The 115,818-nt window shown below is 34.3% G+C and overlaps 3 protein-coding genes and 1 pseudogene across 3 annotated transcripts; 2 read left to right on the forward strand and 2 right to left on the reverse strand.

Moving 5' to 3' along the window:
• Positions 1-28,325: 28,325 nt before the first annotated feature.
• On the forward strand, positions 28,326-60,138 carry LOC120145949 (annotated as a pseudogene).
• A 1,682-nt stretch (positions 60,139-61,820) lies between these two features.
• On the reverse strand, positions 61,821-62,762 carry LOC120145879 (ethylene-responsive transcription factor ERF014-like). The gene has a single exon (XM_039159598.1). The coding sequence runs from the start codon at positions 62,657-62,659 to the stop codon at positions 62,000-62,002; it is 660 nt and encodes a 219-aa protein (XP_039015529.1). The 5' UTR covers positions 62,660-62,762; the 3' UTR covers positions 61,821-61,999.
• A 6,505-nt stretch (positions 62,763-69,267) lies between these two features.
• On the forward strand, positions 69,268-71,764 carry LOC120145866. The gene is made up of 6 exons (XM_039159588.1): positions 69,268-69,618; positions 69,687-69,795; positions 70,136-70,347; positions 70,424-70,451; positions 70,840-70,948; positions 71,581-71,764. The coding sequence occupies exons 1-6, from the start codon at positions 69,364-69,366 to the stop codon at positions 71,660-71,662; spliced, it is 795 nt and encodes a 264-aa protein (XP_039015519.1). The 5' UTR covers positions 69,268-69,363; the 3' UTR covers positions 71,663-71,764.
• Positions 71,765-73,142: 1,378 nt separating this feature from the next.
• Positions 73,143-75,956, reverse strand: LOC120145881 (lysM domain-containing GPI-anchored protein 1-like). Its single transcript, XM_039159600.1, has 5 exons — positions 74,961-75,956; positions 74,502-74,619; positions 74,214-74,375; positions 74,074-74,105; positions 73,143-73,606 (listed from the first exon to the last, which is right to left on the reverse strand). The coding sequence occupies exons 1-5, from the start codon at positions 75,619-75,621 to the stop codon at positions 73,329-73,331; spliced, it is 1,251 nt and encodes a 416-aa protein (XP_039015531.1). The 5' UTR covers positions 75,622-75,956; the 3' UTR covers positions 73,143-73,328.
• Between the last annotated feature and the right edge of the window lie 39,862 nt (positions 75,957-115,818).

Raw genomic sequence — 115,818 nt, forward strand, 5'->3', positions numbered from 1 at the left:
ACCTTTAGGGATTATAAATAAGGCCTCATTTCATATTTTTCACACTCTTCTTCAATATTTCTTCATCTCTATTTTATTTTCTTCTTTCCTCCATAAATCATGGAGATTTGAATTCTCTGGGGAGTATAGCAGCAGAGGGAACAACAACATCTTCGTAGCAGTGATGAAAATTTAAGGTTCAAGCTTTCTTTAGTTCTTTTACTTAAAAGAGAGAAAGACTTTATTAATTTTGGATGATTTATTTTTATGGTGTTCTTTGGATTATAACATAAAGTGTTTAATGAAATGTTTTTTACAATTTTTTCTCGAAATGATACTTTTATGTGCTAGAACTTCATTTGATATTTTTAGAAATATAAATATCTTTATATATGTCAATATTGGTTAGTTTTAGAGATGAAAATCATTGTGGTTGCATGATACTTATGTACATCATCGGTATTTGTAAAAGTGAGTTTAAGTATATGGAGATTTATGCTACTGATTGTCATTGCTCTGTTAACTACTTGATTAATGATCTTGTAAAAATTTATTTCTATTGGTTAATTGTTTAATTCCTAAAAGGAAATTAATGTGTTAATCATTGCATGGTGCATAATCGTATTGCCACAAAATAATCATACTGACAACTACCAAATGATAGTTGCATTTACTACTCCAGTGGTCTATTTGTTTTCTTTATTGATACTACATTGTAATGCCCCCAACCCGTATCTGACCCAAATACGAATCCGAGGTGTCACATTGACTTTTCAAATCATTTACTTTTAAAAGATAGTTAAAAATTTAAAACTTTTGTTTATTTCAAATTGGTGGAACCCTTTAATGAAAATAATTACTGAAATTCAAATTATAATTTAACACAAAGTTTACTAATTTACATAATACAATAAAGTGTTTTTACAAAATCGGATAAGAGCATATGCGATTCAACATTTAACTACATGCCAACCAAATTTAATACAACAAAACACATAATGTTAAATCTTTTCTTATCTGATCTTTGGTAATGATATGCGGTCCAGCTTGACCTTGCTCTGATCTTCTTGCTTCTTTGAACATATATGTGGAACACTCACACTCTAAGTCGTTGACTTAGTGAGGCATATAAAGTGCGTAATAAAACATTAAAACACTTAATAATATTCTAAGCATTTCATAAAATCATATAAATAAACCATAGAACACATCATAGAACAAAAACATACATGTATATATACATATATATAATAATGCATTGTTCATTTATATCATTTGTTTTAATAGCCCATGTTACACCATTGAGAACTTAAGGTATGTGAGTGCATTGAGGTTGTGCACTAATGTTGTCACCATAGCTCGTAGAATATGCACCGAAGTGCCATGTAGAAATGTCCCGAAGGACCACATAGATATGTCCCGAAGGACTGTGTAGAAATGTCCTGAAGGACCACATAGATATATCTCGAATGACAGCGTAGAAATGTCTCGAAGGACCATGTAGAATTATCCCGAAGGACCGCGTAAAACCCTCGACTTTTGGCATGCCAATTATACCTTTAGCTCTCATATCACATACTTTTGGGCTTTATCATTTATAATATTTCACATAACTTATATCACATATATATATAATCACATAGCTCATTGTCACATAACTTATATCACATTTTCATGTAATCACATAGGTTAATATCATATATCTTATATCACATTTTCATGTAATCAAATAGGTCAATATCATATAGCATAAAATATAAACAATGTATGTTCACATAGTAACAAAATCAAACTATGCTTATATTCATGTAATCATGTAATCAAAACATTGGAAATAAACTCATCAGAAGTCTTCTTTCCATAAGACAATATATATAATAGTATGCACTCACCTTAGCCTCACTTAGTCAAAGCCAAACTCTTATCTCTCTCTTGGTCAATCTTATATTGTCGATTCACCCAGAACTTGCTTTCGTTTGATATCTACACAAATATATGATCGATATGAATATCACAATTCTAATCACTAATTATCGATCATTAATAACTTAAACCAAAATAAACACTTTAATTCACAATTTCATTCTGAATAGTATCGGTACTCCAGGTCAAGTACCGATACTTCCTCACTATGGTATCGATACTATACTTCAGTATCGATACCCATTCTACATTCTAGAATTTCGTTTCTAAAAATGGAATCGATACTTGTCCATTGGTATCGATACAAAGGGTATCGATACTACTTCTTTGGTATCAATATTGTTTAAAGGATTCATACACTTTTACCTTATGGTATCTATACTTTCTTCAAGTACCGATACCCAAACCCATATTTCACCCTTTTTTGCTTTGAAGCATCGGTACTGTTCATCCATTATCGATACCCTTGCCCATAAATCACCTTTTTCATATTGAAAATTTACCAAAACTCAGTTAAAACCCTCACTTTTAAATCCTTTCAGGCCTTTAAACTACAATACACTTATTAAAACTAACTTGTCTCACTTTAGTACTCCTCTACACCCAAAATCTCACTAGAACACTTAGAAATAAAAATCACACCAAATAATCAACATACCCCAAATCCATTTCTAACACTTTAGATTTCTTATTCCGGCTTATGAAAAGTTAAATATGATTTCAAAATCCATTTATTAACTCTTTCTCATCAATTCACTCAAAAACCCTTTATATTCAATCACCCATAACTTGTAAATCTTTTAGTTTATACTTCTCTTTAAGTTTTCTTAACACTCCAAGAATCAAAACCAATCAAAATTTACAAGAAATAACAAACTTAAAGATCTCTTACCTTAGCTATGGAGTCGCGGTGGAGAGGATGAAGAAAGATGAAGAAGAGAAATAAGTCTCCAGATTTTTCTTTTATTTTCTCTTATCCTCCACGTGTATATAATACACCCACTAATGAATTTTTAATTCATTTCCTTATCGAATGACCATTATGCCCTTTTATCTTTCAATTCTTGCTAATCAACCTACACCAATCATTTTTAATTAAATCCTTGAACTTTACAATTTATCAAAATTGACCATAAAGTTTTTAAAATCTTACACTTTAGTCACTAGCTCATTTTTTGGGATGTTACATACATTACCTGACATTTTTATCTTGTTTTTAATACCTTTTATATATGTATGTTACTACCTATTCACAACATTTACATTTTAGTATTCAAAGTTAAAATTCTAATTTGTGATTCCTTGCTCTATATGTGTTTGACATCCGATACACCATGTGTATCCACTTTATTACTTGATGTACGACACGTGCACCTATGTTGAATGTTGTATCAATTTCGTAGCATCAGTATGTAGAACATAAGGAACACACCTACAAAAAGATTAATTTGGAAGGTTTACTAAGCACCGACTTTGCGGATAATAATGGGATCACACGATCGAACTGATCAGGAAGAGCTGGGTCAATTTGATGAACGATTAGGAGAATATCGAGTACCTTCAATAATCAACACCAAAAATTAGTCTTTGATATTAAATTAAATGCACTTAAGTAAAATAATTAAATACATATGCATGTTTAGGGTAAAATATTCTGTTCAGAGGCTTTCATGTTAAAATTTGGCTAAACGGACGTCAGATTCAAATTTAGGATGTCAAAAGACATTGGATAAATTTTTTCATAAAAAAGTTGACTTTTAGGTCAAAGTCAATGGTCTATGCTGGTCAAGGTCAAAATCAACTCTGATCAGGTCAATGGTCTGGTAAAAGTTAACATTTTGGTCAAGGTTAATGGATCAGACCAATTCGGGTTAACTCATACCGATTTGGGTTGACTCGATTCCATTCAAGTTGACTCATCCTAATTTGAGTTTACTAATATCGGTTTCTAGAATGGTCTCACTTGAAGAAACTGTTGATCCTACGATATTGCTACATCATTCAATGCAAGTATACGTATCATTTTAAGGTAATAAAGCAGAAACTATGAGAGTTCCGGATGTCGAACCCACATAGAGAAAAATATGAAACACAAGAGATGTATGGCAAGTGTTTGTAAAATATATGGTTGGGATAGTAAAATAACAAACATGTAGCAAAGTAGAGAAATCAAAATAAAGAAACCAGGGGAATGATATAGCAAACAGAAAAGCAATTAGATTAATGGACCTAAGGATATTGTTGTTACTTGGCAGTTGACAGAATGCTTATGTTGTGGCAATATAGTTATAAGTAATGCAATGGTTAAAAAATTAATCCTCTCAAGAATTAAACACTTAATCTAGTGGAATTAACTTGTCACACCTTAGAACAGGGCTTAATTTTTTCTTAATATTAATTTTTAGGAATAAAATAAATTTTAATTAAATTCGAGGACCAAAATGAACTTTAAATTTAATTCATATAAAAAATTTAGTGATAAACAAAAGCTTAGGGACCCAATGCATAATTCTGCCTTTTTTATAGGGTTTAAAACTCCCATAAATAATAAAGTTTTCATTTGTAGAAACCCAAAACCTTTCTCAACTTCACATTTCCCTTTTTGGAAACTTTTGGCCAAAATCTTCAATCAACTTTTCATCGTTAATCATTTCTCAAATTCTGACACTGCCCATACTTTTGGATTCCTTGTGTCATTCCGAGTCCACCGATCTTCACCTTTTTATCAACGGTGCCAACGTGTGGAGGAGTAAAGAATAACAAGTTTTTGACATTAACGAATCAAGCTCTTCGACGTTCACTGTTGTGAACCGATCTAGGTAAGTGTCTCAAAACTCCTTAAGATGAATTATAGAATTATTTAGGAATTTTTTTGATGCACTGAACCATCATACGCGCCCCTACGCTCAGGAGCGGTACGTGGGGCTTGTCCATCGCCCTGGTGGGCTTCTAGAAGCGGGTCAACCTGACCCGCTGACTCGTACCCAATTTGTATATATATCCGACCCATTGACTCGTATTTGACCGTCTGCTTGAGTTGACCCAGTTTTGACTTGGTCCAGCCTAAACCCAAATAGCCCAACCGAATCGGCCTAACCGAACCAAGCTAAGTTGAATCGAGCCAAGCTGAGTCGTTGACTATTAACCATCGCTATTGACCTTTGATCACTTCCATTGACCGTTGATCGGTGTTGACTTTTTTCCAAAATCCTCCCTCTTAACATTTTTGTCGTCTTGAGTCTGATTTTATGGTTCGTTTTCCAAGTTCTAATCCAAAAGCCATGAATCGAGTTTGTTAAATAGAAAATGATTAGTATTGTTAGCATTTCTACATAATTATTTGGGATTTAATTATGAAATTGATCTGGGATTATATTTTTATGAAGGTACTTGTGATTCCTCTGACCGAGGGCTGATTAGGCCTGACGTTTTCTGTCTAGAAAATCCATACGGTCCACGTTCTTCAAGAGTTAGTCGTAGGTTTCCGTAAATAGCTGAATTATAGTTTATTAATTATTATGTTAGGATTTTAATACAATTTTTTTGATTCGTAGGATCTAGCACTAGAAGCGATTATGATAGGCAAACCCGAGAGTAGGCTACCATATCCGAATTCTTATACCGATACAAGTGTGTTCCTATTGGTTTTCTAGTATTATTTTGAACTATCTGTCTGAATTGTTTCAAAATTTTTATTTTATTAAATATTTAGATTGCATGATATCTGATTACCATATATTTCCAATATGATCTCTGGTTACTGTATTTCTATATATGATTCTGGAATGTGGTATGTTTAAATGATTTAATAAATTAAACTATTATTTTCACTCAAATAAATGAACATTTACTATCATTGGGGGTATAATTGGAGGAAGTTTCTCAGTCTTAGTCTATGACTTGTAAGACCTTAATCAGGTTCATCTTCTTTTTGCATAGGTTAAGACCTTTCCGTAGGCCCTTACGTTATAAGTATAAGGTCCGTACCGAGTCTACATGTAGGTGTATGGTTTATGGGAACCTACACATTCTGGCATTTAGATGGGGTAGTGTTAATGTTTTAAAAGCATATTTTATAAAAGTATTTTTACTGAAGTATCTATTTGTATGTTTTTATACACTACAAGGAGTACACTGGGCTTTTTAGCTCATTCTTTAATTTTTTAACTTTTCAGATTGTACTAGACAATATAGGCTAGCAGACTTTTCATCATGAGGATTGATCTCTCCTCACTTTTGTACCACTGTAAATTTATATTTGTCTTTCTTGTTATACTTTGATGAAACGTGTTTTTACTATTGTCTTCATGTATTTGTATTATCAATATTTTGTTTCTGAGCACGTTTTATATGTTTTCTGATGATGGCATATGTATATGTTTTTCGTATGAATCTTACTAATGGTTATTCCAGTATTTTATCATTACATGGGTTTTATTTATTGAAATGAATTTGGGCTGCATTTTAAATATGAAAAAGACTTCTACATATAACTTGTGACCGTTTAGATTCGATCTTAACTCCCAGGTCAGATCTAGGGGTTACACTTGGTGATATCAAATCTTTCAATTTTAAACATTCGGCCTGTGTATGAGTCCTAAATACAATATTTTAAAAATATTTTCTAATATAAAGACCGTGTCACCTTATTTTATGATTTTTTAAATAGATTTGAGATTTCTAATGCCAGACTAAATTAGGTTTAAATTCTTTCTTTAAAGCCTTGTAAACCGTTCAGATGAGTACTCAAGGTCGTAAGCTAGGTTGTGGATATGTTCGTGGATAACCAACATAGCATTCTGTTTTTATAGAGGACCCGTCGTTAGCTAGAGATCATCCTACTCCACTTGTCCATCCGTCTACTTCCCAAGAGGATCTAGTTAAACATGTAAGAGAACTCCTATTACAAAGGATGAGTATGTTGAAATAGATAAGGGTGCCTTTGATAGAGCTATCTATCGCATGTTTCAGAGGGTAGTTAGAGCTCAAACGATTATGTCTGTTGTATATATGTTATCGTCTCTGGTGGCTCATGGAGTAGCTCCTTTTAATTGTATTACTGGGGGACCTCCGATTGATGCTGAGTATTGGTTAGAGGATTATGGATGAGATGGAGCTGAGACCCAAGAAAAAGTTGAAGGGAGAGCTAGCTTTTCTTTAAAAGGAGTGATTTAGATAGTGACAGTCGATTTCCAGGAGTATCCCAGTGAATCAATTGACTTGGGATCTTTTCAAAGAGCATTTTCAGATTTGCTTCATCATAGAGAGATACCTACAGGAGCGATGCAATGAGTTTCAATGTTTGGAGCAGGGTGACATGTCTGTCATGGATTATAAGGTCCAGTTCATCATGGTGAGTCGATATGTTATGTAGCTTGTGAACACCGAGCTGGATTGGTGCTTGAGATTCAAGAATCGACTCAGATATGAGATTAGAAGTCAAGTTGCTACCCACAGGGAGAGAAACTTTGATGCTTTGGTTGAGATAGACATGATTGCTGATGAGATTGAACAAGTGGGTTTGAAGCGTAGGAGAAACCAAGATAAAGGCAAAGACATAAATAGAGACCATTTCAAGAGACCTTTTGGTTCTGGTGATGCTTTTGTGCATCCCATCAAGAGAGGTAGGGGTAAGTCTTCTTGTAAAGGTGGTATGAGTTTTAGGCCAGCAGTGTTAACCGCACAAACAATTCTGGCTTTTAGTCAGGGTGGTTCTTCTAGAGTGCCACCATTGTCCACCTATGAGCATTGTAGGAGATTTTATTTTGGTGTGTTGGAAGAAGATGGTTACTTGTTTTAGATGTAGATATGGAGACTATTTCTTGAGAGATTGTCCTAAGTCAGCTTCTGTTGGTCAGGTACCAGTTCAGACTCCTGCTCGTACTCATTGTACAATTCAAAATCTAGTTACAGGTTGTAGTCAATTGAGAGCATATGGGTCTCTTAATAGAGGTCGACCTTCTCAGAGTAGGGGTATAACTCAAACTGATGCCAGCCAGATTGGGTTAGTTTATACTACTAGATGTCCACATGATCGTGATGAGTTTGATGTGATTACAAGAACTATTACCATTTATTCAGTTCCATACTTTGCTTCATTTGATCATGGATCTACCCATTCTTATGTATTGTGTTATGCATATAGGGTCTTAATATCCCAGTTGAGAATACCAAGAGTCTTGTGATAGTTCATAGTCCTGTAAGTGAGCCCAATAATTTGGACTGAATTTCTAAAGGGTGTCTTATAGAGATTCATGGGGAGATCTTCTTGGTCGATTTGATAGAGTTTCCTTTAGAAGAGTTTGACTTGATTCTTAGCATAGATTGGCTGGACAAACATCGATTTAATTTTGACTGTAAGACTAAGAGATCTGTTCTGAAGACTCATAATGATAGGAAGATAGTAATGATCGGAGAATTTTGTGGGTTCCTGAAAAATGTCATGTCCGTTTTGGTTGCTGAAAGGATGACCAATAAGGGTTCTAAGGCATTCTTCGCTTATATTCTAGATATGAGGAGTTCCCAATCTGACATAGAGAGAATTCATACCATTAAAGAATTTCTCGATGTCTTTCTTGAGGAGTTATCTAGATTACCACCAGATAGAGAAGTTGAGCTTGAGATTAAAGTCTATTATGGGTTGACTCTAATTTCAATGGATCTTTGTGGTATGGCCCCTAAGGAGATTAAGGAACTGAAGGTCCAACTCTAAGAGTTAATGGATAGGGGATTCATTCAACCTAGTGTTTCACCGTGGGCTGCTCTAGCTCTCTTTTTTAAAAAGAAGGATGTGACACTGAGACTCTATGTTGATTACTGGAAGTTAAACGAGCTCAAGTTTAAAAACAAAATATCTCCTACCCAAGATTAATTATCTTTTTGACCAGGTCTGAGGGACTATCATCTTTTCAAAGATAGACTTTAGGTATGGTTACTACCAACTCAAGGTGAAATATTCTAACGTCCCCAATACTACTTTCTATACTTGATATGGGTATTTCAAGTTTCCAATGATGTCATTCGGGTTAACTAATGCCCCTGCTACCTTTATGGACCTAATAAATAAGGTGTTTTGACCTTATATAGACCAATTTATGATCGTGTTAATAGATAACATAATGGTGTATTCCCATATTGAAGTAGAGCATGATGGGCATTTGAGGATCATTTTGCAGACCTTGAGGGAGCATAAGTTGTTTGCCAAGTTAATCAAGTGTGAGTTCTGGCTCAGTGAGGAGTATTTTATAGGACATATTGTATCTTCAGAGGGTATTCGAATAAACCCAGTTAAATTTGAGGATATTATGAATTGGAAGCAACCTAAGAATGTATCAGAAATCTATAGCTTCTTAGGCTTAGATGGTTATTATTGTCGTTTTATTGAAGGTTTCTCCATCTTTGTAGCTTCTCTGACAAAGTTGTTAAGAAAATACATTCATTTTGTATGGTTTGAAGCTTAACAATCCAGTTTTAAGAAACTGAAGACTATTCTGACTGAAGCCCCAGTGTTGATTCAACCTGAGTTTGGGAAGTATGTAGCTTATGTGTCTCGTCAGTTAAAGTCACATGATCTAGAGTACGCTTCAATGTTTTTTGCTCCAAAGATTTGGATAGACTATTTCTATGTAGAGAAGTGTTATATCTATACCAACCATAAGAGTCTGAAGTATCTGCTTACTTAAAAGGATTTGAAATTGTGGCAGCATTGCTGGTTATAGATTTTAAAGGATTATCATTGTGAGATAGAGTATTATCTGGGAAAGGCCAATGTGGTGGTCGATGCCTTGAGCTGTAAGTTATTATATGATCTAATAGCCTTTTTTACCAGGTTGATCTTGTATGATGATGACAGTTTGTTAGCAGAGTTACAGTTAAGCCTACATTAGTCGAGGAGATTAAGGATAAATATGTTCTAGATAGCTCATTTTTTTTCTGTTATCGAGCAAGTTGAGCAGGGATCGAGTTTGGATTAAACTTTTAATCAAGATGTTGTCCTATGTTTACATGGTCGTTATTGTGTCAATAAAGATAGTGAGTTAAGGTAGACTATTCTTCAAAAGGCCCATAATAGTCCTTATGCCATCGTCCTGGTGGAGATAAGATGTACATGAATCTCAAAGAGCATTACTAATGGGTTGGAATGAAGAAGGACATTTCTATTTACGTGGTGAGGTGTCTGACTTGTCAGCAGGTTAAGGAAGAGCATCAATATATGTATGGTCTATTGTAGCCCATTATGATTCCATAGTGGAAACGGGAGCGCATCATGATGAATTTTAAGACTAGTTTGCCTCTGATCCCTTCTAAAAAGGATTCTGTTTGAGTGATTGTTGATCCACTCACCAAGTCAGCTCACTTTATTCTCGTTCGAGTTAATTATCTCTTAGACAAGATGTCTAGGTTATATATCTCTAAGATTATCAGATTTCATGGTGTTTCGTTGTCTATTATCTCTGAACAAAACCCGATATTTACTTTTAGATTTTGGAAGGCTTGCATAAGGCTTTGGGTACTCATCTGAACTTTAGTACAACTTTTCATCCACAAACTAATGGTCAGTCTGAGAGAGTGATACATGTTCTAGAGGATATGCTACAGATTATGTACTTGACTTATGTGGTAGTTGGGAGGACTTTTTATCATTAGTCGAGTTTGCTTTACAACAACTACTAGGCTAGCATCTGCATGGCACCGTATGAGGCTCCTTATAGATATAAATGTCGTAATTCTATATGATGGATTGAGTTTCCTAATAAAAGGACATTAGGTCCAGAGTTAGTCTAGGAGGTCGAAGATACTGTCATATTGATCTATGATCGCCTGAGAGAGGCCTTTATAGGTAAAAATCTTATGTTGATCAGAGGAGAAAGATATTGGGTTTGAGGTTAGGGATCATGTTTTTCTTGTGGAAGAAGGTGATGTGATTTAGATTGAAGGGTAAGTTAAGTCCCAGATTTATTGGAACGTACCGTATTTTGAAGAGATTCAAGCCTGTTGCTTATCACGTTGAGTTGCCTCCCCAGCTTAGCGACATTCATGATGTTTTCCATGTATCTATGATGAGGCGATACCGTCCTGATCCAAGTCATGTCATTCAAGTTGAGGATGTAGACTTGAGACCAAATTTGTCTTATAAGGAGAACCTATTTAGATTTTAGACCGAGACGAAATAGTTCTTCGGGACAAACAAATTCCGATGGTCAAATTTTAATGTAATAACTTTAGTCCCATAGAGGCTACCTGGGAGACGTTGAAGTCGATGGAGTCTCAGTTTCTGTATCTATTTAGATCAGGTAAATTTAGTGGATGAAATTTCTTTCAAGGGGGTAAGTTGTCACACCCCAAAATAGGACTTAGTTTTTATTAATATTAATTTTGAGTACTAAAATGAATTTTATTTAAATTTAGAGACCAAAATGAACTTTTGATTTAATTCAGATCCAAATTTAGTGTTTGGATAGGTTTAAAATCCCCTAAAATCATAAGTTTCCATTTCTAGAAACTCAAAATCTTTCTCAACTTCAACCTTCATTTTTTGGAAACTTTTGGCCAAAAATCTTCAATTGATATTTGATCGCCAACCATTGCCCAATTTTTGACACCACTCATACTTTTGGATTGCTTCTGTCATTTGAGTCCATCAATGTGTAGACACCTGCTTTTGTCCAGGTTTTAAATATTATATTAAAATTGTTATTATTATTATTATATTATTATTATTATTTATGTTTTTATTATTTTGCAGGCCAAGTACAATTCAAGCCCAACTGGGCCCCAAGATACAAGACCCAAACAAGAAACCCGAAAGCGACCCAGTTAAAGCCAATTACAACCCGAACTACAAAGCAAGACGCGACCCAAGTTAGACTCGACTACAAGACCCGACCCGACCCGTTTAGCAGCTGCCTCCCACGTGTACCCCATGTGAAGCACCACACCCAAGAGCAGCTCGTGCCTCCCAAGAGAAGCCCATACCTGTCGACCAACACGCCCATGCCCATCACTACTGCCCATGCCTTGCCAGCACGCCCATACTTCAGCTCACCCATAACCTGCATTACGTATGATTCAAGGAAGATGAGAAAACAATTAAAAGAAACAAGGCAGTAAAAACCAGAAGGAGGCCATTTTTTGGAAGAGAACGAAAGAGGGGGATTTCATCAACAACATAGTCTGGGGGGGATTTCTTAGCTATGAAAGATAAATCAATGTAATCAGAAGATTCTTCCCTCTCCTATTTCAAAAGAAGTAATGCACAGGGGGTTCTCTTCCCTAGAAAATTTCAGAGGAAAGAATACTAAACAAGCAAGTGTAATCCCATCATTAAAAGAGAAAACAATAAAAGTACATTTATCGGAGGTATTTTTTGTTTTCGTTTTGTTTTTCAGTTCTTATATTGGTGTGTGCTATCATTTTTTCGAAACTAAAGAAGACGTTTGGGGTGGAGCTACCTGGGTTGTACGCACGTTGATGAAGTCTCGTTAACTCCATTTTATCAATGTTCGATTTCCTTTGTCAAAGGATAGGAATGAAGTTAGTAAATAAAAACATTTTTGAATCGAAATAGATACGAGAGAGATCTATTTACCTTTGTTTTGTTTGGGTCTTCACCCGAGTATGGAGGTACCTTAGGTGTCGCAGAATTTTTGGGTTACCAGAGAGAAAGGGGGCCACCGTTGAGCAGTGCCCAAAGAAGCTTTTAAACTTTGCAGGTCCTGATCGAAGACAAGAGTAAGGCTAGAGAGAAATCGGGGGCTTGTAGGTCGACCCATAAGTTTGTTTAGGCTTATCGTTCATGTTATATGGCTAAGGGAAGCGAGTGTGGCCACCATGGTACGATGGTCGGTTCAATGGCTCTGGTTTTGGTAGCATTGCAATCGGAAAGTGAAGAACGGTGGGGTAGCTGGTAGAAATGATAACTAGGGTTTTAATTTTAGTTTAACTAGGGTTATAAGCAAAACATAAAACGACATTGTTTAGGCTTAGGGAAATTCGCGCCTGGCTGGGGAGTAATCATGTGTGTGATCCTCCGATCTTTACAATATTACATGTTAGTCCTCAGACTGTTTTCTTTTGGGTTTATGTTTGTATCTTTTAGGTTTACGCGTTTTCTTTTTAGTCCTAGGCTAGGCTGTTTTCGATTTCATGTTTGTTTTTACATTTGAACTGTAATTTTGTGGATTCTTGTTTTAGTCCTGGAGTAAGTTATTTTGGTTTTGAATGAATTTTCACATTTAAGCTGTAATTTTACTTTTTATGTATTTTAGTCCCTTAAGCATATCTATATTCATGTTTTATGATTTCATTTTCTAACTGCTAAGTTTTTTATATTCATTTTGGCCCCGGGATGTTCATAGTTTCCTTTTAATTATAATACCTAAATAAAATATGTTATTTAATTCGATCCTACGTGTTTATGTAAGCATGTTTGACTATACGTATAGAGTTAGATTTTATTTTTTTATTTAACATGGCACCATTTGTTGTAGTATGTATGATGGCCTCACATGCATAACTCGACCCATAATTACATAACAGGATTAAGGGTAATACCCTTTTAATTTAAAATTTTTTGAATGACTTCCCTTAACTCACTAGAAATCTGTTTTCGACGATTTTAAATTACAAGTATATCTCATCAGTGACACTTAAAAAATGGTTCGTCACCTTAAAACTTGGGAATGAAAGAAAAAGAAGTATTCAGTTATTTAAATTTTTCGAAAAAATGTCCTTATAACTTATTTAAGATCTAGTCTCGATATTTTTAAATAATTGAATATACTTCATCTTTCTAATAAGGCTTGGTAATTTCAATTTAATATATTTTGGTGCATGTGAATATCATAATGGAATTCTAATATTTCTTTATTTCGATTGAAGTAAAATTAATTACCTCAGGTTATGAGGGATTTATTTATTCTCAATATGAAATAATTTAATATTATTATATCTCATGGTAAAATTCATATTTTGGTTGTTTTATGGGATCAAAAAATCAAATGAAATTTGAATTCGTAAATTTCATTGCAAAGACATTAATTAATCGACTAGGTACCAATTTAGGGCACTGTGGGGGTACTAATCCTTCCCCACGCTTAACCGACTCCCGAACTCATTTTCTGGTAACGAAGACCTCCATTTGTTGTTTTAATTAAAATTGATTTTTATTTAAAATAACAAAAACATTTTTGGGTGCCCAATCACACCATAATCAAAGATTGGTGGCGACTCTTCGAGCCGTGTTTTTTTTGTTATCGTAAAGGAATTTCCAAATTTTCGAAATGAGAGGTTTTCTAAAATCGCATTGTTTTAAATTAAAATTTAATCGTAAAAGGATAATTAAAAATGGCATGTTTTCAAAATCTCACTTTCTTTAAGGAAAAATCGTTTCGATAGCTTTGCGACTCCGCTGGGGATTTTTTAGAAAGTCAGTCCGATAGTCGATTAATTAATATTCTTTGCAAATGAAAGTTATAAGTTCGTTCTAATTTGGTTTTTGATCCCTTGTTTGTTTTAAATTTTTTGTTTGCATTTTATTTCGTAATTTGATTAACAAATAAATAGTTGTACTAACGTGTGATTTACATGTTTTAGTTTTCTAACCTTACTAAAGCATGATTGGGTAGTCAGCATGTGAGGGTAGGTTTTATTTTATGTTTACGATACTTACTATCTTGTTGTTTATCTTATGTGCACTAACCCATTTTGGTTTTATGTCTATTTTATTTTGGATTTATTGCGTTTGCATCTTCATGTCATCCAAAGGTGTTAATTCGCAAGTGATTGACTAATAAAAAGGCTGGCCATATTGAGGCAAGAAATTCTTAACCATGTAGTCAAAACCGGGGGATCCAAAGATGTTCAAATGATCCAGGAAGAAGGAAATCTAATGAATGAAGAAATCTGAAGTTGATTGAAGAACTCCTTGAAAGGTGCAAAAGCCAAGACGTCGACTCAAGAGATAGATACAGTCATACCAAGGATGAGAATACCCTTCATAAAGACATGAAGAACACTTCGCATTGGAGGTAAGAATGGAGATTTCAAGATTCAATTTAAGGACATCTGGCGTCATCAAGAGTGATAAAATATGCTGACAACTTAAGGGTGCAATGTTAGATTCCATGAAGAGTACAGATTAAGGAAATGAAGAGATGAATAATCACATTTATATTTTGACTACATGGTGTACTAAATTCTTGTTGTCTAAATGAAGGTTGTTCTATGGTGGTCACTTTTGGAATTAACACCTTTTGCATTTGCATTTGCCATCCACATTTGCATTTATATTACTTTAATTTAAGCATTTTTTTTACATGCATCAATCATGAAAACATGAGAGTAACTCGTGAAGGATATTATGACAGAAACTCTGAAAGCAAATTAAAGTTACCTGGGGCATGATTCTAGAAAGATATGAAACAATGAATGAGATATTAGTGTGTGTTGGTAGGATCGAGAGAATTTAGGAGCAACTTGTAAAGACCCAACAAGAAATGATTGATGAAGCAAGGAAGTTCCAAGTTGAATCTAGAGAACATATGTCCAAGTTGATGAACATGATTATTACAGTGGTATGTGGAGAGAAATCATTAGAGAACCCTATTATCCAAGAGAATATGAAGACTTTGAGTGAAAATCAGAATGAATGAGATATTAGTGTGTGTTGGTAGGATCGAGAGAATTTATGAGCAACTTGTAAAGGCCCAACAAGAAATGATTGATGAAGCAAGGAAGTTCCAAGTTGAATCTAGAGAACAGATGTCCAAGTTGATGAATATGATTATTACAGTGGTATGTGGAGAGAAATCGTTAGAGAACCCTATTATCCAAGAGAATATGAAGACTTTGAGTGAAAATCAGAATGTTGATTATGCCGCCAATACAATGACAATAGATGATCAAGAACATGCTAGGGAGTATGGTAATCCAAGTCAACTCAAAGTATGTGGTACGACTCTATAAAATGTGACAGAGACCATGTTGGGAAAAGCAAAAGCTAATAAGGTGAATGAATGTTATGCCCAGAGCCCCTACAGCCGTAGAAGAAAAGAAGAAGCTAGTCGTTTGGGCCAACCAAAGAGAGTCCCATGATCGAAAAATATTTTAAAAGTTTTCTAAACTTATATCTCATATTTGTACCCCCATTTGATTAAAGGTCAATACCTCAAACCAAGGCCAGTGAAAGTGTAACCCAACCCTTCTTCCCACAACTATGATCAAGATAGTGTATGTGACTTCCACTTGGGGGCATTGGGGCATTCTACGGGGAATTGTAAGGTGTTGTTAAAGGAGATAGAGACGCTTCTTGAAATTAGGACGTTGACACAAGAATTGGTAAAACTGTGGATGACGAGCTCAAGGGTGCTTTGGACAATTTAGAGAGTCTGACGAATACTTCACCAATCACAGTACCAATAAATGCTCAGAATCGGGCTAAAACTATTGTCACCAAGGAAAATCGCTTTGGATCTAAATTTGGGACCAATTTCCAACCATGGAAGAAAAGGCTAAAGGGGCAAGAAGAAGAGAGAAATCCCAACCTGAAAGTAGAGGGTACTCTTTTAGAGTATACTAAGAATATTTTCCAGTTAGGGAATGTTAAACCACAATTGGTGGATGTAATTGAGGAAGAAGATCCAATTGAGGATCCAGAGCAGGACGCTTGAGGATGACGAGAATGAAATTTGTGATTGGTATCTAACATTGTTTTCCATCGAACAATCGGACTACGAATGATCTTCTTGCAGTTTTTGGATGAAGTTTAGAGTAATATTCGGAATTAACCCTTACATTTTTGCCCGCGAGCATTAAGGAATTTTTTGTGAGGGCTGCTATGTTAATTGTATTTTTATGCAATTAAAGATGTTTTCGTTCATTTCTCAAGTGGCAAATCATTTTATACAATTTCTCAATCTTTGTCATTTTTGACACTTCTATTATTATTAGTATTCTTTTGTTCATCCTATATAAACATCTAATATTTTTTTTCAAATATATATATTCTGTCGAATTTTCTTTGTAGGTGCCTCAATCGTTAATAACATGAATGTTTCTGAATTCTATACATGAGATAAATTTTGAGCGGCTTGTGTTTAGTAGAAACCTATGAGTGCAAAAATAAGGCAGAATATGAGGTTTCTAACAGATTATTGAGACTGATGGAAAAACAAAGTAATCAGCTCTTATCTAGCAGACAATAAGTTGAGATTCTGAGTCTGAGAACAAAGGAGAAAATAGATAGTTAAAGATTTGCAATACTTCTTTTCCCAGTTTTATCAAGCATAACATATTTGGATATATAGGTGGTAGTACACAAGTTCATAATAGATTGTTAATCCTCTATTTTAACGACCTTCAAAATTCATTAAGACGAGTTGTGGGGGCAACATAACAAGTCCAGGAAAATGGGAGACTCATCCAGTACTAGGGGAAACAAGCTCACCAATTACGAGACCTGATAATCGTTAATCCAGAAGTCATGAGTTGCTCGAAGATACATATAATACATGTTTCCTTACTACTTGGTGAATATCAAAACATGTTCCCCTAAAGTGATTGATGGAGTCACTAACTCTGATAGACAAACTAGCGGTTGAAAATATTGTCTGACACCATATATGTGAGCCTGAAAATCATTAAAGAAAAGTGTCAAAGCTGATTTTCTATCTAGTAGTGCGTCAGATGATTATGAATCCCTGAGTTCCTGTTTTGCATATCCACTATGGAAAAATTAAATAAGATGACGAATCCTGAGAACTTTATTCTGATGAGGCATCCAATGCTTTGGGACAAGAATTGAGGCATTGTTAATTTCTCTAAAAAGGTCTACTATCCTTTTACTAGTATATTAGAGTTCTTTAGAACTGACAGAATTTGAGGTGTACGCTATGGGGATAAGAACGATCGTATAAAGGAAATGGTTGAAGTTACATGGGGAAGATAATGAGAATTGTCATAATAAATTATCTTTCATCATGAATGTATGTCAAACGTCAGTATGTGCTTGAACAAGGGACAATGATGCTTTTATCTAGCCTGACCCACTGTGATTAAGATTCTGTTACTTCAAGTTTTAACAAAGATAAAGATAAGACCAAGCTGAATGAGCCCAAGTTCGATGCAATCATTTCAACCTCATTGAAGAAAATAGGTCATAAGCTATCCGCCAGGGACAGATGTGTCAGAAGAAAACGAAGCAACCTTTAAAGTTTTGAGAGGGTGATATGGTGATTGAAAAGATATTGCCAATTCATAAAGATTCCCGTGAGTAATAGGTGTCTAAAGGAGCAAAGACCATATGTTTTCAATAAGGTCTTTTCTAGAGAAATGTTATTTTTGATAGAGACCGATAAAGATAAATTGAGTGGCCCAATAATTTTGATTCTAGTTTAGAAATACTACACTCGAAAAAAGAAGAAAAAAAAGAAAATAGAAAAAATAAAAAGGAAAAAAGAAAAAAGAAAAAGAAAAAGAAAAAAAGAATAAATAATAAAAAAAAAATAAGGAAGATTGAAAAGGGACTCAAGACGAGAATCCTCCAAGATCGTTTTAAAGCTAAAGGAAGGATTTAAGGTGAAAATCTGAAAGGGTAGCTCGAATACATTTTGATAGGCACTAGGCAAGTAAAACACCCACAAAAGTATGATGTTTTGAGAGGAGCTTCATATCTACAGATATTTTAGCAACATTTGCATTCTTCTAGACAGAAGCTTAACTCAGTGCTCCAAATTATATCAAGTTGATTGGTTTAGGAACATTCATGCTGGTGATGCTTGAGGCATTTGACTTTATTTCTTGATTTTTATCATGATTGCCATGACTTTGTAAAATTCCAATTTCATCATTTCAACCCCCAATTGTGTTCATTTATAAGCGTCTTATAAGTAGATTAACATAGTTCAAAAGAAAACAAAAGATTTCTTGGTATTACTTTAAATTGATCTTTTAAAGTGCATGGAATCCGAAGTAGCCCAAAACCTTGACACTCATGTTCATTTGTTAAAGAGTGTATGCCAAGGAATGATCTGTGAGCTAAATTCATAACTATTTGATCCCCATCAAAGATGTCTCTCTCAGATATTTGGATCGGGCAAAGAAACATGTTAATTTCTCGAATGATAGAGATCTTAGAACTTGTTTCTTGGAGAAAAAGAATAAGCGATGCCAGAATATGAAGCATTTCACAGTGTTGAAAGCAAATAGTTCGAGAGATCAGAAGGATTGGGGAATGAAGCTTGTAATACTCCTTTGAGACATTGTCAGTAATCTATCAAGAAAATGATCACCCTATGGGAAAAGGGGCATATATCCCAGTGCATACCAAAAATGCAAGAGTGCGACCAATCAAGAATAAGATGATTGCTTTATTTGAAGAGAGGGGCACACATATCTTAGCTCATAACAAAATGAAAGACATTATGTTAAGAATGGTTGATCACTTCTTAAGTGTCCATGGCAACATGAAGAGAAACCCTCAAACTGTTTGACAACACTACTGGGTAGTGACACCAGAATGAGAACATTCAAGTTAAGATATGTTGGGCACAAAGAGATCCATGCGTACCCACATTGGGGAATGACTGAACCCACATCATGTTGAGATGACAAGATTCAGACCAATAAGACATTGAGAGTGAGTCTTATAACTTGAAATGTTGGGGCATTTTGAAGGCCTGTTTCAGCTAGAAGTATTAATATGGGGCATTTTTGGAAGCCATGTCATCCTATAGAAAGATCATTGAATTGAAGAAATAGTTCCAATGGGATAGAAATTGTATGAATAGTGAAAATGAGTGGAGTTTATTGTATATGATCATTTTGTCCATCATCAGTTGCATTATTCTGGTGATCTCACAAGCATTAATATGGGCGAGCTAAAACATCCTACTTTAATTTCCACTGAGTTTTGGTATCCTTGTAATACCATACAAAAACTCTGAACGCTATGTAAAGAGCTTCTCTGGTTGAAAAATATGGGCAAAAGCCACAGAAAAGATGAATGTGTTGTCAAATGTTTTACAAACCAGTAAATATGGTGTTGAACCAATGTTGCATTACTCAAGATAAAGATTGTCTTCTACAACCCCAAGGTTAAAAATGAGAAATGATGAAGATTTCTTTCCACAGAAGAGGCGATAGACTTTTAGCAGCAAGAGACTAGTGGAACCAACTAAGGTTGAATGATGGGTTGTTATTAAACCTCTCGATATGGTATAGTGTAAAAAACCTTATTTGATATCTGATTAAATGTGATGACATGAAAAAACTGGATAGGTCCTCCTGGTGTTGTGTTTCAAGAGTCAAATCATAATAGACACAGCTCTCCCTTCGATCTTTACGGAGTTTGGTGAAGTCATATACACAGTCTCAAAAAAATAGGTCAACACAATCTTATTTGTGATCACAACAAGAAATTGAGAAAGAAAAAACTTTCTGCAAAATGAAGAAAGAAAATAAAGACGACAAGAAGATAGAAGAATATTATATTGTTCTTAAAAAATGCAAGTTGGAAATTATGAGCTGCTACAGGGACATCTGAGTAGACCCTGGGAAGAAGTGATCAAAGTGGAAGAAGACCAAGCTCACCACTTTGGAGACAAGTGAAGATTGAATCAACATTTATACATTCATAAGAACATAATCTGCATAAAAGAAAATGCATTACACTTAGTTTTATTTGCATTTAAACACATGGTTTTGACAAATCAAGTGAAAAGAGAAGATTCATGATGTCAAAAGCCCGACAAGTTGAAAGGAAAATTCAAACTTTCAACACAAGGAATCATGTTTAAAGAGACATACCCTGAAGAACATAGAGGCCCAATCCACAGAAGAAGCATTATTTTGAAGTGAACACCATCAGATGTAGGAGAAAAAGTAAAGGTTCTCGAGTATAAAGAAGCGGATCAATTGATTAAAAGGAAATGCGCACGATGAGTCATTAACCAATTCAAAGTCCCAGGAAGGGAAAGGTTCAAATGGCAATCGAGTCAAGGAAGATTCTCATATCTAGTTACTGCGAGACAAGCTCCCGCAAGTGAAATGGATTCTCAAAGATTCTCTTAAATTCTAAATTTTTTGAGTATAATATTTTTCAAATCTTCAAGCATACACTAATGAGTGGTAACGTTTGATTTTCAGGTTTGACCTTCAAAGTAATCAATACTGAGCCTTCATGAAAGAATAGTGAAGTAGAAGCGTTGGCAGAAGATTGTTTGAGTTCCATACTCCCTGAAGCAATAGGAAGCAAACCCGTTGGTAGAAGATTGTTCGAGTTCCATACTCCCTAAAGCAATAGGGAGCGAACCCGTTCGCAGAAGATTATTCGAGCTCCATACTCCCTGAAGCAATAAGGAGAAAACCCATTGGAAAAAGATTGTTTGAGTTCCATACTCCCTGAAGCAATAGAGAGTGAACTTGTTCGTAAAAGATTGTTTCAGTTCCATACTCCCTAAAGCAATAGGGAGGAACCCGTTGGAAAAAGATTATTCGAGTTCTATACTCCCTGAAACAAGAGGGAGCGAACCCGTTTACAGAAGATTGTTCGAGTTTCATACTCCCTGAAGTAATAGGGAGCGAATTCGTTGGCAAAAGATTATTCGAGTTCTATACTCCCTGAAGTAAGAAGGAGCGAACCAGTTTGCAGAAGATTGTTCGAGTTCCATACTCCCTGAAGCAATAGGGAGCAAACCCATTTGCAGAAGATTGTCCGAATTCTATACTCCCTGAAAAGAATAGGAAGCAAACCCGTTGGCAGAAGATTATTCGAGTTATATACTCCCTGAAGCAAGAAGGTGTGAACCTATTGGCAGAAGATTTTTTGAGTTCTATACTTCCTGAAGTGATATGGAGTGAACCCTTTTTTAGAAGATTGTTCGAGTTCTATACTCCCTGAAAAGAATAGGGAGCGAACCCATTTTCTGAAGATTATTCAAGTTTTATACTCCCTGAAACAATATGGAGCGAACCCATTTTTAGAAGATTTCTCGAGTTCTATACTCCCTGAAGTAATAGGGAGCGAACCCGTTTTTAGAAGTTTTCTCGAGTTCCATACTCCCTGAAATAAATAAGGAGAAAACCCACTTTCAGAAGATTGTTCGAGTTCTATACTCCCTGAAGCAATAAGGAGTGAACCCTTTTTCAGCAGATTTCTTGAGTTCCATACTCCCTGAAAAGAATAGGGAGCAAAACCATTTGTAGAAGATTGTTCGATTTCTATACTCCCTGAAGCAATAGGGAGTGAACCCGCTGATCGAAGATTGTTGAAAGAAGAGGGAGCAGACATGTTTTTCGAAGATTCCTCAAGTCTCACTTACCCTGGAGAAAGAGTGGAGCAGATCCCTTATCATGTTTTAAAGCATAAAGATGGAACTGGATAAAAACGCATTCTTTTTTATCTTTGCCTTATTCTTGTTAATATAAGAATGGGCAAAGAGGGGCAGCTGTAGACACCTGTTTTGTCTGGGTTATCAATATTATATTAAAATTATTATTATTATTATTATTATATTATTATTATTATTATCATTATTATTATTTATGTTTTTATTATTTTGTAGGCCAAGTACAATTCAAGCCAAACTGGGCCCCGAGATACAAGACCCAAACAAAAAACCCGAAAGTGACCCAGTTGAAGCCCAATTATAGCCCAAACTACAAAGCAATACCCGTCCCAAGTTTGACCCGATTACAAGACCCGGCCTGACCCGTTTAGCAGCTGCCTCCCACGTGTAACCCATGTGAAGGACCACACCCAACAGCAGCTAGTACCTCCCAAGGGAAGCCCATACTTGTCGGCCAGCACGCCCGTGCCCATCACTGCTACCCATGCCCTACCAGCACGCCCATACTTCCACTCACCCATAACCTGCAACACATATGATTCAAGGCAGAGTAGAAAACAATTAAAAGAAATAAGGCAGCAAAAACCAAAGAGAGACCATTTTTCGGATGAGAACGAAAAAGGGGGATTTCATCAACAACACAATCTGGGGGGAATTTCTTAGCTACGAAAGAGAAAGCAATGTAATCAGAGGATTCTTCAATCTCTTATTTTGAAAGCAGTAATGCACAGGGGGTTCTATTCCCTGGAAAATTTCGGAGGAAAGAATACTAAACAAGCAAGTGTAATCCCATCATTAACAGATAAAGCAATAAAAATACATTTCTTGGAGGTATTTTTTGTTTTTCTTTTTGTTTTTGAGTTCTTATGTTGGTGTGTACTATCATTTTTTCGAAACTAAAGAAAACGTTTGGGGTGGAGCTACCTGGGTTGTGCGCAAGTTGATGGAGTCTCGTTAACTCTATTTTATCACCGTTCGGTTTCCTTTATTAAAGGATAGAAGTGAAGTTAGTAAATAAAAACATTTTTGAATTGAAATAGAAGCGGGAGAGATCTATTTACCTTTGTTGTGTTTGGGTCTTCACCGGAGTAGGGAGGTAGTTTAGGTGTCGCAGAAGTTTTGGGTGACCTATGAGAAAGGGGACCACCGTTGAGTGGTGGCCAAAGAAGCTTTGAAAGCTTGCGGGTCTTGATCGAAGATAAGAGTAAGGCTAGAGAGAAATCGGAGGGCTTGTAGGTCGACCCAGAAGTTTGTTTAGGCTTCTCATTCGTGTTAGGTGGGTAAAGGAAGCGAGTGTGGCCACTATGGTGAGATGGTTAGTTCGATGGCTCTGGTTTAGGTAACATTACAATCAGAAAGTGAAGAATTGTGGGGTAGCAGGTAGAAATGATAACTAGGGTTCTAATTTTAGTTTAAGTAGGGTTATAAGCAAAACATAAAACGGCAGTGTTTAGGCTTAGGGAAATTTGCGCCTGGCGGGGGGTAATCATGTGTGTGATCCTCCGATCTTTATAATATTACGTGTTGGTCCTCAGACAGTTTTCTTTTGGGTTTCTGTATGTATCTTTTAGGTTTACACATTTTCTTTTTAGTCCTAGGCTAGGTTGTTTTCGATTCCATGTTTGTTTTTACATTTGAACTGTAATTTTGTGGATTTTGGTTTTAGTCCTGGAGTAAATTATTTTGGTTTTGTCTGAATTTTCGCATTTAACCTGTAATTTTACTTTTTATGTATTTTAGTTAATTAAGCATATCTATATTCCTGTTTTGTAATTTCATTTTCTAACTGCTAAGTTTTTTTATGTTCGTTTTGGCCCCGGGATGTTCATAGTTTTCTTTTAATTGTAATACCTAAATAAAATATGTTATTTAATTCGATCATACGTGTTTATGTAAGCATGTTTGACCATACGTATAGAGTTTGATTTTATTTTTTTTATTTAACATGACACTATTTGTTGTAGTATGTATGATGGCCTCACATGCATAACTCGACCCATAATTACACAATAGGATTAAGGGTAATGCCCTTTTAATTTAAAATTATTTGAATGGCTTCTCTTAACTCACTAGAAAGTTATTTTCGATGATTTTAAATTACAAGTATATCCCATCAGTGACACTTAAAAAATGGTTCGTCACTTTAAAACTTGGGAATGAAACAAAAAAATATTCAGTTATTTAAATTTTTTGAGAAAAGGTCCTTATAACTTATTTAAGATCTAGTATCGATATTTTTAAATAATTGAATATTCTTGATCTTTCTAATAAGGCTTGGTAATTTCAATTTAATCTATTTTGGTGCATGTGAATGTTATAATGGAATTCTAATATTTATTTATTTCGATTTAAGTAAGAGTTAATTACCTCAGGTTATGAGGGATTTATTTCTTCTCAATATGAAATAATTTAATATTATTATATTTCATGGTAAAATTCATATTTTGGTTGTTTTATGGGATCAAAAATAAATTAAATTTGAATTCGTAACTTTTATTGCAAAGACGTTAATTAATCGACTAGGTACCGATTTAGGGAGTTGTGGGGGTGCTAATCCTTCCCCACGTGTAACTGACTCCCGAACTCATTTTCTGGAAATGCAGACCTCTGTTTGTTGTTTTAATTAAAATTAATTTTTATTTAAAATAACAAAAACATTTTTGGGTGCCCAATCACACCCTAATCAAAGATTGGTGGCGGCTGTTCGAACTGTGCTTTTCTGTTATCGTAAAGGAATTTCCAAATTCTCGAAATGAGAAGTTTTCTAAAATTGCATTGTTTTTAATTAAAATTTAATCGTAAAAGGATAATTAAAAATGGCGTGGTTTTCAAAATCTCACCTCCTTTAAGGAAAAAATCGTTTCGACACGGTGTTCACCTTATTGTCAATTGCGTCGGCGTGTGGAGGGGAGAAGAATAACAAGTTTTAGACGTTACCAAATTGAACTTTCCATCGCTTACCGTTGTGAACCGAGCTAGCTAAGTGTCTCAAAACTCATTAAAACGGCCGTAGGCGCCCCCACGCTTCGCCCCTGCTTGTGGAGCTTATCCATCACCATGGTGGCGTTCTAGAAACAGGTCAGTCGAACCATTAACCCGTACCTGATATGTACCCATATATGACATGTTGACCCATATTCTTACCCGTCTTCCTGAACTGACATATTCATGACTAGCACCAACCCAAACCCAACTATCCCAACCGAATCAAGTCTAGCCGAGTTAAGCAGACTGTTGATCGCCACCGTTGACCGTTGATCGTCACTTTTGTTCGTTGATCAACATTGACTTAGATCGTTGATCGAAGTTGACTTTTTTCTAAAAACCTTTCTTTTGATGTTTTTCAATGCCTGGAGTCTTATTTTGCGGTATGTTTCTCCAAATTCTATTCCGAAAGCCTCAAATCGATACCGTTAAACTGAAAATGCTTAGTATTATTAGTATTTATGCATAGTTATTTGGGATTTGTTTATGAAATATATCTGGGATTATATTTTTGTGAAGGCACTCATGATTCACCTAACCGAGGGCCGACAAGGTCTGATGTTTTCTATTAAGTAGATCTGTATAGTTTACGTTCTTCGAGAGATACTCATAGGTTTCTGTAAGTAGTTGAATTATAGTTCATTAATTATCATGTTAGGATTTTAATACAGGTTTTTTTGATTCGTTGGATCTATCACTACCGTCAATGGTGATAGGAAGACATGAGAGTAGACTATCATATCTGATTTCTCAGACCAATACAAGAGTGTTCCTATTGAGTCGATATGCTACTAGGCTTATGGACGTTGAGCTGGATCGGTGCTTGAGATTTGAAAATGAACTCAGATATAAGATCATGAGTTAAATTGCTACCCACCGGGAAAGAAACCTTGATGCTTTGGTTGAGATAGTCAAGACTGTTGACGTGATTGAACGAGTGGGTTCAGAGCATAGGAAAGATCGGGACAGAGACAAAGATAAAAACTAATTCAGAAGACCTTGTGGTTTCTGTGATGTTTTTTTTGTGTCCCAACAAGTGAGGTAGGGGCGAGTCTTCTCAGAGAGATGATATAAGTTCTAGGCCTACAGTGTCAGTCATATTGGCAGTTCTAATTTCTAGTCATGGTGGTTCTTCTAGAGTACTTTCATTGTCCATATGTTAGCATTATGGGAGTTTTCACTTCGATGAGTGCCAGAAGAATATGGGACTTGTTTCAGATGTGGATCTAGAGACCATTTCTTGAGATGTCGTCCAGAGTCAGCTCTTGCTGATCAGGCATCAGTTTAGACTCCTACTGGTCAGGCACCAGTTCAGACTCCTACTCATACTCATAGTACAGTTCATACTCCAACTGGGGGTCGTAGTCAGCTCAGAGCATATGGGTATGCTAGTAGTGGATAGCCGTCAAAGAGTAGGGGTATAACTTGGATTGAGGCCAAACAACCTGGTTTAGTTTATGTTGCTAGACATCGACAGGATCGTGATGAGCCTGATGTGATTGCAGGTACTATTATTATTCATTCAGTTCCATACTTTGCTTTATTTGATCATGGATCTACCCATTCCTATGTATCACATTTTGTATGTAGGGGTCTTGATATCCCAATTGAGAATACCGAGAGTCATGTTACAATTCAGAGTCCCATAGGTTAGTCCATTGACTTAGACCAAATTTTTTAGAGGGTGTCCTATAGATCATGGGTTCCTAACGAATACTGTGTCTACTTTGGTAGCTGAAAGAATGACCAGAAAGGGTTCTGAGGTATTCATCGCTTATATTCTGGATACTAGGGGCTCTCGATCTGACATAGAGAAAATATAAACCCTTAAAGAATTTTCTAATGTATTTCCTGAGGAGTTGCCTAGATTACCACCAGATAGAGAAGTTTAGTTTGATATTGAAGTCTATTTCGGTTTGATTCAAGTTTTGATGGATCCTTACCATATGACCCCTAAGGAGCTTAAGGAATTGAAGGTCTAACTCTAGAATTTGTTGGATAGGGGATTCATTTGACCTAGTGTTTCACTATAGGGGGTCCAGTTCTCTTTTTCAAAAAAAAGATGGGACATAGAGACTCTATATTGATTACAGAAAGTTGAACAAGCTTACAGTTAAAAATAAATATTCCTAGCCCAAGATTGATGATCTGTTTGACCAGTTCCAATGGGCTACTATCTTTTCAAATGAAAAAATCTGATGTCCCCAAGACTATTTTTCATACTCGATATGGGCATTACGAGTTTCTAGTGATGCCATTCGGGTTACCAATGCCCCTGGTGCTTTTATGGATTTGATGAATTTGGTATTTCGGCCTTATCTATACCAGTTTTTGGTTGTGTTCATAGAAGACATATTGATATATTCCCATAGTGAAGTAGAGCACGATGAGCATTTGAGGATCATTTTATAGACTTTGAGGGAGCATAAGTTATTTGCCAAGTTGAGCAAGTGTGATTTTTTGCTTATCGAGGTGGCTTCTCTAGGGCATATTGTATCTTATGAGGGTATTTAAGTAGACCCAAGTAAAGTTGAGGCTATTTTGAACTGGAAGCAACCTAAGAGTATCTCGAAGATCTATAACTTTTCGGGATTAGTTGGCTATTATATTCATTTCATCGAGGGGTTATCCATCCTTATAGCTCTTCTAACGAAACTATTGAGAAATAACGTTCCATTTGTCTGGTCTGAAACTTAGTAGTCTAGTTTTGAGAAACTAAAGACTGCTCTAACTGAAGCTCTAGTATTGATTCAACCTGAGTTTGGGAAGGATTTTTAGTTTACAACAACGCTTTTCACTCTGGAATAGAATGTGTTTTGATACAGATAATGAATGGAATGAAATGGAATGTGTTCCTTCAGTTAAAGTCACATAAGTGCAACTATCCCACCCATGACGTGGAGTTAGCTATAGTAGTCTTTTCACTGAAGATTTAGAAAAACTATCTCTATTGAGAGAAGTGTTATATCTATACCGGCCATAAGAGTTTGAAGTATCTATTTACTCAGAGGGAGTTGAATCTGAGCAGTGTCACTAATTGGAGCTTCTGAATGATTATAATTGTATATAGAGTATCATCCAGGTAAGGCAAACATGGTAGTAGATACCTTGAGTCGTAAGTCAAAATCTAATATAAGAGCCTTGTTTGCCAGGTTAAGTTTGTATGATGATGGCAGTCTGTTAGTAAAGTTACAGGTAAAATCGACTTTAACTGAGGAGATTAAGACTAAGAAGCTCCTATATAGCTCTTTGTTTTCCATCATCGAGCAAGTTGAGCATGGATCAAGCTCAGATTATACCTTTGATCAGAATAGTTTCCAATATTTTCATGGTTGTTATGGTGTCCCTAAGGATATTGAGTTGAGGTAGACTAGTCTTCAGGAGACCATAGTAGTCCTTACGCCATGCATCTCGATGGAAATAAGATGTACAAGAATCTTAAGGAGAGTTACTATTAAGTTGGTATAAAAAAGGATATTTCTGATTATGTGGAGAGGTGTCTGACTTGTTAGTAGGCCAATGAAGAGCATTAACATATGTTTGCCCCGTTAAGATTCCAAAGTGGAAATGGGAGTGGATTACGATGGACTTTGTGACTGGGTTGCCTCTGACTCTTTCTAAAAATGATTTTTTCTAGGTGATTACTGATAGACCCACCAAATCATCTCACATTATTCATGTTCGAGTTAATTATTCTGTTCACAAGCTAGCTAGATTATATATATATGAAAATGTCAGACTTTATGGTGTTCTGCTGTCTATTATTTTTTATCGAGTCCCAATATTCACTTCTATATTTTGGAAGGCTCTACATGAGGCTCTGGGTACTCAACTAAACTTCAGTACATCTTTTCATATGAAAACTTATGGTCAATACGAGAGAGTGGTATAAGTTCTGGATGATATACTACAGGGTTGTGTGACTGACTTATGTGGTAGTTGGGAGGCCTTCTTGCCATTAGTTGAGTTCGCCTACAACATCATCTACCAGCCTAACATCTGCATGGCATCGTATGAGGCTCTGCATGGACGTAAATATCGTACTCTTATTTGTTGGACTGAGTTACATGATATGATAACGTTGGGTCCAAAGTTAGTCTGGAGATAGATAATATTGTCAGATTGATCTGTGACCACCTGAGAGAGACCTTTGATAGACATAAATCTTATCTTGATTAGAGGAGGAAGAATATCGAGTTTGATATTAGGGATCATGTTTTTCTGAAGATATCTCTTTGGAAGAAGGTGTTAAGATTTGGATGGAAGTGTAAGATGAGTCCAAGATTCATTAGGTCGTACCATATTTTGAAGAGAGCCATATATGTTGCTTATAAGCTTGATTTGCCTCCTAAACTTAGTCGTATCCATGATGTTTTTCATGTTTCTATGCTGAGGTGATATCATCCAGATTCGGATCACATCATTCAAGTTGATGATGTAGATTTGAGACAAGACTTGTCTTATGAGGAGGAAACTGTTCAGATTTTAGACCGCGATGAGAAAGTTCTTCGACACAGGCAGATTCCAATGGTTAAAATTTAATGAAGCAACCACGGTTCTGAAGAAACTACTTGGGAGACATTGGAGTTAATGGAGGCTCAGTTTTCGTATCTGTTCAGATTAGGTAAATTTTAAGGACGAAATTTCCTTGAGGGGGAAAGTTGTCACACCCTAAATTAGGGCTAAATTTTTTCTTAATTTTATTCTAAGGACTAAATTGAAATTTTGGCTAAATTTGAGAATTAAAATAAATTTGGATCCTTAAATAGAAAGCATCAAAAGTTGGAGGACCAATGGCATGATTTTGCCATGTCTTGTTATGTTATGTTTTTAAACCCCTTAAACCTAAAAATTTCCATTTCAGGAAACCCAAATTCTCTCTCTATTACCTTTCTCTTTGTGGAAACTTTGAGGCAAGAAAGTTTAAACTATGTTTCATCATCGATCGTAGCTCCATTGTTTACACCACCCTCACCATCGTGTTCCTTGTGTCTTCCTGAGTTCACTGTTATCTGCTTGTCACCAACGTCATTAACGTGTGAAGGGGTAAGGTAAATCAAGTTTCAAACCTAGCGTAATCAATCTCTCTGCCATTCCCTATTGTGAACAGAGCTTGGTAAGTGCCTTAAAAAGCTTCAAAATAATTATAGCATTTTTCATATTTTTTTGACCAATATAGTCATTGCACGTGGCCCCACGTGTCATCATTGTGTATGGGGCTTGTCTACCGCCCTAATGGGCTTCAAGAAGTGCGTTAACCTAACCCACTAACATGTGTTTGACCCGATCCATCTGGTCGTTTAGCCCAATCTTGACCAACCCAACTGAACCAGTCTAATCAAACTGTCTCAATCGAACTAGATCGAGTCGAGCCGTGTCAAGTCGTGTCATACTACATCAAGCCATTGACCGTTGACCATTGATCAGAGTTAACTTTGACTATTGACTGTGATCGTTGATCGATATTAAATTTTATCGAAAATCTCCCTCTTGATGTTTTTTAACACCTTGAGTTTGATTTTATGGTCTATCTTGCCAAATTCATATCTGAATACCCCGAATTGAGTATGTTAAACCAAATATGCTTAGTATTTTTAGCATTTTTGCATAGTTATTTGGAATTTGATTATAGAATTAATCTAGGATTATATTTTCATGAAGGTACTTGTGATTCCCCTAATCGAGGTTCTACTAGATCCAGTGCTTCCCGTTTGGCAGATTAGTACGGTTTGCGTTCTTCAAGAGATGCTCGTAGGTTTCAGTAAATAGTTGATTTATAGGTTATTAATTATTATGTTAGGATTTTTATACAGTTTTTCCAACTCGTAGGATTTAGCGCTATCGTCGACCGTGATAGGAAGACTTGAGAGTAGGCTATTGTCTCAGACTTCTCAGATATGTAGAGTTGTGTTCTTATTACTGTTACAGTGTTGTTTAAAACTATATGTTTTGAATTATTTCATATTTATGATTTTATTAAATATTCTAACTGCATTATATCTAATTTACTGCATACTTCTGACATGATCTCTGGTTATCGTGTTTTTGTATCTGATTTTGGAATATGGCATGTTTTAACGTTTTAGTAAATTAAAATACTGTTTTCACTCAAATGCATGCATATCTACTATCATTGGGGTTATGATTGGAAAACGTATCTCAGGCTTAGTCTATGACCTTTAAGACCTTACCGCAGGCTCATTTGTTTTGTGCATAGGGTAAGTCCTTACCGCATAACCTTATGCTATCAATATAAGGTTCTTATTGAGTGTATAGGTGGGTGTATGGTTCTGGGGAACCTACACATTCTGGCGTTTAGATGGGGGTACTGTTCATGTTTTAAAATAATGTTTTATAAAAAGATTTTACTAAAGTATTTATTTGTATGTTTTTATACATTGTAAAGAGAGCACTAGGCTTCATAGCTCACTCTTTAATTTTTAACCTAGCATATAGTATCCGATAGTAGGCCAACAGACATCAAGAGGATCGACTGTTCTCCATTTTATATCATTGTATATTTCTATATTTTATTTCGTTATATTTTGATGATATGTGTTTTTACTACTGTACATATGTATCTGTATTACTGATGCTTTTTCCTGATAATGTTTTCATACGGATTTTTTATGTTGATATATGTATATGTTTACCATATGAACCCTGCCTTTATATATCTATGTATTTTACCATTTTATATATTTTTATTTACTGAAATAGACTCCAAGTGCAATTTGAATATGAAAATGATCTCTGAATACGATATGTGACCACCTAGATTTGGTCATATGCCTAGACTGGGTCTAGGGGTTACAAACCTTTCTTACTATAGATATTGAGTAAATTAAGTTATTTGGAATCAATCGAATTTTAAATCTCAATAGTTATCATTTCTAAAGGCTCTGAGATTTAGCTATAAAACTTAGTGTTTAAAAAGACTGAAATATATGTTCTAGAACTCTAGAGAATTTTATGAATTTATTTATTTGCTTGTGATTCTTAAGTTTAAAATAAAAGTTTATCACATGTTTTACCTTTTCATTTTCATACAAGGTATAATCATAAGTTAGATAGACTTTTGATATCTTTTTAGATGTTGGAAGATTTCAAGGTTATTTATTAAAAGACTCTATCTTCATTTTAATAAAATATTTTACAAGAAACATGAGATTTTAGGGCTTTGTAGAATTCCTTTAAATTCTCTTAGACGTTAGAGAGCTTAGAGGATCTTAAAGAGTTGTGGATTCTCATTTTGAGTATAATTCATGAAAATCAGGATGTTTTTCTAAAGTTTGACGAAATTTTTAATATTTTTATAAACGTTGGAAAATATTTGAAATTTCTCATAATAGATTTCAAATCAAAATTTTTAACATAAATGTATACGTGAATTTTCTAGGTTCTCGACTATTGTGTTATTTTTTAAGTGGTTCGCAATTGGTGCAAGTGTACACGTCGCAAGTTATAGTAAGAAAAGATATCGTCTCTACATGGATTGGTGTAACTCTGTGTTCTAACTTATTGCACTATAAAGAGGAATAAATTGGTATTAGTAGGAGTTTCAATAATAAGTAAAATAAATAAGCAAGTAAATAAAAGTATATTGTAATCGAATAAGAGAGCATGTCGGGTTATCAGGAAGTGCGGTGTGATGAATGTTTGGATAGTCTGGGTAAATTATTGTCGAGGCAACTCGATTTCCATGACAACTGAAAATTATACCATTTTCGTAGTAATTGTTCCTTCAAAGCTCGACGACACCTTCTTCAATTTCTTCTTATTATCCCTAACCAGAAGAACTGGTCAATTGGGTATGCCTTGGAAGAACTATAATCAAAGAACCTAAACAAATCCAAGCTTTCCTCAACGTTTGGAGAAACTACAATCAACAAACCTAAACAAATCCAATCGTTTTCACAACCATAAAAACCAATAACCCAAGCCAATTTAGTTTAGTTCATGGTTGGGTACAAAAGAAATATAAAATAAAAATTCCTTAACATGAATGAAGAAAAAACAATGAAGAAGATGTGTGCTAAGCTTTTCTCTCAAGTCGACCACCACTTTTGAAGATTGTGATTTCTTTCTTATTTATAGGATATGATTAGGTTAAATTGGTTGTTGATGAGGATGAGTTTTAATTGGAATAAAAGAGGAATTAATTCCCTTTTATCTTTATCCTCAAACTTCCTTGCAATTTAGACTTCTTCTCCTCTTTCTACGTGGAAATCAAACTTTTAGGATTTATCCCTTGTTTTTTCATGCTTATCTTGAGTGAAATAAATTTATCCAGTCGTCATTATCCTGCATAAAATAACACACACCAACTTCTTTTCCATAAAAATCGATAAAAAGATAAAATCGACTCAGCAATGAAGGAAACTTATGGAGTTATGCACGAATAACTAATAATGCAAATAAAAAGAGCCTAAATCTAATAATAATTATGGGAAAAGAGCTAGAAAATATAGTACTTTTATACACTTAACACACCCCCAAACTCGAACTATTATTTGTCCCCAAGTGATGTAAAACTAACAATTACTTGCGAAGACCTCGACCATCAAAAACATTCTTCGTTCTTGAATTCAATCCTCAGAACAGTGGCACAAAGTATGATGATCTTTTGATTTTTTGGATAACACATAAATTACTTGAAATCAAACTATGATACTCGTGATTATTTGTGTGTGTAGTTTTACACAACTAATAAGATTTCATGTGAACAATAGGTTTTATCAAATTAATTATCGGGGTTTTTATTATTATTATTACTACTACTACTACTAGAGCCAATTTCAGGCACCTCTAGCAAAGCAAGCGAATTTAGTCGATTAGGACCAGTTTTGGACACCTCTAACAGTTCTTAAATGTGTAAAAATTAGAGCCAGTTTTGGGAACCTCTAGTAAGAAATTATTTTCTTAATTTTCTTTTCAATTTACCCGATTTTTAAGCAACCTAAGTTTACCAAGTATCCCTTAATTAACAAGTCACAACCATTTCAAATTATATTTAGCATCGTAGTAAAATTCTAAGTATTATCAATACAAAACCTAAAATTAAAGGTTCTATCAATTAAGTGCAGTGAAAAAGTTCATCATTGGATATTAACAAGTCTAAATAGTTTAATCTAGTAAAATTCATTGCAAGTATATGCAGCTATGTACAATTATATTGGATGACTAAATGAATACAACTAATTATAAAAATCCCTCAAACTCGATAGGAACGTTGTCCTCAATGCAATGAAAAGTAAACGTGTTAGTCAGAAAGGTCATTACCTTGACTGATAAGTGTCCTTCGAGCCGTTTGTTTGATTTCGCTTGCTTACTCGTGCTGGTTGGGAGTGTATTGTTGGTTGTTCGCTCGAAATCCTTATGTCCTCAACCTCATCACTCATGTGAGTCATGATTTTAAATTTTATGACCAGGGGTTCTTATGCGGTTGTAAAATGAAAAGAAAACAAGAAAAACTTAAAGTTCAAAGAAGTTGAAAGAGTAAATGCTCCAAACAATAGTGGATGGGAAGGTAATGGAGTAAAGGTGAAGTGAAACTAAATAGGGCAATCCTTCAAAATTAGCCTATTAGTCTCGTCAGAGGATAGACTCATCTTTTAATCCAATTTTTCCTCTTCTTGAACTCATATCCTAAAATTCAAACAAAACAAAAGATAAATATTAAATAAAGGGAAAAACTAGATAAATAAAAATGAAATTGAAACAAAAAAAAATAAAAATCCAAATATAGAAAAATAAAAGAAAAAATTAAAAATATATAAAAATATATAAAAATATCTAATGAGAGCATATACATGCTTTTTTGAAGGTAACCACTTCCTTGTCATGGCCAACATGGGTTCTGGTGTAGTGCTTTAATCGTTTTTCGTTAACTTTAAACTCATGTATGTCGATTGTGGACTTGATCATTACGTCACCATGGAAGAAATGTTTCACTACCTCGAATGGTCTGGATCATCTTGATTTCAGTTTTTCTAAAAAAAAATTAACCGGTGAATGAAGAGAAGCACTAATTGCCCTAATAATGGTTTTAATTCTAAACTGGGAGGTTGATTAATAGAGGATTTTCCGAGTTTACCTTCCTTTCCTGATTAATCCAATGGTTCAAAATATTTACCCGGTTGACTTACTATCCATTTTGCTTTATCTTGTTCTCTATCGTTTGGTTCTTCAATTTCCTCCAGTTATATAATAGAATTGTCCTGGCAATTCTCCTTTACTTCAAAATTGAATTTGGTGTTTACATGAACAACTTGGCATTCTTCTAGATCATTAGCATGCTTCAAGGTTTGAAAAACATTCCGTTTGACTTGTTGGTCATTCACTCTAATAGTGAGTTCTCCCTGTTCAACATCAATTAAGGTTCTTCTCATTTCTAGGAATGGTCTTCCAAGGATAATAGTTGCAAACTCATCTTTTACACAATCTAAAACAATGAATTCTATGGGAAAAATAAATTTATCAACTCTTACCAGTATATCTTCAATTTTCCCTCTAGTTGCACATAGGACATGTCTGTAAGTTGTAGTATAATTGTCATAGGCCTCTCCTTTCTGATACCCAATCTTTGGGGGGGAATTTAGGCATAAGGTTTATGCTCACTCCAAGATCGCATAACACCTTCCCGAAGTAGTGATTACCAATTGCACATGGTATTGTGAAACTAATAGGCTCTTTTAGTTTGGGTGGCATTCGATTGTGCAATATAGCCATGCATCCCTCCATCACAACAACTATTTCAAACTCACTTAGCCTTGTTCTTTTAGAGACAATGTCCTTAAGAAACTTAGCATAATTTGGCATTTGCTCGATTGCTTCAACCAATGGCAAATTAATATGGACTTACTTTAAGATGTCTAAGAATTTCTTGAATTGGTATTCTTGTTTTAGTCTTTTCAGCCTCTGAGGAAATGGTGGTAGAATTTTGATCTCCTTATCATTCCCATTTATTTGGAATTTGATCATCGAATTTACTACGATATCTGGAATTGTTGAGGTATGTGGACTTGCCTTCGCAACCACTAATTCATCAATATCGATTGGGGCATTGTTGTTGGATGCATCTTTCTTGACAATTGTTCTGTTTGTTGAGTTCTTCGCATTAGGTGTAAAATGGTTTCAATTAGCCTTCCTCCACTTCGAATGGTGATTACCTTACACTGCTCGTGGTCTATTCCCTTTGCAACCTCAGTATCTCTAAGTAAACTACCTATTGGTCTTATGTTCAAAATATGGGCAAATTGTTCGACATGTGTCTCCAAGGAACGCTGCCTCTTGGTTCTACAATGTCATCTCAGTCCTGTTAATAAAAGTGTCAGTTCTTTTCATGAAGTTACTATTCTCTACCATTTAAGATTCAGTTTTTAACATTAAAAAATGAGAGAAATTTTCAAAGAACTAGATGGTGTTGATTGTTGTTGTTGCGGCGGCATCTGTTGCTGCGGAAACTGTTGCCTTGGCATGTTCTGTTGGAATCTGGATATAAATAAAATTTGATTGTTTTGATTTAGAGCGTTGTTCATGTTGCTCCATGAAAAATTCAGGTGCTTCCTCCAGGCTGAAGTATATGTGTTTGACATTGCATTGTTGTTCTGGTTGTAGTTTCCCACATAAAATTTAGGTTCTGTGTTCTGTGGACACTCAGAAAAATCATGGTTACCATTACATAAATCACAATATGAATTTACTACCTTGATCTTTTGTGTACTGCTAGGTCGCTGCATATTCTTAACCAAGTTAATTAATGCAACCAGCTGCGCGAAAATAGTATATGGTGAATCAAGCTCATTTATTGTAACATTACATTTGATTCCTCCTCTTCTAGTTATTGGGAACTAATAATCATTCTTGGCAAGACGGTTTAGGATCTCCATCGCTTCCTCAAATGATTTGTCTAGGAGTATGCTATTTGCCGAAGCGTCTATCATCATCCTAGTCTGTGTATTTATTGAGTTGTAGAATATCACCACTTGTCCATACGAGGAATCCGTACATGGGACATCTTCGTAAAAGCTCTATGTATCACTCCCAAGCTTCGTACATGGATTCATCATTTGCCTGTTGGAAATAAGTAATATAATTACGTAATTTATCAATTATAGTTATAGAACCAAATCTAGCAAGGAAATCACAGCATAAATTCATCCAAGACTTAAGAGATCCGAATGGGATACTATTCAAGCACAATTTTGCCCTATCCCTTAGTGAATGGGGGAATAATTTCAGTCTTAAGACATCCTCATGGACTCCTTGTTGCTTGAATGAATTGAAAATTTCCAGGAATGATTTGAGATGTTGTATGGTATCTTCTATTGTTGATCCACCAAATTGACAAATTATGTTGATCATATTAAACATTATTGACTTTAATTTGAAATAGGTAACTTTTATTTCAGGTGTGATAACTCTTGGATTGAGATCTTTGATATGTTCCTCTAAGTAGTCTCGAATGAGTTTGTTTCTTACTTGAGCATGTCTCTCAACTAAAGCTCCTCCTCTAGCTTCGAAAGAGTCTGTGTATTTATTGAGTTGTAGAACATCGTCACTTGTCCATACGAGGAATTCGTGCATGGGACATCTTCGTAAAAGCTCCATGTATCACTTTTAAGCTTCGTACATGGATTCATCATTTGCCTGTCAGAAAGAAGTAATATCATTATGTAATTTATCAGTCATAGTTGTAGAACCAAATCTAGCAAGGAAATCACGACATAAATTCATCCAAGACTTAAGAGATTCGAATGGGATACTATTCAACCATAATTTCGCCCTATCCCTCAGTAAATGGAGGAATAATTTCAGTCTTAGGACATCCTGATGGACTCCATGTTGCTTGAATGAATTGAAAATTTCCAGGAATGATTTGAGATGTTGTCTGACATCTTCTATTGTTGATCTGCCAAATTGACCAATTGTGTTGATCATATTGAACATTACTGACTTTAATTCGAAATATGCATCTTCTATTTTAGGTGTGGCAACTCTTGAATTGAGACTGCTGATATCTTCCTCTAAGTAGTCTCGAATTAGTTTGTTTCTTACTTGAGCATGTCGCTCAACTAAAGCTCCTCATCTTGCTTCGATTATCTGGTCGCCAAAAACATTTGGATTGTTTATCGGATCAACTTTCATTACTTCTCGTTGCTCGCGTCTTCTTCTACGAAAAAGTCGCTCTATTTCGGGTTCAAATGGGTATTCTGGTGATGTTGGTATTGTCCTGTTCATACAAAGATGCAAAACCAAAAAAAAATGTAAGCATGTTGAATCACTTAACAATTGATGCAAGAGATAAAAATCAAAGTTGCTATTGTCAATCCCCGACAACCGACTTGTTACATGATTTAAGTACCTCACAATTGGTTCAAGTGTACACATCGCAAGTTATAATATAGAAAATATATCATTTTCACAAGGATTGCTGTAACTATGTGTTCTAACTTCTTGCACTGTAAAAAACAATAAATTGGTAATAGTAGCGTTACACCCATAACCCGTATAATTATACCTATACAGATTATAGATGTTATCTGAATTTCTAAAAACAATTTCTTAATTTTAGCGCGATTTAAAATTTATTTTCTTAAAATGTTAAATGATATTATAAAAATATCATAACATATAAATCATGTTTTGTTGTAACCAATTTAATTCGAAAGTTTTTTTTATGAATAGTGAACAGTATCCGTGAACAGTGAACAGTGGGGGAATCGATTCCCTGTAGCAGGGGAATCGATACCCCTTTAACAATCTGGAAATTTGATTTAAAATGTGGTTACTGTTCATGCTACAGTAAGTGCTACAGCATTTTCCGAAAATTACATATAAAACTCATAAAAATTAACCTTTCATCACTATAAAAATTCCCAAAAATTTACTCAACAATTAAATTAAACATTTCCAAATTACATGCCACTATATAAAATCAAATTTCACAATAGGATGTCTTACTGATATTGAAATATACCTCTCGATGCTTGATGTCATTCTGGACTCTTTATTCTTATTCTTTGCCTTTTTACCTACGCGTGAAAATCATCACACGCTAAGTATAAACTTAGTGAGGCAATTAAAACAATATATAGTGCAATACAATTCATGCATGAATATAGATTTCAAATCCAATGCCATAAAACCATGCTATTAGCATATTCATAATTTTACCATAATTGATGTACTATATCAATATCATCACTCGTAAGCTTATTTGCAAAACTTACCATTTATTAACCAATAAGCCATAAACCATATACAATAGCCCAATATACAACCCTGAGGACCCTGGGTACGCAAGTCAAATATAAGCACCGTAGTGCTATCCCGAATATGACACATAAGGTCGTGCCCACCATCTGTACTAGGTATCCTTAAGTACAGTCCCGAATATGACACATAAGGTCGTTCCCACCATATACACTAGGTATTCTTTAGTGTATTCCCGAATATGCAGCCTGCTGCTGGACTCTATGGCATGCCAACTATACCATGTCCCTCAATGACTTACTTGGGCGTACAGTCTATTTTATTTAATCCATCCATGGCAAAGTATATTATCAATATTTAACAATGGGGCAGTTCATACCCGAAATAACATTCATGGTAAAAATCATATGCAAAAATCAGTGATCAATGCATTTTAATTTCATCCTCTGACATATCAATGTCAAATTATAAAAAAAATGATATAAAATCATACCGATATAAACAAGGTCGACTTATCGCAAGTCTTCCTTATGATGTATAAAACATCCATGTATAATTTCATTCATGTATTGCACTCACCTTGACACTTTATATCTTTCAAAATATTTGTGCCTCACTATTTTCCACAATATACCCTTTTTATACTTGACTTGCTTCAATTGCAAATTAACCATGATCTGTATAAATCACAAATTTATAATAATACATATGTTAGTATTGTACTAACATAACCATATCCCAAAATAATTCCATAGCATACTTCAAACTCATTTCCACCAAATAATTCAGTACTTATTAATTCCTTTAACATTGGAACCCACTTTTCCAATTTACTCAAAATGGTCCTTCACCATTTTATCACTTAGATTATTAATACCAAAAATTCCAGTATTGAAATTATTTCACATCTAACACTCATTTTCAATTCCCGAACAACAATTTCCAGCATAGTACATCAATTATACAACTCTTACACAACAACCCATTAATTTTCCAGAATTCAGACAACTCGCACTACCCTTAAAGAATCATTATTCTGTATTGATATAGACACTGGAATTCAATTCTGTTTCTTCCGTTAAAAACTAAACTCGAATACGAATCTATCCATATAAAGAACTCCTTCTAATTCATTCTGTACAATTTACGGTGAATTTTCAAAGTTCACCAACAGAATCTGTTTTGTGCAGAATTCTGTTGTCCGATTTTTCTGACCTTTCCTCAGTTAAAAATTCATATATATTTGTATACAACTTGAAATTGATCTCCATTTGTTTTAAACAAAACTATATCCATATATGAACACAATATATAAAAATAACCTCCAAATTATGTTTATGTATTTTCTGGTGAATTTTCGAACCTACTGCCAGAATCAAAATTCAAACTGTTTTCTTTAACTTCATTCTTAGGTTCTTCATCAATTCTTACAACCAATTCTTTAAAATCACTTAACTCTTCAAAACCCATAAAACACAAGAATCAAAATCCCCTTCATCAACTCAAGATAAATTTGAACATGAAACCCTAGTAATATTCATGTCAAAATGTAGAGAATTGAAAATAGAATATTTTTCCTAAACACACTTAGTCAAATTCTCAAGAAATAGCTTCAAAATTGAAACTAAAAATGCTTACCTTTCTTCCTTGAATGTGCCGGCCCTTGGAGGAAGAAGATGAGCTGAAATTGCTCATCCATGATTGACAATTTATGATATATTAATCCAACACATGCTAAATAATATATCATAATGGAATTATTTAATCCATTCAATAAGAATTTCCATTTTTGCCCTTAATGAATCTCCATAATCACCATAAAACCAAGCCATCTGATATTACAAAGTCAAATATAAACTAATTTGACTTTGACCTACGAAAATGCCATGAAATTTTCAAAACTTGCGTTTTAGTCACTAAATTCCACTGTTTCGGTTAAATCTGAAAAATTGCACATTTCCAAACCAACTTTCTCTAATCTAAAATATTACAATAATATTTCCAACCATTTTATAACATCCTTCAAAATTTTTTAACATTCCAATTCGATTCGAATTTCTGATTCCTTATCGGCTTTAACCCTTTCTAATTTTTCTTTACTAAAATTCCAAATCTATAAATGTGATTTCTATAAAACCCCACTCTCAAGATTAAACCATCTAGTTATGGAATAAAATTCTTTTTAGGAAATTATCACTTAATTCCCTAAACATTTTTTTCCAAATTTTTACTTTGACCATCAAACTTTCAAAATTTACATTTTGGTCATTGTCTAAATTTTTGGGGTATTACAAGTAGGAGTTTGAATATTAAGTAAAATACATGAGCAAGTAAATAAAAGTAGATTGTGATCGAACAAGAAAGCAAGCCGAGTTATCAGGAAGTGTTGTGTGATGATTGTTTGGATAGTATAGGTAAATTATTGTCCATGCAACTCGATTGCGAAGACAACTGGAACTTATTCCATTGTCGTACCAACTGGGTTACCTCCTTCAAAGACCGACGAAGCATTCTTCAATGTCTTCTTGCTATCCCTAACCAGAAGAACTGGTCAATTGTGCATGCCCTGGTGATACATTCCTACGTTAACCATGGGTGAACAAAAATCAATAATGCACTCCTTTAAGCCATTACAATCCGAATCTTATCCCTATGATGGATTAACCTTCACTAACGTTTCGTTTAAATGAAGATCATGCTCATTCGTTTCTTGAATATAACTATCCCAATATTAGATAAATGGATAATTCTCGAGATCCCCTGCTAATTCACTCAAAATCAAATTAAGAACCAAGAATGAACAAACTTTGAAATTAACTGCAATCAAAGTACCTAAACAAATCAAAACGTTTTTACAACAAAAAAAACCCAACAACCCAAGTCAATTTAGTTTAGTTCATGGTTGGGTGCAATAGAAATACAAAATAAACATTCCCCAACATGAATCAAGAAGAAACAAAGAAGAAGATGTGCGCTCAACTTTTCTATCTAGTCGGTCATCCCTTTTCCAGATTGTGATTTGTTTCTTATTTATAGGAGATAATTAGGTTAAATTGGTTGTTGATGAGGATGAGTTTTAATTGGAATAAAAGAGGTATTAATTCTCTTTTATCTTTGTCTTCAAACTTCCTTGCAATTTAGACTTCTTTTCCACTTTAAATTCTGCTTGGAAATCCAAACTTTAAGGATTTATCCCTTGTTTTGTCGTGCTTATCTTAAGTGAAGTGGATTTATCCAATCATCATTATCATGTACAAAATAACACACACCAACAAAATTTTTTCCCAAAAAAAGCGATAAAAATGTAAGATCGACTCAACAATGAAGGAAAAATATGGAAACGTGCATGAATAACTAATAATGCAGATAAAAAGAGCCTGAATGTAAAATAATTATGGGGAAAAGGGTAGAAAATATAGTACTTTTATACACTTAACAATTGTAATTTTAAGTTATTTTAGGTGTTAGGGAATACGAGATTATATTTTTAAAATTTTGTATTAATCTAAAAAAATACATTAATTGCATTCATAGTCTAGATAAAAATATTCATGATCAAGTGAGTATCGTTTTCACGAGCGTTGAGGGTACTAATCCTTCCTCACATGTAACTGTGCCCCGAACTCAACTTTAGTTTTTGTAGACTTAAATATTTTTGGTGACCAAATCACACCGAAACAGATTGGTGATGACTCCTATCTTTTGATTTCATGATTAAATATTATAGCAATTACGTCCAAAATAAAAATTCGTAAAATTGAATCATTATATCATAAGATTGTTGGAGTCTCCATAGATTCATTTATTTTTACCTGATGAAGCATGATTCGGATCTAAATCATATGAAATCAATTCGTAGAATTGAATCATGATTTGGATCCAAATCATCATAATCCACATTTTTTTACCTCGGGGTGCAACCATGTTAGGCTTAATTAATGCAGGTGATACATTTATGATTCTTATGAAGCGACGCTATCCATGGGTAGTAATCCATCACATCCTGAATGATTACTGATGAAGCATATGGGAATCAGATGATTTGATGGTAGTGTTTCTTTCTGGGAAATTTAACCATTAGATTCCCTGGATATTCAAAATATTCCGTACAAGAAAGCTTACAACAACAAATATCCCTTTGCCAAAAACTTTTCTCATGCTTTTCTTTGCATGGACGATAACATAGCAAAACCAAACATTAATATACATACACTAAAACAAAGCCAAATTCCCAAATAGAGGGTTGTTTCATGCACTCCTACAAAATCATGATTTTTTGCTATCTCGATACATGTATGATAATATATGTTGTTTCGAATAATATAATTTCTTAAACCTTAACCAAATTGATAAAAAAAAAATCCCAAAAAACTAGGACATCATTTCTCAAAGCCCACCTAGAGCAAGATTCAGTGGCATCAATGCTACCAATGGGTCCAATGGTGCAGCCCCTGAGAGAAATTGCCAGTTTTACTAGTGTTACCAATGCCATCAATCGGTCTGTATTGCCTCTATCGAGATGGTATTTGTCCGGCGAAAACAAGTGTCGTTGCTTTCTAAATCTCATCTCGAAAAAAGTAAGTGTTTTTCTTCTTTGAATCAGATAAAACACAATTTTGAAGAGTCGCCACCAATCATTAATTGAGGTGTGATTGGTCACCAAAAATGACATGTTATTTTAATAAAATTCATAAGAATAGTATTAAAATAACACAAAAAGGGTATGCTTAACAGAAAATGAGTTCAGGAGTCGGTTACGTGTGGGGAAGGATTAGCACCCCCACAACGCCCAAAATTGGTACCTTTGCTTATTAATTAATGTCTTTGCAATAAAAATTATAAATCTATACTTAATTTAACCAATAATCCCATAAAAACATTAAGGATATTATTTTATACCAACAAATCATTTAAAATACTTTCCTAATAAGTTAAGGAAATATTTTATGATTTATTGTATATAATAAAATAGCATGAGTACATGTAATAAATTTAATGATTAAAATGTGAAAATATCAAAATCCTAGGTTACTACTGCAATTATTTCATATTTTAGGTACTAAAATGTAAATAAAATAAAAGTAATATTAAAAATTAAAAGTATTAAAATTCAATGGTTAAATTGTAAAATAATAAAAATAATGGGCCTAATTCAAAATATTACAAAATCTAGATATTATTATAGTAATTTAAACATAATTAATTATACAGGTTAAAATATAAATTATTAGAATAACATGGACTAAAATAGATATTTACCCTAAATATATATAAATATATTGATTAGTGACTAAAATATAAATAAAACAAAATTCGAATATCAAACTGAAATGCACGAAAATCAACTTCAGTGACCATAATGGAAGTTTACAAAAATTAAGGGACTGGGGATGTAATTTTCCCATGTGAAAATTATACAGAAGCCCCTCCCTCAAAATGACGTCGTATGGAAGAGGGTATAAATAGGCCAAATCTGACCCAAAGAGGCCTAACCCTCTCATTTTCTCTCTTTGCTTCTCTCTCTTAGAGAGAGAAGATCTTGGTTCTCTCTAGGATTCCCTCGCCAGAGGGATGCCAGTCACCGGCCGACCACCATACGCAGGCGACTCTGGCCACCGTTAGCCACCATTCACAGTGGTCGAAATTCAAAAATTTACCCCAAAACGTTCCTCGTTTTACCCTAAAACTGAAACCGAGAAACTTTTATCCTAAAAACTCCCCAATCGGCCTAGATCTGAGGTTATACATTCAGCTTTTCAACTTTTCGACGACGTTTGAAACCTTTGATGGTTGTGGGTAAGTCTATCGGTATTTTCTCTATATCTTTTCGTTGTTACTGCTTGGTGATTTCTTGGTTGCTGTCGTTGATTGCCTTCGTTATTAGCTCTCTTTTCTCTTGTTATTTCTCCGTGTTTTCGTCTCTTTCGTTGTCCTCTATCTGTGTGTTTGTTCTTGTAGGAATCGGGGGTTTATATAGCCCCCTGGGTACCCGGTTGCAATGATGAAATCCGGTGAGTCACCAGACCTACGGTGGTGACTCACCCTAGATCGATGAAGTGTGTGGTCCTCCTTTATCTTCTGGAGTATTCTGTTAAGGCGATGGTGGTGTGGCAGCCGATGGTTGGAGCATCTGGAGGCGATGGACAGAATAGACCCTAGGGTTGTAATGAAACCCTAGGGTTTCTGTTGGATCATCTATGGTCATTGGATCCCTTCAGATCCAACGGTGGATGGTTGCTGGCAGCATTGGAGAAGCATGGGAAACCCTAGCTGCTAAGTTCGGGCCTTCTAGATCATCTAGGCCTGGACTGGGTCTGTTGGGCCTCTCGAGTCGGATCTACTTCTGGGCCTCCAGGTTTGGGTTTGATCGGGTAAACTAGGTCAGATCTGGTCTTTACTTGTAAATGGGCATCCGGGTTGTTTTGTATTTGGGCCCTAATTTATCGTATTAGGCTTTGTAAATAGGCCTCCATATTATTGTATCATTTGTAATAATAATAATAATAATAATAATAATAATAATAATAATAATAATAATAATAATAATAATAATAATAATAATATATGAACAGGACAAAAACTAGTGTCGACAGTTGCCCCTCTTTGTTCATTCTTGTGTCAACAAGAATAGGGCAAAAGAAAAAAAGACAATAAGTTTTTGTCCAGTTGACTTCTCTTTATTAGGAAATAAAATATTGACTTCTTTTTACTAGGAAGTCAATAAAAAGTGTAAACATCCTACCCAAAGGTCTGACGGATGGCTAAGGACTTATCTTCTAGCTCGAAAGATTGACAGATGACCCTAAGGATTTAAACATCATGCTCGAAAGAATGACAGATGACCCGAAGGATTTACATATTTGTGGGAAATAATTTACTGGGTAAGAAACTTTGGAAATCACTTTCTTACTTTTTAAGAATTTCATTTTCTAGAACATTAAATGTGAAATTTTGAAAATCACTTTCTCATTTTCATGTGAAAATCATATATAAACATCCTACCCAAAGGTCTGACGGATGACCCTAAGGACTTATCATCTTGCTCAAAAGACTGATAGATGACCCTAAGGATTTAAGCATCATGCTCGAAAGACTGACAGATGATCCGAAGGATTTACAAATTTGTGGGAAATAATTTACTGGCTAAGAAACTTCTTACTTTTCAAAAATTTCATTTTCTAGAACATTAAATGAGAAACTTTGAAAATCGCTTTCTCATTTTCATGCGAAAATCATATGTAAACATCCTACCCAAAGGTCTGGCAGATGGCCCTAAGGACTTATCATCTTGCTCAAAAGACTGACATATGACCCGAAGGATTTAAGCATCATGCTCGAAAGACTGACAGATAACCCGAAGGATTGACAAATTTGTGGGAAATAATTTACTGGGTAAGAAACTTCTTATTTTTCAAGAATTTCATTTTCTATAACATTAAATGAGAAACTTTGAAAATCATTTTCTCATTTTTCGAAACAACTTGTTGGTTGGGTAACATGCCCCAAAAATAATTCTTCCTCTGTGGATTGTGTCCATCTATTCTTTAGATGTTTACCTCTCCTAACGTGATTCATGCATTTGTGATTTGAATTCTACCTTACTTGTAAGGTATTTTGTTAATGCATATTCTATGTTTTTTCATATGAAGATGTGTTTATGCAAATGCAATCAAATGTATTAAAGTAATGCATTTTCTTTTAAGCAAATGATGTTCTTAGGAATGCAAACAATGTTGGTTCATTCTTCATTTGATTCCAAAGTGGTGAATTCAATCGTCTTCCACTTGATCATTCATTTCTAGGGTTTTCTTCAAAATATTAGTGTAGCAACTTATGCTATCAAGCTTGCATTTCTGAAGAACCATCTGATCAACTTGCATCTTTGATAAAACTGGATTTCTTCGCCTAAACTTGTGTAGAAATCCAATAAAGCTCTTATCTTTGAAAAGAGAATCTATCATCTTTGGATAATGTAGATGTTTATTCTGATTTGACTTTTGAAACACATCACAAGGATTACTTATCCTAATTCCTTTCATGTCTCCATATCTAATTAGATCTCGAACAAGACTATTTAGACCATATCGAGATGTTTAACAATAACATATCATTCAACTTTAGTTGGCTCCACTAGTTCCTTGTTGTTAAAATTTCGACGCCCCTTTCGTGGAAAGAAATCTTCATCATTTCTTACTTCTAACCTTGGGTTGAAAAAGGCAAACTTCATCTTGATCGCAACATTAGTTCAACACCATAATCACTGGTTCATAAAACATTTGACAACACATTCATTCTTTCTTGTGGCTTCTGCCTAGATTTCTCAACCAAAGAATTCTTTGCATAGTGTTCGGAGCTATGGTATGACGTCACAAGGACACTTAAGAACAATGTTCTGTGGGAATACAAGTGGGAACTTGTCAGCATCAAATTACCAGAATAATGCAACTGTATGATGAGCAAAGCAATTATGTATGATGAGCTCGACTGTCATTGTTTCACCATTTTCATTTTTCATACCTTTCTATCTCATTGGAAATATTTTCTCAAATCAATGATCTTATATTCCTGGATAATATAGGTCTCCCAAAAATGCTCCATCATTTGCATATATGAATGCCCCAACACTTTTCATACTTATGTGAGCCTTCAAAATGCCTCAATATTCTATTCTGGCTAAATTGGGCTTTCAGCATGCCTCAACATTTGATGATAATTCAGGTTGAACCAGGCTTGCAAAATGTCTGGACATTAATTCCTTACTAAAATTGGCCTTCAAATATACCCAAAAAGGATACAAATCTTCAATATGCTCCAACATATTGATGTGAGCCTTCAAGATGTCCCAACATTCTATGTTGTAAGGCTTACTCTCAATGTTCATTGGATTTGAATCCCATGATTCCCACGAGGTCCAACTTTGATAATGCCCCATTGTGGGTACTCGTGGCTCTATTCGTGCCCAAATCTATTTATCTTGAATGTTATAATTCTAGTGTTACTAAACAGCAGTGTTGTCAAGTATCTTGAGGGATTCTCTTCATGTTGTCACAAACTTAAAAAGTGATCAATCCTTATGATAGAAATGTCTGAGATATGTGCCTCTTCCGAATGAGGTGATCATCTTCTTCATGACTGGTCATATTCTTACCTTTTTTTATATGCTCTGATATATGTGCCCTTTTTGAATAGGGTAATTCTTCTTGATGAGTTGCTGATAATGTCACAAGAGAGTGTTACAAGTTTAATTTTACAGACTTTCTGGTCTCTCGGACCACTTGGTTTCAAGAATGTGAAATGCTTCATCATTCTGGCATCGCTTATCCTTTTTCTCCAATAGAGGTAGAATAGGCATCATCTACTTAAAAAACCTTTCTTATTTGAGATTGTACTATTTGAAAATGTTTTTCCTCCTTTCTTTATCAAAGAATGAAAGAATTTTGTAAAATATTGCCCCTTATAGGTTCACAATAGAATCAAATTATAAGCATGAGTTCAAAGAATATCAAAAGAATCAACAGCTCTTTAATGTTTTAGAGTTATAGTTCTTTGAGAAGTATCAAAATTGATGGGTTAGTTTCAGGTTGGCTTTCCTATTTTCTAAAATTTCATCTATTACAAATGTCACTCCTCCCTCACTCTTTGTGAACATTGCCACATGCCTCATTTTCTTGCGTTGGTATTTTAACCGGATGCGGACAAAATGACGCAACTAGCATAGCCAATTACTAGACTTTCTAGAATACCTCTATTTCGGTTCTTCGAATCTTCCATTTAGACTCCTCTAACCAAGGCAGTGTGAAAATATCGGTCTAAAAACAAAAATTTTGTGTGCTCGTGTGAGGTTGACTATAACAGGTGTTTTTTAACTCCTTTAGTCCATCTTTACAGCTATTTTTTATTTAGTAACCTTTTTCCATTTTGGCTAGCTGAATTCAGCTTTATTGAAAATTATCCATAAAGCTAAGGCTATTAACCAATTGTTGTAGAGGGACAGCTTTATTACATATAATAGTAATACAATAGGCTAGCTTAATATTATACATAAAGCTGGGGCAATTAACCAATTGTTCTAGAGGGACAACTCAAGCTTTATTGTATATATAATAATATAACATGGGTATACGGCTCAAACTTCTTAAGCTTGTTAAGAAGAACTTGTTATAGTCTAGGTGTTTTGATGGAAGTCAGAAAATCTCATCGTTAGAGTTCAATTCCAAAGCAACTGACTTAAACTAGATTTACCGATTTGTGAAGATTATGTTCATCACCGAACATCATCAATAGAAGAGTAGTTTAGTCAGTTTTGTAATGTTACACAAAAGATGCCCCATGTTACACGCTCCTATATATAAATAACAAGCATTTTGTCTAATTCCTTGCAATAGTAGAAGGCTATCTCATATTTGTAAAATGATGGTATGGTGTTTGGGTGTATTTCTTCTGAGGTAAGGTCAATGGTTATTGTTTTACCAGTTTTCAATCTTGATACTTTGTAAAAGATGTATAACTCTAAGCATAAAGAGTTTTTAATCCCATTGATATTCAAAGAATTGGCAAGATTGCAAAATTGATTCAATGTTCATAACCTTAAAAGCAACACAAATTTATTTATTACAAAAAGGCAGAGAAAGGAATAAAAAAACATGTTCAAACAAGATGTTGCAAAATACGATAAAGTTCCATAACTGATGAAATGATCTATTCTTTGATCAGGATACCCCATTACTTATCCAATGTGATGATAATTGACTTAATCATGCTTTGATGCCCCACTTGAGTTTGTCATCCATTGTTCCACCAATTCTCGTGTCAAGGTCCCATTGTCAACAAGCACCTCTATTTTTTTTAACTATGGTCTACAATTCCCTGTAGAATGCCAGATACCCCTAAGTGGAAATCATAAACACTATCATGATCATAGATATGAGCATAAAGGTTTGGTGGCACTTTTGGCATCGGTGTGATGTATTGACCTTTAATCAAATGAGGGTACAGATCTGAGATAGAAGTTTGGAACACCTCCAAAGTATTTCTCGATCGTATGAATTTCTTTGGTCGATCTAAACCACTAATTGCTCCTTTTCTTTTGCGATTGCGGGGACTTTAGATGTGACATTCATTCACATTATCAGCCTTCACTTTTTGATCAGTTGGGCTTTTGGAAGGGACTTTTAAATTTCCTTCACTGATTGCATTTTCAATCAATTCTCCACTTGTCACAAGATGCTTAAATTCATTTGTCGAATTTGTCAGCATTAACTCATAGAAATGAGTTGGAAGAGAATCATGAAACATATTTGATATCTCTTCTTCTAACATGGGAGGTTAAACTTATGCTACCACTCCTATCCATCTTAAGGCATAATCTTTAAATCTTTCATTGGCTTTCATCTTTATACCTTGAAAATATTTATATTTGGGAGCTAAAACTTTAACATATCGATATTGTCCCAAAAATACATCAGTTAGATCAACTCATCTCTTGATTTGTTCTTGGATCAAATAATTTTACCATACTACTGTTGGCCCAACGAGACTATCATGGAAGGATTAAATTAACAAATCATCAAAATTTAGGTACCCTTCTATTTTTCTGCAAAACATTCTCAGGTGGATTAAGGGATAACTGGTTCCATCATATTTCTCAAAATTAGGCATCCTGAATTTATGGGGGATAACCAAATCTAGAACCAAACTGAGTTCTCTTGCATCTAATTCTTTGAGGGAGACATTAACACCTTTCATATTTCTGATTGCTTCTTTCACCTACTTGAATCTGTCCTCATATTGTGTATAGCTAATGAGGTTATTCTTTAGGTTCGAGTGTGATGCCCCAGGGTATGTTATCATTCTCGACACATTAATCTTATAGCATTGTTTCTTTTTAGCAGTTATTTCTTCTTCATCAGCAGTCTAATTCGATTCATTTTGTAGAGATCCTTATGTTGGTTGTAACCCGTCAAACTATTCTTGCAGCTGATCTTGTGATCCCTCGTAAGATTGCCCCATTGTTTCCATGATGATGATACAGTAATATGAATGAATGATCTCAGTTTTACTATTACAAAACCTTTCATGAATTATTTATATGTATGTAGTAATACTTAAATAAATAAATGTAATGTAAATGCAAAAATGCAAAAATGAGAATGCAAAATGTGCAATGGAAATGTATTCATAAGGTATCATTTGAGAGTGATTATCTTAACACAACTTTTATTGAACACAAAAGTTTTGATACATCAAATAAACTTTACATATAAGGGATAGCTTTCACTCCTAATTTCTCTATTTTCCTTAAAATCCAAATTAACTTCCACTCATGCTCAGGTGTAGAGTTGTCAATCTGCTTTAACACTTGCGTAAAGCCAGCTAAATCAATCAATTTATGAGCCACACTGTTTGCCTGGGCAACAACTTCCTTTATGACATTGTCTTTTTCCTTCATCTTACATGTCAATTCTTGGATTTGTAGACAATATTGTTCATTTTTCCTTATAGGGGAATCTTTGTGGTCAATAAGTTCTTGTACATTATCCAAAAATGTCATCAATTTCTTATTTCTGGCTTTAGTTTCTTCTAGTTCAGCTTCAACTCCACACTGATGGATATGATATGAATCTTCCATGTTGATTATAATCTTATTCAATATTTTATTTTTGGCTTGAAAACTTTACAACTTCATGTCGGTTGTATCGCGCATTTCTTCTGCAACCCGTAGATCATGAAAAAACCTTTTGCCCCGATCTTAGTGTTTCTTGTAAAAAAAATTCAGTTTTGTGACCCCTATTATCCACTCTTCCGAGGTATTTCCTAAACCAACCTTTTGAAAAGCTTGAATGATCTTTTGAAAATCCTCACGCATGGTTTCTATTTTTGCACTCAGTTTATCATTTTCAGTTTTTAAATGACGTATTTGAGCTTCATACTTCAGCAGAACTTTTTCCTTTTGGATGTCCTCTGTAACACCCCCAACTTGTATCCGGCCTGGATCCAAGTCCAAGGTGTCACGTTGACTTTTCAAAACATTTTCTTTACAAATTGGTTAAAATTCAAATTCAAAATTTAAGAAAGTGAATGATTTTCATTAACTAAAACATTTGGTCTTACAAAACCTATCAGAGCATATTCAATATCATTCTCTTAGTACATGTCAACTACAATTGATATAACAACATACATAAAATTTACAATTATTTTTCTGATCTGAACTTCGTAAAGAAAATGCTGACCTATTTTGCTCCTCTTAATGTATCTTCCCGCTTTTCCAGAACCTACGTATGAAACACTCACACGCTAAGTCGGTGACTTAGTGAGGCATAGATAAACTGACTATAGCATATGATAACTAATTCCTATTATGCACCTTTCATGTAATCATGATAAACTATATAATGCATCCAAACGTAAACATATATATATATATACATATCATTTCATTTTAGCGATTATTATTACTCATGTTTAATATATATATTATACTTATTACATTTTGTATATCATACATATACATATTGTTTCACAAATAAACACACATATCATCTTATAATTCTGGTAACATGTTTCGTAACACGAAGCATATAAATCGTATGTAATAAATTTATCATTATCTCTTTAATAGTCTTATTTGCTTTCTTTATCTTTTAGTCATATGTTCTTGTATATATTCTTCTTAAACAAGATATATACAAATCATCATATCACATAAATCACTTCACCAAACAAACATATAACATCACATAGAATTTTCGAATATTATATCTTTAATGGCCCATGTACACATGTGAGAACTATAGATATGTGAGTCTATAGAGGTTGTGCACTAATGTTATCACCACAACTCGTATAAATGCACCAAAGTGCCACGTAGAATTGCACTGAAGTGCCGCGTAGAAATGCACCGAAGTGCCATATAAGATTGTCCCTAAGGACCACGTAGAAATTCATTAAGAATCATATACATATGCCAAGGATCAAGTATGTGTCTCAAAAGACCTCACACATGTTCCAAAGAATACATATATGTCCCGAAAGACCGCGTAGACCGTCGACTATTGGCATGCCAACTATACCTCTAGCTCTCATGACATATAACATGGTCATTAATATTTATGTTATCACACATTCACATATTCATATCATATATACACATAATCTTATAGTTCTTTCACATAGCTCATTGTCACATTTTCATAAGATTACACATAGTCACGTAGTTCATTTTCATATCATTCACATATACATATACATATACATATACTCATATAATCAATATAATTTCTCATGTAATCACATAGATCACATCTCATAACATACATCATGTACATATAATAACTTATTCATATCATATAAATTATGGTTTGTACTTTTATACTCACATTTATCAATATCATAGAACTCAATTCACTTTTTCAAGTTATCATACCAGCATATAATCTAATATAAATCCTATAGGTAAAGCTATTTATCTTTATCTCATTTTCTTTTTGTACTAGCTTACATGGTTTATTATACTAACATGTACAATAACATATAACCCTTATCACTTATCTCACATTATTTAAATACGAGTTTATTATATCCATTTAATTTAGTTTCACACAACTCCCATAACCTTCTCATAGGGTTTTATAGTTCTTCGTTTATACCTCTTATATCATAGTTTCCTTTTAAGTATATCACTCTTTCCTATAGTGTTTATCCTATAAGTTCGTATCATCATTATGTTCATGTCCTGTAATTTATATATCATTTTCATAGAGTCTCTTAATTTATTATCTTCTGATTTATATTTTGTTCTCTTAAATATTCACATAGTCACATATCTCCATGACTTATCACTTATATGCAGTTTACATCCCATTCTTATGTATCACAATAAACCTTGGCTTGATTATTCTATCAGTAACATATACCTACATGGCTTGTTTCTTACAAGCATATCTTTACATATCTTATTTTATGATCTTCCATTATCACATAATAATATTTTATATAAATCATGTATCATATACAAAACATATCAATATATAGCACATATAATCATATCAAACTATGCTCACGTTCATGACTTCATGCATATTACTCTAGGAAATAGACTTATCGCAAGTCAAATTTCCAGTAAACATTGCATATCACTAATATGCACTCATCTGGCCTCACTAGTCAATATCGATCTCTTATCTTTCCCTTGATCGATCTTGCTTGTCAATGGTTCCGGAACTCATTTAGGCTCTGTATCTACATAATTATATAATTTAAGGCAATTATTAGATACCTACACCTTGTAATTCGATACTAAAAATTTAAACGAACTTAATAAACCAATATTCATTTTTACTTTAGGGGGTATCGATACCCTACTTAAGGTATCAGTACCCTCATGGCATTCTGTGATTTTTTGTTCAAGGGGGGTATCGGTACACATTCATAGGGTACCGATACCCTCTGCTCAAAACAAGCTTTTTCACCCGAAAATTCATCAACTCTTCTCTAAATATCCTCATATAAAGCTCATTTCATACCACCAAACTTAACTACAACCATTTTAACTAACCCATTTTAACTAAATTCTATCCTTCTCATACCTTATTATCTACCATATATCATTCAAATTCTTAAAACCAATAATCATACAAAATTTTCCATGTTATCCAAATTTAATTATAACTCTTATAACTTCTTATTCTCATAAATGACAAGTCAAATTCAACCTCCAAATTCATTTAAACTCTCTAATTCAAATTTTCACTTAGACCCTCCATATCTAAAATCATTCATAACTCAAAACTCTTTGAGTTTCTAAGTCCCTTTTTCCTTCCATCATCTTTCTTAAAGCTTCATTAATAAAAAACCATGCTTGACTCTTAAGAATTAACCAAAAGAAAACTAACTCACCTTTGCTTAAGAGCTTCACGCTGGAGAAGAAGAGAATGAAGAAGAAGAGAAGAAAACTCTGGATGTTTTCTCGCATTTCCCACGTTTTATATTACTCAAAAAGGGAAGATAAAAATCTTTCCTATGAAAAGACCATTTTACCCCTTTAGTTTATCCATCTTTACTATTTAATCCAAAATCCTTTACTTAAGTCCCTAAACTTTTAACTTATTTCAGAATTAAGTAGAAAGTTTCCAAATTTTACATTTTAGTCACTGACCCGACTTTTAGGATGTTACATCCTCACTGATACTCTTACCTTTGAATACTTTGGTATCAACCTGACAGGATAATCAGTGACCAAACTAGGTCAATCTTTTACCTCGAAATCTAGAATTCTATAATCCAAGAGAAGTTTGACTCGATGTTTGAAAACGGTGCAGTTCTAAATGGAATTTCCTTGAATTTCGGCATGATATTCACAACGAACATTAACATCATACCAATTTAGATAAGAAGGTTGCCAAGGTTTCACATAATGCAGAGCCACTTCTCTCGCTTCTAGTAGTTGCTCATATAACTCCTTATATGATATAGGGATATCATCAAAATGAGAACCCCCTTTCGTCTTGGATTGATCCTGAGTTTCTGAAGTTGAGAAATGACACTTAAATGATGATAAGTTATGATTGCATGATTTCTTCTCATCTCTGGAAATTTCTAATGTTGTCAACATTTTCTTAGTATTCCCAGATGAACTGTTAATATGAATGGTGATTGTGCATAATTTCTCAAATTGGTTAGGATCAGAAGTCCCTTGTATATCTGAGATTGTAGGATTAGGTTTATTGAGCTCTCTCTCTTTTTGTGATGGAGTCTCTTTTCCATTGGTCAAAACAGATATTCTAACCATCATTTTGGACATTTGCTCTTTTATCCCTCGTATCTCCTTTTGCTCTTTAACGGATATACGATCTTTGGGTACATAACTCTCTTTTATCCTCGGAGTTCCCTCAGGATGCCATTCTCTGGCTGAGTTATAGTTTACTTGATCATGAAACCCTTTATCCATAATGAAAATCTTTTATTATGATAACCACTCTCGAATCAATACCCTTGATTATGCCATGATTATACAATGCAATCAAAAGAAATCAATATAAACAAGTTAGAGCAAAATACAATGTATTTACAGAATAGATAAAGATAAGAAAAATAAAATGGTTAGTACCAATTAATGGAAACAAAAGATCCTATCCATCATGGTATCTATATATAAATCCTAATCTCATGCTTTCTAGTTTCATGCTTTGTTTGGAAAATAAACCTAACCGCATGATTTCTAGTTCATATACATTTATTCGGAAAATAAAGCAATACTAAGCAAATTAAAAGACTAAACAAGCTTTTCCTTGTGTGCTAACCTTTCGAGGCTCTTTTGGGTTAAGCTCTATCTAGACCCAAGCTCTAGGTTTACTATATGTTGAGTTATGGCTCTAAGGTAAAAAGGCTCATCGAATTGTCCTTTGTCAGTGCCCCCTTAGGTTGTCGAACCCTCAATCCTGATCCATTACAGACTTTCAGACCGAGTTCAATTCTAATGAACACACTTTCTTATGTCCATACGGAGGTGAAAACCACACGAGGAACATAAGATGTAAGCTCAAGGAATGGTCCTCTATCCCATATGGAGGTAAAAACTACACGATGGAGTAGTTTCTCATTTAAGATAAATGGTATAGAACGGGGTTTAGCTCATGTCATGAAAATGTAGTGCACAGTGTGTGAGGAAAAGCATAAAAAGAAAAAACAATGTACAACACACAAATTTATTCTTTAAATCTAAAAACACACAATTAAATCTGAAAACATTAATGAACAAGTTAGTACAACTATTTATACAAAAATATGGTTATTAAATAACAAGGGGTCAAAAACTAAATTAAAACAAATTTATAATTTTAATTGCAAAGACAATTAATTAATAAATTAGTGGCTTGACTCTCTAAAAAAATCCCCAGCGGAGTCGCCAAGCTGTCGAGACGATATTTGCTCAGCAAAATCAAGTGTCGTTGCTTTCTAAATCTCGTCTCGGAAAAGTAAGTGATTTTCTTCTTTGAATCAGATAAAACACAATTTTAAGGAGTCACCACTTATCATTCATTGAGGTGTGATTGGTCACCAAAAATGACATGTTATTTTAATAAAATTCATACGAATAGTATTAAAATAACACAAAAAAGGGTCTACTTACCAGAAAATGGGTTCGGGAGTCGGTTACGATTGGGGAAGGATTAGCACCCCCACAACGCCCAAAATTGGTACATTTGTTTATTAATTAATGTCTTTGCAATAAAATTTATAAATCTATACTTAATTTAACCTATAATCCCATAAAAACATTAAGGATATTATTTTATACCAACAAATCATTTAAAATACTTTCCTAATCAGTTAAGAAAATATTTTATGATTTACTGTATAAAATAAAATAACCCGAGTACATGTAATAAATTTAATGATTAAAATGTGAAAATATCAAAATCCTAGGTTACTAGTGCAATTATTTCATATTTTAGGTACTAAAAATGTAAATAAAATAAAAGTAATATTAAAAATTAAAAGTATTAAAATTCAATGGTTAAATTGTAAAAAATATAAATAATGGGCCTAATTCAAAATATTACAAAATATAGATACTATTAGAGTAATTTAAACATAATTAATTATACGGGTTAAAATATAAAGTATTAGAATAGCATGGACTAAAATAGATATTTACCCTAAATATATATAAATATATTGATTAGTGACTAAAATATAAATAAAACAAAATTAGAATATCAAATTGAAATGCACGGAAATCAACTTCAGTGACTATAATGGAAGTTTACAAAGCCTGAGGGACAGCGGATGTAATTTTCCCACGTGAAAATTACACAGAAGTCCCTCCCCCAAAATGACGTCGTATGGGAGAGGGTATAAATAGGCCATATTCGGGCCAAAGAGACCTAACCCTCTCATTTCCTCTCTTTGTTTCTCTCTCTTAGAGAAAGAAGCTCTCGGTTCTCTCTAGGATTCCCTCGTTGGAGGGACGTCGGTCACCGGCCGACCACCATACGCAGGCGACTCCAGCCACCGCCGACCACCATTCACGGTGGCCGGAATTCAAAAATTTACCCCCAAAATGTTCCTCGTTTTACCTTAAAACTAAAATCGATAACCTTTTATCCTAAAAACTCCCCAATCGGGCTAGATCTGAGGTTATACCTTTGGCTTTTTAACTTTCCGACGACGTTTGAAACCTCCGATGGCCGTGGGTAAGTCTATCGGTCTTTTCTCTATTTTCTTTCGTTGCTACTGCTTGGTGATTTCTTGGTTGTTTTCGTTGATTACCTTCGTTATTAGCTCTCTTTTCTCTCGTTGTTTCTTTATGTTTTCGTCTCTTTCGTTGCCCTCTGTCTGTGTGTCTTTGCTTGCAAGATCGGGGGTTTATATAGCCCCCTGGGTACCCGGCTGCAATGATGAAATCCGATGAGTCACCGGACCTACAGTGGTGACTCACCATAGAGAGATGAAGTGTGTGGTCCTCATTTATCTTCTGGAGTATTCTGTTAAGGCGGTGGTGGCGTAGCAGTCGATGTTTGGAGCATCTGGAGGAGCGGCCGGAATAGACCCTAGGGTTGTAATGAAACCCTAGGGTTTCTGCTGGATCATCTGTGGTCATTGGATGTCTTTAGATCTAACGGTAGAGGGTTGTTGGTGGCACTGAAGAAGCATGGGAAACCCTAACTGCTGAGTTCGAGCCTTCTGGATCATCTGGGCCTAGATCGGGTCTGTTGGGCCTCTCAGGTTGGATGTACTTATGGGCCTCCGGGTTTGGATTTGTCTCGGGTCAACTGGGTCGGATATGGGTTTTTACTTGTAAATGGGCATTCGGGTTGTTTTGTATTTGGGCCCTGATTTATCATATTGGGCTTTGTAAATGGGCCTCCATATTGTTATATTATTTGTAATAATAAAAATAATATACTAATACTAATAATAATAATAATAATAATAATAATAACAATAATATATATGAACAGGATAAAAACTAGTGTCGACAGCCTCTACGAATCGTCACGAGATCATCTGCCCTCAATGTCACGGGCAGTTTGTTTGCGAGATGGAAATCACCAGACCAAGGATGGTTGTTGATTTCACTGCTTTTGATGCATCCCCTGAAGCTCGTTGGTTGGAAGCACTTTCACTTCTTATGGATCCTCCCATCAGGCTATTCGATACTGGTATTGATCCAACTCTGCCTCATGAAACCCCTGCACGCCCTGGTCTTGATCCAAGGAGCTTCTTTTTCGGACCGGGACTAAATGAGTTGATAGAGAAACTAACACAAAATGACAGGCCAGGACTACCCCTGGCTCCAGAGTCGACAATCAATGCAATTCCAACCGTGTTTCGGAATTACATCTACTCCATGATTCGCAATGTCCAGTTTGTAAGGAGGAATTCGAGATCAGTGGAAAGGCAAGGGAGTTGCCTTGCAACCATATATACCACAATGATTGCATCGTGCCTTGGTTAAGGCTTCACAATTCTTGCCCTGTTTGCCGCTACTAGTTGCCAGTTAGCAGTGTCGATGAACAATCTAACTGCAACTATTTCTCCGAACCCGAGGTTTCATCCAGAAACGGCAGAAGATGTTGGAGGCTTAGGCAACTGGCTAGCAATTTTGTGGCCCTTCCGCCGAGGGCGACATAGAATTAAATCAGAGACTGATAGAATCTGTACATCCGAAGGAAATGAAAATTAATTCTCAGTGATTTCATTTTAATGGATCCAACATGTACTGTATTCCTATCAATAAGATGGCCTTCAACAAAGATAATCACAGTTTCATGCCCAGCTAACAATAGAAAAGCATAAAACTGAACATAATTAGAGTTTTTTCATGCAGCAGCTCATGTAAATTGTAAAGCTCATAAAGGCCAGCAGCTGCTACAATGGCTTTTCACCATAAAACCTATTCCAATGTAAAGTTTCATGACAGTAAAATCTCTAAATGCTGCAAAAAAGCAGTTTCATTATCCATCTCAATTACATTTAACATGTGTTTCTGAAACCAATGACTGGTCTGATCAAATGTGTCTGAAAGCAAGAAAGACCTTCAATCAATTTCATCTGATCCTAAAAACAGGGCATGTATTAGTATCTATTAAGGGGTCTCGCAGAAGATTACAGTATGCAAAATTATACCTTTAGATTTTCGAGAAGCAATGTAAAATGTTGATTGATGTATTTACCGGCAGTATGAGACCCTTTGTATGTGCTGTCTTCTTGAATATTGTTAGAGGCGTGTGATCTGAATTGCAGTCGATTCTAGTATAATTTAGATTGTCTTTCGTAATTTTTATTGATAATTTATTTTCACCCGTTAAAATGATATAAATTTATTCATTAATATAAAATTTTGTGTTCGTCCGTGAATGTATTCAACATTTAAATGTCAAATTGAAGATCAAGTCTCCATCTGTAATACTGTGTTTCGATTTTCTAAATATTTTTGTCACTGATCATTCTCAGAATGGTATGGTAATTATTTCTCTTGTCCATTTGTGGTAATTTATCTCCTTTCCTAATTGTTCAAACTCTCACCAATGGGATATATTTTATGTTGCTAGGTAAAACCTCTCCAGATTTGCAAACATTAAATGAATCAGTACAGGGTTTGCTTGATGGAATTCAAGTATGGTATTACATTTAGTCTTTTGCAGATAGATTTTATGTTGCTTCTTGTTATTTGTTTTCTGAAACCAGAATTACATTTCTGAATTATTTGTTTTGAATTATATTAAACCCATAAATAAATTTTAGAAAAGCATTTTTTAAAAAATAAAAAGTCCAAAAATGAAAAAGGGACAAGCCTTTTGTTGTTGGGCTTGAAACGAGTAAACTCACCAGCAAAATATTTTCAAATCCAAAATAAATAAAATTGTTATAGAAAATTAATATCTTATAAAAAGGATGAAAGATAAAAATAAATAAATAAAAAATAGACCCCCAAAGTCCCATATAGAGGATAAGAGATGGGGTCACTCTCAACAAACAGTCATCTTTAACGATGATAAACGGGGGGCCGCTCACAGTTTCCTCAGTCCATCATTGCAAATAGGGAATACCAACATCAAAATCTAGTGAAGATTTAGACGTTGGGGTGATTAATGGAAATTATTATGATTCTTTGTGGCAGGTGGCGTAAAAAAGCGAACTTTTTAAGAAGAAAAACAGCAAATGCATATGGTTTCAAGTTTCAACAATGTCCATAGTTTGTCTTTGTTCCCGTTGACAGTCATATTTAACAATGATAAACGGGGGGCTCGCTCACAGTTTCCAAAGTTCTGTGGAAAATAAATGGAAAGAACCCTAATATTGAACAAGAACGATTTAATAACAAAAAATACTTATTCTCCATTACAAAGGTAATGTGCCCTTTAATTTATACATAAATTGAATACGTAGAAACTCCTATTCGAGATTCCAAAAAAAGTTTTCATCTCCATGTGGATTTCTTCTCCCTAACTAAAACGTAAGCCTAAAAATGTGAATTTTGAGTCACAGCAACAGCTGAAGATCATCAATGAATACAAATAGACTAAAAGAATGGTGACTTAGCCTCAGGAGAAACTCCATAGACGAATATCGCTTAATTCCTCGTAAAAATCATTCATCATCACTGCCGGTGGATCAAATGGGGCTAAGTTGAACATCTGATCAACGTACTTTGGAGATTGCAGGCTGTCAAAGGAGCTGTACCATGATGGTTCGATCATAGAAACAGGCTCAAGTGATTGCATCAGCGATACATCATCATCGACTTGATCATACGGCGAAGAGGACATTGATGGGGAAGAAAATGATGATGATGGTGTTGGAGATATTGGTGGGATGGTGGTGGTGGCGGTGCTGCCATTGTCAACGGAACTATTTGCTGCGGCGGCGGCGGCAACTTTTTGGATTGACTTAGGAGACATGTTGGTATCAGGGATGTAATGATGAGTGGATGCGAGTGGGAAGTTGAAATTTGCTGAGGAACCTTTGAGGCATAGCAATGCAGCATCATAGGCTCTAGCGGCTGCTTCTTCTGTTGAATAAGACCCTAACCAAATCCTGGTTTTCTGGTTGGGTGCCCTTATCTCGGACACCCAAGAACCCCAGCTCCTCATTCTTACACCCTTGTACTTCTTCTTGTTGCATGATGATGATGATGATGATAATGGTGTTGGAGATGTCAATGATGCCATTGGCTCTGCTTGCTGTTGACCACTCTTCACCATTGGCAAGGTAAGCAATCAATGAACAAATTACAGTGTGTACTTTACTTGTTGAAGATCAAATGCTTCTGATTTTTGTTGTTTTTGGAACGGAGGATTGCATTGAGGGAAAGAGATGAGAGTGGGGAGTATTTATAGATGGGGGGAGGCTTCAGCTTTTGAAGTTGGAAGAATATCCCATGGTCAAATCCGTATGGTTCCACATATGAATACAAAAAACATAGAAATGGCTGACTGACAGATATATCAATGGCTGGTGCTATATAGTAAATATTTTTGCACCAAACATGTTGATGACACGTGCAGTGAAGAAATGTCAATTTGCAAACCTTACACTCATCCTACTCGTTCATGAGGGCTCAAATAGATGTCCATTCACAAATTTACAGCTACAAATCATTTTTGAATGGTTCAACCAACATCCTATTGCAGCACGAAATCTAAGTGAAAAAAATATTAAGCAGTTAAATCTATAATATATGTGCATTCATCGTTAATTGACTAAAAAATTTCTAAATAACTAATAAAAAAAAGTTAGAATGGGGTCTCTAGAGTCATCCCCACCCCGGTTGACGCCTGCATTTCACATTAAAAAGAGCAAACCACAAAACTTTCATATTGGTTTCCTTGTCATTTTATGTGTTTACTGTTCATGTGAGTTTTAGATGCCCTTTTGTTTATTTGATATGCTGATGTTAGTTTAGAAAGGAAATTGAGGAGAGAGAAACATAGGATTCTTCGTTGGCAACTTCCAAGATCTACATGCTTTTTAGTTCTTGGAAGTATTATATCATGTTACTCAAAATGTGAATGTTTATTATATATAATAAATTTTAAAAAATCCCATCACATATCTATATTAAATAAAACTTATATAGTTATTATACTAAAGTTCAATCTAAATTTGATATGAGTGAAATTGAATTGAGAAATATAGAAAACATAATTTGATTGAGAGTGTGAAGCACATTTAAAAAAACTTAATTTGAGTAGATTTTTATTAAATAATTTTTTTTATAAATCAAGTAATTATCTTATAAATAGATACTAGATATTAGAAGTAAATATTAAGTTGTTAATACTGATTTCTCTTGTTTTCTTCTATTTTCAATATTAAAGAAAATTTTCATTTGCTATATATGATTTTTTCCGAAAGAATTTTCACGTGTATAAAGCAATAGAATTGTATGTTAAAAGGGAAAAAATAGATATATAAATAAATTTTTTATAAAAAAAAAAAGGCTACTGCCAATGACAAAAAAAAAACAATAAGAGGAAAGGCCAGCTGTTGCTGCACTGTCTGGCAGGTCTAAAACCGCGTCTCTTGGGCATCCATCCATCAGCCTCATGCACTCTTTTTCTATCTTTTAAAGTGTATTAACATTAATAAATAACAAAAGCCTCAATGCACACATCATCTTCCATCTGTTTCATGCTGTTTTGCTTAGCTGCTTACGCTTGCATGCCTTGACTTTCTCCCCAAGTTCTCCCTTCACTCGGTCCTGCACAACCAAGATCAACTACAATCATATTGGGCACATGCGTTCCAAGTTTAAACCATAATATGTATTGAGTTTGTTATATTTACTCCAAAATTTCTCCACAAACTGAACCTTCATACGATTACAATCTCTTAATATGATAACTTGTTAATCTGCGTAATTTATCAGAGTTAAATATATTATCTGAAAGATATTTTTTTTATTTTGTCAACTTACGAATAATTACCATTATCTTAGGTTTGACATCAATACTAAAGGTTAATATATAAAACATCATGCATGTTGGAGAAGAGATTAGATACCTCGACTCTCTTAACTAATCTCCCTATTCATCATCTCTTTCAGCTCATTTGAATTTGTAGTCGTGATTCTTCGCTTAATTTAAAAGAAAAAACCGCCTAAAACCATCACAGTCACTATTTTACCATTAAGATAATTCATTAATTTTTGTAACTTTGGGATGGTTTGGATTCGCCAAATATTTGTATAGTATGCATTGTTTTGCTGCAGATTGTGTTTTGTCGTCTTTCCAGTCAGGGAAATGAGCTTTGATATGCCTGCAAATGTGCAAAGATATTGCAAGAGAGCATCCATTGCATATTCTTCACCCATATTATCCGGATTCGAAAGTAAATATTTCAAATATTCAAAAGATTATATATTCATATTTATGTCCGAACATTAAAACACCGAATAAGATAGGTCACAAAAGGCAGGCCTTTCGGCAGAAGATAAGGTAAGTGTTTGCAAGACAATAATGCGGAAAAGGACATAATCTGTAAATGCAATACATTTTCACAAGGAAGAAAAGGGGCAATGGCAGAGAAATATGAAGTAATTTGCTCATAGAAATGCTCTTTCCAATGATAATTCATGTGGGGGAAAGAACAGTGTCGGCTACATGGACAAATCTTGCTCTCCTTTTCCCATTGGGAAAACACTAAATAAAAAAATAAAGAATTAGGAAGGCACCTCTTTCCTACATCAATTGTGAAATGTTATTCAATCAAATACTGCTGCTGGGGCTGGCACGATCTGATTCTGCAATAAGAACATGGTTTTTAAAATAATTTCTCTTCACATATTCTCCCTTTTTTTCCCTTAGAGTTCTTAATAACGTAAACACATTATACAAACATAAAAAAAAATTGACATGTTATTAAATTTAAATTAGACACTTAATAAAAATAGCTTCGCATTCAGTGGCTGAACCGAAGGGCTAGTCTCATCCATCAAATAGCATATATTTGTTTCGATTGCTTAACTGGCATTGAAAATACCGTACTGTCCCATAATTATTTCCGTACCGGGAAGGTGACAATGAAGATTTTATTTGCATTAAATAGGATACGGAGCCAACTGGAACTATGGCTTTGTTTTTGGATCAAAGGTCGTTTTGAATGAATGTTGAAAGGGGTTGGGCGAAAGTGGCGAGAAGAATTGAAGATGTTGGATGGTAGAGAGGCAACATCCATGTGGGTTTAGACTTGAGAGAAACTTCCACGAAAAATAGGTCAAATCTGCAACCACCACCCCCATATCTACACTCGTGCCTAACGTAATGCTTATACTATACATCATTTGTCTTTTCTGAGCTTGTAATTTAAAAAAAAAAATTAACGGTAAAAAATATCATCGATAAAAATAAGAATAAAATTATTTTAAGATGAACTTAAAATGCTACATATAATAACAAACTAAATATCATCAATAGTATTTTTGAAAGGTTTGTAGAAAAATTTTGGAATGAAGGGCCTATGCTTAGCTCCAACTCCGATCCATTTTATCATCTAAACATTCGGAAAAGTTTTGGAACTTTGTTTAGACTTTTCAATGCCAAAACCTTCAGAAAGTCATGAGTGGATACAGACAGTGACGGATTAAAAGGACAAGAAAAAAAATCTTTGCAAGATAATCCATGAAGTTCCAAAACACTACTTTATTCTATTGCAGATTACAGTGTTCTGAAAGTGTAGTTATTGTTATGCAGCAAAGCAATTCATAGAGCTGTGTAGAATGATTCCTCGCTTATTGAATATGAATACAAGGTTCAGTGTATGGAGGAAATAAAAAGCTTTTTGTAAATTACACGCTGGGAATAACACTTAACTTGTCCACATTCCAAATTGTTTCGATCTTAATTGATACAGATGTCGATGATAACCTGAAGCACTCCAACCCCGAAATGATTCCGATTTCAGATATTTTGAAAAGAAGAAAGCAAACACAAGTGAGATACAAAGCTATCCTAACTTAAAGTGACTCAACTCGAAATTCAACCTAATTCACAGATAAATGGCATGCAGATCGTAGGGTGTGACCAGACTCTATTCTAAGCTTTCACTCAGAAAAACTGGTGAGACAAAGGACAACATCCAAACCCCTGACCTACAGCATTCCAACAACAAATACAAGTAACTGGAAAGTAGCTCTATGCGCTTCTTAGATTAAGGGGACATTCATGCTTACATTAAATTCCAATGGATTTATTACCAAATGCTTCATATTGGTTAGATTATAGCTAGCCGGTTCATATTGCAGAAACGAAACCATGATTTTATGCAAAGCACGTAAAGCAAAAATTGACGCTTAAAAATAGCACAAACACAGTAGATGATTGATCTTACCAAGAGACAATGTGTAACGCCCCGCATCCCGGGTTAGAAGTTTTGGACTAACCCAAGATGTGTCTTGGGTTAATTTCTAACTTGTAAAAGGTTTTGAACCAAATTAAAGTGGATTGGGCTTGAGGTAAGCTCAATAAGGAGTTAAAAAGGGCATTTTTAATTTACAATCAGAATTAAAGGGACTAAGGTAGCAATTATACCTTTTAAAATTTCAAAAGACTGAAATCTTTAATTGATTAGTGATATCACGTCTGATACTCCCTTTTTTTCTCAACTCTTCCTTGTCTCTTCTTCCTCTCTAAATCTTCATCTTCTTTCTTCTTCTCCTATAAGTTAAGCAAATTAAAGGTGATAACTTTGGAACCTGGCAACCCTAGTTCAACAATACCAAGGTAAGGAGTGAATTCAGCATCTTTAGAATTTTCTTTTAAACCCTCAACTTTAACATTTCACCACGTGAGCCAAGAATGGGTTTTTGTGGGGTTTAAGAGTTTTTCAAGATGTCAGCTCGTTTTCAATAATACATAGGTTTAGAAAGTGTTCTTATTACCTTCTTAATAATTTCTTTCAGCTAATAATATATCCCTTGATGTTTTTCTAGTGAGAGAGATTAGAGAAAACTCCAAAGAAAAAGGGAATGAGAAACTCACCCTTGGTTGAGCATTGGGCGTTTTCAGCAGTTTATCATCAAAAGCACTTTTGACTCAATTCTACCATGTGTAAGTCATTTAGGTGAAATACAGTAGGTTGCATGAGCTTGAAGCACTCTCATGGTAGATTTCATGTTTTAGAGTTATACATATGTTTAAAGCCATATTTATGTTCCTTTGTATCTATATAAAACATTAATGTTTGGGGACCTCACTAAGGTCTTTGGGATAGAAGAATAGGAGTTTTTGCACCTATTTTATGCTCGCTGCAAGTTGAGTTTTGATACTAGAGGGATAGTATCGAAACTTGTTCTTCTTCTCATGAAAATTCGTGAGTTTCTGGGAAAGAGTATCAATACTCTTTCAAGAGTATCAATACTTTGGGCCATAGTTTTGAAACTCCTAGAAAGTATCGAAACTAGGCGGTCCAGAATGTTTAAAAGTATCGATACTTGTAGAAAGTATCGAAACTTTTACAGGAGTATCGATACTCTTGGGCTAGTATCGGTACTTTCAATCTGTTTTGGACAAAAATGCCAGTTTTTAAGGGAATTAGACTCGAGGTACCCAACACTTCAGTATATCCTCAAACAAGACTTCAAACGAGAAAAAAATAATTAATATCAAAATAGTAAAAATAGAATATAGCTAGGTTTACATAAAAGTTTGATGCTTGGGAAACAATTAGGACACTCGAGTTCCTTTTAGGAGAAATTCGACAGTCAGTGGATCCAAGTCAGTGCCATGGCACTTCAGCAAACCGACTGGACACCAGATGCCCCAAGACTCGATGAAGTAAGTTGGTGGGTGCACGTTTCCGATACAGAATTCTGGATATCACCCAGGAGTACTCAATGGTACTTCGGCAGTGCTAGAGGGGTGCGTGAGCTCCGAGATGCAAAATCCCTCAACTGCACCATGATGTCATCCACAGATTAGTAGTACAATATTTAGCATGTTGAGACTTGTGTCACTTGTCACTTCATCTAGTGAATGCATATAATATAGTACAGTTTTCAATGAGGCACTAAGCTCGTAAGCTCAGCGTTCGGAATATATTTTCGTACGCAGGTTCTTAGAGACATATTTTGGGGAACTATCGTCATCAGATATTTCAGTGCAGCAGAATAGATTTTCAGAGACCTTTCACATTACGTCATAAGCGTTTGTTAAATCTTAAAAGAGTCAAGTCGATGCATTTAGTAACAAAAAAAACAAAAGGGTAAACTATATCAGTGACCACCCAATTATAGCCCCTTTTCATTTTGACCACCATTTTTGAATTCTTGTCAATTAGCCCACTCAACTATTTAAATGCATTCAATCGGGTCACCTGCCATTAACATTTAACAGAAGTGCTGACGTGGCAGTTAATAAAATTGATATAATTACATATTTGGTCACTGTTACTTATATATTCTCTTATAAAAAGAAAATTAAAGAACCAAAGAGGGGGTGGCTTGGAATTAAACCCAGGCTACTTGGGATTACAGCTCAACCACTAGGAAGATGCAATCAGGCCACTCAACATTTGGTTACTATTACTTTAATATTCGAAAATTGAGACCAAATTGAGATAATATATAAGTAACAGTGACCAAATATGTAATTATAACAATTTTATTAACTGTGACGTGAACACTTCCGTTAAATGTTAACAGCAGGTGGCCTGATTGAATGCATTTAAATAGTTAGGTGGCCTGATTGATAAGAATTCAAACCTGGTGGTCAAAATGAAAAGAGGCTATAGTTGGGTGGTCACTGGTATAGTTTACTCAAAAAGAAAACCGGTTTTACAGTCTACGGAAATCCGCTCATTTGGACACGTAAACGCGAAACGACACCATCCTATCTCGAATCGTCAAAATTCATCGTTTTCCCCCAAATCTCAAGAACCCTAAAGAAAAGTTCCGGTTTTACGTTCGAGAATGGGCGGCCATGAAGCGGTGGAGGTTGCCAAGACCGTCCTCGAAGTCGCCGACGTCGCATGGACCGCCTTGGAATGGCACCACCATCACCATCACGACGATACTCCCAGAAATAATGAGAACTCCGATCTTGAAAAAGAATTTGAAATCCTAAAATCGGAAAATCGACGTTTAAGAAATCAGCTTGAACAGAACCTTAAACTTCTCCATAATCTATCTGAATATCCTGCTCTATTAAACGATTGTCCTCCTGACGTACGTAATTTTCCTTCTTTTTTCCGTTTAATTTTTTTTATTTTTCTAATTTCTGGAATTAATTGCAGCTCCAAGCTCGGTTGACGTCTACCGTAGATTCTAAAGACTTCTTGACCCGGCTCAAATCACTTAACGAATCCAATACTAAAATTGAGTTTCCATTCAAGGAAGCTACAGGTTCTTATATACCAAATCTCTTCAATGAATTTTTAATTGTTTTTTGATTAATTTATGGCAGAGTAATGCTACTTTACTGATTTCTTTATATTAGACACACGGATTCTCTATAATTATAATAGATACACAAGGATTTGTCTCCATTTTTAAATCAGCTATTTTCTCATATCAATGTATAGAAATTCATTATTAGACTTGTAAATTTTTACCTCATAGGTGGGGTAAATAACTCGCGACAAATGTTGGCGCAGTTGCTTTGCTTCTTTTATGTTAGGAATGTATAAATATTGATTGATTAGCTAGCATGGTGTTTTTTTTTAATAATTTGTTTTTAAATTAGGAGGTGATATACATTCAGCTGAAGTTCTGATTAATGTTGACCAAAAAGAACCAAGTTGGTGGATATGGGTAACTGATGAAATGGTTCCAAGCAATGTTGAAGAGTGGAGTGGAATTGATGATGAGAATTACGTTGTTGTTAGTGAAGAGCATGTTGTGGATGGGGTAGCTAACTTCATGGCAAAATGCATATTGTCGAACCCTAAAGCTCAGGTTTTTAGCTACTCAATCTGACTTTCCTTTTCTACATATACTATGTTCTTATGTTTTTGGAATCCTGGAATTGCAGACTTTGACCCCAGAAGAACTGCAGAAAAGTAAGTTTCCTACTAAATAGACATATCTTCACCCATTTCTTTTTCTTGGTATATTACCTGCTAGTATAAATGTCTAATGATAATTGATGGTAAATATTGAGGTCCCATTCTTTTGATGAATAGGAAGTTGCATTGTGATTCACTCCTTCAAAACTATATAGTGGAAGATGAGCAACAGTGTTGTAATAATTACTAATACATCCCATGCATTTGGCCCTTGACTTGTCTTTTGTTTTCCATGTTTGGTAACCTAAATCTTTAGACACTTAAAAAGGAGTTTTCTGTTTTTATTGATGGTGAATTTCTGCCTTTATTGTTTTCCTTTGATTTTGTTACTTAAATGTGAATACCATATAGTGTTTACTTACTGTGATGAGATTATGAGCAGCTCTGCTGAAAGCATTAGGAGGTGTCAGCAAATTGGAGAAGGTTTTGAGCATTTGGCATGCTGGAAAGTTGTTCTATACGTTGTCAACATGGGGACTTACACTGGCTGGGTAAGTTTCTCTATTCCTTTTACCAATCTTTCTTTTGGTTTTTTGTATTTATCAATTTGCTTTCCATGCTCTTAAGGCCAAAAAAAATGGCATGCTTGTCCCGGCTTGCGAATTTAAAACCTTGATCCTAGCAGCAATGCTTATATATATCCCCTTTTAAGAAGATCAAAGTCCATTATAGTTTTGCATGGAGGATTAAATCAGTAGCCTCCATATAAATTTAGCAGTTGAACTATATAAATGGCACCCCACACCTCCGCAATATCATTTTATATTTTTACCTTAATAAGGATTGTTACTCATTAAAACAAGCATCCCTTTCATATAGAGACGATGTAAACTTCTCGAGTCTTGCAGAATCATTGTTTGAGCAAACTTTTCACCCATTACACTATGGCATTGAACTGGGAACAAGTGTTTCGGTACCAAAGCATCAATAGATTGAAAATTATGTCTTTTTACTGCAAACTTGTACGTATCCAGATTTAAGGAAGATTGGTACTGAAAGATATTCTCGGATACATACTCCGGAATTTAAACATGTTGTGCTAGGTTTTTGTCCATGCTCTTATGTAATTTCTAATCTAATGAATTGAGTTTAACAATATCATTATTTCTCTGACTTTGGACAGGTTATATAAGAGCCGTACCATATTGAAGCTTGCTGCAATGGGCATTAATACAACCGGCAAAGTTGCAATGAAAGCTCTATGAATGAATTTAACTGATGTACCAGTATAGCAGAGAAAAAGTCTCTGAAGTGATGTGACGTTTGGTTTTTCATGTCAATGTTGGTGTGAACTGTAAATGTTGTAAATACATACGGTTCAATTTGTACTATTTAATGGATAAATTGTATTTACCACTCTTATTTACACCATTTCTCTGTCAACACAATTTTCATTTTGCATACCTCACAGATACACGCAAATTTATATCCACCCAGGAATCCAAAATCAACAATCCAGTTGGTAAAAGTAAATAAACTACACCAGATACCATTTTAACATCAAATTTTTATTCATTTTATCACAATATTTTATATTGATACTACATTGAATTTTAGTTTCGTCTTCAATTATATCGTTAGACAATTAACTCTAAAACAAAATGGAAATGTGGACGATAGTTCTATCGAGACTTTATCACAATTTTTAATATTGATACTACATTGAATTTTAGTTTCGTCTTCAATTATATCGTTAGACAATTAACTCTAAAACAAAATGGAAATGTGGACGATAGTTCTATCGAGACGATGACATTACCAAAATAGTGTTGTTTGGAGATATATTGATGTCAAATGTTTTTTCCTTTCATTTTTATCTCTCTTTCCTTTAATCTTAATAAACCTAACTCTTTCTAAATAAAGATTTCACCCATCCCAGAATCCGGCCAGACTCCAGCTATATCAACCGTCGTTCGCTGGTGATGGTCAGAATTTCACAAGAATATACATTTTGACTTCTTTCTTCAACCCAGATCCAAAATTATTTTTAAAAGCATAAACCAAATAGCTTAGATATATAAGAAACATTTCGAATTTATCTTTTGTAAGAGTTGATCTTCTACTGTCCAATCGTGTTCAACCCAGAACATCTCACCATGGCCTGCCATTAATATTGAACTTTCTTTATTATCTATATGCTGTTATAACTTCCAACTTTTCTTCATCTCTGTGATCATTAATACATTTCAATTAATCCCATTTATCTTTACATAACATGAATGAAATGTTGCTCTTCACTTGTAGGTTCTTGAAGATGAGGAAATGATAGTTAGGTATGACAAGAAATTGAAGACACGAGTATGTGCCATGGCAATTTCAACCCATTTGGAAGTGGTGGTGGCATTGTGAAATTCCAACAACCGACGACAATAGCTGACACGGCGGTCAATGAAGGAGAACACTGATCGGGTATGACAAGAAATTGAAGACACGAGTATGTGCCATGGCAATTTCAACCCATTTGGAAGTGGTGGTGGCATTGTGAAATTCCAACAACCGACGACAATAGCTGACACGGCGGTCAATGAAGGAGAACACTGATCGATTGATGCAACTAGAGACCAACAGTGATCGATGTCATCACATTGACGGAATTATCGTCCACCATCACACCATTTTCGAGTAAACCAAAATCTTTACGCATGGAGAAAGGCAATAAAAATCTTAGCAGTCCTCCGACATCTTAATGAAGGGAAAAAGGCAACTGCCCATCAATTGCACTGAATGATCAGAAATCAAAGTAAAAATCAATAGTGCAATTTGAAAGCTAACAACAAGAATGTAAATGCAGTCATGGATAAAGCTACAGACAACAGACAAACCCTGGACAGATCAAAAAGCAACAAGCCTTCAAAACAGAGACGACCAAAATTACAACGAGACCGGTGAGATTAGTTTGATAAGCAAGCATGTCACAAGTGCAGCAGGAAGGGTAGAGACCGAATTCACCAATGTGGAGGCATCAGACATACTTCCCAGTGGGGCACCTGCTGGGCCAAAACCTGGAAGTGACCCAGTAGATGGCACTGTCGAAGTCTTGGGAACAGTTGTTGTCGTGGAACCATCCAACTGAGGTGAAGGTGCTGGGGCAAAAGCCGAATCAGGTACATAAGTAGGCGGGGCTACGAGGGTAGGAAATTGCTGCAGTCCTGCATTTTTTTTAAAAAAAAAACAGAAATTTAAATCACCCAAGAAGCCTTCTATGACCATCTGGTAATATATGTGAATTCCGAAAAGTAAATGACTCATGTTTGACTCCTTGAGATTTGAAGTCATGTACTGTCAGAGAAGCTTAAACTTTCACTTATTTTAACAATACAGAGCATCAGAATAGCCAAGAATTATGCATCAGTGAAGGTAACAAATGAATTCAGTATATTGATGACTAACTAATTATTATTTGATTTCTAGATGCTACAATGAAAAAGATCACAAAAACAACATCAGATAAGAATTATTCTTCGACTCAGTCTTTTTTAATTTGTGAGAATGCAAAAGGAAATAAATATATTCACATCATTGGATTAGAGACGTCCAAATCATGCTAAAACTAAATGTTTTCTTGTCTTCATGCATTTTTGAATCACAATTGAGAACGGTATTTTATAACTTGTACCTGGACAGCGAGGTTGAAGAGAGGATGACAACCTGCAGAACAAAGTCCAGAATTGGAAGGGTTCAGTCATCGTAAAATTAGAACACAGAGATCACTTTTCACATAAATATCAATCAAAGTAAGTAAAAGGAGCAGCATACAAATTGATAATGGTGCCATTCGCATAACCACCGTAAGCACAAGAAGTAACGTTGCATCCAGCACTACTTTGCTGCACTGTAACGTTCCCCAGCTTAAGATTGCTTCCTTTACATTGCATGCTTGAACATGAAACAGCCAACGAAGAAGGCATACAGTACAAACTGCTCGACACAATCAATAAAAGTATTACACACTGTTAGATTTAAGGAAAAGAATCACAAGCGGTTAAAACCTTAAACTATCATACTACTAATGTAAACCAATAAGCTACGAGATGGCTCAATTACTTGCGACTCCCGGGCCCACAGCTGCACTGGACACAGTGGCTAGCAGTTATAGCATAGCTCCCATTAGGAACAATCAATCCATAATCTGAGGCATATTTGGGAAAATTTGAAGCACAAGCTGCATGAACAGAAAGAACCAATACTTAACTTTCACTGTCTTCGTAATCAACATAAACAAAGCAAAAGCATAAAAAGGAAAAAAAATCTTGATTCCAAGGCTGAGAATAGAAATCCACAATAATTCCATCAACTTGAAGTCATAAACATGGAAAATATCAAGTTTGCAGCAAATATATAAAAAGTTAACCCTAGTTCCCTAACTTCATAAGCAAGTATAAAACTCAACTCTACAGCTGAAAATTCAAGAGAATGGCATTGGCTTTAAATGATTAAATCATTGCAATTTTCAATTTCAGTGTCAACCAAACAATCTGCCACAACAAGGCAACTGAAAACTACCTGATAAAGGAACAGCTAGAATATCACCATCCTTAATAGAAGTAGTCCCCATAGCATTAACATTCATTAAATCCGTGATCGTAGTGGAATAAATAGCTGCAATTCCAGCCAAAGTATCCACTGGCTTCACCACATACGACAAATAAATGGCGGGCAGTCCATTATCAGTACCATTAAAACAAGTACACGGCAAAGGAACCACAAGGTTCTCCCCCACATCAAGAACAGAAGGATCAGCAATGGAGTTGGCCTCCCTAATCTGATCAGCCGACACCAAACCGGCATAAATCGAATCGGCAATCGACGAAAGCGTGTCCTGCGGGCGAGTTTTGTACTTGGTGGAAACGGATTTTCGAATCCCGTCAACACAGGAACACTGGATGGGGATCTTGAGGAAGAGCCGGGAAGGAAGGATGTGGTTTTCGACGTCGGGGTAAGAGATATCGATGGCGTTGGCGGTGAGGACCGCAATGGGATCAACCTGGAAGAGGGAAGCAACCTCGGCCACTTTCAAATCTGTGTAGAGAGTGTACCCCAACAAGGCGTTGCAGGAATCGGAGTTCGAACAAGGCTCGATTGTTGATTTTGAAGCTACATTGGAGAAAACTATGAAGCAAAAGGCAACAGAGAAGGAGAAAAAAGTGGGTCTTCGGTTTGGCATTGTAAATAACCGAGTTTTACTTTGCTACTCAATGATGGGGTTCTTCCTTTGGTAATGGTTTGGGGTTTTAGAGAAAAATTAAAAAAAAAGACCCAAAATTTAAAACCAATTAAAGATGGATTCTTTAGCTTCTTTTGAAGGTCCCTAGGGTTTGTTCAGATGAGTTTTACCCTCCACTCTCAACAAAAACAGCACTCTTTAATCTAATGAAGAGATACCATACAATGTAGAAAGTGAGGCTAGAAAAATGGGTGAATTTCAGGATGCTAGGGTTTGGGTTTCTTGCTTTTGAGCAAAATGGGTTACAGCAAGGAGGAAGAAGATGAAGTGAGAGAAAAGAAAAGGAGGAGACAGAATACTGAAAAGGAACAAAGGTGACGAAGAAAGGGCCAAATGTGGGGTTAAGTGGACAGACACAAGTCAGATTATCTATCATTGAGTTTTCAAGTATTATTTTAACCTTTTTACCGTTAAAGACTAACTTGTCCCTGTCCTTTTTTAACTTTACAAAATACTTAATTATATTATAAAAAATTAATAAAAAAATATTAAATTATATTTTCAAAAAATAAAAAATAAAAAATTATATTTAAAGAAGTAATATAAAATTATTTTTATATTATTAAGACTTATAATAACAAATTGATTTAATTAAACTCATACAATAACAACAACAACAAAACCATATTTACATATGCAATGGAGTAAGGGGAAGTAGCTTAGTAGGTTACCCCAACACCAGGTTGAGAGCAGCTTCCGTGAAAGACCTCCGGCAGTCAGAAAATTAAAAATAAAGATAAAATACAATACATGTATAAATAAATAAATAAATACATAGTTAAATAGTCTTCATATGCAGTCATTCATATGCGCGTCTATAAAGGTAAGTAATCCCTGCAAATAAATATCTGCCTAAAAATCTCTGCATATAGACAGAAACGTAAGTCCCATCTAAATTTGAAAAGAGGAAACATGAAGAAAATGATACACAGAAGTCAGCGATAGCAAGCTACGAGAATGAATAATGTCAAAATGGATTAAAACATAAACTAATGCAACACTACTCTGCTACCCTAGTTCTAAGCCTTCATAAATTCCAATGACAGAAACGTATAAAACGTAGAATTCATGGAAATTACTATAAAGGAAATTAAAAAGAAGACAGAGATGTTACACCCTACGGCTATTGACCCACACTACTCGGCTACCCTGGTCTTAAGTCTCCATACATTCCTATCAGAGGTCATGTCCTCGGTAAGGGATAAATCCTTCAAATCAGATCTCAAGCAGTATACCCACTTCCTCCTTGGTCGTTCTCTCCTTCTGGCACCGTCGACTGTAATCGACTTTACCCTCCTGACCGCATCTGACGGTTGTCGCTTAAGGAATGCCCAAACCACCGTAGTCTTTCCTCCCTCAATTTTTCGAATACAGGCACCACCCCCAAGGACATCCTAATTGCAGAGTTTGGTATCATGTCCCACAGAATCCTACCACATGCCCATCGAAGCATTCTCATTTCTGCGGCCTCCATCCTCCTTACGTGATCCTTCTTGATTGCCCAACATTCTGATACATACAACAGCGCTGGTCTTATTGCCCTTCTATAAAATTTTCCCTTGAGTTTTAGAGGCACCTTCTTGTCACACAAAACTCCAGTAGCAACCCTCCACTTTAGCCATCCCGCCTTTATACGGTGTGTAACGTCATCATCTACACCCCCATCTTTATGTATCATAGACCCTAGGTACTTGAAACAATCCTTTAAGGGGAGAACGTGTCCTTCGATGTAAACTTCTACATCTTCATCGTTTTGGTTCCCACTGAAGTTTGAACATAAATACTCAGTCTTTTCAATATTGATCCTTAGACCTTTTTCTTCCAAAGCAGTCTTCTAGGTAGCTAGTCTACTATTCAGCTCATTTTTTGTTTCAGCAACTAGGACAATGTCGTCAGCGAAAAGCATACACCATGGAACACCGTCTGGTGACGCACAATAGATATCGTCCATAATCAAGGCGAAGATGTAAGGGCTAAGAGCTGACCCCTGGTGGAGTCCGATTTCCATCGGGAATGCCTCGGTGTCGCCAACTATAGTCCTGACGTATGTAGTAGATCTACAGTACATATCACGAATCACCCAGATACAAGTAGTTGGGATCCGTCTCGTTTCCAAGGTCTTCTAGATCGTATTGCGGGGTACGCTATCATACGTCTTCTCAAGGTCAATGAACGCCATGTGAAGATCTCTATTTTTTCCTTATATTTCTCCATAAGTCGTCGAAGTAGGTGAATCGCCTCCATAGTAGACCTACCTGGCATAAAGCCAAATTGGTTTTCCTATAGCTTCATGGTATGACTCAGTAGTTTAATACCTCTGTAGTTACCACAATATTGGGGATCTCCTTTATTCTTATAGATTGGTATCACCGTAGACTCTCTCCACTCCTCTGGCATATTGACAGTCTCTAAAATAATATTAAAGATGTTGGTCAACCACTTAACTCCCTCTTCTCCTAGGGTCAACCACACAGAGATAGGAATTTGATCTGGACTGATAGCTTTGTCCCTCCCCATCTTTCTAAGGGCCATTTTGACTTCCTCAATCCCAATCCTACTTATAGGGCAATCATTGGTCGTAGTATGATGGTCGGCAGACCCATCAACGTTACTATCTCTGCAGGGAGAGGCACCGTTATTAAATAAGCCAAAGAACTAACTACCCCAAACCCTCTTAATATCATGATCTTTCACTAAAAGAACATCATTGTTGTCCTTAATAAACCTAATGCTACCTAGATCCTTTTCCTATTGTTTTGTCCTTCCTTGGTGTCTAATCTGTTGTATATTTCCTCGTATGCCTTATCCTTTGCTTTAGCCATTGTTTTCTTGCCTTCCCGCTTTGCCTCCTTGTATCTTTGTTTAGCTCTCGATCTTTCTTCGTCGTCATTGCATTGTAGCAACTCCTTAAAGCAAGTTTGCTTTGTCTTCACCTTAGTTTGGACTTCGTCGTTCCACCACCACGATTCTTTATGATCCTTGGTCTTCCCTGTTGACAACCCAAGGCTGTTTTTGCCCACATCTCTGATGGAATTTGCCATATTTTTTCATAACATATATGTATTATTTGAGTTTGTAGTTCCAAAACCTGTATGAGACAAAACCTTACTCCTAAAGTCATCAGTTGTCGCTCCATGTAAGTTCTTCCAAAGGATCCTAGGTTTACCTAGTGTATCTGTTGAAAACATTTTTATATTTCGATATAACAAATTAAGTTAAATGAATTTTAAGATTTTGAAAATAATTTTCTAAGTATATTCGATATAACTATTCGAATATCAAAACATTACTCCAAATCTTTCAAAAATCATTTTTAATCCTTACTCAAGTGTAAAATTAAGTTTTAATCTTAAAACAATTTCAAAATAATTTTACAAAGTATTTCGAAACATTTTAAAGCCAAAAATTCCAGATTGCTCAGAGGGAACCGATTCCCCCCCAAGGGGGTACCGATTCCCCCCTGAATGATTTGGCTCCGAGAATTCCAGTATGCTCGGAGGGAACCGATTCCTCCCCAGGGGGTACCGATTCCCCCCTTGTATAACGGTCGAAATATTTGAATTTTACACTTAGGGAACCGATTCCCCATAGGGGGTACCGATTCCCCCCCCCCCCCACGCTCCAAGCTATTTTATTAATTGTTTTCACACTAAAACGGCTATATGATCTTCACTAATCATCCCCAACGTTCAAAAGTGATTCAAGGTGTATTTAAACAAGTTCTGAAGTCTTTGATCAACAAGAAATCATAGAGAAACAAGAATGAAAGCATCAAACACCAAGTTTGTGCAAATCAAGCCAATTTTCCTTTCAATATTCATTTTGCTTTCAAAGAACACCATTTGTGCTCATTTGTAATTACTTGTGAGTGTTCTAGAATTGTGCAAACATCTTACCTTGTGAGGTTTTCCTTGTAAGTTTGCAAATTTGTAATCTTCTCTTTGGGAAAGAGTGTTCTCAAGAATTGGGGTATATTCTTGAGGGTGTTGTAAGGTTATCTCTTTGGCCTCAAAAGAAAGAACAAATTAGTGAATTTGTTGGAAAATACTTAGTATGGATAGCTAAGGTAGTGGACGTAGACTTTGATTGAGAAAGTCGAACCACTCTAAATCGCTATGCAATTACTTTCAATTTTCTGCAAAAGCTTCCACCAAATTTTTAATTGCCAATTCACCCCCTCTTGGCCAATTCCGTCAATCGATTAACTCAACAATTGGTATCAGAGCCTAATTCATTTGAAGGTTTAATCGCCTCTTGAGTCGATTCGGGAAGAGTTATATCGATAATCAAAGTCATCAATGGCCTCCGCTTCAAACTTTAACTCCGGTCTCGATTCGATACCCGTCAACAAGCCTCCCTTTCTTCAATGGAGCTAACTATGCCTATTGGAAGAATAGAATGATGTACTTCATTCAAGCAAGTGACATGGGAGTATGGAATGTCGTAGTAGAAGGATACATCAAGCCTCTCACTCATCCAAGATTGTGGAGTGAAGGAGAGACAAAAATGTTCCAGCTCAACTCCAAAGCAATCCATATCATTTTTTGTACTCTTGGACCAGATGAATACGAAAGAGTTTCATCGTGTACAACCACCAAAGAAATATGGGAAAAACTTCAAGTCACTCATGAAGGTACCGATGAGGTAAAGAAATCTAAAATTAGTATTCTAACGCATAGCTATGAAAATTTCAGGATGAAACCGAATGAAGATATCAAAGCTATGACGGATAGATTTTCAACAATTGTCAATGGTCTCAAGTCATATGGAGAGATCATTTCAAATGAAAAGCTTGTGAGAAAGTTATTCTACTCCCTCCCAAAATCGTGGTAATCAAAGAAGACGGCAATCATCGAGTCTAAGGACTTAACGTCCTTAACTTTTTAAGAGCTAATTGGGTCACTCCTCACTCATGAAATGATTCTTGAAGATGAGGTGGACCTTGATAAGATTGAAGAGACACCAAAGGAGAAGGAGAAGGAGAAGAAGAAAAACATTGAAATTGCTCTCAAATCCATAAAAGATGAGAGTGATTCGGATGAAAATAACGATAACGAGGAAATGACATTGTTTGCCAAATGGTTCAGAAAAATGATGAGACCTTACCGAGGAAGAAATTTCAAACAAAATGAAGGCCTCAAAAATGAACCAAAAGAGAAGGACCCAATCATTTGCTATGAATGCAAAAAACCGGGGCATGTCAAATATGATTGCCCACAATTAAAGAGAAAGGGTCAATCAAAGAATAAGCACAAGGCTCATGTGGCTACATGGAGCGACGAAGAAGGTTTCGACGAAGAGGAACAAGAAGTAGCAAACTTGTGCTTGATTGTATTCAGGGAAGATTCTAAGGTAACCTCTAACTCATCTGATTTTGATGATTTATCCTATGATGAGCTATTAGAGGAATATAATGGGTTGGCCTCAGATTATGAGAAATTGTTTTTAAAATATAAAAATGATGTTTCAAAATTGAAAAATGAAAATAAGCTCATATCCAAAACCAACAACAATCTTGAAAGTAAGATCAAAGATTTGCAAATCAAACTAGAAGAGTTTGAAAAGAAAAATTTAGATTTGCAAAATTTACTTTCAAAGGTCAATGATGATCATCAAAAGAAAATTGATGATCTTAAAGCTTCTTTTGATAAAGTTGGAACAAAACGTTTTGAATATGGAGAAAATTCTAAATCCAACTTTGTTGGAAAAAGTTTTAAAAACTAAAATCATAGAGGTCCCCAAAAAACCTCTAATGGAAAAATCGTTAGAAGTATATGGGTTCCTAAAGAGCTCATTACTACTAAAGATAAGGATATCCTACACAAATGGATACCTAAGAGGTCTAGAATTTTGGAAACTAATGAATATGGACCCAAAAGAATTTGGGTACCAAAAATTAGAAATTAATCTATGTTTGTAGGAAAATGAGCATTGTTACAAGGCATGAGAAACAAATTCAAACTCATGGTACCTTGATAGTGGATGCTCAAGACACATGATCGGGGACAAAAGCCGGTTCATTAAGCTTAACGCAAAAAATGGAGGAGAAGTGACTTTTGGTGATGATTCAAAAGGTCACATTGAAGGTATTGGTACTATTGGTAATACCTCTTCCATACAAATTAAGAATGTTTTATATGTGAATGGATTAAAGCATAATATATTAAGTATTAGTCAATTTTGTGATAAGGGATTCAATGTCATGTTTGATGTTAATGGTTGTAAAGTCATTGACATTGCATCTAATCAAATTATACTTGTTGGTCATAGAATAGGAAACATATACATGGTGCATTTAGATTCTATTGATATGACTAATTTGTGCCTAGTTGCTAAGGATGAACATGATAGTTGGTTATGGCATAGGAGACTAAGACATGCTAGTATGAGTGTTTGCAACGACTAATTCAGGTGATTTAGTTCGAGGGTGCCTAAGCTTAAATTTGATAATGATAAAATCTTGATGCTTGTGCTAAAGGAAAACAAAAGCGAATTTCTTTTAAATCCATTAATGACGTATCAACTAGTAGAGTATTACAATTGATCCATATAATCTTTTTGGACCAACTAGGACTACTAGATTGGGTGGAAAACAATATGCGTTTGTCTTGGTAGATGACTATTCTAGATATATTTGGGTTCTATTTTTAAGTACTAAAGATGGAGCATTAGAACAATTCATCACGTTTTGAGTGATCATGGAACTGAATTTGAAAATCTTGGATTTACTGAATTTTGTAACTCTAACGGTATTAGCCATAATTTTTCAGCACCTAGAACCCCTCAACAAAATGGAGTTGTTGAAAGGAAAAATCGAACTTTAGAAGAAATGGCTAGAACCATGCTTTGTGAAAATAATTTGCTAAAATATTTTTGGGCGGAAGCCACAAATACCGTTTGTTATGTTATAAATCGAGTAATGATTAGGCCAATTTTAAAGAAAACTCCATATGAAAATTTCAAAAATAAAAAGCCTAACATTAGCTATTTTCATCCTTTTGGATGTAAATGTTTTGTTTTAAACAACGGTAAGAGAACCTTGGCAAATTTGATGCTAAAGTGATGAAGGAATTTTTATGGTTATTCCTTAAATTCTAAAGCTTATCGAGTATTTAATAAAAGACTTTAGCTGTAGAAGAGTCTATACATGTTGTTTTCGATGATAATCCCCTTCCGAGGAAGGATTCTTGTGTGAATGATGATGTAGGTGTTATAAATACAAATGACGTTAGACATGACGTTGGAGAACCATCATCAAAGGAAGAAACAACAAATGAGGAAACTCATGATCCTTTTGAGAATCCAATCATTGAAGAAAGGGAAGTATCTTATCCAAGAGAGTACAACTATGTCAAGGATAGTGAAATTATAGGTGATCCATCCAAAGGGGTAACAACTCGATCTTCTCTTAGAAATATTTATAATTATATTGCATTTATCTCATGCATAGAGCCTATGAATATTAAAGAACATTAAATGATGAACATTGGATTATGGCTATGCAAAGAAGAGTTAAATCAATTTGAGAGAAGTAAGGTATGTACATTAGTTGAAAGCCTAGTAATAAATCTACTGTAGGTACTAGATGGGTATTTAGGAATAAGCTTGATGAGAGTGGTAATATTGTGAGAAACAAGGTTAGACTTGTTGCTCAAGGGTATACTCAGAAGAGGGCATAGACTATGATGAAACATACGCTCCCGTAGCTAGGATGGAAGCAATTAGAATGTTATTAGCATTTGCTGTTTTCATGAATTTTAAATTATATCAAATGGATGTTAAAAGTGCATTTTTAAATGGTTTTATAAAGGAAGAAGTGTATGTGGAACAATCTCCAGGTTTTGAAAATTCAAAATTTCCGGACCATGTTCTTAAATTGACAAAAGCTCTTTTGGTTTAAACAAGCTCTTAGAGCTTGGTATGAAAGATTGTCAAATTTTTTTAATTGAAAAAGGTTTTCAAAAGGGAAGGTTGACACTACATTGTTTTTAAAGCATAAAGGTAAAGATTTATTAGTAGTTTAAATTTGTTGATGATATAATATTTAGTTCTACTAATGATGTTCTTTGCCAAGAATTTTCTAAGCTAATGCAAAGTGAGTTTGAGATGAGCATGATGGGGGAGCTCTCATTTTTCTTGGACTCCAAATCAAGCAAAGAAAAGATGGTATCTTCATCAATCAAGCTAAGTACGTCAAAGATATACTCAGAAGTTGGACTGGAAAATGGGAAACCTCATGACACTCCAATCAGCTCTTTAACAAAGCTTGACTTAGATGAATGAGGTAAATGCGTAGATATTAAATTATATAGGTCAATGATTGGATCTCTACTTTATCTAACTACAAGTAGAACAGACATTATGTTTAGTGTTTGCTTATGTGCTAGATTTCAATCATGCCCTAAGGAATCACATTTACTAGCTGTTAAGAGAATCTTTAGATACCTTAAAGACACTCCTAGTTTAGGACTTTGGTATCCTAAAGACTTTAGCTTTAGCTTGCATGCTTTTTCTGATGCAGATTATGGAGGATGCAAATTAGATAGGAAAAGCACCTCCGGTACTTGCCAATTCCTTGGAAATATGCTGATTTCTTGGTTTTCAAAGAAACAAAATTGTGTTATATTATCTACTACTGAAGCCGAATACATTTCAGCTGGTAGTTGTTGTGCACAAGTTTTATGGATGAAACAAAAACTTTTTGAGTATGAAATTGAAGTTGGTACTATTCCTATCAAGTGTGACAATACTAGTGCTATTTGTCTCACTAAAAATCCCATTCAACACTCTAGAACTAAGCACATTGAAATAAAACATCACTTCATTAGAGACCATGTCACTAAGGAAGATGTAGTTCTAGAATTTGTGGATACTTTGCACCAATTAGCGGATATCTTTACAAAACCTTTAGACAAGGAAAGATTTTGGACACTTAGGAGAGAATTAGGTTTGACCAACCTATCTTCACTTAGTGTTTAAAATAATTTTAGCACTTTTTAATTATAAATGAAAAATGCTTATAATAGTAATTTTTGTTTGCATTCATTGCTATTAGTTAGGGGGAGTTTATGATTCTTGATGAAAAATTAATTTTATGTTCAAATATCGTTTAAAGATTAATTTAATTGTTTAAACATGATTAATTTTCAATATATGAGTTGCCAATACCACTAGAGGAAATTAATTTAGTATTTTGGGTGTTTAAAATTGGATTTTAGCATTTTGGTGCAGAGGGAATCGATCCCCCCTTGAGGGACCGATTCCCCCTTTGAAGGGGAACGATTCCCCCCACAAGGGGAATCGATACCCCCTGGGGTTCTGGATATACACGGGCAGAACCCTTCAAAACTTCAAACCCTCTTCTTTTCTCTTCCTTGTCGCCTATCAGTCCTCTACTCTCTCAAATCTCCATTTTTGCCTCAAATTAACGTTCTTAATCGGAATTCATTTTGCCTCAAATTAACGTTCTTAATCGGAATTCACTTCAAATATCATCTTCTAAACCTGTTGGAATCAAAAAACGTGCAAACTTCATCTAATCTCACTCAAATCCGAAATCCTTCAAGGTATTTTTCCAAACTTCTATTTCATCATTTATGAACATATAACTAGTTTTAATTAGTTCTAGGATGAACTTTAGATCGGGCATTGAGTGTTTAGTGATTACAAACTAGATATCACAACTAATTTCATCAAAAACACAAGAATTTTCCAAAAATTTTTAAATTTTCGAAATTAAAAAAAATGTTGATTTTCAAATTATTGTGTTTTGATTGAATTATGTTGTTGTTATGAAAACTATACATATATTGTTTCTCAAAACCGTATTTTTCAAAAGTTTTCAAAAACTTTGCCCATTAGGATTGATTTAGAGAACCTTGAAATATTGAGGACTCAATTGAGTTTTGGGATTGATTGAATTGCATACATGTGTTTTCTAAATTGCAGGTTATCCATTCTATTCTGATTTCCTAAACCATATCTAATCCTAAACGTGCTAGGTCATCATCTAGTCCCTCACACCGTCAACCAAATCCACTTCCAAATCCTCAAAATCCAATTCCTAATCCTAATCCCATTGATCCTAATTTGACTATCCAAAATTCGTGCTTCAATCATCCTAGTCCTAGAAATCATCGTTTTTGGTATTATCAATATTTCGACTCTTACAAAATCCGGGAAGAACGTATTCCTTCTCGTCAAGCTATGTTAGATATTAATTTTAAATATCTTCCTCTTTTACAAGAGTGGAAACTTGACAAACTTTTTGATCTTGAACCAATTGTCTACCATCAACTTGTTCATATTTTCTACTCTAATGCCGTTTGTGTTAAAAACCAAACTGAAACTGAAACCATAGGAATTCGTTCCTACCTCCTAGGACAATTCTTATATATTGACTCGGCTTACATAGCCAATACATTCGGATTAGATAACGATGGTATTTCAAATGAAAAACAAATCTTAGGATCTCGTTATAAAAAAATAGATAGTGCAAGTGTCTTAGACCTTCATGAACGTTTTCTTCATCTAATGATTTCTTGGTGGTTTCGACCATCCGGAGGTCGTTATTCTACTCTTAGAGCCTTAGATCTTTGGTGGTTACATTGTTTCGAGAACAATATTAAAATAAACCTACCTCAGATTATTTTTGCTGAAATTGTTGAAACCGTAAATCTTGTTCCTAACAAGAAGCTATGTTCATCTCTAGTTTACGGTTGCATTTTGAGTAATCTGTTTTCCAAAGCTGGGCTTAGAGTCGGTCTAGATGTCGTTTTTCCCCTTAAGAAACAAATTAATCTTCTTTCCTTAACGAGAGCGGGATGGATAAAGGATAAGGAAACCGGTGAATAGGTTCGATCTTCTGCAAATACTCCGGGAGCTAGTTCTTCACGAGCTCCACCAGAAGCTGATGACGATCTCGAGCTTGAGCAATTAATGCGAGATATCGATGAAGCCGAAGATGAGCCTGAGCAGCTCGAGAAGCAAGCACAACAAACTCATCAAATACCTCCATATTTTCAATCCTTTATGGAGACATTCGATTTCCGATATGCTACCATGGATTCGCGCTTTAATTCTATAGAGTCTCATTTATCCACAATGGGAGCTCAACAATTAGAAATTCTTCGGGAGATGCGTGCAAACAACGAAACAACCAACACGCGTATTATTGAACTCACTCACGAAATGGCCGTTATGCGAGCTCGTTTTCCTCCTCCTGATCCGGATATGTGATTATATGTTTTGCTTTGAACTCCAAACTTATTGTTTTAATTTTTTTTTGAATGTTTGAATTTGTGGATTGATTGATTTTGAATTTGTTTGGATTTATGGATGATGTGAACTTATATATTTGGTGTGATTTATTCATTATTGCATCATTTACATAGCAATATGACCAATTTTTCCATGTCACATTAATTATGAATATTGATTATGGAACTAATGGCTAACGTTTCTCTTGCTTGTGATCTTAGCATCTTAATCTATATATAATCAATTGGCTAAATAATTTCAAAAACTTGTTTAAATTCTTTAAAATATCTTTTTGATTTAACAAAAAGGGGGAGAAGTGTTAAATGTGTTTTAAATGATAAATGGGAGATGTGTTAAAGTAAGGGGGAGTAATTTCAAAACTTGATTTCAAAATCTTAAAATTACTAAAATGTTTTGTTATATCAAAAAGGGGGAGATTGTTGAAAACATTTTGATATTTCGATATAATAAATTAAGTTAAATGAATTTTAAGATTTTGAAAATAATTTTCTAAGTATATTCGATATAACTATTAGAATATCAAAACATTACTCCAAATCTTTCAAAAATCATTTTTAATCCTTACTCAAGTGTAAAATTAAGTTTTAATCTTAAAACAATTTCAAAATAATTTTACAAAGTATTTCGAACCATTTCAAAGCCAAAAATTCCAGATTACTCAGAGGGAACCGATTCCCCCCCAGGGGGCACCGATTCTCCCCTTGTATAACGGTCGAAATATTTGAATTTTACACTTAGGGAACCGATTCCCCATAGGGGGTACCGATTCCCCCACGCTCCAAGTTGTTTTATTAATTGTTTTCACACTAAAACAGCTATATGATCTTCACTAATCATCCCCAACGTTCAGAAGTGATTCAAGGTGTATTTATACAAGTTCTGAAGCCTTTGATCAACAAGAAATCATAGAGAAACAAGAGTGAAAACATCAAACACCAAGTTTGTGCAAATCAAGCCAATTTTCCTTTCAATATTCATTTTGCTTTCAAAGAACACCATTTGTGCTCATTTGTAATTATTTGTGAGTGTTCTTTTCTTGTTCTAGAATTGTGCAAACATCTTACCTTGTGAGGTTTTCCTTGTAAGTTTGCAAATTTGTAATTTTCTCTTTGGGAAATAGTGTTCTCAAGAATTGGGGTATATTCTTGAGGGTGTTGTAAGGTTATCTCTTTGGCCTCAAAAGAAAGAACAAATTAGTGAATTTGTTGGAAAATCCTTAGTGTGGATAGCTAAGGTAGTGGACGTAGACTTTGATTGAGAAAGTCGAACCACTCTAAATCGCTGTGCAATTACTTTCAATTTTCTGCAAAAGCTTCCACCAAATTTTTAATTGCCAATTCACCCCCCTCTTGGCCAATTCCATCAATCGATTAACTCAACAGTATCCCTCCTCTGAGTGCTCCGCCCGTGGCATACGCGGAACACCAAAACCACCAATCTATAATGGGATGCACATGCCTCTTCAGGGAACACCTTACAGTCAATGCAAGCCCATCGATCCCGACTTCGAACCAGGATGTAGTCAATTTGGGTACAATGTCCCATGCTATGGAACGTAATCAAGTTCACATATATCTTATTAAAGAATGAGTTAGTGACCACCATATCGTGTGCAGTAGCAAATTCAAGCAACGTACGTCCCTCCTCGTTCCTACTACCAAAACCGAAACCCCCATAAACACCGTCATACCCGTTGATTTCACTACCTATATTAAGACTTTGACACTTTTATTTAATTTCTTTAGTTTTTCTCATTAATTGCGATCATAATTTTAGTGATTAAATATTTGAAAGATGATAAGGTAAATCATCACATCTTAGTTAAATAAAAATTAATATGATCACATCTTAATGAAATAAAAATAAAAAATGATCAAATATTAAAGTGATTATTTTTTTTGGATAAATTCCTTTGTATTACACAAAAAGCAGCATAACTTGCTGCTACAAAGAATTACAAATACTTACAACAGCCAAACACAAAAGCAGGGAATAAATCCTGAATATCCCTAGACTTCAAAGAATCAAATTTACATGATCCATTCTAACAACTTTGCTATACACTTCAATCCTAACCACATCTTTATACAAGTAACAATATCCTCCACACTTCAAACAGACCTCTTAAATCTTTTTTTAATTCCTTTCCTGCCATATATAGTACATGTAAAGACATAAAAGCAACATTGAGAATGAACACAATCAAGGATTTACCTTTCAAGATGGTCATACCCCAATCAATCTCACCATTACAACTTCTCACATTTTGCCTACCATTGCACAACCGAACAATCGCCTTTCCAACCTCATTCGCAAAACTGCACTTGTAAAAAATATGATTCCTAGTTTCCAACATGCAACCACGAATCTTGCATTGCTCATCTATAGGCATGCTCATCCTCACCATCCTATCAACTGTGGGAAATCTATATAAGAATGTCATCCAACCAATTACTAAATGTTTGGAAACATTCAAGGAAAACCACAATAATTTATGCCACTTTACCTTCTCCATTCTAACTCTAATCTTCCCCCAAAATTACCTAGCCTTCAACACTTCCCAATTCTCACCAGCAAACAACACAGAAGCCTTACTTCTCAAGTTCATAATCTTCCTAAGACCCTAGCTAAAATTATACCTAATTCCTGCCACACACCAGTCCCTTTAAGCACATACTCCCTTATCCAAGCCACCCACAGGGATCCCTCCCTAGCAAGGATCTTCTTCAACAAAGTTAGCATACATGTTTTATTCCAAGATTTCATCCTTTTGAGCCTCAACCCCCTTTGGAGTTAGGTACACAAATCATTTCCCAACTAACTCTAGCCCTCCTTAGTGAAGCATCCCTCCTCTTTCAAATGAATCTAACACAAAGTTGCTCAACCCACTCAATCACAGTAGCTGGCAACACAAGCTGCCTGCACCAGTAACTTGCTACACTAAAGAACACAACTCCAATAAATTACACTCTGTCAGCATAGCTCAAGAACCTATTAGACCATTATCCCAACTTTGAATTCACTTTCTCCACAAGGCTATAGCAATCCTTAGTATATGATTTCTTAGGGGTGAAAAGCACTCCCAAGTACCTCATACGCAACTTCCAAACCTGGAACCCAGTTATAGCTTGAATAAGCCTCTCCTGTTCCTATGAAACTCCTGAAACAAATAGTTCAAACTTGGCAGAATTCAAACTTAGGCCAAAAAATTCATAGAACTTCCCAAGCACACATTGCACCCCCACAATGGAATCAAGAGTTTCCCTACAGAAGATCAAGAGATCATTTACAAAGCACATATGGGTCAGCGTAATTTTATTGCATTTAGGGTGATAATTAAATACCCCTTGACCAATAGTTTTATCCAACAGCTCAATTAAAACACTTGTGACAAAAACAAAAATGTAAAGAACAAGGGATCCCCTTGCCTAACCCCCTTCTAACCTTAAATATCCAACCAAACTACCATTAAGAGAAATTGAGAACCTACGCTTGGTAATACAAGCCTTAACCCAATCCCTAAATTACCCTGATAGCCCTAAAATATCCAAAACCCTAAAGTAAAATCTCAACTGAGAGAATCAAAAGCCTTATGCAGATCTACTTTAATAGCACATCTTATGGAAAGAGTACTTCTGCCATAACCCCTAACAACCTCCTAAGCAAGGAGAGTATTATCCACAATTCTCATTCTCTTAACAAAAGATGATCGCTTAAGAGCAACCAAACTAGGGAAATAACATGCAAGCTTATTGACCAATTTTTTTATGGTCTTACAAACCACAGAGCATCAATAAATAGGCATGTACTACTTAGCTCTATAGGAATTAGGCATCCTAGGCACCAAAGTTATTGCAATTGCATTGAAAGCAGGCATCATGCTTTAAGTAGCAAAAAATGGTTGACTGCGACAACAAAATCACCCGCACAATATCCCAGACTGACTTAAAAACCCTGGAGTAAAGCCATCATGCCCTGGTGCCTCGTCCTTACCCTGAATAAAAATGGCAGTATTTACCTCCTCCACTGTAACATCCTTAGTGAGAGCCTTTTTACCCTTATCAGGTAGCCTCACTTTGAGCAAACCCCTCAAATCCTCAACATTACATCCTATGACATTACCATCCATACTACCAATCTACCTAGTAAAAACTGAATAAACTCAGTAGCTATAAAGTCAAAAGTTTCCAATTTTCTCTCATTCTTACAAGCAATACTTTGACAGTGTTCTTCTTCTTTTTCACAACCACTTGAAAGTGAAAGAACTGAGTACACTAGCCCCCCTCTTGAATCTAATTCACCTTAACTTTTTGTTGATAGAACATCTTTTCAGTCTGCTCCAGATCAAGTAGCTCCAACCTCAACTACCTTTTCATCCCAATATTCACTAAGCTATGCTCATTCAAAACTAAAACTTGTTGCTTCTCCAACTGATCTCTCTTAGCAGCAACCCTCTTAGAAATTTTAAAAAATTGAGTCTTATTTAACTCCCTCAATATAGGCTTAAGCCTCTTTAATTTGCAGAAGAGAACTTACATTAGGTCTCCCCTAGCATCATCACTCCAAGAATTATTAATTATACTTCTAAAAAAAGGAAGTAAGGTCCAAAGATTTAAAAAATTGAAGGCTTTGGCCTAGAAGCCAAACTCCCCTGATCACATTATAAAGTAGCCAAACAGTGATCAGAGTCTCTTGAAACTTTGAACTCAACAACAAAATCCCCAAAATACTCACACCAATAATCTTTTACTAACACTTTATCAAGTTTCCAAGCAAGAAAACTTTTTATCTTGTTTATTAGACCAAGTAAAGAGTGGTCTTGTAAACGGATGATCCACTAAACCTAAAGTCCCCAAATAATTCTAAAAATCTTTCATATCTGAAGTAGAATGAATACCTCTTTCTCCAAAGTTAGAGCTCTCCTCAATGCTGGTAGTAACATTGAAATATCCCCCAATTAGCGAAGGGACACTATTAATCCTACCTACAACATCCTATAATTGACCCCCAAAGATCTCTCATTACTCTTACATTATTACTGACATACACTGTAGTTACCACTATATCCTTCCCCTAACCTCCCCTTAATGGTAACAACCTGACTAGTAGTCTGAATAACATAAAAATTAAGCCATTTTCTTCTAGAATACCCAGATTCTACCATTCTCCACACGATCATAATTCCAACAATAATCCCATACATCAGTAAACTTAACCATAACAACTTGATCATTACAATATTTTACTCTAGACTCAAACATATAAAACATTTCCACTTGTAACCTCTCAACTCTAGACATCACACTACACTACTTTTTGGGGTGATTAAACCCTTTAACATTCCAAAAAAAATTACAGTCATAAGAGTTTAGGAAGAGAAATACCTCATGCTAAACTAGCAACTTCATTATTGGCCTTCTTGCTCGTATCCACTATATCATTTCTCTTTCTTTTCAATTTATGAAGAATAGCAACCACTCTCAAAGATTGGACGACACTCTTCATAACACTCTCAAAGACTACACCTTGCACAACCATCTCTCTTAGGACCTCAAGACTTGCAAAAGGAGCAACAGGGGGAAACCATGGCACAACAACTTTCACTTTCCCCAGAGACTCGTCCCTCAACCTGATAGAGACTGACTTCGGTATCCTACACCCAACTTCCACCTCAACACAGACTTTAGCGTATTTCAACCATTCCTTTGAAGTTGTAATTGAGTCTATATAAAATGGCACCCCCAAAGCACTAACAATGTAGTTAATGCCCTTCTTCGATTACAACTGTAATGGAACATTGAATAATTGGATCCATAGAGGCATCTTTGCCAAATTCAAACTGAGCCTTGTCAGATTTGGCTCCCTCTTCCTCAACACAAGTGGCTTGTATTGAATGTGCCTGGGGTATTCTCCAACACCCAATCATGAGTGGCAGCATTAACAAAGGAGAAAACATACAAGTTTGATCCTGCCAAACTAACCCTAACAGTTAAGCTTTCCCCCCCACATCATCTCCACAATTTTCTGCATCGCCCCAAAATTAGGCACATAACCGATGAATTGGCCAACCAATACAAGCTTCCACTAAAAAATACCCTCATCGAAGACCTCATTCTGCGGGCTTACCATTAGAGCACCATCAGGATCCTCAGGGGAAAAGAAATCCAAAGACTGTTTGTCCACCCAAAGAATAACTTCTTCCAATCCATAAACAAACCCTAAACGAGTACACCAAACCTAGAAAGAATCCATAATCCACATGCAAAAACCCCCAAAGAAAACCCTAGAACCACAAACTCCCAAACAATAGACCCACTATCGAGAGAGAGAAAACAATTCGGTTAAAAACAAAACTTTCCCTAAAATCATTATTTTAATTATTAAAAATGATCAAATAGTATATTTTTTGAATTTAGTGAGAAAAACATACAAAATTTAAATAAAAATGATCCATCATGTAATTCAAACAAGATGTACATACATAACCAATAATGAACATTTTTTAAAATAAATACTATCCTATCATGTTATTTAAAAAATTCAATGAAAAATATAATTCTCACAAATTTTACAACTTATTTAAGTTTAATGATATTGGAAATATTAATGAAAGACCTATACAATAAATTAGCTGTACCTCGAATTAAGAGATAATTAAATAAAATTTTGTTTTAATTAAAATTTTATGAATAAATAATTTTTTAATTCAGAAAGACATTTCATCTAAATTATTTTTTTAAGAACATCTGAATTGTTATTTAAATACTCTATAAATGGTAAAAACTTATTTAACCATAAATTTTAAATAAATATGTAATTAAAATAATATTTTATTCAAAAACTTATTTTATTATAGTCTAATTCGGGTTTTTGGTCAACCTAGTCCGCCATGAAAAATATACACCCAAAATTAGATCCGGCCCAAAAAATATACACCCGAAATTAGACCCGACCCGAGTTTAGGGTGACTTCAACTAACTCGAAATTTGACCAGCCTTTTTAAAATAAAATTCGAACTTGACTCAAAATTAGTATATTTATAAAAAAAAATTATTACTTTTATTCAATAAAAATATAGATCTAATTGGAAAAAATATAGAGAGAAATATTATCTCAATTATCTCTAAATAAATAATGTATAATTACATTATTTTTTGGGTATGATATCTTTATCCTAATCTGACTTGAACATATTTTTAAAAAAATTGATCCGACCCAATCTAAACTTAAATTTTTATTCAAAAACTGATGCAATAAAATTGGATCGAGTCGAAACTATCGAGTTCAGATCCTATGCCCATCCATAATCTTAATCAAATAAAAATAACATAATATTGCATTTTTTATTTAATAAAAAAATATATAATTAAAATAAAATGATCAATCATATAATTTATTTTTTATTTATCATTGATGTCATTTCAAATAATTAAGTTCGATAATTATATGACTTTATGCGGCGAAAAATTAGGAACACAAAAAGTAGGTGTGGGTTGAGGAAGTTAAGTGAGAACTCATTGTGTTGTAGGATTTGGTTAAGTTGGAGTAGATTTAGGTACATTGTTATATAATTGAAGATTCTCTACTCTGAATAGATTCAACATTCTCTTTCATCTTCTAAGATTCTATCAGCTGCTATAAAATCTACTGCTATTTTTACAGGAAGGCCACAGCTGCTATAAAATCTCCTCAACTCATCATATTCGATCCACTCGTTTCTGCTGATTAAGTTACTTTTACTGTTGAATATGTTCATATTCATATAAAGACAAGTGCCTAAACTAGAGTTCTTTTCTCATTTAAATGTTTTAAAATTTTTAATTAATTTAGGTGATCAATGTTATATAAATACTATCATTTTAAGTGTATTAACCGACTTTTGAAAGTTCTGATAAATAACACGTGTCAAATTTATATAATTCTAAAAAAAAAATTTAAAATAAAAAAAATTAAAATTATATTTTTCAAAAAAAAAATCAAAGTTCTCTCGAATGTTAAAAAATTCCAGAACTTCGAAAACATTAATTACAGTCCTTATGTCTCCACCACCGTTTGCTATCATCGGTGAACAGCCACCAACCACCCATCCGTCTACAATGCGAGACCATACCGTTCAACAAATGCGAAACCTATTTAGATGGGGTTTTTACTGCTAAATCGATTCGATCTGGTTCCACTCCGATAGTAATTCTATTTTTCTGTTTTGAAGTAACATTTTTGCAGATATTATTAAATAAGTGAGTTAACTCAGGTGGAGCGCTTTACTATCCGACCTAGTTGAAGAAAAAATCGAAGAGCTGTCGATGGAAGGGAACCAACAAAGATGACTGCATAAATGTTAACTCAAATGAACTCATATTTTAAAATTTAATTGATTTTACAAGTGTTTCATTAAAATCGAAATTGTTGTTGTAATTTGTGTTGGGACTTTTACTGAAACATAATAGGACTACACATGAAATAACGTGAAATATGTTTTAGGAAGTATAATAAAAATAAGGGTAAAGTACATAACTGGTCTTCTAACTATTGTACGTTGTTTTGTTGAGTCTCATAATTATTAAAAATTATAATATATTTTTTTAATTATAGGATATTATTTTGTTTAGTCTCTTGACTATTAAAAGTTACAAAATAGTCATCATACTTTTCATATGTTTCAGACTCATCATTTTCCGTTATAAAATTGACGAGCATTTGTGTTGGGCGTTAACTTATTGACTTTGATATGATAAAAAATTAGTCTTCGACTATGGGGCGCTTTTTTAGTGAGCCAACAAGTTAACTTTCAACTTAGACTATCGTTATTTTTTCAACAAAAAATGACGAGTGTAGAACATATGAATTGTCGAGCGATTATTTTGTAATTGTTAATAGTTGGGGATTCATAAAAATAATGTCCTATAATTGGATGATTATTTTATAACTTTTAATAGTCGAAAGACTCAACAAAACACCCTATAATCGAGAATCATTTGTATAATTTACCCTAAAAATAAAATGAACATTGAATAATTTGATTACGCAATTCAATGAACTTATGAGGATTTTGGTTTGCGAAAAAAGATTATTATCACGAAAATAATTTTTTAAAATTACATTCCCATATTTGATTTGTAAAAAAAATCATAACTAAATCATAACTTATTATTAATAGTAACAATTTTTGGTTAAAATGATAGGAATGTCATTACTTTTAAATTCTTAGGTATTACACAATTATCATCACTTTGAATAAGAATATCTCTAAAATAATGAATTCTTTTCGTATGCATCCTTCTCAATTCCATTATTTGTGCTTTACTCAAAATTATAATAATACACAAAAATTTGATTTAATAATATTAATAAATTTTAGTTAAAATTATTCTATATGTTTAATATTTAATATATTAATCATTTATAATTCATGATGTGAAAAATGATATTATTGTAAAATATGGAATTATTTAAAATAATATCTAATTTTGACTTATTAAAAAATAGATCTTATACATTAAAAAAATAATATCTTTGTTCATTCGAGATCATAATATTATTTTTTATTTTTTTATTATATTTTATATTTTATATAAATAAATATGATACTTATGAAAATTATTTACAAATATAAATTTAATGTACTAATTATATTAATTATATGCTAAATGTATTTTTCTCAAAAGTTAGATAGTGTAACAATTAAAATATTTCAATAAATTTGTATTCAAATGTTTATAATTTAATATTAAAGTTTAACTTATTAAAAAGATATATATCACATGGATAATTTAGTAAAATATTATCTAAATAATCTTATATCCCTTCCTAAATATAAGCTTACATTTCATATAAAAAATTAAAATTTATCTAAACTTATTCAAATTATTTTCAAAAATAAAAACCATATAAAAATATTTTCTAGGTGTTTTGGTTCAAAAACTTTAAATATTAAAAAAAACGCCTTAATTTTTTTTTTTTAAAAATAGAAGTTAGTTTCGAAAGTAAATACGATGTTTTAAAGTTTCACTTAAGAGTTTTAAATTTTTGTGAAGAATTTTAATATTTGTTATAAGAGTTTCAAAACTCTTGTATCAGACTACCAGTATCAATATTTTCGATGGCGGATGTATATAGAATCTATAGTGAGAATGTGCCTATTTTAAAATCTAAATTTTTTTATATTAATTATTTATTTTATTAAAGGTACTCACTTTATTTTTGTTTTTTTTTTTGGATAAATTTCTTTGTATTACCCAAGGAGAAGTAGCAAAATCTATTGCTACAAACCAACTATACAAACAACACTAATAAGGGATCAATTTTAGATCCCCGAATAGTACAAAGAGTCATATTAACATGATCATTCCTAACTATTTTCTTATACATTTTAATTCAAACAACATCTTTGATGCAAGTAACAATGTCCATTGTCCACCTAATCATCCCCTAAATCTCCTATAGTTTCTCTCATCCCATATGTAGTGAACATAATCACATCAAACAATCTTAAGGATGAAACAATCAAAGAATTGCCTTTAAAAACTGCCACAACCTAGGCAACCTCACCATCCCAATTTCTCACATCACGATGAACATTACACAATCTCAGAATAACCTCCCATACTTCTTTCATATAAGCACACTCAAACTATGATTCATGGTCTCCTGTATGCCCCCCACATTTCCTACAAAGATCATCAACAAGAATACTATCCTAAGCATTTTGCCAGCAGTGGATAACCGATCTAGGATTGTCATTAAGCCAATTATAGAATCTTTAGGGACATTCATTAAAAATCATAATAACTTGCGCCACCAAACATTCTCCCTTTTGTCCTTTATCTCATTCCAACACCACCTAGTCTGCATCATTGACCAGTTAGCAGCAACAAAAAGACTATGAGCCTCACTTTTCATCTTCAGAATTCTCTTTAGACCCCAACTAAAATTAGATTTGCTAACCATTTTCTAAACATTTACACCCTTAAAAACATACTCACGAACCCAAGTCACCTACAATGAACCCTCTCCAACAAGGATTTTCTTCAATAAGGTATGCATACATGCCTTATTCTAGCACTTCAAGCTCTTGGTTCCCAACCCCCTTCAAATTTAAGAACACAAATACTGTCTCACCTCACTGAATTCCCCAAACAATGCATCCTTACCTTTCCAAAGAAATCGAGCACATAACTGCTCGACTCGTTCCACCACTGCAGTAGGTAACACAAGCTGTCTGCACCAAAAAAATTTCACATTAAACAACACAGCTCCAATAAGTTGTAACCTTCCAACATAACTGAGAAACATGTTTGGTTACTATCTTAACTTTGCCTTTACTTTCTCTACCAGACTGTCACAATCCTTCATTTTCAGCTTCCAAGGAATAAGAGACACCCTAAGTACCTTACAAGCAATCTCCCAAGTTGGAACCCAGTTACATCATGTATGAGCCCTAACTGATTACCTGAAACACCTGAACCAAACAGTTCAGACTTTGCAACATTAAATGTCAACCCTGAAAACTCATAAAACTTTTCAAACACACACTTAACTCCCAAGACAGAATCAATAGTGCCTTTAGAAAAGATTAGAAGATCATCAACAAAGCACAGATAGGTCAATCCAACCTTTTTACACTTAGGATGATAGTTAAACACTCCTTGATTCACAACTTCATTTGATAACCCAGTCAAGACATCCATAAAAAGCATAAAAGGTAATAAGAAAGAGTATCCCCTCACTTTACACACCTATTACCTCTGAAATACCCAACCAAACTATCATTGAAAGAGATGAAGAACCTTGAATCAGTGATACATATTCTAATCCAGTCCCTAAACTTCACATGCTGCCTTAAATCATCTAACGCTTCCAAAATAAAATTCTAATTGAAGAAATCAAATGCCTTTTATAAATCCACCTTTATGTCACACCTAGGAGAAAGGGAATTCCTGCCATACCCCCTCACAAGATCCTGAGCAAGTAAAGTATTATCTACTATGCTCCTACCCTTCACAAAAGTTGACTGATTGGGAGTAATCGAACCAGTTAAGTAATCAACAAACCTAGTAACTGAAACCTTTTTAATGGTTTTATAAACCATATAACAACATAAAATTGACATGTATTCCTTGAATTTGAAAGAATTAGGAAACCTTGGCTCCAAAGTTAAAACAATTTCATTAAAAGTAGAAAGAAGAACAAAAGTGAAAAAAAAATGCTTGATTGTTGCAATAAAGTCATCCCTAACAATATCTCAGATTACTTTGAAAAAACTTACGTTAATCCTTACTTTGACTTAAGATGGCAACCTTAATCTCTTCCTCAGTAACATCTTTAATGAGGTTCTCCCTAGCTACCTTCTCCAGGGATAACAAACTTAAGCAATCCTCTCAAAACTTTAACATCACAACTCTTCATATTCTCATTAATGGCTCCAATCTGTTTAGTGAAAAATTGCACAAATTCATAAGTCATGGAATCAAAAGTCTCTAGCCTGTTACCATTCTTATCAGGAAAAATCCTAATGGTATTCATTTTCTTCTTCACAACAACATGAGAGTGGAAGAATTTTGTACATCAATCACCTCTTGAATATAATCAACCTTGGCCTTTTGTTGATAAAATAACTTTTCAGTCTGCTCAAGTTCAGCTAACTCTATCCACAATTGCTTCTCTATCTTAATATTCACCAAACCAAGATCACACATGACCAAAACCTACTATCTCTCCAAATGATCCCTTTTAACAACAACCCTAAGAAATTTGAGAAAATTATTTCTTGTTTAGCTCATTCAATTTAGGCTTATACCTCTTCAACTTGCAGAAAAGAACCTGTATATGATCCCCTAAGCAACCTCATACCAAGAGCTACTGACAAAGCTCCTAAACTCAAGATGTAAGGTCTAGAAATTAAAAAACTTAAAAGGTTTTGGCTTAGAAGTCATACATTCCTTATCATACCACACCAGAGCCAAACAGTAATTAGAATTGTCATAACCGGTTTTTGCCCGGGTACGAATTTTCCTTAGTGGAAAAGTAATGTGAATGAAATAAATGGCTTTTTTAAGGAAATGTTTTGGAGTCGCCATCGACCTTTTGGGTTAGGTAGGTCGAATACCTAAAAATCATCTTTTAAAAGAGTTTTTAAGAAAAAAATCATTTAAAATATAAACCAGTTTGTGTATAACCAAAAATTTATTATTTTTAGTTTGAGGAAGGATTAGCACCACCACAACGCCCAAAATTGGTACCATTGATTATAAATTGTCTCTAGTGATGGAAATTTAAGTATTCGAATATAAATGTAATTTACGATCCTATTATTTAGATTCAATTGCATAATTCTAAGGAAAAATATTAAAATAATTTTTATAAAACTAAAGTAAATATATATATATATATATATATATATATATATATATTAGGGTTTTATAAATAGGGTATTTATTTATTTAAAAATATTAGAAAATGATATCTAGTTACTTTAAGACATCCCCTTTCTTTAATATTAAAAAATAAATAAATATTATTATTTAATTAAATATATTCATATGACTAAAATGAAATAAAATAATAATTAAATGTTATATTTAAAATATTGAAAGATAAAGGGTAAAAATAAAATAAAATTGCAATTAATTTTGATGAAAATAAAACTATAGGATTAAATTAAAAAGTAATAACACTTATGGTAAAAAATGAATATTATTAAAATATCAGGGATTAAATCATAATATATCAAAGTTAATGGCCTTAATTTGAATCATCACAAAAATCTAAGTAATAATAGTGTAATTTAGCCTTAATTAATTAATTCAGGATCAAAATGAAAATTATTAAAATTGTAGGGGCTAAATAGGTTATTTTACCTTAAATATATAAACATATATAGGCAGTGACTATATTATAATAAAAATAAAATTAGAATACCAAATTAAAACATATGAAAATTAATTGTAGTGACTAAATTAAAAAAAATTACAAATTCAAAGTACTGCGGATGGGGTTACCCCTTCACCCAAAACGCACAGCCCTACCCCTGAAACGACATCATTTTCAGATTGGGTATAAATACCCTTAAATGGTCGAAAATGGCCTTAATCTCTTCATTTCACAAATTTTCTTCTCTCTCCAAAGAAAGAGAGAAATATTCTCTCTGCATTCTCTCTACAACTCCTCACCGGAGGGAAGACCAACCATCGTGGCCACCGCTCATCGGAGCTTTCGGTCGTTGACATAAAAAAAATCAAAATCGTTCCTCAATTTTCCCTAAACTCAAATCTATTATCCCCTAAGCAAAAAAAACCCCTTAGAACACCTTAGATCTATAAAAATACCTCCAGAAAATCAACGGGCCGACGACGAAGAGCGTGGTAAGTCCTTTTATTTCTCTTTTCTTCTGTTCTTCGTTGTTGATGGTTGGTTGTTTCTTCGAATCTATACCTCTTTTTTCCTCTTTTCTTGATGTCTCTTCCTATTTCTTCCCTGTTCTGTTTATATCTCCTTGCTGTTGTGTTTTTGTGTTGTTGTGTTACTGTGTTGTTATGTGTGTTGCTTGCTGTTGTTGTGTCTATCTTTTGCAGGTTTGGTGGATGGCTTTTATTAGCCTCATCAATGCTCCCTTTGGACTGGTCACAAGAGTAGCCCTCGGTAACTCACCGAAGCTACGGTGGTGACTCACCATAGGGCAGCGACGTGGACGACTGGCCTAGCCCTTGTGGCGCTTCTTGAGTCTTCGGTAAGAGTGGCATCGTGGCAACGACTGGAATGGGCCATATGGAGGCGGCGACGCCGAGATAATAACCCTAGGGTTTCATAACCCTAAGGCTTCCTCTAGATCAACATGGACCATTGGATCTCTCCAGATTCGACGATTGTGAGGAGCTGGCGGTTGGAGATAGGTTTAAAAACCCTAACTACATCTGGATCGGGTCTTATGGGCCGGGTATGGACAGTATCAGGTCTGTTGGGCCGGGTCTAAACCGAATCGGGTATGAATCTACTGTATTTGGGTCGGGTTTGTAAGCGTGCCTCCGAGTCTTGTAACTAGGACGGGTCCTTTGTAAATTGGGCATGTAATATTTATTTGTAATTATTTATTATTTAATAATAATGATAATAATAATAATAATAATAATAATAATAATAAAATAATATTAATAATAATAAAGGATGGACAAAAGACTAGTGTCTACAGCTGCCCCTCTTTGCTCATTCTTGTGTTAACAAGAATATGACAAAGACGAAAAGACAATAAGTTTTTTGACCATTTGACTTATCTTGATTAAGACGAAGTTATTGAACCCTCAAGTGATGGATTCGAATCTTTGTTGAAATTCATATTTTTCAAAGCTTGAAAAGTATGGTAATTTTTTGTTAAAATCTTTGCTAATTTCTGGAATTCCTGTAAAATATTCAATATCTGGTAAAAATGTAAAGTGAATGCAAAGAAATTTGTTCAAAGAGGAACTCTCTTAGGTGAGATAGGATTTGTTTTGAAGGACGTCACTGATTGGAAATGTCGTGAATTAAGCAACGGAAAATATTGAAAACATTCTGCCCGAAGGTCTTATGAATGGCCCGAAGGACTTATCATCTTGTTCGAAAGGCTTATTGATGAACTGAATGATTTAAGCATCATGCTCGAAAGACTTACTAATGACCCGAAGGATTTATAAATCAAGAAACCCTTGAAAATCAAGCTTAGTTTCTTAGTTGTCAAGGAACCCCTTAAAAGGCTTAGCTTCCTTTAACAACTCTTTTGAGATAATTAAGAAACCCCTAAAACAAACTCTTTTGAGATAATTAAGAAACCCCTAAAACAACTTAGTTTTTAAAATCTCATTTGAAAACATCCTGCCCGAAGGTCTTATCATCTTGCTCGAAAGGCTTATAGATGACCCAAAGAATTTAAGCATCATGCTCGAAAGACTTACTGATGACCCGAAGGATTTACTTTAATCTCGAGTGAGACAAATTGTTATTTCGAGTGAAACTTTCTTAAGAAAGATATTGCTGATTCGAAATGTCGTGAATCAAGCAACATAAATGTTGAAATTATCTAGCACTGAAGGTCTTATGGATGGCCCAAAGGTCTTATCATCTTGCTCGAAAGGCTTACAGATGACCCGAAGGATTTAAACATCATGCTCGAAAGACTTATAGATGACCTGAATGATTTAAACATCATGCTCGAAAGACTTACAGATGGCCCAAAGGACTTACAAATCAAGAAACCCTCAAAAGCTTAGTTTCATAGTTGTTAAGGAACCCCTTAAAAGGCTTAGCTTCATTTAAAAATTCTTTTGAGATAATTAAGAAACCCCTAAAACAGGCTTAGTTTTTAAAATCTCATTTGAAAACATCCTGTCCGAAGGTCTTATAGATGACCCAAAGGTCTTATTATCTTGCTCGAAATGCTTACATATGACCCGAAGTATTTACAAATTTGGGAAATAGTTTACTAAGTAAGAAAATTTGGAAATCGTTTTCTTATTATTTAACAATTTCATTTTCAGAAAGGATTAAATGAGAAACTTTGGAAATCGTTTTCTTTTTTTTCTGAAATAATTTATTGATTGTGTAACATGTCCCCACTTCAAAATAATGCTTCACTTGTGGATTGCATCCATCTATTCTTCTGATATTTATCTCTCTAGAAATGATTTTTGCATTTGAGGTTTGAATTATACCTTCCACTTGGAATGTATTTTTCATCATGAATCTTCTTTTTCCATACAAAAACCTGTAAAAACATTGTGCTTGAATACAATCAAATCTATCAATGTAATGCATTTTCTTTTATGCAAATGATGTTCTTATGAATGCAAAAATGTTGATGCAATCTTCATTTGACTTCAAAGTGGTAAACTCGGTCTTCCTTCATTTAGCCAAAATGTCATTTCAAGCTGGCATTCTATTTTTTTTTTTGGAAGAGCAATCTTTATGTCTTATTTGCTTTATTTGCATTAAAGTCTCAAAAGAAAATGTTTCATTTATGGAACTCTTGCTACATTCAAAATTATGACCTTGTAGCCCCCCTTTTATCCTGGATAACACAAGCTTTCTTTGTCTGGATTTGTGTAGAAACCCAATAAAGCTTTCATTTTTGAAAAGAGAATTTATTATATTTGGAGAATGTAGATGTAAACCTGCCAAACTTTGCAGAGATTAATTAGGAAAGCATCTTCTGTTCTGATTTGACTCTTGAAACACATCACAAGGAAGATTTATCCTAATTCCTTTTATGTCTCCACATTTAATTGGATTTTGAACAAAGTCATTTAGACCATATCATGTCAAGATGTTTAATAACAACCTATCGTTTAACCTTAGTTGGCTCCACTAGTTTCTTGTTGTTAAAATTTCAGCGCCTTTTACAACTTCTCACTTCTAACCTTTGGGTTGAAGAAGTCAAACTTCATCTCGGATCAATAAATGGAAATACCGTATGATCGTAACATTGGTTCAGTACCATAATCACTGGTTCGTAGAACATTTGACAACACATTCATCCTTTCATGTGGCTTCTGCCCAGATTTCTCAATCAGGGAACTCTTTGCATAGTGTTTAAAGCTTTTATATGATGTCACTTAAGAACAAAGCTTAGTGGGACCACAAGTGGGATGCTTTGGCTTGCCATAATCGAATCACCAGAATAATACAACTGTATGATGAACAAAGCAGTTATGTATAATCAGCTCGACTGTCACTGTTTCACCATTTTCATTCTTCATATCGTTCTATCTCATTGGAAATATTTTCTCAAATAAATGATCTTGACACATGATGATATGGGCCTTCAGTATGCCCTAACATTTGTTGATATGAATGTTCAGAATGCATTCAACATTACTTCTTATTGATATGAGTCTTTGAAATGCTTAAACATTTGCTTCCTGATGATATAAGCTTTCAAAATGCCCCAACATTTTCTTCTTGCTAATATGAGCTTTCAAAATGCCCCAAACTTTCATACTAATGTGAGCTTTCACAATGCCCTACATGGATCATTTCTAGTTTAAATGGGCTATCAGCATGCCCCTTTAGAACAAAGTAATCATTCTTGATGAGTTGCTGATAATGTCACAAAAGAGTATTACAAGTTCAATTATCCAGAGTTTCTGACTTCTTGGACCACTTTCTTTCAAGAATGTGAAATGCTTCATAATTCTGGCCTAGTTTATTCTTTTTCTACAATAGAGGTAGAATAGGCAATAACTTGCTTCAAGGACCTTCCTCATTTGAGATTGTCCTGTTTGAAAATGTTTTTCCTCCTTTCTTTATCAAAAAATTAAAGAATTTTGTAAAATATTGCCTATTACAGGTTCACAATAGAATCAAATCATAAGCATGAATTCAAATAAGTATCAAAATTTTGGGTTGGATTCATGATGGCTTTCCTATTTTCTATGGTTACATCTATTTAAGATGTCACTCCTCTCTCGCTCTTTGTGAACATTGCCACATGCCTCACTTTCATAACTTGGTATTTTAACCAGATGCTGATAAAATGAAGCAACTAGCATAGCCAATTACTTAGACTTTCTAGAATACCTATATTTCAGTTCTCTAAAATATTTCATTTAGACTCATCTAACCAAAGCAGTGTGAAAATATTGGTCTAAAAACAAAATTTCTGAGTGCTTGTGGAAGTTGATTATAATAGGTGTTTCTTAACTCCCTTAGTCCATCTTTATAACCTCTTTTTTTTATTTTTTTATTTTTTTTCTTTTTCTATTTGAAAATTAACTATAAAGCCAGGGCGATTAACCAATTGCTCTAGAGGGACAGCAGTCAGAAAAAATCTCTTCGTTAGAGTTCAATTCTCAAGCAACTGACTTAAACTAGATTTACCTATTTGTGAAGATTACGTTCGTCATCAATAGAAAAGTAGTCTAGTCGGTTTTGTAATGTAATACACAAACGATGCCCCATGTTGTACGCTCCTATATATAAATACCAAGCCTTTTTGTAATTCCTTTCAATAGGAGAAGGCTATCTCATATTTGTAATAGATTAGTGTTTAGGTATATTGTTTCTGAGGTAAGGTCAAGGGTCTTTGTTTTATCAGTTTTTAATCTTGATATTTTGTCAAAGATTATAACTCTAATCATTTAAAGAGTTTTTAATCTCGTTGATATTCAAAGAACTACAAGATTGTAAAATTGATTCAATGCTCATAACCTTAAAAACAAGACAAATTTATTTATTGCACAAAAGGCGGATAAAGGAACTAAAAACATGTTCAAACAAGATGCTGAAAATAGAAAGTACTACAACTAATGAAATGATATTTTCTTTGACCATGATGCCCCTTTACTTATACAGTGTGACAACACTTGATTCAATCATGCTTTGATGCCCTATTTGAGTTCATCATCCACTGTTCCACCAATTCTTTTGTCAATGTCTCATTGTCAACAAGTATCTCTATTTCTTTTAACAATGGTCTACAATTGCCCGTAGAATGCCCAAATACCCCCAAGTGGAAATCACAAACACTACCTTGATCATAGCTATGAGCAGAAGGGTTTGGTGGCACTTTCATTGGTCTTGGTGTGATGTATTGACCTTTAATCAAATGAGGGTACAAGTCTGAAATAGAAGTTTGGAATACCTCCAAAGTATTTCTTGATCATGTGACTTTCTTTGGTTGATCTGAACAACTACTTGATTCTTTTCTTTTATAGTTGCGATGACTCTGGATGCGACATTCATTCATATCATTTGCTTTCACATTTTGATTAGTTGGGCTTTTGGATGTAACTTTTAAGTTTCCTTCGCTGATTGCATTTTTAATTAATTCTTCATTTGTCACAAGATTCTCAAATTCATTCGTCGGATTTGCTATCATTAATTCGAAGAAAGGAGCCGGAAGAGAATCATGAAACATATATGATATCTCTTCTTCTAATATGGGAGGTTGAACTTGTGTTGCCACTCCTCTCCATCTAAAGGCATACTCTTGAAACCCTTCATTGGCTTTCATCCATACTCCTTGAAGATCCATACATTTGGGAGCTAAACATTTTACATATCGATATTGTCCCAAAAATGCATCAGCTATATCAACCCATCTCTTGATCTATTCTCGATTCAAATGATTGTACCATACTACTACTGGCCCAATGAGGCTATCATGGAAGGAGTGAATTAACAAATCATCAAAATTTAAATATTCTTCCATTTTTCTGCAAAATATTCTCCATTGGATTAGGGGACAACTCGTGACTTCATATTTCTCAAAATCAGGCATTCTGAATTCATGGGGAATAACCAAATCTGGAACCAGGCTGAGCTCTCTTGCTTCTAGTTCTTTATGGGAGGCATTAATACCTTTCATATTTCTGATTGCTTTATCCACCCTCTTGAATCCCTCATCATATTGTGAATAATTAATGAGGTTATTCTTTAGGTTCGAGTGGGATGCCTCAGGGTATGTTATCATTCTCGACTCATTAATCTGATAGCATTGTTGCTCTTTAGCAGTTATATCTTCTTTATCAGTTGTCATCACTTGAATAATTTGATTTGATCCATCTTGTAGAGAATCTGATGCTTCATTCCTCGTATCTTGATGTAACTCTGTCAATTGCTTTAGCCACTGATCTTGTAATCCCTCACGAGATTGCTCCATTGTTTTTATGATGTTGATATAATTATATGAATGATCTTGGTTTTACTGTTACAAAACCTTTTATGAATTATTTACATGTTTTTATAACTAATGCATATAACAATACTTAAATAAAAATGTAATGTAAATGCGAAAATTGCATAAATGAGAATATGAATGCAAATTGTGCAATGCAAATGCATGTATGAAAAATATATCAATCAAGAGTGATCATCTTAAAATAGATTTCATTGAACACAACAATTTTGATACATCAAAGAAAATTTTACATATTGGGGATAGTTTTCACTCCTAACTTCTCTATTTCTCTTAAAAGCCAAATTAACTTTCACTCATGCTCAGGTGTGGAATTGTCAATCTGCTTTAATTCTCTCGTGAAGCTAGCTAAATCAACCAATTTATGAGCCACGTTGCTTGAGCAGTAACTTCCTTAATGATATTGTCTTTTTCCTTCATCTTCTGTGTCAATTCTTGGAGTTATAGACAATGTTGTTCATTTTTTCTTGTGAGAGAATCTTTGTGTTCAAGAAGTTCTTGTACAAGATCTCCATAATCATCTAAACATTTCATCAATGTCTTGTTTTTAGTCTTAGTGAATTCTAGTTCAGCATCAATCTCACATCGATGGATCTTATATAAATATTCCATGTTAATTATAACCCTATTCAACATTTGATTTTTGGCTTAACATCTTCCTAATTCAATGACAGATGTATTGCTTCTTTCTTCTGCAATCCGTAAATCATGAGAAAACTTATTCGCTCAATTTTCGTGTGTCTTGCTGTTCTTTTTTAGTTTGTGACCCCTTTTATCCACTCTTTTGGGTTATTTACTTTACCAACATTTTTAAAGGCTTGACTGGTCTTTTGGAAATCCTCATGCATGGTTTACATTTATGTGCTCAATTTATCATTTTCAACCTTTAAATGACTTATTTGAGCCTCGTACATCAACAAGTCTTCTTTCTTCTGGACGCCCCTACTGGTATTCTTACCTTTGAACACTTTTGGTATTAATCTAGCAGGACCATCAATTACCAAACTAGGTCAATCATTTATCATAAACTCTAAGATTACATGATCTAAAATACATTGGACTCGATGTTTGAAGGCAATGCAATTCTCTATGGAAAGTCCTTGAGCTCTGGCATGATATTCACAATGAATATTGATATCATACCAATTCAAATACGGAGGTTGCAACGGTTTCACATAATACAGAGCCGCTTCTCGTGCTTCAAGTAGCTTCTCGTACAACTCCTTATATGATAAATGGATAGTATCAAAATTAGAACCACCTTTTGTCTTGGATTGAACCTGAGTTTCTGACGTCTGGAGCAAGCTAAACCTCGACGGTTTCAGATTACATGATTTCTTCTCATTTCTGGGAGCTTTTATTGTTGTCAACATTTCCTTGTATCTCTAGACAACTTGTGAATACGAATGATGACTGTATGTAATTTCTCAAATTGGTTAGGATCAGAAGTCCCTTGTATATATGAAATTGCAGGATTATCTTCATCGAGTTCTCTCTCTTTTTTGTGTAGGATTCTCTTTTCTTTTGGCCAAAACAGATATTTTATCCATCATTTTGGTCATTTTCTCTCTTATTTCTCGTATCTTCTTTTGCCCTTCAATGAGCATACGATCTTTGGGTGCATAGTTCTCCTTCATCCTTGGAGTTCCCTCAGGATGCCATTCTTTGGTTGCGTCATAGTTTGTTTGATCATAAAACTTTTTGTCCATTTATGAAAACCTTTCAATTTGATGTCCATTCTTGAATCAATACCTTCTAATCATGTCATGATCATGCAATGCAAACAAAAGAAATCAATATAAACAAGTTAAAGAAAAATAAAATGTATATACAAAATAGATAAAAATAAGAAAAAATAAAATGGTTAGTACCAATTAATAGAGAGAAAAGATTCTATCTATCATGGTATTTATATATAAATTCTAACCTCATGCTTTCTAATTCCATGCTTTGTTTGGAAAAATTAACCTAACCGAATGATTACTAGTTCACACGCATTTATTCAGAAAAAATCAAATAATTTAAAAGACGAAAGTTAGAGTTTATTTCTCCTTTGTGTACACCTACAGATAGATTTTCAGTAATGTCTTAGATCGAGTGAATTTCTATGGCTTATTATATGTAGGGTTTCGGTTCTAAGAGTAAAGGTACTCGGATTGTCCTTGTTGGTGCCCCTTTGGGCTGCCAAACCCTCAATCCTCACCTATTATAGGCTTAAGCGGATCAAGTTCAATTCGAGAGTGCACATTTCCCTATGCCTGACACGGAGAATAAATTCTCATGAAGATATAAAGTATATGAACCCCAAAAGTTACTTGCTAGTTCTGACACGGAGAATAAATTCTCACGAAGACATCGCTTTCACTCCCACTTATAAGGGGAATAGATCAAGTATAAAGACTATGTTATGCAATGCAAGTGTTGTGTGTGAGGAGAAATTCACAAACTTTTGACAAACAACTATTTTAAAAATGAATATCTGAAAATAATCAAATATAAACATTAATATACAGGGATAAAATAAATTGAAAAAAATAAAAAAATCATAAATTAAATAAAATTGAATTCTCAATTTCTAACTATAGAGACAATCTATAATCGATTTAAGTTTGACCAGGGTCCCCATTGGAGTCGCCAAGCTGTCGTAACCGATTTTCGCCCAGTACGAATTTTTCTTGGAGGAAAAGTAATGTGAATGAAATAAATGGCTTTTATAAGGAAATGTTTTGGAGTCGCCATCGGCCTTTTAGGTTAGGTAGGTCGAATACCTAAAAATCATCTTTTAAAAGAGTTTTTAAGAAACCATCATTTAAAAGATAAATCGGTTTGCGTATAATAAAAAATTCATTCTTTTTTAGTAATAAAAAGGGATTCGTGGTTGGTTACGTTTGGGGAAGGATTAGCACCCCTACAACGCGCAAAATTGGTACCCATTGATTATAAATTGTCTCTAGTGATGGAAATTTAAGAATTCGAATATAAATGTAAATTACGATCCTATTATTTCCAATTCAATTGCATAATTCTAAGGAAAAATATTAAAATAATTTTTATAAAACTAAAGTAAATATATATATATATATATATTAGGGTTTTATAAATAGGGTATTTATTTATTTAAAAATATCAGAAAAAGACATCTAGTTACTTTAAGACATCCCATTTCTTTAATATTAAAAAAAAATACTATTATTTAATTAAATATATTCATATGACTAAAATGAAATAAAATAATAATTAAATACTATATTTAAAATATTGAAACATAAAGGGTAAAAATAAAATAAAATTGAATTTAATATTGATCAAAATAAAACTATAGGATTAAATTAAAAGTAATAAAACTTATGGTAAAACATGAATATTATTAAAATATCAAGGATTAAATCGTAATATATCAAAGTAATGGCCCTAATTTGAATCATCAAAAAAATCTAAGTACTAATAGTGTAATTTAGCCTTAATTAATTAATTCGGGATCAAAATGAAAATTATTAAAATTATAGGGATTAAATAGGTTATTTTACCTTAAATATATAAACGTATATAGGTAGTGACTATATTATAATAAAAATAAAATTAGATTACCAAATTAAAACATATGGAAATTACTTGTAGTGACTAAATCGTAAAGATTACAAATTTAAAGCATTGCGAACGGGGTTGACCCCTTCACCCAAAACACACAGCCCTGCCCCTAAAACGACGTCGTTTCAGATTGGGTACAAATACCCTTAAATGGCCGAAAATGGTCTTAATCTCTTCATTTCTCAAATTTTCTTCTCTCTCTAAAGAAAGAGAGAAATATTCTCTCAGCTTTCTCTCTACAACTCCTCACCGAGGGAATACCGACCATCGTGGCCACCGCTCATGGGAGCTTTTGGTCGTCGACCTAAAAAAACCAAAATCGTTCATCGATTTTCCCTAAACTCAAATCTACTGTCCCCTAAGCAAAAAAACCCTTAGAACACCTTAGATCGATAAAAATACATTCGGAAAACCAACGGTCCGACGACTCGGACCGTTGGTTAGTCCTTTTATTTCTCTTTTCTTCTGTTCTTCGTTGTTGATGGTTGGTTGTTTCTTCGAATCTATACCTCTGTTTTACTCTTTTGTTGATGTCTATTCCTATTTCTTCCTTGTTCTGTTTGTATCTCCTTGTTGTTGTGTTTTTGTGTTGTTGTGTTGTTATGTGTTGTTTCTTCGAATCTATACCTCTGTTTTACTCTTTTGTTGATGTCTATTCCTATTTCTTCCTTGTTCTGTTTGTATCTCCTTGTTGTTGTGTTTTTGTGTTGTTGTGTTGTTATGTGTGTTGCTTAGTGTTGTTATGTGTGTTGCTTGTTGTTGTTGTGTCTCTCTTTTACAGGTTTGGTGGATGGCTTTTATAAGCCTCGTCAATGCTCCCTTTGGACTGGTCACAAGGGTAGCCCTCGGTGAGTAACCGAAGCTACAGTGGTGACTCACCACCATAGGGCAGCGATGTGGAGGGCTGGCCTAGCGTTGTAGTGCTTCTGAAGTCTTCGGCGATGATGGCATCGTGGCAGCGGCTGGAATGGGTCATCTGGAGGCGGCGACAACGAGATGATAACCCTAGGGTTTCATAACCCTAGGGTATCCTAACCCTAGGGTTTCCTCTAAATCAACATGGACCATTGGATCTCTCCAAATCTGACGATTGTGAGGAGCTGGCGGCTGGAGATAGGGTTTAAAAACCCTAACTGCATCTAGATCGGGTTTGTTGGGTTGGGTCTGGACCGGATCGGGTCTATTGGGCCGGGTCTAGATCGGATCGGGTATGAATCTATTGTATTTGGGTCGGGTTTGTAAACGGGCCTCTGAGTCTTGTAACTGGGTCGGTCCCTTGTAAATTGGGCATGTAATATTTATTTGTAATTATTTATTATTTAATAATAATAATAATAATAGTATTAATAATAATAAAGGATGGATAAAAAACTAGTGTCTACAAGAATCATCAGGAGCTTTAAACTCCATATAATAGCCAACAGAGTAATCACACCAGCAAGTATTCACCAAAACCCTATTAGGTTTCCTAGTAAGAAAACTAACATCATGCTTATTTGATTAAATATAAAAAGGGTCAAAGTAAGAATGATCCACTAAATCCAGGTTCCCCAAATAGTTTTGAAAATTCTCATGTCTGGAGTAATATGAGAACTAACCACCTCAAAGTTAGAGCTCTCCTCAACACTAACAGTGACATTGAAGTCCCCACCAATAAACCGAGGAAACCTTTCAACATTAACTGTAATATCATGCAACTGATACCAAAGGTCCTTTCTAACATTCCCATTATTATTGACATATACAACAGTAACAACAATATCTTTACTACCTAATCTTCCTTGAATAAAAATAGTTTGACTAGCAATCTGAACAACAGTAAAATTCAAACCTTTCTTTCAAAATATTCAAATCCTCTCATTCTCAGCATGATCATAATAAGTGTGTCCACTCCATACAAAATTTACGTTATTAATATATATGTGTGTCCACCTTGAAAAATATTTTTGGATTCGCTTTGGAATACTCTACGTATCCAACAATCAAAATTTTCAATCTTGTTTTAAAACTTTTAGTATTTAATATATAATTTGGATATTTTTGTTACATGTGAGCATTTAGTGCACAAATGTAATTCATGCAACAATTAAAAACTCTTTACAACAATTCCAATCCCGCGAGAAATCACTTAAAGGACATAAATAAATACATCATTAATAGATTTAAAGCATTTAATCTTATGAGGATTTCTTCTTAATAGTTAATTGTATTTTTAAAGAGAAATTGTTCTTTTTTTTAGAATTGATTAAAATTTAAAGTGATACATTAATTGTCAAAGTGAAGGGAAAACAAAAAACAAAATCTAACTTATTTGCATGCGATTAATTTCACCTGTTCATACATCATAAATTCCAGAGTCATTCATTTTGCAAACAAAGAAAACAATTTAATTATTATTTTCTTAATATTCTATATAATTTTTAAATGAGATTTAAAATTCTTTTATTATTATATTTTATTTTAAAAAATAAATTATATTTTAAACATTTTTAAATAATGTTATTTTAAGTTAATTTTATTATTCAATAAGTTACAACTTTAAAATTTTAAAAGAGATGATTAAAACAAGAGTAAAGTATAGTAATGGTCACTAAACTTTTCTAAAGTTTTCATTTAGGTCCCTCAACTTTTAAAACTTGCAATACAATCCTCTAACATTTAGTCTATTTGCAATATGGTCCCCGACGTTAAACTGCCATTAGTAAATTTGCAATATGGTCACTGAACTTTTTGGGTTCTTGTATTTAGGTCCCCCAACTTTTAAAACTTACAACATTATCTTCAATTTCATTATAAACCCTAAATTCCTTTTCAATCTCAAATTTGCTTTTTCGTTTCTCTCTTCTCATTTTCAGCGTAACTTTTCAGTCGGGGATACATGAGAAATTCTAATCTAACTTTGAATTATGTGGAGGCGTTGACTTGAATAAGGGTTCTATTGAGAGAATACCCGATCAAGGGACTATCGGGACCATCAACGATTCAAGGTGTAATGTTAGATACAGGTCATCTCAGGTAAAACATAGATGTTCGATGAAATGCTTGGGGAGAAAAAATGGGGTTAGAAATGCAGAGTTGAAAAATACTACTAAGATGAACTAAGTATCATTGTTGAAATTCACCAACAAATGTAGAATTATTTTGTATAAATGTCATATAATAATTTATTCGTTTAATCCTCGTGGTTAAAGATTTTCCAACAGATGATCAAATATAATGAAATCCCAAACAGCGTATTCACCTCTCAGTCTCTTTCGCTCACATGCACTCTCGTTTGGTTTTTGTTCTTCAATTTTCTACCATGTAAAATTGTAAACCCAAGTAGTGCTCTGTCTTTCAGCTTTTTATTTACAAAGAAAAAATGGAGGAAGAATTGTTGGAACGTAACACCGATTGCATTTATTTCTTAGCCTCTCCCCTCTCTTGCAAGAAGATATTTATTTTCTCTTTTGGGTTATCCGAAAGTGGGTTATCCGAAAGTAAGCTTTTCCTCTTTCGCACTTTCCCATTTTCAGCTCGCATTGTGTGTTTTTTTGATGAAATTTTTATGTTTCTAGAACTTCATGTCAATGATCTGGATATTCAGTGTTAGTTTTGAACTAAAGCATCTAATTTTCTTTCTTTCTTCTTAATGAAAACTTTTAGTACTCCTTATGAAAGATATCCAGTTCATCAAAATAGAAGTGAAAGAGGGTCCTAGGCTAATTTGTTTTGATCTTCTTGTTTGGTTTTTCTTTAAATCAGGGAATTGATTATGAGTATCGACATAGTGAAATCGCCAAGGTCAATCAGAGAGACTGTTAGTACTAGTTTACTGGGAATTATATTGATCCGACCTGTGGTTTTCGGCATCCTGTGAGCTCATATTCTTTTTAATAAGTTCATGTTGATTATGAGACTGATATATCGTGAATGAATTGGATTTGTTTACATGTTTTGGAAAATTTACAGTTGAATTGTATTGGATTATAGCTTTAGAAGACAATTCTGTATGCACATAACTCGAAAGACATCATGACAGGGTATTATGTTTGGAGCAACTACTTGACCCTGTCATGATGCCTTTCGAGTTGCAAAAGATACTGAGAAGTGAATACGCTGTTTGAGATTTCATTATATTATTTGATCATCTGTTGGAAAATCTTTAACCACAAGGATTAAACGAATGAATTATTATATATCATTTATACAAAATAAATTTCAGCTTTGTTGGTAACTTTCAACAATGATACTTAGTTCATCTTAGTAGTATTTGTCAACTCTGCATTTCTAACCCCATTTTTTTCTCACAAGCATTTCATCGAACATCTATGCTTCACATGAGATGACTTGTATCTAACATTACACCTTGAATCATTGATGGTCCCAATAGTCCCTTGGTCGGGTCTTTTCTCAATGGACCTTTATTCAAGTCAACACCTCCACATAATTCAAAGTTAGATTATAATTTCTCATGCATCCCCGACTGAAAAGTTACGCTGGATTGTGTTGCAAGTTTTAAAAGTTGGGGGACTTAAATGCAAGTGCCTGAAAAGTTCAATGATCATATTGCAAACGTACTAACGACAGTGTAACGTCGGGGACCATTTGCAAACGGACTAAATGCT

Source organism: Hibiscus syriacus, unplaced genomic scaffold (genome assembly GCF_006381635.1).
Source record: "Hibiscus syriacus cultivar Baekdansim isolate YM2019G1 unplaced genomic scaffold, ASM638163v2 tig00110895_pilon, whole genome shotgun sequence".
Classification (NCBI taxonomy): domain Eukaryota; kingdom Viridiplantae; phylum Streptophyta; class Magnoliopsida; order Malvales; family Malvaceae; genus Hibiscus; species Hibiscus syriacus.

Excerpts from the sequence above, each read along its gene's own strand:
- LOC120145866 (XM_039159588.1), top strand. The coding sequence starts at position 69,364 with ATGGGCGGCCATGAAGCGGTGGAGGTTGCCAAGACCGTCCTCGAAGTC. Across the intron at positions 69,796-70,135 it reads TCCATTCAAGGAAGCTACAG|GAGGTGATATACATTCAGCT; the intron begins GTTCTTATATAC and ends TTTTTAAATTAG. Across the intron at positions 70,348-70,423 it reads TGTCGAACCCTAAAGCTCAG|ACTTTGACCCCAGAAGAACT; the intron begins GTTTTTAGCTAC and ends CTGGAATTGCAG.
- LOC120145879 (XM_039159598.1), bottom strand. The coding sequence starts at position 62,659 with ATGGTGAAGAGTGGTCAACAGCAAGCAGAGCCAATGGCATCATTGACA.
- LOC120145881 (XM_039159600.1), bottom strand. The coding sequence starts at position 75,621 with ATGCCAAACCGAAGACCCACTTTTTTCTCCTTCTCTGTTGCCTTTTGC. Across the intron at positions 74,620-74,960 it reads TCTAGCTGTTCCTTTATCAG|CTTGTGCTTCAAATTTTCCC; the intron begins GTAGTTTTCAGT and ends CTGTTCATGCAG. Across the intron at positions 74,376-74,501 it reads TGTGGGCCCGGGAGTCGCAA|TTTGTACTGTATGCCTTCTT; the intron begins GTAATTGAGCCA and ends TGTGTCGAGCAG.